Here is a 142,856-nt window from a genome sequence, read left to right as displayed (position 1 = left end):
AATTGCCCAGCCTACAGCACCGGTTGTTTTCGTCCAGCCCCATGAGCCCCCTTGCTTCCAAGGACGACCGGATGAAGATGCGGGAGACTGGATGGACCTTTTCGACCATGTGGCAGAATTCAACGGCTGGAACGACGCTGCGAAACTCAGGCAGGTCTACTTTGTTCTTCAAGGACATGCCCGAGTATGGTTCGAAAATCATGAGGCAACTATGAAGGATTGGGAGACTTTCAAGGAAACGTTTCTGACTGCCTTTTCAAGCATCGTCCGAAAGGAAAAAGCCCAGGCCCTTCTTCAGTCAAGACTGCAACTTCCTAACGAGTCTGTCCTGGCGTACGTTGAGGAGATGAAGCCCCTCTTTCACCGCGCCGACCCTAACATGACTGAAGGTGAGAAAGTCAAACTTTTAATGCGAGGCGTCAAAGAATCGCTTTTTGGAAATCTTGTCCGAAATCCGCCAAAAACAGTGGCGGAATTTGAAACGGAAGCGTCTGCCATCGAGAAGACGTTGTACACCCGGATGCGCCACTACGAGCGGCCACTTCAGCCAGACTACTCAAGCCACTACCCCAGCGCATCTGCAAGTGGAGAGAACCTTCGTGACCTCATCCGGGAGATCGTGCGAGAGGAGCTCCGCCGAATGCAGCCATCATCGCAACAACCCCAGGTGGCGACGCTCTCGTACATCGTCCGTGAGCAAGTCCAGCAGGCGCTGGGCGTTCCTGAAGCGACGGCTGCGACTGTTCCAGCACAAGAGGCAACAGCGATGAACTACGCTGGTGCATTACGTCGCCCTCCGCCCCGACGTGATGACTTTCCGAGCCCTCGCCGCTACCGGCCTGTTCCTGAAAACCGCCTCTTGGCTCCCGCCCGCCAAGCCTACCAACGACCAACAAGCCCCAAGAAGTGCGACGCATGGAGGACAGCGAACAACCAGCCATTATGCTTCCACTGCGGTGAGGCCGGTCACATTCTGCGGCACTGCCCGTACCGACGAATCGGTCTCCGCGGATTTGCAGTCGACGCTCCACGACCACGCCCAGGTGAACGACCGCAAGAAATCGACTACTATCTGCGTAGCGGTGAGACTGCGCCACCAAGCCGTCGATTCAGGTCTCCATCGCCGTACAGGGCCCGCTTTGCGTCGCCAGGACGTAACTATGATGGTAGTGTGCGCGGAAGGTCCCCAAGCCCCCGTAGGTTGCTCAACGGCGAAAAGACGAACATCCTCCGCCGCCGATGACCACTAACGACGAAGCAGCCATTTCACCGCCGCTCCACACGACGTCATCGACGACATCACGACCATACTGCAAGCAGACCACGCCGCCCAGCGCAGTAACTACGGTATGCCCCGGCCATGCCCTGAAGAAACGACGGAGACGAGATCGGACACTAAAGCACACGTGCAATGCGAGGACGCGAACAAGTGACCTTCAAGTTGATATCGAAGGTCGCAGAGTCACTGCACTAGTAGACACCGGAGCTGACTATTCAGTCATTAGTGGACCGTTAGCCTCTCAGCTCAGAAAAGTTACCACCGCTTGGGATGGCCCGCTGATTCGCACCGCAGGTGGCAACCTGATTACTCCATCGAGACGATGCACTGCAAGAATAACCGTAAATGGGCGTACTTACCCCACCAGCTTTGTGGTCTTGCAGCAGTGCTCCCGCGACGTGATTTTAGGCACGGACTTCCTAAATGAACATAGGGCTATCATCGACCTGCGATCCAAGCTCATCAAGCTCTCTGCAGACAAAGCCATTTCTGCTACGACGACGTCAATGCAACACATCCCTCTAAACGTCCTCAACGAAGAATTGAACGTCCCGCCCCGATCAAGTATCGCAGTCTGCGTAGGTAGCGACAACACCGAAACCGCTGAAGGCATCGTCGAAGGAAATATCCGATTGTTCTTAGAACGAGGTGTCGGCATCGCAAGAGGCATCACGAAATTCCGGAGAGGTCAAGCTCAGGTTCTGGTGACAAACTTCACCGAAGAATACCGGCATCTCAACAAGGGCACGACGATCGCCTTTCTCGATGAATTAGCGGACCTCAAAGATGTATTCTCCCTCCACGACCAAACGCTGGAAGACGCACCGGACCTATTCCGTCAGCCCACATTTGACATCAACCCGGCATTGACCCACAACAGGAAAGACCAGATTCTCAGTCTGCTTCGAAGCTACGGGGAGTGCTTCTCATCGTCATCGAAGGTACGACACACACCACTGGCCAAGCATCGCATAATAACGGACGAACACGCCCGACCTCTGCGCCAAAGCCCTTATCGTGTATCGCCGCGAGAACGCCAGGCCGTTCGCGATCAAGTTGAGGAAATGCTGCGTGATGACGTAATCCAGCCATCGAACAGCCCCTGGGCGGCACCAGTCGTTTTGGTCAAGAAGAAAGACAGCACACTTCGCTTCTGCGTTGATTACCGTCGCTTGAATAGCATAACGAAGAAGGATGTCTACCCGCTTCCCCGCATCGACGACACTCGACCGGCTCAGCAATGCAAGGTACTTCTCATCGATGAACCTGAAGAGCGGATATTGGCAAATTGAGGTCGACGAAAGAGATCGCGAGAAGACCGCATTCATGACACCGGACGGCCTTTATGAATTTAAGGTGATGCCATTTGGCCACTGCTCCGCACCAGCCACGTTTAAACGAGTAATGGACACAGTCCTGGCAGGCTTGAAGTGGCAAATTTGTCTGGTATATTTGGACGACGTTGTTGTCTTCTCGTCAAACTTTGAAGACCACCTAAAACGACTACAGACAGTGCTGGAAGCCATCAAGTCATCGGGGCTAACGCTAAAAGCAGAGAAGTGTCATTTCGCCTACGAAGAACTCCGATTCCTAGGTCACATTGTTAGCAAGGACGGTATTCGCCCAGACCCGGAGAAAACAGCTGCAATCGCACAATTCTCACCGCTTGCCGACAAGAAAGCTGTGCGCCGATTCCTTGGGCTGTGCGCTTATTATCGACGATTTGTCAGAAACTTTTCGCGGATCGCCGAACCGTTGCCGCAGCTTAAAAAGGCTGACGTACCTTTTAAATGGGAAGCGCCGCAAGGGGAAGCCTTCGACGAACTTAAGCGCCGCCTGCAATGCCCTCCTGTACTTGGACACTTTGATGAAAACTCCGAGACAGAAAATCACACCGACGCGAGCAGTGTAGGCCTAGGAGCCATTCTCGTCCAGAAGACTGCCGGACAGGAAAAAGTAATCGCCTACGCTAGCAGGTCTCTCACAAAAGCCGAAGTAAATTACTCGACGACCGAGAAGGAGTGCCTTGCGATCATCTGGGCTACTTCTAAGTTTCGTCCATACCTATACGGCCGACCATTCAAGGTGGTAAGCGACCATCACGCGCTCTGCTGGCTGGCTAATTTGAAAGATTCTTCCGGCCGCCTTGCCAGATGGAGCCTACGACTTCAAGAATTGGACATGACTGTAGTCTATAAGTCGGGCCGGAAGCATTCCGACGCAGACTGCTTATCCCGCGCTCCCGTCGATTCTCCCCCGAAGGACGATGACGCCTTTTTGGGACCGGTAAGCGCCAGCAGTTTCGCAGAACAACAGCGATCAGACCCTGAGCTGAAAGCGCTAGCCGATTACTTGGAAGGAAAGACCGCTTCCCCTCCTGGTGTGTTCAGGCGACATTTATCATCCTTCACGTTAAGCAATGGCCTCCTCGTGAAGAAGAACTTTGCACCCAACAAGACCGCGCAGCTTCTCGTAGTGCCTAAAACCCTTCGGCAAGAAATTCTGCAGGCGTTGCACGACGAGCCCACCGCAGGCCACCTCGGATTTGCGCGCACGTTGCGTCGAATCCAGGAGAAGTATTACTGGCCGCGACTGCCTGCCGAAGTTTCCCACTACGTGAAGACGTGTCGTGAGAGCCAACGACGCAAGACGCCGCCGATGAGACCAGCAGGACTACTAAACCCGATTCCGCCCCCAATCCTGCCCTTTCAACAAAGTGAGATTGATCTCCTCGGCCCCTTTCCATCTTCGTCTATGGGTAACAAGTGGATCATCGTGGCCACTGACTACCTTACCCGTTACGCCGAAGCAAGAGGGCTACCAAATGGTACCGCGGCAGAAGTCGCCAAATTTTTTGTCGAACAAATTCTCTTGCGACATGGCGCCCCAGAAGTGCTCATCACGGACAGGGGAACGGCGTTTACGGCAGAGTTGACGCAAGCCATCCTGGAATACAGTCACACAAGCCATCGACGAACAACTGCGTACCATCCCCAGAGCAATGGCCTTACGGAGCGCCTGAAGAAAACGATCGCGGACATGATCGCTATGTACGTCGACGCTGGACACAAGACCTGGGACGCCATCTTGCCGTACGTGATCTTCACGTATAACACGGCAGTCCAGGAGACGACCAGAGCGACCCCGTTTAAGCTTGTGTACGGCAGGGAGCCCACGACGACGCTCGACGCAATGCTGCCGCACGTAACCAGCGAGGACAACCTTGACGTCGCCGCCTACCTGCAGCGTGCAGAGGAAGCCCGACGACTCGCACGGCTGCGTATTAAGGACCAACAGCGCACCGACAACCGACGATACAATTTACGACGACGCCACGCAGAGTACAATCCAGGAGACCAAGTGTGGGTTTGGACACCAATTCGCCGTCGCGGATTAAGTGAAAAGTTGTTGCGTCGATACTTTGGGCCGTACAAGATCCTTCGCCGCGTCGGACCACTGGCCTATGAAATCATTCCCGATGGAACGTCAGCATCACAACGGCGACGCGCACGCCCATAAATTGTACATGTTATGCGACTGAAGCCATATTACGCGCGTTAAAGAATCTGTGGTGTTTTAAACTTTGTAGTGTTTATGTTTCTTTGTTCTGGAACGTCGAGGCGATGTTTTTTTAATGGGGGAGTAATGCCGCGAAACCTTCAAAACAGTATTTGTTGTTTTTTAACAGCCGCCGACACACAGGCTTATCACTCTAATTCTGGACCGCGTATCAGTTCCGTAATCTTTGTTTGTTAATGCTCGATGTCGCGAGTCACACCTTTATCAGTTTTGTTGTAGCGCAAGATGCACCGAGATCTGTCTCGAAGGTTCCGGCCTCTTGGGTGTCTTTCCACAATGTTCCAGCCCGTGCTGGTAGCTGTTTGCGACGTTATCTAGATTGTTCTGTGCAGCCTTTAAACTGAACGTTGCCGAGTGTGATGGGCATTCTTTGTCCGACGACCGACGAGCACGTTTGTTGCTATCGCCGCCGCCGAGTTGCTTAGTTCTTTTGCGGGCGCAAGTCAGCCCAATAAAGAGTTTCTTCAGTGCAATCATCGACCCCTTCATTTGTGTAGTCGACCTCGTCACCACTACGTGACAATAGTCTATCATTGCTATGAACTCCTTGCTTTTGACCTTTTGCTGTTAAGAGCTTTGAAGTATGTACATAAGTCTGCAGAAGTGCAATCAACTTTCATTGTTTTTGTTCTCTCATCTTCGAAATGTCATTCGTCTCTCAAACCGAAGACTTTAGCTACACGGGCATACGCACAGAATTGGCCCTGTAGTGATTGCTCGTAAAAAAATACTACTCCGTTGTTGTTTGCGCATACGTAGTGGATACGGTCCCGTCACATAATCCGGCGAATGGGGAAACAAGCACTTGTGTACTGATAGTAAGCAGCTTGACTGCATCGAAAAGCGTCGTTGCTCGGTAGTTGATGTTATCATCTTTAAAACTGGGTCCTGTTGAGCTCAATATGAGCTACACCGTGCGAGCGCTTAGCCGAGCACTCAGCAAGGAGGTGCAGTTGCACTTATTGTGCCGTGTTTTAGAGTTGTCTGGAGAGGGTGCAGCTGTTCCAGCAAACGCGCTGGAACCCTCTGTCCTGTCCATCTGGAAGACACGTCTGTTTCTCACTTTCTTTTCGCTGAAGTAATAACTGCAGAATCACGCAGCACGTTTGCACCCATGAAGGAAGCCTCCAAGCTTGCACCTACGAGGCATGCCTTTCGAAATTTATGAAAAGCAGCGCTTTCTTCGTCCAGGAAGGGCTGTGCGTTCAGATATGATTTCAGCCTACAGTAACGCGTTAGTGCCTACGTAAATACAGAAGCAGCAACGTCGTGGGTGATGCAGCGTTTTCAACAGAGTTTTAGCACCTACAATCAGCTTATTTAACGCATATAAGTCTACTGCGCTTCAGTACAGCATTCCCGATTCAGTAAAGTGACATACCAAAGTGGCATACCAGATAACGCTGAGTGTGCGCACTAATACTGGTCCGATTATGAAGTATTAGCGTCGACCGACGGGTACAGTTATCATTTTTGAAACTGATATCAAAACAACAATTAATGATGGTGAAGGTGCAAGCAAGCAGCGGTGATGCGAGCTTGCTGAGGCAGCTACACCCTCTGCAGGTAGCTTGAAAACACAGCACTATCGGTGCTACTATACAACCATGCCGAGCGATCGGCCACACGCTCGCGCGGTGTAGCTCCTACTGAGCGCGATAGTACGCGATTAGATTTCCAGGCATCGGTTAACACTCCATCTGGCACACACACACTGACGGATCATGTAGTCGATGCTGCAAGTTGTACACGTGATGATGTAGCCCCCCAAGCTGTCGGTGTATCCGTAGCACGAGGAATCGATTACGTGACGCGTTGTATTTTGTTCGGACTGAATTTGACTAACTGGTCATCGTCGTAAAGCACGGGGGTGTTGAACATGTCAACTGTGATGGCCGAAGGTGGATGTCCCAGTGCGTGCGGCCATTTGATGACGTACGGGGTGATGGAGGGCGAGGCTATAACGGTGCGCTTGGGCCGCACTGGTTCTTTAGTGCACGTACGAATACGGACGTTGACGTTGCGGTTGAAGCAAGCTGGAATTACGTGATTATACATGGTAGACACAGAGGTTGGTAGTAATAAAGCCAATGCGATATAAATGAATAACATGGCGAAACGGGACATCCGTTAGTCCCTTCTTTTTCGTTATGCTACGACGTGAGTGGAGAACAGTGCTGGTGGTGAGGTGGTCGTTGACAGCTGCAACGACTGAAACGGAGAGCATCCGCTTAATGTTACGATTGTTCTGCGCTCGTTTTCTACCCCCTATCATCGGCGGCGTGATATCCTTATACGCGTTATCTCTTTTTGCGTGACGTCACTGGGAGGTGGGGTGTCGTATTATCACTACGAGCAATGTCTATTATAAATATTATGCGTTATTATGTAATCAGTCATGCTTACAAATCATTTATACCGATATGCGATTTCGACGATCGCGTTGAAGCATGCATTTAAACAACGACTTGACATCCGGAGATGCAGTGGCTAGATGTTCGTCTAGTTGTAATTGCGATATATTATCATAACGTTTAATTTCATCCATGTGATTGAACGGCAACGCATTTGTGAACATTTTATATATAAGCTATTCCTATGCTCCACACCATCATGGACTCAGCGTAAAACATTTAAATTTTACGCCATTTGGGAGACGAATAAAGCGGGGTACCGGCATACTGCTTGCGGGGCCTAATTTTTTATGCACCGCAAAATCGAGTCTACGACCCGAATTGCGTTATAATCGAACAGATCTATTAATGCGTGGTCGTCCTTGAAATCGCAATGTACCACGTTGAAATCGTTGCAAGCTTTTAAAAATGTAAGTATTTTATTGGAAAAAGTTCGAGTTTCATTCGGTAAACTTGGTTTCGTTTAATAGCGAATATAATGACACAGAATTGACCGGGTGTCCAATTAATATCGCATACGCATTAACGTATGTAAACCGGTTGTAAATTTTAATAGCACCTTCCACATTTATAACGCGAACCATTGCGTATATTTCGTACGGTACGCGTTTTGACAAGTCGGTCCACCCCGTTGAAAGGTAGGGGCGTAGCAATACGGCGGTGGTTATTGGCGTAATGTGTATATGCGCGGTATCGTAGATGTTTTCGCATATTATGAGATATTTGAAACGTGCCTAGCGCAGCGTGAACGTTTGGATTTGCAAAATGCCAAGACAAATCATTTCATCAGCAATAGATTTCACTGCAATGGATGCGAAATCGCATAACCGAACGCCTGCATACACGACTTCAAAACCGCCAGATCTTAATTTGGCGTGTGTAGAAATCTATCCTCGTTGCATAAAGCATACTCAAACGCATTCATAATCGTTCGATTTTGCAGATTAAAAACAATGGTGGTGTGAGGTTTTGCTTATTGAAGACGAACAAAAATGAATGCGAATATATTTAAGACGGGATTTTCTTAGTATTTAAACAGAATGTATGTGTGGCTTATGTTTTTAATTATAAACATCGTAGTCACCCTAGTGGTTTCTTTTGTTTTTTACTTTATTCTACAAACCGTCGTTTAATTAGCGTATACATGCTCGAAATTAGAGTTTCAATATCGCGTTTCACACAATCTGGTTTACGTTTTTGATGTAATATGCTTGTCTGTTTCGTCTAATAAAGGACTTTGATTATGAACTCCGAGTAAGATTGGGAGAAGTTGACGTTCTATGTTATTTTTCTCTTACCTTTCTAATTGTTCTAATAAGAGTAGTTAGAAGGACGCAATAATATATGCTATATTTATGGTGTAGTTCTACTTTTTTCAATTACACGGTTTTATGATTAATAAAAAAGCGATGTGTTGACAAGTGAAATAAAAAAGACGCTGTATGGGGCGTTGGCACGATGACGCGCATGCGTATCTGTTCAGTGAGATTCTGTGATGCCTCCAAATCACGCCGAGACGTCGTGGCAGCTGTGATGGTATCAAATGTTTGAAATTTTAGGAAGGTATGGGTTGATATCTGATAAAGCACGTGACTAGTGGTGACCAGTATTGGTCAAAAATGGATGGCACCACGGATATGACCACACCCATTTTATACGCTTTCCACCTAGAATACTATAAAATGGGAAAGACACACACTGTCGTTGTAATATTGTGAACGTAGCTGGCACGCGTAAACGTTGCAGGTATATATGATTACTTTTCCGTTGGACCATTCAACATTAAACTTCGTAACTGTTGTGTATGTGTTATTGCAGTTACAGCAAAAATGAGCGACGACTGTTGCTTTGCGAAACGCAATCGCAACCTGCTAATGAGAGCGGTATCGATAAGTATGGTAAGTGGCTGCTTTTATGGTACTGTTACTCTAATATTCGACGATTCTCAATGATAATGTTGACCGCATCTTGTTACATGTGTAGTACATTACGCGATAGATTTAACAGTCGCTGAGCCAATAGACGTCTCAAGGAGGTCATCAAACAGAATCGCCCACGATTCCCACGTACCTTCGACGAGTGAAAAATTTGTGCAGACGGATAAGTTGGTATGCATAGTTGCAATTATTATAACTATATTTTAGTGTATATAACAAGCAATTACAATTCCGGCCATTTTTCATAACAGATAAAGGAATTGGGCTGGAAATCGTCTCATCGTTGCATGGTCACCTGCAGACACGCAGTTTAGTAGACAAGCTGTTGAAATTTATTATGAGCGGTCGATATGGCTCAATTGTGTGTGTGACTTGTTTTAATTAGGTATCCGATTGGAAGCACCACACGAGAGGCAACAGTCGCAATGATTTGTCGATCTTGGTGCGTATTACCTTTTTGCAAAGTTTTGTGCGAATACGTATGCATGTGTATTAATTATGCTGATCGTTACATTAAAGTGCATTGCATCGCTGGACCGACGACAGTTTATAGTGATGGTAAGTAATTACCAGGATAAATGTGCTAATGGAACGACAGTGGCAGTGAACCTCTCCTGTGAAGCTTAACACGTATAGCACAGCAATGCGACATCGAAGTGGATTGACAAATGGCGCATCAAGATGCGCCAAAATGCCCTTTAACATGCGGGCTAGCTTTTCGGAACACGTCAATGGGTGTCGTCGGATGAAGCAGATGTAAAGTGATTTACATCATCATCATTATTATTATCCGGTGATGAATATTTCATAACCACAAAAAAGATTGAGGGTTGAACAGTCCTAACTGTCAGATGACGGAATATTTGAGTGATTGAAATTGGATGTTGCTATTAGTTAGTCATATCGAGTGTCATATAATTTATATTATTAACACGTTCACTGCGTCGTGGCTCACCGGTGGGTCACGCAACACAGTCCAGCCGCGCTGGCGCAAACAACGAGGCGTTTGTTGCAGTGCGGTTACGATATGCTTCCACAGATGCATGAAAATGCGTTCCCACTATCATATTGCTACGAGGAAGATCTACAGCCCGAAAGCTGTCCGCACAACTAACGTTGATTAGAGCACCGATTTCACAACCCTCAACGTCATCGTCTTCTGGGAGTCTTTTGCATTGCATTATCCTCAGCACGAACAGCGAATACAGCTAAGAAACACTCCCCCCCCCCCCCCCCCCCCCCCCCGCGGGAAAAGCACAGTTCAGGTGCTGCTTGCGTTAGCGGAACAGAACGTGCATAATAGGGCTTCAGACGGAACACATGCACTATTTCGGAGATTGGCGCTGTGGACGGGGACTTCGGAGACACAGACTGAAATTCGTAGGTGACGTGGGTCACGGGGTGCAACACAGGGTAAGGGCCTGTGTAACGGGGCAAAATGTTTTCACACAAGCCCACTCGACGGCACGGGAGCCACAGCAAGACGAGAAACCCAGGAGCGTAGCGGATGGTGGCGACTGTCGTACCGGAACTTTTGGGAGTCTTGGGATGCAGAGAGCCTGGCATGAGCTGTCCGGCGGGCATCATGAGCGCGGGCGACGGCATCAATGGCGTATGTACTGGTGGCATAAGCCGCGGGTAGGGAGGTGCCGAAAGGCAGTAATGGGTGTCGGCCAGATAATAAATAAAATGGGCAGTATCCACCGGTAGAATGGACAGATGAATTGTAGGCGAATGTCACAAATGGGAGATGAACGTCCCAATCTCGGTGGTCCCAACTCGACCCCAAATAAACACTGCAAACACTCGGTGCAATCATTAGACATTTGTTCGTGACATGCACAATGCCTGAAGCACATACCAAACTTTGGCCACTAGAAACAGGTTGCATACTGTGGCGCTAAGAAAAATAGAAAAACCTCGGCCACTCCATTTGCGCGTATTTTCACGCGCTCGTTCAATTGCTGCTTCCTAGTACTTTGCTGGTTCTTTATAATCGTTTAGCGGAACTCCCAAATATTTAACAGGTGACATTGCCCACTGAAAGCCTTCGTGCATGATGGGCGCAGAATCCCAGTTACCATGCCAAAAGCCGAAGCACTTTTCCCAGTTTATCACACTTCCTGAGACTTTGCAAAACCTAGTTGCCTCTTTCATTGCTTCTGTTACGCTATCTTTATCTGCGCAGAAGATTGCAATGTCATCCGCGTAAGAAAGGTTTTTAACTTCAGTGGACAATGTCGCAAAGCCGTGCACATTCTCATTTGACATAATTTTTAGACAGAATGGTTCGAGATACCGGGCAAACAACAATGGCGACAAAGGGCACCCTCGTCTCACTGAAGAACGAACAGCAATGCTTTCACTCAGTTGCTTGTTAATAATGATGTTTGCCGTACAACCAACATATGCCATTTTAACACCTTCAACAAGAACGCGGCCAACGTTCACATGTCATATCTTGTTCAAGGAAAACAAGATATGGTGACTAACGCGGTCAAAGGCTTTTTCCATGTCTAATTGCAACATGGCTACACGTTTTTTAAATGAATCACAGCATTCTAGAATACTACGTGCTACATGAATGTTGTATGTATCGCTCGACCTTTTATTCCGCACGTTTGGTGCGGGCCAACAATAGACTTTATCACATTCTGCAATCTTCTTCTTAAAACCTTCATGAAAATCTTATAGTCTACATTTGTGAAACTTATCGGCCTATAAGCTTTTACTGATAGTCGCCTGGTGGGATCGTCACTCTTCGGTATGAGAACAATGTGGGTTTTTCGGAAAGACGGAGGCATCATGTGGGTTTCATACATTTCTTGAATTATTCGGTGAAACATATACGCAATATCACTCTTGAAGGCTTTGTAGAAAGCTGCGCTAAGCCCGTCTGGTCCCGGTGCCTTTCCAGAGCTCAACTCGTCAATAGCATGCTCGATTTCAATAATGCTAATAGGTGCCTCTTGGTCAAGCTTAACTTCATCCCCTAGTATATTCAACAGCGACAAAAAATCTGACTCAAAGCCTTCTTGAAAGCTTGCCTAGTGACCCAGCAGTTCTTAATAATAATCAACAAACGCGCGCTGAATAGTCTTGAAATCGCGAGTTGCTTCTCCCTCGTAGTCTATCTCTCTAATGTCGTTCTTGACGGCATATCGTTTTTTGTCGCAAAGGGACCGCTTTGTTGGCGACTCACCAAGCCACGACGGCTCTGCGCGTGCGCGTATGATAGCACCTTTGTATTTTTCCTTATCTATCAGTTCTTCTCTACTTTTTGTTTCTTTTATTTCTGTTGCAAACTGGCCTGGCTGTGCGTTTCCTAGCCGCAGAAATGAATTTAATCGGCTTTGAAGTTCTTTTTCCTCCGTTTTCTCGTTATGCCGTAGTGCACACGCTCTTTCGATTGCGCTCATTTTTATTTCTTCTTTGAAACGCTCCCATTTCTCTATAAAATCCCTATTGTCACCCATAAACAAACTATCAAGTTTTTCTTGTACTGTACGCGTGAAATTTTCATCACTAAGCAGCTTTACATTTAGTTTCCAAAAGTTCCACTTGAAATTAGATCTCTTGGTAGCAAGACTCCAAGCTGGGCTTGTTGGTTCATAGTTACTAAAAACATTTGCAGCGCTAAAAGACGACACAGAGAAAAAAGATGGACAGGACGGCGCTACACTTTCAACAATGCTTTAATTCATGCAAACACACAAAATATATACGCAGCGGGTGATGGGAAGTTATCATGAGATGAGCTATAATCTTCCATATCTATCTAGAAAGGCATATTCATTACTGTGCAGCACCATGGTAACAGAACTCACGCAGCCAGACCTACTTCTTTCGATATGATATGATTCTATGAGCTGTCGGGCGATAGCGTCCTTACATCGTTTTAATACAGTCGTGTCATACAAAAGGGCTCGACACGTGCCATCATTACATTTTGTGCAATGCAAGGGAAGGTTGGAGCCGGTGCCAGTCCTTAGCGAGTTCTTGTGCTCCCGTAGCCTATCATTAATACATCGGGCTGTTTGGCCGATGTATACCTTGCCGCAAGTGAGAGGGATGCTGTAAACTACTCCCTCTGTGCATGCCACATAAGGCTTTCTGTGATTCTTGTTGCACCCAAGAAATGCTTCCTTCTCCTTGGACGTTTTCTGGCACAACCTACCGAGCTTGCATGGAGCGGAGAATACCACCGGAACCTCGAATTTTGTGGCTACCTTCTTCAAGTCATGGGCTATACGGTGTGTGTATCTGACCACTACAGGTTTAATCGGTATTGCAGGCTTAATAGTTTTTACACCTCTTCCTGCTTTTAATATTTGCACAGGGGTTTCAGAGACAGCCGATAGTAAACTAGTGGGAAAACCAGCAGATTTCAGTTTTGTGATCTGTCTGTTGAAGCTAGTTCCTTGTATATGGCAACATGACTTGTTGAGACTGGATTGCAGGCAGAGCGATGCTATCGCTCCTTTCACTGTTTTAGTATGCGCAGAATCAAACGGTAAAAGTTCCTTCCTGGCGCGAGGGCTGTACATCCAGCATACCTGGTGTTCCATGTCAGTGATATGTATATCTAAATACTGTAAACTGTTATTAATGGGAGCTTCATGAGTAAATTCTAATGACTTGCTGTGCTGTTTAAAAAGATTTAAAACTTGGATAGGTGGAAGCGGGCTGTTTCTTCAAAACAACCAGGAAATCATCTGCGTATCTAAAAACTTGCAAGTCTTTTTCACGGTTTAAGACATCAGATAAAACGAGATCTATCTCAGCAAGAAAACTATTGCACAAAATTGGAGCAACACATGATCCAATACATATTCCCTTCTTTTGTATATTCAGTTGATCACAGAAGGAAACAGTTGTAGAAGAAAGGTAAAATTCTAAAAGCGTCATGATATTATCAACCGATATTACAGCGACATTCTGGCATTCCACAGTACCATTTTTATCAATGCAGGAAATGACTGATTCGAACAATTCCTTATGCGGGATGGAATAAAACAGGTCAACGGCATCAACGTGCCAAACGTATTACTTGGATCATGCGTTCTGAGCAATGGCGTCAAGTAGGCTCTATCAAGACTGGCTCCGCGTTGTGTGTTTTGCACAAGACCCGGAATGTGTAGCCATTGTGAAGTTAAAATCTTTCAAAAGGCTAGCAGCGCAAGTGACCGAGTTCCTATGGCGTTCTACCCTTTTGCGGATGCCAAGAGAGAAGAAGCAACCAGCAACAAATGAGGGCCAACTACAAGTCTTAGATGATATCTGTATTCCGGATGATGTGGCCGCATTACTCAAGAAAGGACCGAATAAAGTACAGTAGTGAACCGGTTGTGCCGGCTCACCAGCTCCTGGCCTTGAACAGACAAGTAGCCAACAAAGCACAACCACAAGATGAAGAAAGATGCCGTTTGGATGGTGTGGACTGCCTTCTCAAGTGTGTCTCTAAGGGTGTAAACCGGTCTAGAACTTCATCAGACAAGGTCGTGACCTTCTTCAATGAATATGATCTGCGACTGCTACAAGCAGATACAGACGGTGGATTCGTTGTGTTGTCATCCATGACGTTCTACAAAAAAGCAGAGCAAGCCATCAACAAGAACTTCCGCCGTGTGGACATTAAGCCAGCAAAATTAAGGATTCGGGCCGCTTCTTTGTGTGAACAGCTTGGGATTTCTAAGCTTGCGAAAGCTATCAGTGGAAATGAGTGTGATAGTCTCTCGGTGTTCTTTTACAGCCAAAACCCATAAGGAAGGCATCCCGTTCAGATGTATTGTGAGCGAAAAAGGATCATGGCAGAACCTGGTGAGCCGTTTCCTTTTGAAAACTTTGACTCTGCTTGAAGTATGTGACCCGTTTGTGGTAAAGAATTCGTTAGATGTGATTGAATTTTCAGAGGCAACACTCAGACAGGCTACATTTTTTCTTTTGATGTCGTTGACCTGTTTTATTCCATCCCGCATAAGGAATTGTTCGAATCAGTCATTTCCTGCATTGATAAAAATGGTGCTGTGGAATTCCAGAATGCCGCTGGAATATCGGTTGATAATTTCATGACGCTTTTAGAATTTTACCTTTCTTCTACAACTGTTTCCTTCTGTGATCAACTGTATATACAAAAGAACGGAATATGCATTGGATCATGTGTTGCTCCAATTTTGTGCAATAGTTTACTTGCCGAGATAGATCTGGTTTTATCTGATGTCTTAAACCGTGAAAAGGTCTTGCAAGTTTTTAGATACGCAGACGATTTCCTGGTTGTTTTGAAGAAACAGCCCGCTTCCACCTACCCAGGATCTTTGGCAGAAGTTTTAAATCTTTTTAAACAGCACAGCAAGTCATTAGAATTTAATCATGAAGTTCCTATAATAACAGTTTACAGTATTTAGATATACACATCACTGTCATGGAACACCAGGTATGCTGGATGTACAGCCCGCGCGCCAGGTAGGAACTTTTACCGTTTGATTCTGCGCATTCTAAAACAGTGAAACGAGCGATAGCATCGCTCTGCCTGCAATCCAGTCTCAAAAAGTCATGTTGCCATATGCAAGGAACTAGCTTCGAAAGACAGATCACAAAACTGAAATCTGCTGGTTTTCCCACTAGTTTACTATCGGCTGTCTCTGAGACCCTTGTGCAAAGATTAAAAGCAGGAAGAGGTGTACAAAGTGATAAGCCTGCAAAACCGATTAAACCTGTAGTGGTCCCATACACACACCGTGTAGCCCATACCTTGAAGAAGGTAGCCACAAAATTCAAGGTTCCGGTGGCATCCTCCGCTCCATGCGAGCTAGGTAGGTTGTGCCAGAAAACGTCCAAGGAGAAGGAAGCATTGCTTGGGTGCAACAAGAATCACAGAAAGCCTTATGAGGCATGCACAGAGGGAGTAGTTTACAGCATCCCTCTCACTTGCGGCAAGGTATACATCGGCCAAATAGGCAGATGTATTAATGATAGGCTACGGTAGCACAAGAACTCGCTAAGGACTGGCACCGGCTCCAACCTTCCCTTACATTGCAGAAAATGTAATGATGGCACGTGTAGAGCCCTTTTGTATGACACGACTGTATTAAAACGATGTAAGGACGCTATCACCCGACAGCTCATAGAATCATATCATATTGAAAGAACTGGGTCTGGCTGCGTGAGTTCTGTTACCATGGTGCTGCACAGTAATGAATATGCCTTTCTAGATAGGTATGGAAGATTATAGCTCATCTCATGATAACTTTCCATCACCCGCTGCGTATATATTTTGTGTGTTTGCATGAATTAAAGCATTGTTGAAAGTGTAGCGCCGTCCTGTGCATCTTTTTTCTCTGCGTCGTCTTTTAGCGCTGCAAATCTTTTTAGATCTCTTGGGCTTGGTTCCTACTGTAAACATTCCCATGCAATAGTCGCTGAATGGGAGGCTTTTAACCAAGTATTCACTAATCATTGGCACCAAGATAGCCGACACATAAGCTCTGTCGAGTCGTGCGTGGCTGGCTTGTTGGAAGAGCGTGAACTGAGGACGGATTCCTTCTGACAGAGCCCTCCCAACGTCTTCGAGATTGTGCTCTTGGACGATTGAGCTCAATAGCAACGAACTTTGATCCCGAATGATCGCGTTAGTAGCTCTGTCCTCGGTCATACACACGCAAATGAAATCACCTAGAAGGATCGTATATCTGGTAGAATTCAAATAAGGTTCAATATTTTTGAAGAATGCTTCGCGCTGATTTTCCTTATCTGCGGCATACACACAGTACGCACCACTGTAAATCAAGATATGAAGAACCACACATAACAAAACGTCTGGTATTACACACTACAACAGATTCTTCAACAATACCTAAAGAATTGCGGATGAAGATAGCACACCCTCCCGACGTACCAACAGAATGGCATACACATACATTGAACCGATTTCTAAACGGCTCGACCAAGTCTCTTGCATTGCTATCACGTACAAATCGTTGTCCAGCATGAGGTGACTCAGTTGATACTGACGTCGCCTCGCTGCAAGGCCTCTTACATTAAGCGTGGCAAATCGAAGTTTTGCTTCAGGTTGAGTTGCCATTTCGTTGATAAACACAAGATAACCAAACCACTCGGTGTTCACCTTCTACCGTGTTATACACAGATGAGGAATACAGGAAACGTTCTCGCTTACGAAATTTCGAGTCCACTCGAGAGGTGTGCGGGTCGTCCGGCGTGTACTGACTTAATCAGCACACCCTCGCTGGCAGACCCGTCGTGAGTCGCCCCTCGTCCTTGAGTCAATCTGGGGCGAGCCATTTTTCCTACGTCGGTGTAGTCGTCGCCGGCTTTCTGTCCGGCGGGATGTTGGGCTTCGGGCGAAGCGTCGCCCGACGCTGTCCTGGTGTTTTGGGAGGTGGTTCGTCGACGCTGAGGGTAGAAAGGCTCGAATCTTCAACACAGGCCTTGTCATGGGTCCTCTTTGTTGGTGCCACGTTCGTGGATTATTGGTGGTACTCCATACCTCCGATAACTGCGGCATTTTCTCGCATGCTTATAATGCCTTGGCTGCCTTCTCCATCTGATGCCCCCACAGCCTCGGATGCACCTTCCTGAGCAGGCACAGAGGCGCGGTCTTCACTTGACTTCACTGCCCCGCCCCAAGTGTCATCCGCATCCTTGGCATTTGACTGCGGTATGTTCGATTCTGTTCTCGCAGCTTCCTCGGCTTCAACCTCGTCCATGACGAGCTCCGAGGTGTCTTGCTTTGTCATACACCCTGTGATATTTGCATAGGTCTTGACACAGTAAGTTTCATGATGTCCGAAGCGGCGGCATAGAGTACAATGAGGAACTTTGCACTCACATCGGAGATGTCCTGTGGTATATGGCACCTCAGGCAAAGTGGAGCTCTGCCGGAACTGACTATGAGAGCCTGTTTAAGCAATCAATCAAAGTGATCTTTATTTGTATGAAACGAAATACATAAAGAATATCTGGACCGATAGCCGCGGGGCTAGTAGACGGTCCAGTACAGAATAAACTTGATCAGGCAGCCGTAATGAGCACTTGCAAACACACACACACACACACACAAAAAAAAAGACAAACAGACAAACAAAAAGAATCAACACGCACGGAGGAAATTACATTTCAGCAAACAATTCATAGGCAATTAATACAAAACGCAAGCGCACACAAAAAAAAGGGGGGGGGGAGGGGATCATAACTCTTCTTGGCTGTTAATAATCGCAGCTGGTGTGGCAAATCATCAATTGTCACACCAGGCTTCAACTTCAAGGACACTGACCGTGTTGAAGAGCCTTTGTCCAGTACGCCTTGTACGCGCCAGCGTTCCTCGGCAATTGCTGTGACTGTGCCGTACGGAGCCAGGCCGGTCCGCACATCTTCATCGGGAACGTTGTACAAAATCCCGTGAATTTTCATTCTAACATCCTGGTCACCAGGATCGACAGCAATGCACCGACGGTCTTTCACGGCTAGTTCACGGCAAGACAGCAACTACTTCATTCCATCGTCACTCTTGAACGTGATGGCCCAAACGTGATTCATTTGGTACGCCTCCAAGGCGATAACCTCGGGGAGCAGTCCAAACTGAGTCAGCGCGGCGCGAAAATTCTCGACCTTGTATGGTCTCGCTCTCACATCGGCGTGCAAAAAAAAGACCGTTAAATACAATAAGACCTGTTCGAAGCCGGGGCAAAATAACTTCGTAAGCTTGGTCACCTGAGCAAGAAAACCTGTTTCCGCGACCCAGTTGGGCCGCTGTAACTGCATAGAGAAAGAGATTGGTAAAGAGCGGACACTCCCATAGGGCCCAGCGGCCGATTTGACTGTAGTGCACCAAGCGGCCGGCGGCAACTACTTCCAGTCTTGATGAAAGGCGCACGATTTGAATGCTAGCCATGCGCTGCGCCCTTCCCTGCCCTTTTGGCGCATTATTTTGGTTTTAAATGGTCTGCTAGTGTTTCTATTTTCAGTATGCATAACAACAGGAAATATAGATTCCCAGTTCTCTAAAGTGGCCATCAACGCAGCTGCGCCACAGCCTTTGCAGAACAGTATTGCAGAAAAGACGCCAAGTGCTTTGTGAAATGAATTTATTTTGCTGCATATAAAACACGAGATGCAACAGATGTAGACGAATGCATTGACAATACTTGACACACATTATGCGATGTGCACAATACAGAAAAATAAAAATACACAAGGTGAGAAACAGCACTTAGGTAGAGACGAAAAATAGCATAACTGATTTCCAAATTATTGCAAATGATGCGTAACAAAACAGGCATTATACATAAACTACACAGTCCCATTCGCGGCTACCTTAGCAAGGGTAACAACTTGTATTGTCCAGGGCAGAGAGGAGTACTGACGCTTGAGGGAAGGCCACATCATTCACTCGTCGCATCTGCCGTGCTTCGGCTGCAGTCCCGTGGGTCCATGCAATGCTGTTGGAAAAGGAATGAACATGATGCAGAAGGTTGCAATGAAATGTAAGGCCACTGCACCGCGCACACATCTGTGCATGTGGGTGGGTACTGAAAACTTGGTGAGCAGCAGTTATGGTCCAGAGCAGAAAAGCTGTCATTCGTAAAATTGATACAAAAGCTACTCTTGCAACGTAGAGGTCAGATAATGCAGGCTAACCGAACCTATCTAAAAATGCATTTCTAGAGAACGTGAAAAAACAACCACTAAACTAACAATATTCCTCAAGAGCACTAAACAGCTGAAGCAATAAAGCTTGCCGCATAATAAAACATTTTTCACTTTAACGTTGTCCAGTTAAATGTAACGCGACACCACGCAAAACTAGCTGTTCGCAAAACCGCGGCCTGGCTTCACCGCGGCCGGCGAGCACGCCATGTTGGCTTACCTTTCATACGCGACTTCGTGAAGCGCAGACCACCACGCTGAGCTGGACTGCCCGAAATGCCTCGCAGTTTTACGACAAAGAAACATTTATCACCTTGCGGTTGCCCTGTTAAACGCGACACCACACAAAACTAGCCGTTCGCAAAACCTCATGCCATGTCACATGTCATCGCGGCCGGCGAGCCATATTGGCGAGCGCCTTGTCATGCCTGTTGACTGCCCTTCACGTGCGACTTTGTGAAGCGCAGACCGCCGTACTGAGCTAAACTGCCTGAAATACTGCGTAGTTTGACAAGAATGCCAAGAATGAAACGTTTTTCAATTTACCGTTGCTCTGCTAAGCGCGACACTTAGCAAAACTAGCCGTTCGGCGAAGTGCGTCAGCATGGCCGCACCGGCCGGCGAACATGCCATTTTGGCGCAACGGCGTGCTTTGGGGCCTTCACATGCCACTTTGTCAAGCGTGACGAGATAAACTGTTCGAAATGAAGCTGCTTCCCGGGAACACAACATATTACACCTCGCCGTGGTTGCGAACCGCCAGAAGTACGGCGTAACGAACTGCGCCTGAAAAGCCGGCGCGCCTGTTCACGAGCTGCGAAACTTTTTGGCACCGGTCGGCATGGTCAGCGTAAACTGCTTGAAATGCAGCGTAGTTAAGCAAAAAACGTTGCTCACCTTGCCGTCGTTTCCAACCGCTGCCGTTCCGCGCAGCAGCCCACGAGAGGTCTGTGCCGCACGAGCGCGGCGAGGAACGAGCACACAACGGCTCCTTTCGACAACTTGTCGTCTGCTCCGGCGGGCCATAGAGAAAGAGATTGGTAAAGAGCGGACACTTCCATAGGGCCCAGCGACCCATTTGACTGTAGTGCACCAAGCGGCCGGCGGCAGCTACTTCCGGTCTTGCTGAAAGGCGCGCGATTTGAATGCTAGCTATGCCCTGCGCCCTTCCCTGCCCTTTTGGCGCATTATTTTGGTTTTAAATGGTCTGCTAGTGTTTCTATTTATTTTCAGCATGCTTAACAGGAAAAATAGCTTCTCTGTTCTCTAAACTGGCCAGCAACGCAGCTGCGCCACAGCCTTTGCAAAACAGTATTGCAGAAAAGACGCCAAGTGCTTTGTGAAATTAATTTATTTTGCAGCATATAAAACACAAGAGATGCAACAGATGTAGACGGATGCATTGACAATACTTGACACACATTAGGCGATGTGCATAATACAGAAAAATAAAAATACACAAGGTGAGAAACAGCACTTAGGTAGAGAAAAAATAGCATAACTGATTTCCGAATTATTGCAAATGATATGTAACAAAACAGGCAGTACACATTAACTACACAGTCCCAGTCGCGGCTACCTTAGCAAGGGTAACTTGTATTTTCCAGGGCAGAGAGGAGTACCGACGCTTGAGGGAAGGCCAAACCATTCACTCGTCGCATCTGCCGTGCTTCGGCTGCAGTCCGTGGGTCCATGCAGTGGTGTTGGAAAAGGAATGAACATGATGCAGAAGGTTGCAATGAAATGTAAGGCCACTGCACCGCGCACACATCTGTGCATGTGGGTGGGTAATGGTCCAGAACAGAAAAGCTGTCATTCGTAAAATTGATACAAAAGCTACTCTTGCAACGTAGAGGTCAGGAAATGCAGGCTAACCGAACCTATCTGAAAATGCATTTCTACAGAGCGTGAAATAACAGCCACTAAACTAACAATATTCCTCAAGAGCACTGAACAGCTGAAGCAATGAAGCTTGCCGCATAATAAAACATTTTTCACTTTAACATTGTCCCGTTAAAAGTAACGCGACACCACGCAAAACTAGCCGTTCGCAAAACCGCAGCCTGGCTTCACCGCGGCCGGCCAGCACGCCATGTTGGCCTGCCTTTCATACGCGACTTTGTGAAGCGCAGACCACCGCGCTGAGCTAAACTGCCCGAAATGCCTCGCAGTTTTACAAGAATGAAACATTTGTCACCTTGCGGTTGTCCTGTAAAACGCGACACCACGCAAAACTAGCCGTTCGCAAAACCTCACGCCATGTCACATGTCGTCGCGGCCGGCGAGCCATTTTGGCGAGTGCCTTGTCATGCCTGTTGGCTGCCCTTCACGTGCGACTTTGTGAAGCGTAGACCGCCGTACTGAGCTAAACTGCCTGAAATACTGCGTAGTTTGACAAGAAAGTCAAGAATGAAACGTTTCTCCTCTGCTAAACGCTACACTTAGCAAAACTAGCCGCTCGGCAAACGGCGTCAGCATGGCCGCATCGGCCGGCGAACACGCCAATTTGGAGCAAAAGCTTGCCTTGGTGCCTTCACATGCCACTTTGTCAAGCGTGACGAGCTAAACTGTTCGAAATGACGCTGTTTCCCGGGAACGGTTGGGAACCGCCACAGTTACGGCGTAACGAACTGCGCCTGAACAGCCGGCGCGCCTGTTCACGAGCTGCGAAACTTATTGGCACCGGCCGGCATGGTCAGCATAAACTTCTTGAAATGCAGCGTAGTTAAGCAAAAAACGTTGCTCACCTTGCCGTCGTTTCAAACCGCTGTCGTTCCGCGCAGCAGCCCACGAGAGGTCTGTGCCGTACAAGCGCGGCGAGGCACAATCACCCAAACGCTCCCTTCGACAACTTCTTGTCGTCTGCTGGTCTGCTCCGACGGGCTACCGCTGCAGCGAGTGCCATCGCGCGCGCGTCCGCGCATGCGCATATTGGTGCCGCCATCCATCACTCGGCGGCAGCGCAAAAAGTCGCGCGTCATTTCCTGGGGCCAGTTTTCGCCGAGTGACCGCTCTTTACCAATCTCTTTCTCTATGGGCGGGCTACCGCTGCAGCGAGTGCCGTCGCGCGCGCGTCCGCGCATGCGCACGTTGGTGCCGCCATCCATCAATCGGCGGCCGCGCAGAAAGTTGCGCGTCATTTCCTGGGGCCAGTTTTCGCCGAGTGACCGCTCTTTACCAATCTCTCTCTCTATGGGAACTGCTCCTACGGCGCCCATGATGCACACGACCGTTCGCTTGCGAAGCCGGAAGTGGAATCCCTCGGCCACGCTACCGACAGGCGATTGTGCCACCCACTATACTAACGAGGAGAAGTGCTAGAGAAGCAGTTGCTTTTTTTTCTTTATTGCAGATTTAGACGTTGAAATCAAGAGGCTACAAGAAATAAAACATGCTGGCCATGCTTTGGCTAACACGACTAACATTTTTTGAGTGACATCAGTTCATCAAGTGCAGATTACCATTGTGGTGGATCAGGCAGTGCGCTGTATACATTTCTCAAGCGCACAACGCCCTCAATGAAATGTTCGCGAACCGGGCGAACAACCAAATCCGCGTGTTCAAACTGCATTCGAGTTTTCCACACAGCGTGGAGGCCCAGGAGCATAATTAGGTCATGCGGTATTTCATCTGAGTTATCCACAGGCAAGAACCGGATGCCGTATGGATCCAGGGGTAACTGTTTTTTTAATGTTCGTTAAAGGACATCTCAAAAAAAGATCGGGTCCCAGCAGTCGATGAATACGTGTTCTATTGTTTCCGGTTTCTTGCATAAAAGGCAGTCGGTGTTCCAGGGAATGAAGAATCCTTTATCTTGAATCCACTTCTTAACTGGGAGGGTGTTGGTATGGAGCTTGAAAAAAAAACGGTTTGGCTGATGGTAGTGTAAGCATTTTCTTCACTCTTTTTAGGACATCCTGTCCGGGGCCTCCGCGCTGTGTAGAACGGTACAAAGGAACAGGCAACATGGCGTCTACAAGGTCCCTATAGAGGTTTTCTCCTAGTAACAGTGGACAGGTACTGCTGGGAAAAACGTACATTCAAAAGCCTGTACGACAAAACTACTTCACGCAGGTACCCAGTCACACCTCCGCACATATTCTGAACAGTCGAAACGACGTATCCAGGAAGAAATCTACCCAGCCTTACTTGCATAACTGAGCAGAGAAAGGTATAATTTTGATCGCGCAAAAAAACAAAGCGTGACACGATTTGTCGCAAAAACAAGTGAGCTAAGCCAAGGCCACCTTTCTTGACATGCAAAAACAAATTAGTTCGACTGGATCGCTCCCAAGTCAAGGCCCAGATAAACATAGAAAATACCCGGTGTATCTTTGAATGCTCACTCTTGCAGCACACAACACATTCATGACGTACCAAATTTTTGATACCAGAAAAAGATTGCAGACAGTGGCTTTTGAAATATGGAAAGTTGCTTGTCTTGCCACCCGTCAGCCTTTTCGTTTGCTCTCAATGCCTGATCTGCAAAGTATGGTTCAGGCTCGTGGTAATTTCCGAGAGGCACCCCTAGGTACTGCGTTGGTAAGGTTAACCAGGTCAGCCGGCAAAACGTTTCTGGTGTGTCTACCCAATCACCGTGCCAGAAGCCGTGATTCTTATCCCAGTTTATCTGGGCTCCAGTCGTATCACAAAACTTATCGACCACATTAGTTGTCACTGTAATACTTTCTTTGTCTGCGCAAAACACCGCGATGTCCTCCGCATACGCCAGAATTTTAACTTCTGCTTCCTGCAGCTTATATCCTGTAATGCACACATTATGTTCAATGACCAAAAAGAGTGGTTCAAGATAAGCGACAAACAGCAGTGGTGATAGCAGGCATCCCTGTCTCACCGACGACAGCACGCACAAGCTATCAATGAGCTCGCCGTTAACAATAATATGCGTTGTGCATTTGTTGTAAGCCATCTTGACACCTTCCGTAATGACACAGCCCACGTTCGTGTGTTCAAGTATGCAGAGCAATGCCTTGTGCGATACACGATCGAAGGCTTTTGCAAGGTCAAGCTGCATCATCGCGACATGACCGCCAAGTGCGTCACAACACTCGAGCACGCTTCGAGCCCCGTGAACAATTGTCGCGATACTGCGGCCTTTAATGCCACAAGTCTGGTATGGCCCAACCAAGTTTTTAATAACGCCTTGCAGTCGCCTTGAAATAACTTTGGTGAATATTTTATAATCGACATTAGCAAGACTTATTGGGTGATATGACCCTGGCAACAAACGTTGCTGAGCATCATCGCTCTTTGGGATTAGCACAGTATGTGAAGTTGTGAATGATAAAGGCAGTCTTTTTCGGTCATAGGCTTCGTTAATGACATGATAAAGAAATTGGGCTAGCTCAGAGCAGAATGTTTTATAGAAAATGGCAGCTAAGCCATCAGGCCCAAGTGATTTATTGCACATTCTATCTCACTTGGTGTAATTGATTGTTCTAGTTGTGTATTCCCTTCTTCATCAAGCTTTGGCATCAGTGGGAGGAATTCCTTTAGGAACCCATCTTTATGGTCCAGTGGATGACTTAGAGTTTCTTTAAGGTGCTTGGCAATCCCTTGCTTAATTTCATTTCTGTCCGAAGTAATATAGTCACCTACAGCTAGCTGGCGGATTTCCTTTTGACATGCGTATCTCTTTTCGTCTGAAAGAGCACGTTTGGTTGCCATTTCATCCGCCCAAAGCTTCTCTGACGTTGGTCTCACTACTGCCGCTTTGTATTTCTCCGTATCTATCCTTTCAAGCTCTTTATTTCGTTAACGTACAGACCAGGTTCGGCATTCTCCATGCTAACCAAAATTTCAGTTGATGGCGAAGGTTTGTTTCTGCTTCTTTCTGCTCGCGTCGGATGACACTACTTCTTTCAATAGCCCTTGTTTTTACTTTCTGCTTACCCTCTTTGTGCTGATAGCGCCTGTGCCGCGTGTCATGTGTCTGCGTTATCGGATGCCTGTGTGTGAGTGCTTGCTATATAAAGAGGCTATTTGCGTGAAATAAAGCGTTCTTGTTATCGTGCCGGCATCGGGGCCAGCCTCAGTTCCTTCCTGCCCGCTGCCCGGCCGCGCTCGCCGTCCGGCAAGGCACCAAACGCTACACGGCCGCACTCGGCGTCCGGCAAGGGACAAACGCTACACTCCTCCTAACGAATGAATGGCGTAGCTTACTGGCTCGCCTGTAGTCACATTTTTCAGTTTTTTCGTTACTGTGTCGACGAAAGCTTCATCATCAAACAGCTGCGCATTCATTTTCTACAAGTCCCAGCTAAAGGTTCGTTTGCTCTGAGTCTTACCAAAAGTGGCAGTTACCAAGCAGTGATCTCTATATGCGACGGGTCTCACTTCGTAGTCACTACACCAGGGTACCAATTCCGCAGAGACATACGATCTGTCTAGCCTTGCATGGCTGTCTCGCTGGAAGTGGGTATACTGCGGACGAGTACCGCTGGCGAAAACGCTACCAATATCTTCAAGGTCATATTCATGCATCAACGTGTTCAATAATTCTGCACTCTTGTCGCGGACACGCGAACTTTTTGCGCGGTCGTCAACATTGCACACACAATTAAAATCGCCCAGCAGTATCACCACTTTCTGACAGTTTATATACGCCTGAAAGCGTTTAAAGAGGGATCGCCGCTCCATGTCAATATTCGGTGCATATACACAGATAACGCGGCACTCCAATTCGCCAAAGACTACATCAGCAACTAAGAGGCGCCCACTGTCACATGAAAACACTGACTGCACGGTGATGCCGAAGCTTTTCCGTATAAATATGGCGCAACCACCTGATCCACCAATCGCGTGAGATATACAAACATCAAAATGAGCTTGAAAATTGGACACCATTCGATCTGTGAGCACCTGGCTCTCAATTTTTGTCTCTTGAACTCCCACTATATGCAAGTCATTATCTAACAGAAAGAGACTCATCTGACATTGCCGTCTTCTTGCTCCGAGGCCCTGTATGATTAACGTGGCTACCCGCTGCGCTCTTTCGATACTAACCGCATTGGCTACACGTTATAATGGTGCCCGTTACAAAAGCCAGAGGGTGTGTGCTCCTGATACTGTAATGATAAGCACGTCGACGGGCAGCAAAAAATAAAATAAACCCGACCATACAAAAACGACAATAAAAGTAACCTTGACGCCTCTTTCCTTGCACAAATACAAACAACGAACCGCTTAGGGTGACAGCCATGGCGTTTACGGAAACCCCCCAACCACCTGAGCTATACAGACCACGTTTACGGAGGCGGTTTGCCCGCCTGCCGAGCCTCGACCGGTATTTTCAGTCGCGGCTTCAAGGTATGCCTGCGCATACTTGTGGCTTTGGTAGGTGGCTCGTCTCGGCCCTCACCATCCTCCTGCGTCTCAACGCTGAGGGTCTTGTCGTGTGGTCGTTTCCCCACCAGCGGGCAGGCTGAACTGGTAATGGTTTCCATAACCTCAGGTTCTGAAGTGCCGGGAGGCGGCTCAGAATCAACTGAGGTTTTTAACTCTGCACTCGGAACGGTTGAAGAGTCCTCTGAAGGAGGTCGTTGGTGCTCTGCTGCGACCGCTTCAGCTCCGGGCGGCTCCTGCTGCGGCAGTGGTACCGCTGCCTTTCCGGTACCCTCCGCTGTTACACATGCCGCCGATGCTGCCTCCTCCATGTCCACCTCGTCCATGAGCAGATTTCAGGCGTCTTCGCTGGTTGTCGTACCTGCTACGTTTGCATATGTCCGCTCGCACTGGCTGCTCTCATGACCAAATCGTCGGCACGCACTGCACTTGGGAATGCGACAGTCACGACAAATGTGGCCCGTTCCATGGCACCGAAGGCAGAGCGGAGTTCTGCCTGGTACTACCACGAGGGCCAACTCGCCGGCGACGCTCACCTGGTGTGGCAGGTCGTCGAGCTTTACATCCGGCTTCAACTTCAAGGTGACCAGTCTTGTCGTTGAACCCTTATCAGCCAGGCCATGCACACGCCAACGCTCTCGGCCGGCGTCTGTGACCTTCTAGAATGGCGCGAAGGCAAGCCGTACGTCTTCGTCGGGAATGCTGTGCAGCAGCCAATGTACTTTCATGCGAACGTCCTGGTTGTTAGGGTCAATCACGATACATCGCCACTTTTTCATTGGAAGCTCACTCTTCTTGATTATCTTTTTCACTGCTTCTTCGTCCTTGAAAGTCACCGCCCACACATGGCTCATGCGGTAGGCTCCTAGGGAAATCACATCCGACAGGAGCGATAACTCGGCGAGAGCGTCGCGGAATTCTTCCGCCCTGTACGGGCGGGCCCTGACATCACGGTGTAGCAAGACTGTATTCAAAACTAAACGCCCTGTTGGCAAACTAGGCAAAACAACTTGATACTCGTTATCCAAGGCAGTATTCCTGTTACCGCGGCCCTGCTGGACCGCTGAAGCCGCCCCTGAGGAGCCCTGCATCCTGCGTTCATTCACTAGCGTGGCCAGAAGCAGAATCCCACTATACTAACGAGGAGAAGTGCTAGAGAAGCAGTTGCCATTCTTATCAATACGTGAAGAGGAAATCACGCGTTAATGTGCGCCCTTGCAGAAAGCGCAAAACTAATAAGGAACGGTTCACTCATAGCGTATGTGCACTGAGATTAGTGACAAAAGAAAAAAATCTACTCCCCGTCGGGGAATCTGACCCCGGTCTCCCGCGTGACAGGCGGGGATACTGGCCACTATACTAACGAGGATTTTTTTTCTTCTTTATTTCCGGACAATGCACTGTTTACAAGAGATAAAACACGCCAACCTGTCTTCAGTTGGCGAGACCAAATTAAAATTTCTTCAGGCACACTAACTCATCAAATACATCGATCCACTCAGGAGGTTCGGGTAATGCCTGGTACACTTCTCTCATGTATGCCATACTCTGAATGAAATTTTCGTGTACAGAGAGAACATTTGGATCTGCGTGACGCACTGCCATTCTTGTTTGCCACAGACTGTGAAGGCCTAGGAGCACAAGCATGTCATAGGGAATTTCATCACTTTTCACTGGGAGAAACCGGATGCCGTAGGGTGTAATGGGCAGCTGTTTCTTTAGAGTTCTTTGCAATATGTCCCAATGGAAGACAGCGTCCCAGCACTCGATGAAAGCGTGTTCAATTGTTTCCGCTTTTTTGCACAATAGACAATTAATTGTCCATGGAACGAATATGCCCTTCTGGTGTAGCCATGCTTTTACGGGGAGGGTGTTCGTGTGTAACTTAAAAAAGAAGGATTTAATGTGAGGTCTAACTGGCATTCTTTTCAACACATCGCTTCCTGGGCCTTCACAGTAAATTACTCTGTACAATGAAGCTGCTGGTAGGTTTTCCAGCAAGTCAGCATACAATTTCTTTTTTGTAACAGAAACCAGGTAATTTAATGAGAACCGAGCATGCAGCATACGGAAAGAAACCACAACTTCATGAAAGTAGCCAGTCACGCTACGGCACCTTATATCACTGGTTGTAACTATGAATTCAGGCAGCGCTCTCGCGAGTCGAACTTGCATAAATGTGCGCAAAAAACTGTCCCTTTGATCCCGTGGAAAAAAGAAACGTGACACAATCTGCCTAATAAACAAATGAGATAGGCCCAGGCCTCCATCGCGGACTGAGCGGAAAAGATTAGTCCGACTGACTCTCTCCCAAGTTGAGCCCCATATAAATACAGCAAAAACTCGGTGCATTTTCTGTACATTTGCACGGCTCATACACAGCACCTGCAACACGTACCATACTTTAGCTATCAAAAACAAACATTGAAAGGCCATGACACTGCCAATTTCCCATCTTCTCCCTCATTCTATCTGTTGCCTCACTCCAGTACTCTGCGGGATTCTGATAGTGCTCGAGTGGTACACCAAGATACGTCGTTGGTGTGGTTATCCAATTCATACATGCAAACCTATCTAGCTTAATGTCTCAGTTGCCATGCCATATACCAACACTTTTTTTCCAGTTCAACTCTGAACCAGTGAGCTTACAGAACTTCTTAGCAAGATTGACGGCCCCTAACACACTCTGGCCACTTTGACAGAATATGGCTGTGTCTTCAGCGTACGCCAGTAATTTTACCTCTGTAGAGTGTACCTTAAAACCTATTATTGCTGTTTGACGAATCACTGCTAAACAAAAAGATTCGACATAAATAGCGAACAATAGGGGTGACAGTGGGCATCCTTGTCTTACAGAAGATCGTATAGGCACTCTCTCTGTAAGAGATTTATTTATTATGAGCTGTGCTGCACAATCTCTGTAGGCCATCATTACGCCATCTAAAATGGTGCTGCCAACATTCACATGCCTTAATATGCTGAACAGAATCTCATGTGAAACCCTATCAAATGCTTTCGCCAGGTCGAGTTGCAGCATGGCAACTTGACCTTCCATGTCATCGCAGCACTCTAACATTTTTGGCGATGTGCCTATTGGTAAGGATTGTCTTTGATACCGCACGTCTGATGCGGCCCGACAAGGTGTTTAATCACGCTTTGCACCCTCTTCGCCAACACCTTCATAAATACTTTGTAATCAGTATTTGTAAGGATGATAGGCCTTTACGATGTTACTGACAGTAGCTTTTCACGGTCATTCGTTTTTGGGATCAGAACGATATGGGCTGCTCTAAAGGGTGGCACCTGACTTTTATTATATGCCTCATTGAACACGCGGTGCAGTATACATGCCAGCTCATTGGCGAAAGCCTTGTAAAATGCGGCTCCAAGTCCGTCTGGTCCCGGTGACTTGCCTGCAGGCATTTCCTCGATAGCAGTCTCAATTTCGCGCACGCTTATCGCTTCCTCCAGGCGTTCTTTGTTGTGATCTTCTATCTTTGGCATATCGGACATAAACTCCGTCATGAAATCGTCACTGACTCGGGTAACGTTGCTAAATAACTCGCTATAATAATCCACGAAAGCTTGCTCTATCAATTTTTGTTCACCCGTCACCTCGTTTTGATAGCGGATCTGTCTGATTTCGTTTTTTGATGCATGCCTTTTCTCGTCGCTTAGAGATCGTTTATTTGGTGCTTCCCCAAGCCATAAGCGTTCGCTCCGCGCTCGAATCAGAGCTGCCCTGTATTTTTCGTTGTCTATAACCTCCAGTTCACTTTTGGTTCTTCTTATTTCGGATGCCACTTTTTCCGGTTCGGAACTCACTGTGTATACCAAAAAGTCAAGCCGGCATTGGAGTTCTTTTTCTTTCTTCATTTCATTTCGACGCTTGATGCTCCCTCTTTCAATCGCAGCCATTTTGAGTTCAGTTTTAAATTCCTCCCAGGCAAATCCGTAATTTTCTGGCTCATTATTCATTAGCCACCCCAGTTTTTCCTAGACTTCGTTAACAAAAGCTTCATCATCGAGTAGTTGAGCGTTGAACTTCCACAGGTTCCAGTTGAATCGCCGCTGCTTTGGCTTATTGCCAATGGTGAAACTCACAAGGCAATGATCGCAGAATGAAACAGGTATAACCATATAACTATTGCAGTGTGGCACCAACGGAAGCGATAAGTAAACTCTGTCAAGCCTTGCTTGACTATTTCGCTGGGTGTGCGTAAATTGTGGCCGCCCAGCGATCGTTATCGTGCGACCTAATTCTTCCATGTTATAGTCAGCCACTAAGGATAGGAGCAAGTCAGCGTTTCGGTCACTTGTATATACCAGTTTAGACCAATCTTCGGCACAACAAACACAGTTAAAATCTCCAAGCAAAATAACGTACCTGTCACATTGCATATATTGCTTAAGGTCTTCAAAAAAATAACATCGCTCACATACACTGTTGGGAGCATAGACACAAATCAAGCGCCACCCTTTTTCAGCTATCGAAAAATCCAAGACGATAAAGCGTCCCGTTTCAGACACAGTAATCATTTCCTCTAAAATTCCAACACTTTTACGTATCAACACAACACAGCCAGCAGATTTTCCGACGGCATGACATACACAGATGTTGTAATTGGTTTTAAAAGGCGACACCATACGATCGGTCTGCTCTTGCTTTTCCACCTTTGTCTCTTGTACCGCAATTAAGTCAAGCTCTTTTTCCATGCAAAGGCGGCTAAGCTGATATTGCCTTCGCCTCGTTGACAAGCCCGTGACATTATTTGTCGCTACATTTATCGAGTAATTGAAGTTGTTCGCCATTTTAAAGCATGCTTATAGAATCGTGTGATGTCATTACACACATGACTGCCACAACCACATCGTGCGTGTAGTAAAAACTCAAGGCATGGTACGAAAAAAGAACGTCCAGCAAAGTCCTCAACTGTACCTTGAAGGTGCATCTCGAAGTTTGCTTGAATCCTTCCATTTTAACTCAGGAGCGGTTAGGCGCCTTCGACGGCACCGATTCTGTACACTAAATGGGCGTCGTCGCTGGTCTTCGGTCCTTCGGGATGTTCGGTTTTCGGCGTAATGTCGCCCGACGTCTCCCCGTTGTTTTTGCCGGGGGTTCATCATTAGCCGGTTGGCCTTGCTGTCCATCTTGGATATCCGCCTCTTCATGCGTCCTTTTTGTGACAGTACCACTTGGGCCTGGCTCGTTTGAATCCATTGCGCCGTCATCGCTTGCCTCAATTTCATTGCCTATTGAAGGTGATGATCCTTCATCGCTCTCAGAGTGTGTTGAAGGCGGCTCCAGTTTAGAAGTCGGGGCACCCGGAGAATTACTGGGCTTAACTTCGTGCTGTACTCCACACTTTTGCTCTTGAGGCTTCGCATCTTCATTATTCGGTCCTGCTCCTTTAGAGGTTTCCTCGACGTCTGCTTCGTCCATGAGCAGGTCAGTGACATCATCCTTTGATACTTTATGTGTTACAGAAGCGTACGTCTTCACGCACTGTTCCTCTTTGTGTCCATAACGATGACAAAGAGCGCAGCGCGGAACACGACACTCGTGTCGGATGTGGCCCGTATTGCGACAGCGCAGTCATAACGGGGCCCTGCCCGGCACCACAACCAGAGCAAGTTCACCTGCAATACGGAGCTGATGTGGTAGGTCGTCCTTCGTCACACCTGTCTTCAAAATAATAGTCACCAGGTGCGTCAAGGATGCTTTGTCGTGCACGCCTTGAACACGCCAACGTTCCCGGGACACTTCCGTCACTTTGCCATGCGGCAAAAAAACCGCTCGTATGTCATCGTCCGGCACGTTGTGAAGCATCCAATGTAACTTTATGTGCAGAACTTGATTGGCAGGATCTACCACAAGGCAGCGGCGTTCTTTCACTGTCACCTCCTTCCTAGACAAGCTCCTTTTCACACCATCTTCATTTCTGAAGGTCACAGCCCATACATGACTCATCTCGTACGCCCCCAGGGCGATAACTTCAGACAGCAAGCCCAGGCCCGCCAATGCATCACGGAAGTTTTCAACTCGGTATGGCCTTGCCCGCACATCGGCATGCAAAAAAATGTTATTCAAAACAACTCGCCCTGTTGGTAGCTGAGGCAGGAGCACTTGGTATTCCGATTCATCAGTCAAACATGCTGTTACCGCGGCCCTGGTGGGCCGCTGAAGCCGCTCCTACGGAGCTCCTGCTGAACACGTCCGCTCGCTAGCGCGGCCGGAAGTGGAATCCCACTATACTAACGATGAGAAGTGCTAGAGAAGCAGTTGCCACTCTTATCAACACGTGAGGAGGAAATCACGCGTTAATGTGCGCGTTTGCAGGAAGCGCAAAACTAATAAGGAACGGTTCACTCATAGCGTATGCGCACTGAGATTTGTGACAAAAAAAACATCTGCTCCCCATTGGGGAATCTGACCCCGGTCTCCCGTGTGACAGGTGGGGATACTGGCCACTATATATATATTTTTTATTGCCTGCTAGACATACATCGCTAAACAACAAAAGTGAAAGAACACTTGAGAAGAATGTACATAGCGTCGGTATGGGCTAAAACATCCAGCCAAACCTTGACTGATGTAAAGGGGCTAAAACCTCTTCATGTGCATAAGGGGCTCAATCCTCGATAACCATTCGGGCACCGGGTACACATTCTTGTGGGTTGCCACGAACGCCGCAACGGATTCGCAGAAGTACTGGCCTTGCATCAATGTCGGCGTGTCGCGCTGCCATGCAGGCTTTCCATATACAGTGCAATCCCATCAGCATTACTGCGTCGAAAGGGACGCCTTCATCATTTTCCACAGCTAGGAAACGAATTCCTCGGGGGTCTAGTGGCAGGTCTTTTTTCAGTGTTCTTTGCAGTATGTCCCAAAAGAACACGCCACCCAAACACTCAAAGAAGACGTGCTCGACGGTTTCGGGCTTTCTGCATACAAAAACAGTGCCCACCCCAGGGAACGTACAGTCCTTTTTCCTCCATTTAGGTTTTTACCTCTAAGGTTCCGGTGTGCAGCCTAAAGAAAAAGGACTTTGCGCCTGGAGCCACATGCATTCTCTTTACGCGCTTTCAAACGTCGCTATCGGGATTGGCACTGTACATGGTGCGATACAGTGGTACAGGAAAAACTACGTCTGCAAGGTCCTTGTACAACTTTTTGCGCTTTAATACAGCTAAATAATCGCGTGAGAATCGCGCACTTAAGAAATTACAGGTCGCCACGACCTCCTTGAGAAAACCAACAACACGTGCTGTTACGTATTCGGTAGAAACAACAAACCTAATCTAATCTGTAACACAAGGCGTAAAAAAGGGTCCTTCGCGTCTCGAAGGGAGCAGAAACGATGAACTATCTGCCGCAGGTATAAATGCGACAAGCCAAGGCCTCCATTACCAACACTACGGAAGAGGTTTGTACGGCTTGTCCTCTCCCATACCGACCCCCACACAAAGACAGCGAATATGCGGTGAAACATTTGCACATTAGCGCGCGAGCAGTGCAGAGCACTTAGCACATACCACAATTTACTAACAAAAAACACATTGCACACAGTGCTGCGTGCGAACATGGACAAGTCCCAACCTTTCACCCTATCCGTCCTATCACGCATTTCCCCAACTTGATTCCGCCAGTAGGGCTCACTGTCGCCGTAAAACTCTAACGGAGCGCCTAGGTACTTCGCGGGTGTACTAAGCCATTGCATGTTGGCGAAAGTACCAGGGGTCTCTGGCCAAGTACCATGTCAAAATCCAAGGCACTTAGCCCAATTGACAGCACTTCCGCTGGCAGCACAGACACGCTTCACAGTATCCACAGTTTTCAAAATGCTCTCATAGTCAACGCAGAAAACCGCAACGTCGTCGGCATATGCAAGGAGTTTGACCTCGGCTTGCTGTAGTTTGAAGCCTTTGATATAGCAAGTCCCGATGATACTGAGGCAAAGGGGTTCTATGTACATATCAAAGAGTAGGGGCGAGAGGGGGCAACCCTGGCGCACAGATTGTTGCACCTCGATGCGCGCTCCCATCGACTTGTTGATTATTAGCCGCGTCGTGCAACCACTGTACGCCATTTTGAAATCTTCTGTGTTGACTGTTCCGACGTTTACATGTTGCAAAATGGTAAACAGAATTTAATGTGGCACTCGGTCGAACGCTTTCTCCAAATCGAGCTGGAGCATTGCGACGCGCATGTGTAGAGCATCGCAGCAATCCAGCACGCACCTCGCCGTGTGGATATTTGTGACTATTGATCGGTCTCTGATACCGCACGTCTGATGTGGTCAAACTATATCCTTCATAACCGTTTGAAGTCTTTTAGCGAGTACTTTCATGTATATCTTATAATCAACATTGGTTAAGCTAATAGGACGATAGGCAGTTACTTGCCTTAATGCGGCTCGATCATCTGTTTTGGGGATCAGAACTGTATGAGTGGACAGGAATGAAGGCAGTAGACGCTTTCGTTCGTAAGCATAATCTAAAACTCGAACCAATATAGGCGCTAGTTCCTGCTTAAAAGCTTTGTAAAAATCAGCGCTTAATCCATCTGGCCCCGGGGATTTTCCTCGTGTTAAGTCGTCAATTGCCAACTCTATTTCATCGGCTGTAATCGTGCGCTCTAACATCTCTTTTGAGTTGTCATCAATTCTGGACATCAAATTACTAACGAGGAGAAGTGCTAGACAAGCAGTTGCCACCCTTATCAATACGTGAGGAGGAAATCACGCGTTAATGTGCGCCCTTGCAGAAAGCGCAAAACTAATAAGGAACGGTTCACTCATAGAGTATGCGCACTGAGATTTTACAAAACAAAAAAAATCTGCTCCCCATTGGGGAATCTGACCCCGGTCTCCCGCGTGACAGGCGGGGATACTGGCCACTATGGATGGATGGATGGAATATAGGAGCGTCCCCTTTGAAACGGGGTGGTAGCAGTAGCTATCATGCTCATTTTTCTCCCTATATCTTAATTATTGATTTAGAATGGGTAACTGAACCACCATTTTATTTATTAAATTTTGTTCCTACATTACTAACATTATGTCACTTCTCTGCTTTTAAGCCACCAATCTTCCAGTCGTTTTTTGCTAGTTTCCACCGCCGGTTTATTCACCCGGCCACTGTTATCTCTAAACCCCAGAGCTTCAGGAACAGTGATAGCGCCTGCACCAATTTCCGGATGAATACCATTACATTCGAGTATAATTTTGTCAATTGTTTCACTGGAGTTTTCACATACAGCACATGTGTCATCTCCATTGTTAAATTTCTTTTTGTAGCTGCGTGTTCTAAGGCACCCTGATCTAGCTTCAAAAAGTAGGGCACTGCCTCTTTAGTTATCAAAGAAATCTTCCTTCCTGATCTGCATTTTCCACTTTCGGTATAATTCCACACTCTATTTCTTTTCCATCAAATTTATCCAATTTTTACTTTCTATGTTTTTCATCTGTTGCTTAATGCTCTTTATTTCTCCGTCCTTGTTACTAGCATACTTACTAGTTAGTTTGCTAGTTCTATTCCTTCATTGTGAGTCAACGCGTTTTAGGTACAGATATTTAAGTACTTTAGCTGCCCATCTGTTACTGTCCAATTTCCTCAGAAGTTCCTCGTATAATATTTTACTCTGCGCTTCCCGTACTTCGAAAGATGCCCAGCCCATATCTCCCTGTACCGCCTCATTTGTAGTTTCGCCGTGGGCATCTAGTGCTAATCGTCCAACGGATCTCTGATTTGTTTCTAATGTCGACTGTGCCTCTGATTTTAGGCACAAAACCGCATTTCCGAAAGTAAGTCCGGGCACCATAATTCCTTTCCAAATACCCCTCAAAACCTCATACCTATTGTATCCCCAAAATGCCTTATGCTTCATTATCCCGGCATTCCTTCGCCCTTTGGCCTTAAGTGATTGCTCATGCTTTCAAATGTATGCCAATCCTTCGTTTACCCATACTCCCAGATATTTATATTCTGCTACTCTAGGTATTTCAAGGCCTTGTATTTTAAGACCCTGATCAGTTGTGCCGTTGAAAATCATTAGACCCGACTTAACTGCGCTGAAACTGAAGCCTATAGCGTCCCCTTCGTCTCCGCAATACTTAACTAGAGTTAGCAATTCTTCCAGACTCTCAGCTAGCAGCACAATATCGTCTGCGTACGTCAAACCGGGGAGGGGCTGCTCTACCGCCTTTCCACCTAATCTATATGACAGGTTAAAACCTAGGCCACTGCCTTGTATCCTCCGTTCCAGGTTTACCATATAAAGCATGAACAGCAGCGGTGATAGAGGACAGCCTTGTCTTAAGCCTTTGCATACTTTGACATCCTCCGTACTTCTTATCCCTTCCCACGTAATTTCTACTTTGTTATCGCGGTATATTTCCTGTAGGAACTCTATTATCGCATAACCGATACCTTTTTTTTTTAATATGTTCCACAGGAGTGCCCTGTTTACGTTGTCGTACGCCCCGTTTATGTCCAGGAAGGCCAAATACAAAGTTCTATTTTCCGCTCTAGATATTTCGATGCATTCGGTAAGCACGAACAGGCTATCATCTAAGCGCCTACCATTTCTAAAGCCGTTCTGAAGTTCTCCGAGTATCTTGTTACTTTCAACCCATGCTTGCACCTTTAATTTCACCGCCTGCATGGCTAACCTGTACATAACAGATGTTATGGTAATCGGCCTGTAGGATTTTATGTGCATCCTGTCTCCTTTCCCTTTATAAATCAAATTCATTTTACTCTGCCGTCAGCTGTCCGGAATTTGCTTATTCATTATGACTGTTTGCAGAGCTTTAAATAACGTTTCCTTACTTTTTGGACGGAGTTCATTATTCCGCTTGATTAACTATACTAACGAGGAGAATTGCTAGAGAAGCAGTTTCCGCTCTTCTCAAGACCTGAGGAGAAAATCAGGCAATAATGTGCGTCCCTGCAGTAAGCGCAAAACTAATAAGGAACGGTTTACTAATAGCGCATGCGCACTGAGATTTGTGACAGAAGAAAAAAATCGACTCCCCGTCGGGGAATCTGACCCCGGTCTCCCGTGTGACAGGCGGGGATACAGGCCACTATATATATATATTTTTTATTGCCTGCTAGGCATACATCGCTACACAACAAAAGTGAACGAACACTTGAGGAGAATGTACATAGCGTCGCTATGGGCTAAAACTTGCAGCCAAACCTTGACTGATGTAAAGGGGCTAAAACCTCTTCATGTGCATAAGGGGCTCAATTCTCGATACCCATTCGGGCACCGGGTGCACATTCTTGTGGGTTGGCGCAACGGATTCGCAGAGGTACTGGCCTTGCATCAATGTCGGCGTGTCGCGCTGTCATGCAGGCTTTCCATGTACAGTGCAATCCCATCAGCATTACTTCATCATTTTCCACAGCTAGGAAACGAATTCCTCGGGGGTCTAGTGGAAGGTCTTTTTTCAGTGTTCTTTGCAGTATGTCCCAAAAGAACACGCCACCCAAACACTCCAAGAAGACGTGCTCCACGGTTTCGGGCTTTCTGCATAAAAAACAATGCACACCCCAGGGAACGTACAGTCCCTTTTCCTCCATCCAGGTTTTCACCTCTAAGGTTCCGGAGTGGAGCCTAAAGAAAAAGGACTTTGCGCCTGGTGCCACATGCATTCTCTTTACGCGCTTTAAAACGTCGCTACCGGGATTGGCACTGTACATGGTGCGATACAGTGGTACAGAAAAAACTACGTCTGCAAGGTCCTTGTACAACTTTTTGCGCTTTACTACAGCTAAATAATCGCATGAGAATCGCGCACTTAAAAAATTACAGGCCGCCACGACCTCCTTGAGAAAACCAACAACACGTGCTGTTACGTATTCGGTAGAAACAACAAAATCGGGTAGGAGTTTGCCTAATCTGATTTGTAACACAGTGCGTAAAAAAGGGTCCTTCACGTCTCGAAGGAAGCAGAAACGATTAACTACCTGCCGCAGGTATGAATGCGACAAGGCAAGGCCTCCATTACCAACGCTACGGAAGAGGTTTGTACGGCTTGTCCTCTCCCATACCGACCCCCACACAAAGACAGCGAATATGCGGTGAAACTTTTGCCCATTAGCGCGTGAGCAGTGTAGAACACTTAGCACATACCACAATTTACTAACAAAAAACACCATGCACACAGTGCTGCGTGCGAACATGGACAAGTCCCAACTTTTCACCCTCTCCGTCCTATCACGCATTTCCCCAACTTGATTCCGCCAGTAGGGCTCACTGTCGCGGGAAAACTCTGACGGAGCGCCTAGGTACTTCGCGGGTGTACTAAGCCATTCCATGTTGGCGAAAGTACCAGGGGTCTCTGGGCAAGTACCATGCCAAAATCCAAGGCACTTAGCCCAATTGACAGCAATTCCGCTGGCAGCACAGAAACGCTTCACAATATCCACAGTTTTCAAAATGCTCTCATAGTCAACGCAGAAAACCGCAACGTCGTCGGCATATGCAAGGAGTTTGACCTCGGCTTGCTGTAGTTTGAAGCCTTTGATATAGCAAGTCCCGATGATACTGAGGCAAAGGGGTTCTATGTACATATTAAAGAGTAGAGGCGAGAGGGGGCAACCCTGGCGCACAGATTGTTGCACCTCGATGCGCGCTCCCACCGACTTGTTGATTATTAGCCGCGTCGTGCAACCACTGTACGCCATTTTGACACCTTCTGTGATTACTGTTCCGACGTTTACATGTTGCAAAATGGTAAACAGAATTTCATGTGGCACTCGGTCGAACGCTTTTCTAGCACTTCTCCTCGTTAGTATAGTGGCCAGTGTCTCCAAATCGAGCTGGAGCAATGCGCGTCGCAATGCTCCAGCTCGATTTGGAGCTACTGGCCACTATACTAACGAGGAGAAGTGCTAGAAAAGCAGTTTCCCCTCTTCTAAATACGTGAGGAGAAAAGCACGCATTAATGTGCGCCCTTGCACTAAGCGCAGAACTAATAAGGAACGGTTCACTCATAGCGTATGCGCACTAAGTGACAAAAGAAAAAAACCTGCTCCCCGTCGGGGAATCGAACCCCGGTCTCGCGCGTGACAGGCGGGGATACTGGCCACTATTTTTTTTCTTTATTTCCAAAGTATACATGAACAACAAATGGTCACACTTAATAAAACACTTCAGCTGCCCTTGTGCTGACGCGTGTGAGGTTAAAATTTCTTCAATTTTACCAGGTCATCCAGAACTTCTGCCCACTGTGGTGGGTCAGGGAGCGCGCAGATACATTCCCGTAGATAAACAGCACTTTCAACAAAATTTTCACGCACACTGCGAATGTTAATATCTTCATGCCTCACTTGCATTCGTGTTTTCCCCAAGCTGTGGAGGCCTAGAAGCAATATTAAATCACAGGGTACGTCTGTGTTGTCCACAGGTAAAAACCGGATGCCATAAGGGTTTAGTGGCAGCTCTTTTTTAATTCTTTGTAGCTCGTCCCAATGAAATACTGCATCCCAGCAGTCTAAGAATATGTGTTCAATTGTCTCTGGCTTCTTGCTAAGCTGGCAGTTGGTCGTCCAACGGACATAGATTCCTTTTTCGTGAAGCCTGGGTTTGACGGGTAGAGTGTTCGAGTGCAACTTAAAAAAGAACGTCTTGTCGGCCGGTCTAACTGGCATCCTCTTCACTCGTTTTAAAATATCCCGCCCTGGACCTCCACGGTAAGGCTCCCGATACAAAGGTGCCGGCAGCATGATTTCCACTAGGTCCTTACACAGCTTTTTCTTGCCAACACTGTATAAATATTCAAGGGAAAAACGCACTTCTAACAACTTGTAAGAGAGAACTACCTGGCGCAAATATCCTGTGACAGCACCACGCATGTTTTCACTTGAGGAGTTAACAAATCCGGGTAACAGCCTTTGCAGCCGCACTTGCATGACTGTTCTTAAAAAGGTGTCATTTTGGTCGCAAAGAAAAAAAAAGCGCGATACCACTTGGCGCAGAAACAAATGAATCAAACCGACTCCTTCGCTTTTTAAAGAAAAAAAAATAATTTCGCTCGCCTCGTCTTTTCCCAGGTCGAAGTCCAAAGAAAAACCGCGAACACACGATGAATTTTTGAATGGCAGTTCGTGACGCACATAGAACATTCATTACATACCATATCTTTGAAATCAAATAAGCATTGCTGATGAACGCGCGTGAAAAGATTGACAGTTGCCTTCCCTGCCATGCTTCCGCTTTCTCTCGCACAAATTTGTTTCTTCCGTCCAGTGTAAGCTAGGATCGCGATAACATTGTAGGGGCACACCCAGATACTGCATTGGCAAGGAAGACCATTGCAATCGGGAGAAAGAAGCCGGTTCAGCATCCCATAAGCCGTGCCAAAATCCGGAGCTTTTTTCCCAGTTAACCCGACATCCAGTCTGGTCACAAAACTTTTCAACAATGTTAACCACTTCACAAATGCTCTCTCTGTTTTTACAAAATACTGCAATGTCGTCAGCGTATGCAAGTAGCTTCACATGCGCCTACTGAAGCTTGAAACCCGAGATGCATTCATTATTGAGAATGGCCAAGCATAATGGCTCAAGATAGGCTGCAAAAAGCAGAGGAGAGAGTGGGCATCCTTGCCTCACCGAAGAACGCACTGTGAGACTGTCAGTGAGATCGCCATTCACTATAATACGCGTCGAGCAGTTTGCCATTTTCACTCCCTCCACGATTACCGAGCCCAGGTTACAATGGTCTAGAATGAAGAAAAGGATGTCGTGCGATACGCGATCGAACGCTTTTTCCAAATCCAGCTGAATCATGGCAACCTGACTTCCAAGCATGTCTACACATTCCAGTATGGTTCGTGCCACATGTATATTTGTGGCGATGCTGCGACCTTTTATGCCGCACGTTTGGTGCGGTCCGACTAATTTGGCTATTAAACTCGGCAATCTCTTCGCTAAAACCTTCATAAAGATTTTGTAATCAACATCTGTCAGGCTTATTGGCCTATAGGACTTCACCAACAGGCGTTTCTCTGGATCATCACTTTTTGGAATAAGTACGATGTGTGACGTAGTAAATGATAATGGCACTTGTTTGCGTTCGTAGGCTTCTCTTATCACTTCCAACATAAGGCTGGAAACATGTTTTTAAATGCTTTGTAAAAGGAGGCGCTCAGCCCATCTGGTCCAGGGGCTTTCCCACGTGGGAGGTTATCCATGGCTTTTTCTATCTCTTGCATTGTAATAGGCATTTCAAGGCGCTCTTTCACACGAACTTCGAGCGTTGGCATTAGCCGTAAATATTCTATTGGAAACCCTTCACTATGTTCGCGCGTATTACTCAGAAGCTCAGCAAAATGTTTCAGAATCGCACACTTTATATCTTTAGCATCGTTCGTAATCTGCCCTTCATGTCTTATTTGCCTGATTTCCTTCTGGCAAGCGTACCTTTTTTCATCTGATAGCACTCGCTATGTCGGCGCCTCGCCAGCCTACAGTTTACCGCTTCTTGCGCGTATAACCACGGCTCTGTACTTCTCAGCGTCGATTCTTTCTAAATGAGATTTCACATCTCTTATTTGCCTAGTGAACTTTCTTGGCGCACAGCTTTCCATGCACAACAGACACTCAAGTTGTCCATGAAGTTCCTTTTCTGTTTCTTTCTGTTTGTACCAAATAACACTGCTCCTTTCTATTGCTTTTATCTTCACCTGCTCTTTAAATCTTTCCAATTTGTCTGCATGGCTTTCTTCATGCCCCTCAAGCAAACATTCCAAATCGTTCGTGATTGCCTTAACAAACTCTTCATCCTCCAAAATTTTCTCGTTCAGTTTCCATAGATGCCAGTTGAAAACAGATTTCATAACCTTCATTCCAAAAGTCACACTAACAAGGCAATGATCACTAAACGAAATAGGTTTTACATTATAGTCGGTACCAATTGGAACGAGATCAATAGATACATACAGCCTGTCTAGTCTCGCATGACTATCGCGTTGAAAGTGCGTGTATTCCGGACGGGTTTCAAAAGAAAGCACACTGCCAATGTCTTCCAAGCAATGGTCATACAAATACATTCAACAGTTCAGCGCTCTCGTCTTTCACTGATCTAATCTTCACTCGATCAGTAGCAGCACACACACAGTTAAAATCGCCCAATACAAGCAAAATTTTGTCACATTTCAAGTAAGGCTCAACTGAATGAAAGAAGTTTTGGCGATCACTTTCAACATTGGGGGTGTACATACAGACAGCACACCAAAATAAATTTGAGAACAAAAAGTCAACAACCAAGAGTCGGCCACTCTCGCATGCAAATACGCAGTGTACGCTTATACCCAAAGTGTTGCGAATGAAAAGAAGGCATCCGCCTGATGCCCCCACAGAGTGACAAACACAACATCAAAGTTTGCATGGAAAACAGACACCATGCGGACTGCATGGTCCTGAGATTCCATCTTCGACTCTTGAACAGCTAGTAAGTCTATTTCATTATCTAGCAGCAGGCGATTCAACTGGCATTGCCGCCTTCGGGCTCCAAGCCCTCTAACATTCAAGGTTGCTACACGTAATGGGACATCTAGCTTATTTGCCATGCGTCTAGAGAAAAAGGCGCCCAATCCATGTGATGCCTACCTCAATCGTCCATGTGGCTCTGCTTGTCCGAGGTTCCGAAGCGTACGCGCTCGTATCCGGCCTCCCAACGGGATGTCTGAATGCGTACTGAGGCGTGCCTGACCACCGCACTTGCCACCTTCCATAAACACAGTCAAAGAGCCACAGCCGAAAACAGGCTATGACGGCTGACGCACCACCTGCACTCACATGCATTAGGTCACGTCCAAACTACGGAGGCGGTTTCCCCGCCTGCCGCGTCTCGGACGAAACGTTCGGCCGAGGCTTCAACGTCGAACATCGTACCCCCGGTGCTTTCGATGGCGGCTCGTCACTGCCACCACCAGGCTGCAGATCCTTACTGGCGCTCTCATCATGGGGCCGCTTCCCAACTAGCAGGCTGCTTACTCCTGCGTTGAAGTCCATAACGTCGGAAATGGGAGACTCCGCGCTGCCTTGGCTTTCGAGCACAGGTTCTCTGGCGTCCGCCACGCTGTTACTTGCGTCCAGTTGGGAACCATTCTCCACTGGTGCAGAATCCGCTGTCGCAACGGCCGTGGTCGTCCTCCTCTTTGTCAAAGGGGTCAACACCGGCCCATCATTCCTTGCCGGTTGCCCGGTTGTTTTGGCTGCCTCTTCCGCGTCCGCCTCATCCATCAGATGCTCGGAAAAATCTTCGCTGTTCCCAGGACCAGCGATGCTCGCGTAGCACGAGAACACTGCCCTTCTTCGTGGCCAAAACGACGGCATGCACTACAACGCGGAACCTTACACTCTCGGCGAATGTGGCCGGTACTTCGACACCGGAGACATAACGGAGGCCTTCCAGGTACTACGACGAGCACCAACTCCCCACCGACGTTCAGCTGGTGGGGCAAGTCGTCCAGTTTGACATCAACTTTCATCTTCATGGTGACAATCCTGGTAGTTGAAGCTTTATCCGATATGCCATGCACGCGCCAGCGCTCCCTGGCCACTTCGGAAACCTTTTCGTACGGCGCGAAGGCCACACGCACATCTTCATCCGGAACGTTGTGAAGCAACCATTGGAGCTTCAGCCTCACATCCTGGTTGGCCGGATCAATAACGAGGCAGCGACGTTGCTTCACACACAACTCACCCACTCCTGCAATCTTCTTCACAGCATCCGCGTCTTTCAGGGTGGTGGCCCAGACGTGGCTCATGCGATACACCCCCATGGCGATAACGTCAGGGAGCAGCGAATGCTGAGCCAACGCGTCTCGGAAATCTTCCACCCGGTACGGGCGGGCCCTGATATCCGCGTGCAAAAAAGCTGTGTTTAATACAAAACGCCCTGTTGGAAGACTTGGCAGAACAACCTGGTAGTCATTATCCTGTTCCATAGCCTGTTACCGCGGCCAGACATGGCCGCTGAAGCCGCTCCTGTGGAGCCCGTCATTACACGTCCGTACGCTGTGGCGGCCGGAAGTGGACTCCTGCCACTATACTAACGAGAAGTGCTAGAAAAGCAGTTTCCGCTCTTCTCAAGACGTGAGGAGAAAATCAGGCAATAATGTGCGTCCCTGCAGTAAGCGAAAAACTAATAAGGAACGGTTCACTCATAGCGTATGCGCACTGAGATTTGTGACAAAAGAAAAAAATCTACTCCCCGTCGGGGAATCGAACCCCGGTCTCCCGCGTGACAGGCGGGGATACTGGCCACTATACTAACGAGGAGAATTGCTAGAGAAGCAGTTTCCGCTCTTCTCAAGACGCGAGGAGAAAATCACGCATTAATGTGCGTCATTGCACTAAGCGCAAAACTAATAAGGAACGGTTCACTCATAGCGTATGCGCACTGAGATTTGTGACAAAAGAAAAAAATCTACTCCCCGTCGGGGAATCGAACCCCGGTCTCCCGCGTGACAGGCGGGGATACTGGCCACTATACTAACGAGGAGAATTGCTAGAGAAGCAGTTTCCGCTCTTCTCAATACGTGAGGAGAAAATCACGCATTAATGTGCGTCATTGCACTAAGCGCAAAACTAATAAGGAACGGTTCACTCATAGCGTATGCGCACTGAGATTTGTGACAAAAGAAAAAAATCTACTCCCCGTCGGGGAATCGAACCCCGGTCTCCCGCGTGACAGGCGGGGATACTGGCCACTATACTAACGAGGAGAATTGCTAGAGAAGCAGTTTCCGCTCTTCTCAATACGCGAGGAGAAAATCACGCATTAATGTGCGTCATTGCACTAAGCGCAAAACTAATACGGAACGGTTCACTCATAGCGTATGCGCACTGAGATTTGTGACAAAAGAAAAAAATCTACTCCCCGTCGGGGAATCGAACCCCGGTCTCCCGCGTGACAGGCGGGGATACTGGCCACTATACTAACGAGGAGAATTGCTAGAGAAGCAGTTTCCGCTCTTCTCAATACGCGAGGAGAAAATCACGCATTAATGTGCGTCATTGCACTAAGCGCAAAACTAATACGGAACGGTTCACTCATAGCGTATGCGCACTGAGATTTGTGACAAAAGAAAAAAATCTACTCCCCGTCGGGGAATCGAACCCCGGTCTCCCGCGTGACAGGCGGGGATACTGGCCACTATACTAACGAGGAGAATTGCTAGAGAAGCAGTTTCCGCTCTTTTTTTTTTTTTTCTTTATTGCCGTGAAACACAAAACAAAAGTACACATAATAAAACACGTCAACTACACTTGAGCTAACGCGTACGCGGCTAAAATCTTTTCAGGTTCACCAACTCATCAAATAGACATTGCCATTGTGGTGGATCCTGCTGCATCCTGAAAGTTTCGCGTATATACACCGCACTTTCAATAAAGTTTTCACGCGCAGATCGTGTATTTATATCTGCGTGACGCACCTGCATTCGTGTTTTCCACAAACTATGGAGGCCAAGAAGCATAATTAAATCATAAGGTGCATCATCGTTCTGCACTGGTAGGAATCTTATGCCGTAAGGAGTTAATGGAAGTTGCTTTTTAACTGTCCTTTGGAGGACGTCCCATAGAAAGATAGCATCCCAACACTGTAAGAAGACGTGTTCAATGGTTTCCGCTTTTTTGCACAACAGGCAATTTGTTGTCCATGGGACGAAGATACCTTTTTCATTCAGCCAGGTTTTAACAGGGAGCGTATTAGAGTGAAGTTTGAAAAGGAACGTTTTAGCAGACGGCCTCACGGGCATCTTCTTAACTCTTTTCAAAACATCCTGCCCTGGGCCTCCACAGTGTAATGCCCGGTAAAAAGGCACCGGCAGCATCACGTCAATGAGATCTTTATACAGTTTTTTTCTGGGAACATTGAAAAGGTAATCAAAAGAAAACCGCACTTCCAGCAACTTGCACGAAAAAACAACCTCGCGCAGGTAGCCAGTCACAGTACCAGGCATGCTTTCACATGACACAATCCATTCAGGGAGCAGCCTCTGCAATCGCACTTGCATCACAGTTCTTAGAAAGGTATCTTTTTGATCACGCAGGAATATAAATCGCGAGACCACCTGACGCAAGAACAGATGTGCTAGGCCAAGCCCGCCCCTTTTAACAGAAATAAACAAATTCGTGCGGGCGGTTTTTTCCCATGTGGATGCCCAAATAAAAACAGCAAAAACGCGGTGCATTTTCTGAATTGAGGTTCGTGAGACACACAACACATTCATGAGGTACCACAGCCTCGAAATAAGAAAAACATTGCAAATAGAAGCTCGCGAAAACATTGACAGTTGCCTTCCTTGCCACGCATCCGCTTTTTCTTTCGCTCTGGATGTTTCTTCCATCCAGTGCACGTTGGGATCTCGATAACAATCTAAAGGCACGCCTAGATATCGCGTTGGGAGAGCAGACCATCGCAGCTTACAGAAGAAATCAGGTGTCACGTCCCAATCACCGTGCCAAAACCCAGAGCTTTTCTCCCAATTGATCATACATCCGGTTTGATCACAAAATGTTTGGACGACACCCGTAACTTCACAGATGCTCTTTCTAGTTGCACAAAACACTGCTATGTCATCAGCATATGCTAGCATTTTCACGTGTGCTGATTGCAGCTTGAACCCTAAAATGCGATCGCTATCAATGATAGCCAAGCAAAGTGGCTCTAAATACAGTGCAAAAAGCAGGGGTGAGAGCGGGCAGCCCTGCCTTACCGATGAACGTACTGCGATGCTGTCAGTCAGTTCACCATTCACTATAATACGGGCCGTGCAGTTCGCGTAAGCCATTTTAACACCCTCCACTATGACTTTTCCAAGGTTAGAATGCTCCAAAATGGAAAAAAGAATTTGGTGGGAAACACGGTCAAAGGCTTTCGCCAAATCTAACTGCATCATGGCTATCTGACCACCGAGTGCATCCACACATTCTAGTACGGTTCTTGCGACATGTATATTCGTGGCAATGGATCGACCCTTGATGCCGCACGTTTGATGAGACCCAACCAGTTTTTTTATTACGCTTTGCAGTCTTTTTGCTAAAACCTTCATATACACCTTGTAGTCAACATTGGTGAGGCTAATCGGTCGATATGACCCCACCAACAGTCGTTTCTCCGGATCATCTGTCTTGGGTATTAGCACAATGTGCGATGTAGCGAAAGACAATGGAACAGTATTACGTTCATAAGCTTCAGTGATTACATCGAGCATAAACTGAGCCGCATACTGCTGAAAAGTTTTAAAGAAGGCAGCGCTTAGACCATCCGGCCCAGGTGCTTTCCCAGGTGTCAGGTTATCTATTGCAGATTCTATCTCCTGCAACGTTATCGGTGTTTCTAGGCGCGCTTTACTTTCGTCATCTAGTGCAGGCATCAGTCTTAGAAAATCTGTTTGAAAGCCGCCTACAGTCTCAAGCTTAGCGCTAAGCAGTTCTTCGAAGTGCTCTGCTACCGCACGCTTAATATCTTTAGCATCTTCAGTGATATGGCCGGCATACCTTATACTCCTTATTTCTTTCTGGCAGGCGTATCTTTTTTCGTCTGCTAGGGCTCGTTTTGTCGGCACTTCTCCAGCCCAAAGGTTTTCAGCCCTTGAACGTATAACAGCCGCTGTGTATCTTTCGCTGTCGATTGTTTCCAGATCACTTTTAATCTCGTATTTTACTGGCGAAATGCCCTGGCACTGAACTTTCCATGCTCAAAAGAAACTCGAGTTGTTCATTCAGTTCTTTTTCTTTTTCTTTATGCCGCACCTTACTGCTCTTTTCTATGGATTTCAATTTGACCCACTCTTTGAAGCTGTCCCATTCCGCTGCAAAACTTACTGGTCGCATAGCCAGACGATCTTCAAACTCGGTCTTAACTTCCATAAGGAACTCTTCATCGGCGAGAAGTTTGGCATTCAGTTTCCATAGGAACCAGTTAAAGCGCGATTTCTTTCCTGCCCTACCGAACACTGCACTCACGAGACAGTGATCGCTGAAAGACACAGGTTTGACCTCATATGCAGTACATAGGGAAACAAGATCAACCGAGGCATACACCCTGTCCAATCTAGCATGGCTATCTCGCTGAAAGTGCGTGAACTCTGGTTGGTTTCCTGTGGAGAACACACTACCAACATCCTCAAGGCCGTATTCATGCACAAGTGCATTCAACAGCTCGGAGCTTCTGTCTCTTCGAGGTTTACACTTCGCCGCTCGGTCCACAGCAGCGCACACACAGTTGTAATCGCCAAGTACAAGCAAGATTTTGTCGACCTTCAACCACAATTCAATAGACTCAAAAAACAATTCACGTTCGCATTCTGAATTGGGAGCATACACACACACAACACGCCAGCATAAATTACAGTAGGTAAAATCAGTAACCAAAAGCCGACCACTTGGACAGGCAAAAACGAACTCTACACTTACTCCCAGCGTGTTACGTATAAATAAAAGGCATCCACCCGATACACCAACAGAATGGCATACACACACATAAAAGTTTGTCTGAAAAGAAGCCACCATACGGTCAGTGCTTTCTTGGCTCTCAATCTTTGACTCTTGCACAGCTGCTATATCTATATCATTATCCACAAGGAGGCGACTGAGCTGGCATTGTCGCCTTCTCGCTCCCAGCCCTCTTGCATTCAAAGTAGCTACGTGTAACGCCGAATTAAGCTTGAGAGTCATGTGTTAGAAAGGGCCGCTCGTACCCGCATGGTGCCTACCTTCATGGTTGCGTGGCCTCCGCTTCTGAAGAAGAGCGGCATATGTGTGCACGTATTGTCCTCCCAGCAGAACCTCGGGCTGCATCCAAACGAAGTCCAAGCACCGTCTGTCATTTTTGCTCACACACGCCCCGCTTGGTTGCAGAATGTTCCTGACGCTGGTCGGTAGGCAGCCGACCCACAAATCGTTCAGGACACCACAAAACCTACGGAGGCGGTTTCCCCGCCTGCCGCGTGTCGGCAGAGAAGTTCGGCTTCGGTCTCAAAGTCGATCTTCGGATGCCCGCAGTTTTCGGCGGCGGCTCACCACAAACGCCGCCTGGCAGCTGAGTCTCCTCGAAGCTTTCCTCGTGTGGACGTTTTGAGGCAATCAAGGCCGCTGTCTCCGGCCCAACTTCCATGGCATCAGTGCAAGGAGGCTCAGTACTCAGATGCTCCTCAGCGTCAGAAAACTTGATTACGTCTTCTGACTCTTCCTTTGAAGCGCTTTCGTGGTCCTGTTGGTCCTGCGATGGAACGTGCGAGACGTGCCGAGTTTCATTCTTTTTACTTGAGACCGTCACCTTTTGCTTAGTTAAAACCGTCATGGAAGGCGCGTCCTGTTTCGTTGACTGTCCTCGAATGTCGGCCGCCTCCTCCGCATCCACCTCATCCATTATCAACTCGGACGTGTCCTCGCTGGTCCCAGGTCCGGCAATGCTTGCGTAGGTACGTGCACACTGGCTGTCTTCATGACCGAACCGTCGACAGGTTCCGCAGCGAGGAACCCGGCACTCCTTGCGTATGTGACCCGTGTTCCGACAGCGTAGGCACAAGGGAGGTCTGCCTGGCACAACAACGAGCGCCAGCTCACCGCTAACGTTCAACTGATGTGGCAGGTCATCCAGCTTCACGCCAGCTTTCAACTTAAGCGTGACAAGTCTAGTAGTCGAGCCTTTTTCTACCATACCTTTCACACGCCAGCGCTCCCTTGTAACTTCCGACACCTTTCCATACGGCGTAAAGGCAGCACGCACATCCTCGTCTGGCACGTTGTGTAGCAGCCAGTGAAGTTTCAGTCGCACGTCCTGGTTGGCCGGGTCAATTACCAAGCAGCGACCGTTTTTCACACACAACACACCGACACTAACAAGCTTGGTCACCGCTTCAGGATCCTTGAGAGTGACAGCCCAGACGTGGCTCATCCGATACGCCCCCATCGCAACAACATCGGGGATCAGCGAATGCTGTGCCAACGCGTCGCGGAAATCTTCCACCCGGTACGGGCGGGCCCTGATATCGGCGTGCAAAAAAACAGTATTCAAAACAAACCGACCTGTTGGCAGTGCAGGCAAAACGACCTGGTAAGTGGTTTCCTGTTCAGCAGTCCTGTTACCGCGGCCTGACATGGCCGCTGAAGCCGCTCCTGAGGAGCCCTGCATCCTGCGTCCGTTCACTGGCGTGGCCGGAAGCAGAATCCAAGCAGTTTCCGCTCTTCTCAATACGCGAGGAGAAAATCACGCATTAATGTGCGTCATTGCACTAAGCGCAAAACTAATACGGAACGGTTCACTCATAGCGTATGCGCACTGAGATTTGTGACAAAAGAAAAAAATCTACTCCCCGTCGGGGAATCGAACCCCGGTCTCCCGCGTGACAGGCGGGGATACTGGCCACTATACTAACGAGGAGAATTGCTAGAGAAGCAGTTTCCGCTCTTCTCAATACGCGAGGAGAAAATCACGCATTAATGTGCGTCATTGCACTAAGCGCAAAACTAATACGGAACGGTTCACTCATAGCGTATGCGCACTGAGATTTGTGACAAAAGAAAAAAATCTACTCCCCGTCGGGGAATCGAACCCCGGTCTCCCGCGTGACAGGCGGGGATACTGGCCACTATACTAACGAGGAGAATTGCTAGAGAAGCAGTTTCCGCTCTTCTCAATACGCGAGGAGAAAATCACGCATTAATGTGCGTCATTGCACTAAGCGCAAAACTAATACGGAACGGTTCACTCATAGCGTATGCGCACTGAGATTTGTGACAAAAGAAAAAAATCTACTCCCCGTCGGGGAATCGAACCCCGGTCTCCCGCGTGACAGGCGGGGATACTGGCCACTATACTAACGAGGAGAATTGCTAGAGAAGCAGTTTCCGCTCTTCTCAATACGCGAGGAGAAAATCACGCATTAATGTGCGTCATTGCACTAAGCGCAAAACTAATACGGAACGGTTCACTCATAGCGTATGCGCACTGAGATTTGTGACAAAAGAAAAAAATCTACTCCCCGTCGGGGAATCGAACCCCGGTCTCCCGCGTGACAGGCGGGGATACTGGCCACTATACTAACTTTTTTTTTTTTCTTTATTGCCGTGAAACACAAAACAAAAATACACATGATAAAAAACGTCAACTACACTTGAGCTAACGCGTAAGTGGCTAAAATCTTTTCAAGTTCCCTAACTCATCAAAGAGACAATGCCATTGTGGCGGATCCTGCTGCCTCATGAAAGTTTCACGTATATAAACAGCACTTTCAATAAAGTTTTCACGCGAAGATCGTGTATCTATATCTGCATGACGCACCTGCATTCGTGTTTTCCACAAACTATGGAGGCCAAGAAGCATAATTAAATCATAAGGTGCATCATCGTTCTGCACTGGTAGAAATCTTATACCGTAAGGAGTTAATGGAAGCTCCTTTTTAATTGTCCTTTGGAGGACGTCCCATAGAAAGACAGCATCCCAACACTGTAAGAAAACGTGTTCAATTGTTTCCGGTTTTTTGCACAACAGGCAATTTGTTGTCCATGGGACGAAGATACCTTTTTCATTCAGCCAGGTTTTAACAGGGAGCGTATTAGAGTGAAGTTTGAAAAGGAATGTTTTAGCTGATGGCCTCACGGGCATCTTCTTAACTCTTTTCAAAACGTCCTGCCCTGGGCCTCCACAGTGTAATGCCCGATAAAAAGGCACCGGCAGCATCACGTCAATGAGATCTTTATACAGTTTTTTTCTAGGAATGTTGTAAAGGTAATCAAAAGAAAACCGCACTTCAAGCAACTTGCACGAAAAAACAACCTCGCGCAGGTAGCCAGTCACAGTACCAGGCATGTTTTCACATGACACAATCCATTCAGGGAGCAGCCTCTGTAATCGCACTTGCATCACGGTTCTTAAAAAGGTATCTTTTTGATCACGGAGGAATATAAATCGCGAAACCACCTGACGCAAGAACAGATGTGCAAGGCCAAGCCCGCCCCTTTTAACAGAAATAAACAAATTCGTCCGGGCGGTTTTTTCCCATGTGGATGCCCAAATAAAAACAGCAAAAACGCGGTGCATTTTCTGAATTGAGGTTCGTGAGACACACAACACATTCATGAGGTACCACAGCCTCGAAATAAGAAAAACATTGCAAATAGAAGCGCGCGAAAATATTGAGAGTTGCCTTCCTTGCCAGGCATCCGCTTTTTCTTTCGCTCTGGATGTTTCTTCCATCCAGTGCACGTTGGGATCTTGATAACATTCTAAAGGCACGCCTAGATATCGTGTTGGGAGAGCAGACCATCGCAGCTTACAGAAGAAATCAGGTGTCACGTCCCAATCACCGTGCCAAAACCCAGAGCTTTTCTCCCAATTGATCTTACATCCCGTTTGATCACAAAATGTTTGGACGACACTCGTGGCTTCACAAATGCTCTTTCTAGTTGCACAAAACACTGCTATGTCATCGGCATATGCTAGCATTTTCACGTGTGCTGATTGCAGCTTGAACCCTAAAATGCGATCGCTATCAATGATAGCCAAGCAAAGTGGCTCTAAATACAGTGCAAACAGCAGGGGTGAGAGTGGGCAGCCCTGCCTTACCGATGAACGTACTGCGATGCTGTCAGTCAGTTCACCATTCACTATAATACGGGTCGTGCAGTTCGCATACGCCATTTTAACACCCTCCACTATGACGTCACCAAGGTTAGAATGTTCCAAAATGGAAAACAGAATTTCGTGAGAAACACGGTCAAAGGCTTTCGCCAAATCTAACTGCATCATGGCTATCTGACCACCGAGTGCATCAACACATTCTAGTACGGTTCTTGCGACATGTATATTCGTGGCAATGGATCGACCCTTGATGCCGCACGTTTGATGAGACCCAACCAATTTCTTTATTACGCTTTGCAGTCGTTTTGCTAAAACCTTCATGTACACCTTGTAGTCAACATTGGTGAGGCTAATCGGTCGATATGACCCCACCAACAGACGTTTCTCCGGATCATCTGTCTTGGGTATTAGAACAATGTGCGATGTAGAGAAAGACAATGGGACAGTATTACGTTCATAAGCTTCAGTGATTACACAGAGCAAAAACTGAGCCGCATACTGCTGAAACGTTTTAAAGAAGGCAGCGCTTAGGCCATCCGGCCCAGGGGCCTTCCCAGTTGTCAGGTCATCTATTGCAGATACTATCTCCTGCAACGTTATCGGTGTTTCTAGGCGCGCTTTACTTTCGTCATCCAGTGCAGGCATCAGTCTCAGAAAATCTGTTTGAAAGCCGCCTACAGTCTGAGGCTTAGCGCTAAGCAGTTCTTCGAAGTGCTCTGCTACCGCACGCTGAATATCTTTAGCATCTTCTGTGATATGGCCGGCATACCTTATACTCCTTATTTCTTTCTGGCAGGCGTATCTTTTCTCGTCTGCTAGCGCTCGTTTTGTCGGAACTTCTCCAGCCCAAAGTTTTTCAGCCCTTGCACGTATGACAGCCGCTGTGTATCTTTCGCTGTCGATTGTTTCCAACTCACTTTTTATCTCTCGTATTTTACTGGCGAAATGCCCTGGCACTGAACTTTCCATGCTCAAAAAAAACTGGAGTTGTTCATTCAGTTCTTTTTCTTTTTCTTTCTCTTTATGCCGCACCTTACTGCTCTTTTCTATGGATTTCAATTTGACCCACTCTTTGAAGCTGTCCCATTCCTCTGCAAAACTTACTGGTCGCATAGCAAGACGATTTTCAAACTCGGTCTTAACTTCCGTAAGGAACTCTTCATCGGCAAGAAGTTTGGCATTCATTTTCCATAGGTACCAGTTAAAGCGCGATTTCTTTCCTTTGCGACCAAACACTGCACTCACGAGACAATGATCGCTGAAAGACACAGGTTTGACCTCATATGCAGTACATAGGGAAACAAGATCTACCGAGGCATACACCCTGTCCAATCTAGCATGGCTGTCACGCTGAAAGTGCGTGAACTCTGGCTGGTTTCCAGTGGAGAACACACTACCAACATCCTCAAGGCCATACTCATGCACAAGTGCATTCAACAGCTCGGAGCTTCTGTCTCTTCGAGGTTTACACTTCGCCGCTCGGTCCACAGCTGCGCACACACAGTTGTAGTCACCAAGTACAAGCAAGATTTTGTCAGTCTTCAGCCACACCTCAATAGACTCAAAAAACAATTCACGCTCACATCCTGAATTGGGAGCATACACACACACAACACGCCAGCATAAATTAGAGTAGGTAAAATCGGTAACCAAAAGCCGACCGCTTGGACAGGCAAAAACGGACTCTACGCTTACTCCCAGCGTGTTGCGTATAAATAAAAGGCATCCACCCGATACACCAACAGAATGGCATACACACACATAAAAGTTTGTTTGAAAAGAAGCCACCATACGGTCAGTGCTTTCTTGGCTCTCAATCTTTGACTCTTGCACAGCTGCTATATCTATATCATTATCCAAAAGGAGGCGACTGAGTTGGCATTGTCGCCTTCTCGCTCCCAGTCCTCTGACATTCGAAGTAGCTACATGTAACGGCGAATTAAGCTTGAAAGTCATGTATTAGAGAGAGACGCCCGTACCCGCATGGTGCCTACCTTCATGGTTGCATGGCTTCTGCTTCTGACGAACAGCGGCGTATGTATGCATGTAATGTCTCCCAGCAGAATGTCGGGATGCATTCAAACGAAGTCCAAGCACATTGTTTCATTTTTGCTCACCCACGCACCACTTGGTTGCAGAAGGTTCCTGACGCTGGTCGGTAGGCAGCCGACCCACAAATCGTTCAGGGCACCACAAAAACTACGGAGGCGGTTTCCCCGCCTGCCGCGTGTCGGCCGAGAAGTTCGGCTTCGGTCTTAACGTGGCTCTTCGGATGCCAGAAGTTTTCGGCGGCGGCTCACCACAAACACCGCCTGGCAGCTGAGTCTCCTCCACGCTTTCCTCATGCGGACGTTTCGCGGCAATTAAGGCTGCTGTCTCCGGCCCAACCTCCATGGCATCAGTAAAGGAAGGCTCAGTACTGAGATGGTCCTCAGCGTCGGAAAATTTGGCTACGTCTTCTGACACTTCCTTTGATGCGCTTTCATGGTCCTGGGATGGTTCGTTCAAGACATGCCGAGGTTCATTCTTTTCATTTGAGACCGTCACCTTATTCTTTGTTAAAACCGTCATGGAAGGCGCGTCCTGTTTCGTTGACTGGCCTCTAATGTCAGCAGCCTCCTCCGCATCCGCCTCATCCATAATTAACTCGGACGAGTCTTCGCTGGTCCCAGGTCCGGCAATGCTAGCGTAGGTTCGTGCACACTGGCTGTCTTCATGCCCGAACCGTCGACAGGTTCCGCAGCGAGGAACCCGGCACTCTTTGCGGATGTGACCCGTACCCCGGCAGCGTAGGCACAACGGGGGTCTGCCTGGCACAATGACGAGCGCGAGCTCACCGCTAACATTCAACAGATGCGGCAGGTCGTCGAGCTTGATGCCAGCTTTCAGCTTCAGCGTTACGAGTCTAGTTGTAGAGCCCTTTTCTAGCATACCTTTAACACGCCAACGCTCCCGGGAAACTTCCGACACCTTTCCGTAAGGTGCAAATGCAGCACGAACATCTTCATCTGGCACGTTGTGTAGTAGCCAGTGAAGCTTGAGTCGCACGTCCTCGTTCGCCGGGTCAATCACCAAACAGCGACCGTTTTTCACAGACAGCTCACCTACACTGACAATCTTGTTGACGGCTTCAGTATCCTTGAGAGTGACGGCCCAGACGTGGCTCATCCGATACGCCCCCATAGCGATAACATCGGGGATTAGCGAGTGTTGTGCTAAAGCATCCCGGAAATCTTCCACCCGGTACGGGCGGGCCCTGATATCGGCGTGCAAAAAAACGGTATTCAAAACAAACCGACCTGTTGGAAGTGCAGGCAAAACGACCTGGTAAGTGTTGTCCTGTTCAGCAGTCCTGTTACCGCGGCCTGACATGGCCGCTGAAGCCGCTCCTGAGGAGCCCTGCATCCTGCGTCCGTTCACTGGCGTGGCCGGAAGCAGAATCCTGGCCACTATACTAACGAGGAGAATTGCTAGAGACGCAGTTTCCGCTCTTCTCAATACATGAGGAGAAAATCATGCATTAATGTGCGTCATTGCACTAAGCGCAAAACTAATAAGGAACGGTTCACTCATAGCGTATGCGCACTGAGATTTGTGACAAAAGAAAAAAATCTACTCCCCGTCGGGGAATCGAACCCCGGTCTCCCGCGTGACAGGCGGGGATACTGGCCACTATACTAACGAGGAGAATTGCTAGAGACGCAGTTTCCGCTCTTCTCAATACATGAGGAGAAAATCATGCATTAATGTGCGTCATTGCACTAAGCGCAAAACTAATAAGGAACGGTTCACTCATAGCGTATGCGCACTGAGATTTGTGACAAAAGAAAAAAATCTACTCCCCGTCGGGGAATCGAACCCCGGTCTCCCGCGTGACAGGCGGGGATACTGGCCACTATACTAACGAGGAGAATTGCTAGAGAAGCAGTTTCCGCTCTTCTCAATACGCGAGGAGAAAATCACGCATTAATGTGCGTCATTGCACTAAGCGCAAAACTAATACGGAACGGTTCACTCATAGCGTATGCGCACTGAGATTTGTGACAAAGGAAAAAAATCTACTCCCCGTCGGGGAATCGAACCCCGGTCTCCCGCGTGACAGGCGGGGATACTGGCCACTATACTAACGAGGAGAATTGCTAGAGAAGCAGTTTCCGCTCTTCTCAACACGCGAGGAGAAAATCACGCATTAATGTGCGTCATTGCACTAAGCGCAAAACTAATACGGAACGGTTCACTCATAGCGTATGCGCACTGAGATTTGTGACAAAAGAAAAAAATCTACTCCCCGTCGGGGAATCGAACCCCGGTCTCCCGCGTGACAGGCGGGGATACTGGCCACTATACTAACGAGGAGAATTGCTAGAGGAGCAGTTTCCGCTCTTCTCAATACGTGAGGAGAAAATCACGCATTAATGTGCGTCATTGCAGTAAGCGTAAAACTAACAAGGAACGATTCACTCATAGCGTATGCGCACTGAGATTTGTGACAAAAGAAAAAAATCTACTCCCCGTCGGGGAATCGAACCCCGGTCTCCCGCGTGACAGGCGGGGATACTGGCCACTATACTAACGAGGAGAATTGCTAGAGAAGCAGTTTCCGCTCTTCTCAATACGCGAGGAGAAAATCACGCATTAATGTGCGTCATTGCACTAAGCGCAAAACTAATACGGAACGGTTCACTCATAGCGTATGCGCACTGAGATTTGTGACAATAAAAAAAATCTACTCCCCGTCGGGGAATCGAACCCCGGTCTCCCGCGTGACAGGCGGGGATACTGGCCACTATACTAACGAGGAGAATTGCTAGAGAAGCAATTTCCGCTCTTCTCAATACGTGAGGAGAAAATCACGCATTAATGTGCGTCATTGCAGTAAGCGTAAAACTAACAAGGAACGATTCACTCATAGCGTATGCGCACTGAGATTTGTGACAAAAGAAAAAAATCTACTCCCCGTCGGGGAATCGAACCCCGGTCTCCCGCGTGACAGGCGGGGATACTGGCCACTATACTAACGAGGAGAATCGCTTTTTTTTTTTTTTTTTTTTTTTTAGTGCGGCAGCTGGTTCGAGGGTAGCCAAACCCTTTTTTTTTTTTTTTTTTTCTTTATTGCCTGACTTTGACACAAATACACCGCACTGGAACTCAGAACAACATGAACAAAGGAATAATATATGTACACAAAACTAGTTCGCGTTGCCTAACCCCCACTGAGGGGCAGGCATTGTCATGTTAAAATTCCTTGAGCACCGTCAAAGGTTCCAGCTTTGACAGCCACTCAGGAGCACATGGTTGCAATTTAATCACTTCGAGCCATCGCTGCACACTTTCGCGGAAATACATGCGGGCTGGCCGTGCATCTGGATCGCAGTGATAACCAGCCATTCGTGCGCGCCATATACTGTGGAGGCACATTAACATAACCTGGTCTAACGGCATATCATCATGTTTATCCAATGGTAAATACCTAATGCCATGGGAATCAAGTGGCAACTGCTTTTTTATTGTCCTTTGCAGAACATCCCACAAATATACCCCCTCCCAGCAATGCAAAAATACGTGATCTATTGTCTCTGGCTGTTTGCAGATGAGACATTGGGCCCCCCACGGTAGGAACATACCCTTTTCCTCCATAAATGATTTTACACACAAAGTACCGGTATGTAGCATAAAGAAAAACGTTTTAGCTCCCGTAGCAACTTGCATTTTCTTTACGCGTTTTAATACATTACTTCCTGTGCCTCCATAGTATAAAGCTCGGTACAAGGGCACCGCGAACACCATTTCACAGACATCCTTGTATAACGTTCTCCTGTTAACATTACTTAAATACTCTTTCGAAAAACGTGCGCTTACGAATTTCACGCTCACAACAATTTCCCTAAAGAATCCAAAAACAGAGCCCGGCATACATTGAGTATAAACTACGAAATCAGGCAACGCTCGACCAAGTCTTTGTTGACACACTGTGCGCAGGAATGGATCACTGGCATCCCTAAAAAACATAAACCGGTTGACAATCTGTCGCACAAACAAATGACCCAGACCAAGCCCCCCATGCTTCACCTGCCGGAACAAATTTGTCCGACTGCACCTCTCCCAACTCGAGGCCCAAACAAACACCGCAAAAACTCGATGCAATTTTTGCACATTTACACGGGAGCAATGCAACACTTGCATTACATACCATAACTTACTAATTAAAAACAGGTTGCAAACTGCGGCTCTTGCAAATATTGATAATTGAGCGCTTTTCCATTTCTCCGCTTTTTCACGGGTTTCTCTGACCTGCTCTAGCCAGTATGGCTCGCTTTCCTTGTAAAATTCCAAGGGCACACCCAAGTACTTTGCAGGCGTTGTAACCCACGACACATTAGCGAAAGTGTCGGGGGTCAGCTGCCATTCTCCGTGCCAAAATCCCAGGCACTTACCCCAGTTAACTTTACTCCCTGTGACTTTGCTAAAATGTTTTACCACATCCACTGCCCTCTTTATACTCTGCTTATTCACACAAAAAACCGCAACGTCGTCTGCGTAAGCCAGCAATTTGACTTCTGACTCCTGCAGTCGAAAACCATCAATGTCATTGTTTTGTAGGATGCTTAAACACAATGTTTCAATATAAAGGCCGAACAAAAGAGGGCTGAGGGGGCAACCTTGGCGCACCGAACGTCGTACGTTGATGGGGGCCCCCAGTGACTTATTGACAATTAATCTCGTAGTGCAGTCACGGTACGCCAAGGCCACTCCCTCTCGAATAACAGAGCCGACATTAACATAGTCTAATATACTGAACAGAATAGTATGTGCCACACAATCAAAAGCTTTCTCCAAGTCCAACTGCAGTAACGCAACACATGCATGAGTTGCATCGCAGCATTCAAGCACACTTCGCGCTTTGTGAATGTTCTGAAAGATAGATCGCCCTTTGATACCGCACGTTTGGTGAGGGCCCACTAGTTCGCATATAACCGTTTGTAATCTGCCAGCAAGTACCTTCATATAAATCTTGTAATCAACGTTTGTCAGAGCTATGGGCCTGTAAGACGACAACTGCCTAAGCTTATCTGGTTGGTCAGTTTTCGGAATAAGTACTGTGTGCGACGATCCGAAAGACGCAGGCAGTGCCTTCAGTTCATACGCATCATTAAATAAGGCACACAACAAAGGAGATAGCTGTCCCTTGAACGCTTTATAAAAAGCCGCACTCAGGCCATCAGGCCCGGGTGATTTCCCTGGGTTTAAATTTTCTATTGCCTGCTGCACTTCTTGCTCGCTTATTGGCCGCTCCAGTCTTTCTTTTTGTTCTTCATCAATTTTTGGCATCGCGTCAAGAAAGGATTCTTTAAAACGGTCCAAATTAACCTCTCGGGACGAAAATAGCTCTTCATAATACTCCCGGAAAGCTTTCGCGATTCCTTCGTTATCGGTTTCTGTGCGTCCTGCCCAATCTACCTCTGCCACGTGATTTCGCCTTGCATTTGCTTTTTCTATTCCCAACGATCTTTTTGTCGGCGTCTCATCCATGGCCAATTTTTCCGCTCTCGCACGCACCAGTGCTCCGCGATAACGGTCTTCGTCATTCAGTTGAAGTCTTTGCTTTATTTTTCTAACGTCGTCCATGTATAACCCTGGCGTGTTACACTCCAGGGCTAACAATTTATCTAGCAAAGATCTTAAATGCATTTCATTTTGTTTTTGTTGAAACCGTATGCAGCTGGCTTTTTCTATAGCTTTGATTTTAATTTGTTGCTTACAGAGTTCCCATTCTTGACCCAGTTCGTGGGTGTCCTCCTGACAAATCTTACCAATTTCTTCTTCTACTAGTCTCGTGAATTGCTCGTCATTCAGCAGTTTATTATTTAACTTCCACAATTCCCAATTAAAACCGCTACCTCCCTTTCTTGTTCCAATTGTACACTGAACCATGCAGTGATCTGAGTACGTTACCGCCAAAACATAATACTCCTGGCATTTTGGGGCCAGTTCTGCGGACACATAAATCCTGTCAAGGCGGGCGTGGCTAGCACCCTGAAAATGAGTATACTGAACCCGTCGCTCGCTCGTGAGACACTCTGCAACGTCTTCCAGTGCAAACTCGTCAATCAAGCGCGAAAGTACCTCTGTGCTACGATCCCTAAATGTACGATGGCTAGTTTTGTCACCGGAGCTCAGTACACAATTGAAATCTCCCAGAAAGACAAGTTGCTTATCCGTGTTTAAATACCCTTCAACAAAATCAAACAAAGCAGCCCTCTCCTCAACTATCGTAGGTGCATATATACAAACAGCACGCCACTCAGCCGAGCAAAAACTAAAATCGAGGACCACACCCCGACCCGACTGAAAAGAAGCATGCGACTGCACTACAAGAACCGGCAACTTCTTCACAAACAAGACGCATCCAGCAGAAGTACCGACTGCATGGCTGACAACTGCGTAAAACCGCGACGTGAAACGTTGCACCATGCCCTCGGTCTCTTGTTCACCCTCGACTTTTGTCTCTTGAACGCCAAGTATATCGATGTCATTTTCATTTAAAAGGCGCAGGACTTGGCTCTGCTTCCTTTTCGCTGCTAGACCTCTCACGTTAAGGGTCGCAATCTTTAGTGACAGTTCATAAGCCATTTTCTTAGAGTGAAAAGAGGCCAAGAGCATGGTGCTTACCTCTCACGTCTAGCATGGCGCTAGACGCTTTCGTTGACACCAGAGCCATGAGGTTGGACTGGCAGACCTTGTGACAGGGGCGGCTTTTCGGCAGCTCTCCTGTCCGTCGAGACATTTGGTCTTGGTTTGAAGGTCGCCCTCCTCCCTATTGGCGTTTTTATCGGCGGCTCGTCGTTGCTAGCTGTCTCTGCCTTGCTTAACTCACTTGTGCTCTCGTCGTGGGCACGCTTCGCAGGGCCTTGGACGTTGGTCGCTCGGCCGCTGCTCTTTTCAAGGGTTTCCTGTCGGCCCGCAGACTCCGGAAGTTCAGTTTTTGAGCTCTCGGCATCGCTCACCCTTTCTTCCTCTGACGGTCCGTTGTTCGGTAGCGTGACTTCCTTGTCTGGCCTACTGATTATCTCGTCACCGCCCCCCGGGGGCACTAACATGCCTGTAGTTGCTGTTAGCTTTTCAGCTTCTCCGACCCCCTTTGCGGCCTCTTCTGTCTCTGCGACATCCATTTGGAGCTCCGTCATGTCCGCCCTCGCTGTCGGTGCAGTGGCCACTGCATACGTCCGTACGCAATCTTCCTCGGAGTGGCCAAAACGCTTACATGTCGAACACCGCGGAATTTTACATTCCCGGCGCACATGACCGGTCCCGCGGCAGCGCAGGCACTGCATTGGCCGCCCAGGCACCACAACAAGGGCCAACTCCCCTGCAACTCTTATCTGATGAGGTAGGTCGTCTATCTTCATCCCTGGCTTCAACTTCAGGAGTACGGCTCTCGTTGTTGAGCCCTTTTCGTGAACGCCCTGGACGCGCCACCGCTCACGGGTAACTTCGGTCACCTCACCGAAAGCCCCAAAAGCAGTTCTGATATCCTCATCCGCCACGCCATGCAACATCCAGTGGAGCCGAAGCTTCACCTGTTGATCCTCCGGGTCAATGATGATACACCGTCGGCCTTTCACTAGAAGCTCTTTGAAGGCTAGCAGCCGCTTGGTTGCTTCAGAGCTGCTCAAGGTCACCGCCCAGACATGGTTTATTTGGTAGGCCCCCAAGGCCACCACGTCTGGGAGCGTACCAGTCTTGGCCAGGGCGTCCCGGAAATCTTCAACCCTGAAGGGTCGCACTCGTACGTCGCCGTGCAAAAAAACTGTGTTGAAAACAACACGTCCGGTGGGCAGATGCGGCAAAATGAGCTGATATTCCTTATCATCGTTTGCGTTAAGCCTGTTACCGCGGCCAGCCTGGGCCGCAATCGCCGCTCCGCCGGAGCTCATGATTCACCGTCCGTACACGCAGGTGGCCGGAAGTAGAATGATAACGAGGAGAATCGCTAGAGAAGCAGTTTCCGCTCTTCTCAATACGCGAGGAGAAAATCACGCATTAATGTGCGTCATTGCAGTAAGCGTAAAACTAATAAGGAACGGTTCACTCATAGCGTATGCGCACTGAGATTTGTGACAAAAGAAAAAAATCTACTCCCCGTCGGGGAATCGAACCCCGGTCTCCCGCGTGACAGGCGGGGATACTGGCCACTATACTAACGAGGAGAATTGCTAGAGAAGCAGTTTCCGCTCTTCTCAATACGCGAGGAGAAAATCACGCATTAATGTGCGTCATTGCACTAAGCGCAAAACTAATAAGGAACGGTTCACTCATAGCGTATGCGCACTGAGATTTGTGACAAAAGAAAAAAATCTACTCCCCGTCGGGGAATCGAACACCGGTCTCCCGCGTGACAGGCGGGGATACTGGCCACTATACTAACGAGGAGAATTGCTAGAGAAGCAGTTTCCGCTCTTCTCAATACGCGAGGAGAAAATCACCCATTAATGTGCGTCATTGCACTAAGCGCAAAACTAATAAGGAACGGTTCACTCATAGCGTATGCGCACTGAGATTTGTGACAAAAGAAAAAAATCTACTCCCCGTCGGGGAATCGAACCCCGGTCTCCCGCGTGACAGGCGGGGATACTGGCCACTATACTTTTTTTTTTTTTCTTTATTGCCGTGAAACAGAAAACAAAAATACACATGATAAAACACGTCAACTACACTTGAGCTAACGCGAACGCGGCTAAAATCTTTTCAGGTTCACCAACTCATCAAATAGACATTGCCAATGTGGTGGATCCTGCTGCATCCTGAAAGTTTCGCGTATATACACCGCACTTTCAATGAAGTTTTCACGCGCAGATCGTGTATTTATATCTGCGTGACGCACCTGCATTCGTGTTTTCCACAAACTATGGAGACCAAGAAGCATAATTAAATCATAAGGTGCATCATCGTTCTGCACTGGTAGGAATCTGATTCCGTACGGAGTTAGGGGAAGTTCCTTTTTAATTGTCCTTTGGAGGACGTCCCACAGAAAAACAGCATCCCAACACTGTAAGAAGACGTGTTCAATTGTCTCCGGTTTTTTGCACAGCAGGCAATTTGTTGTCCATGGGACGAAGATACCTTTTTCATTCAGCCAGGTTTTAACAGGGAGCGTATTAGAGTGAAGTTTGAAAAGGAACGTTTTAGCAGATGGCCTCACGGGCATCTTCTTTACTCTTTTCAAAACATCCTGCCCTGGGCCTCCACAGTGTATTTCCCTGTAAAAAGGCACCGGCAGCATCACGTCAATGAGATCTTCATACAGTTTTTTTCTGGGAACATTGAAAAGGTAATCAAAAGAAAACCGCACTTCCAGCAACTTGCACGAAAAAACAACTTCGCGCAGGTAGCCAGTCACAGTACCAGGCATGCTTTCATATGACACAATCCATTCAGGGAGCAGCCTCTGCAATCGCACTTGCATCACAGTTCTTAGAAAGGTATCTTTTTGATCACGCAGGAATATAAATCGCGAAACCACTTGTCGCAAGAACAAATGAGCAAGGCCAAGCCCGCCCCTTTTAACAGAAATAAACAAGTTCGTCCGGGCGGTTTTTTCCCATGTGGATGCCCAAATAAAAACAGCAAAAACGCGGTGCATTTTCTGAATTGAGGTTCGTGAGACACACAACACATTCATGAGGTACCACAGCCTTGAAATAAGAAAAACATTGCAAATGGAAGCGCGCGAAAACATTGAGAGTTGCCTTCCTTGCCACGCATCCGCTTTTTCTTTCGCTCTGGATGTTTCTTCCATCCAGTGCATGTTGGCATCTCGATAACAATCTAAAGGCACGCCTAGATATCGCGTTGGGAGAGCAGACCATCGCAGCTTACAGAAGAAATCAGGTGTCACGTCCCAATCACCGTGCCAAAACCCAGAGCTTTTCTCCCAATTGATCTTACATCCGGTTTGATCACAAAATGTTTGGACGACACCCGTAACTTCACAGATGCTCTTTCTAGTTGCACAAAACACTGCTATGTCATCAGCATATGCCAGCATTTTCACGTGTGCTGATTGCAGCTTGAACCCTAAAATGCGATCGCTACCAATGATAGCCAAGCAAAGTGGCTCTAAATACAGTGCAAAAAGCAGGGGTGAGAGTGGGCAGCCCTGCCTTACCGATGAACGTACTGCGATGCTGTCAGTCAGTTCACCATTCACTATAATACGGGTCGTGCAGTTCGCGTAAGCCATTTTAACACCCTCCACTATGACTTTTCCAAGGTTAGAATGCTCCAAAATGGAAAAAAGAATTTCGTGAGAAACACGGTCAAAGGCTTTCGCCAAATCTAACTGCATCATGGCTATCTGACCACCGAGTGCATCAACACATTCTAGTACGGTTCTTGCGACATGTATATTCGTGGCAATGGATCGACCCTTGATGCCGCACGTTTGATGAGATCCAACCAGTTTTTTTATTACGCTTTGCAGTCTTTTTGCTAAAACCTTCATATACACCTTGTAGTCAACATTGGTGAGGCTAATCGGTCGATATGACCCCACCAACAGTCGTTTTTCCGGATCATCTGTCTTGGGTATTAGCACAATGTGCGATGTAGCGAAAGACAATGGAACAGTATTACGTTCATAAGCTTCAGTGATTACATCGAGCATAAACTGAGCCGCATACTGCTGAAAAGTTTTAAAGAAGGCAGCGCTTAGACCATCCGGCCCAGGGGCCTTCCCAGGTGTCAGGTCATCTATTGCAGATTCTATCTCCTGCAACGTTATCGGTGTTTCTAGGCGCGCTTTACTTTCGTCATCCAGTGCAGGCATCAGTCTTAGAAAGTCTGTTTGAAAGCCGCCTACAGTCTCAAGCTTAGCGCTAAGCAGTTCTTCGAAGTGCTCTGCTACCGCATGCTGAATATCTTTAGCATCTTCTGTGATATGGCCGCCATACCTTATACTCCTAATTTCTTTCTGGCAGGCGTATCTTTTCTCGTCTGCTAGGGCTCGTTTTGTCGGCACTTCTCCAGCCCAAAGTTTTTCAGCCCTTGCACGTATGACAGCCGCTGTGTATCTTTCGCTGTCGATTGTTTCCAGCTCACTTTTAAGCTCTCGTATTTTACTGGCGAAATGCCCTGGCACAGTACTTTCCATGCTCAAAAAAAGAGCAAGTTGTTCATTCAGTTCTTTTTCTTTTTCTTTCTCTTTGTATCGCAGCTTACTACTCTTTTCTATTGCTTTCAATTTGACCCACTCTTTGAAGCTGTCCCATTCCGCTGCAAAACTTACTGGTCGCATAGCAAGACGATTTTCAAACTCTGTCTTAACTTCAGTAAGGAACTCTTCATCGGCAAGAAGTTTGGCATTCAGTTTCCATAGGTACCAGTTAAATCGCGATTTCTTTCCTTTGCGACCAAACACTGCACTCACGAGACAATGATCGCTGAAAGACACAGGTTTGACATCATATGCAGTACATAGGGAAACAAGATCTACCGAGGCATACACCCTGTCCAATCTGGCATGGCTATCTCGCTGAAAGTGCGTGAACTCTGGCTGGTTTCCAGTGGAGAACACACTACCAACATCCTCAAGGCTATACTCATGTACAAGTGCATTCAACAGCTCGGAGCTCCTGTCTCTTCGAGGTTTACCCTTGGCCGCTCGGTCCACAGCTGCGCACACACAGTTGTAGTCACCAAGTACAAGCAAGATTTTGTCGACCTTCAACCACAACTCAATAGACTGAAAAAACAATTCACGCTCACGCCCTGAATTGGGAGCATACACACACACAACACGCCAGCATAAATTAGAGTAGGTAAAATCGGTAACCAAAAGCCGACCACTTGGACAGGCAAAAACGGACTCTACGCTTACTCCCAGCGTGTTACGTATAAATAAAAGGCACCCACCCGATACACCAACAGAATGGCATACACACACATAAAAGTTTGTTTGAAAAGAAGCCACCATACGGTCAGTGCTTTCTTGGCTCTCAATCTTTGACTCTTGCACAGCTGCTATATCTATATCATTATCCACAAGGAGGCGACTGAGCTGGCATTGTCGCCTTCTCGCTCCCAGTCCTCTAACATTCAAAGTAGCTACGTGTAACGGCGAATTAAGCTTGAGAGTCATGTACTAGAGAGAGACGCCAGTACCGGCATGGTGCCTACCTTCATGGTTGCGTGGCCTCCGCTTCTGACAAACAGCGGCGTATGCATGCATGTAATGTCCTGCCAGCAGAATGTCGGGATGCATTCAAACGAAGTCCAAGCCCATTGTTTCATTTTTGCTAACACACGCACCACTTGGTTGTAGAAGGTTCGTGACGCTGGTCGGTAGGCAGCCGACCCACAAATCGTTCAGGTCTCCACAAAAACTACGGAGGCGGTTTCCCCGCCTGCCGCGTGTCAGCCGAGAAGTTCGGCTTCGGTCTTAACGTGGCTCTTCGGATGCCAGAAGTTTTCGGCGGCGGCTCAGCACAAACACCGCCTGGCAGCTGAGTCTCCTCGACGCTTTCCTCATGCGGACGTTTCGCGGCAATTAAGGCTGCTGTCTCCGGCCCAACCTCCATGGCATCAGTACAGGAAGGCTCAGTACTGAGATGATCCTCAGCGTCAGAAAATTTGGTTAAGTCTTCTGACCCTTCCTTTGACTCGCTTTCATGGTCCTGGGATGGAACGTTCAAGACATGCCGAGGTTCATTCTTTTCATTTGAGACCATCACCTTACCCTTTGTTAAAACCGTCATGGAAGGCGCGTCCTGTTTCGTTGACTGACCTCTAATGTCAGCAGCCTCCTCCGCATCCGCCTCGTCCATAATTAACTCGGACGAGTCTTCGCTGGTCCCAGGTCCGGCAATGCTAGCGTAGGTTCGTGCACACTGGTTGTCTTCATGCCCGAACCGTCGGCAGGTTCCGCAGCGAGGAACCCGGCACTCTTTGCGGATGTGACCCGTACTCCGGCAGCGTAGGCACAACGGGGGTCTGCCTGGCACAATGACGAGCGCGAGCTCACCGCTAACATTGAGCTGATGCGGCAGGTCGTCGAGCTTCATGCCAGCTTTCAGCTTCAGCGTGACGAGTCTAGTTGTAGAGCCCTTTTCCAGCATACCTTTAACACGCCAGCGCTCCCGGGAAACGTCTGACACCTTTCCGTACGGCGCAAATGCAGCACGAACATCTTCATCTGGCACGTTGTGAAGTAGCCAGTGAAGCTTGAGTCGCACGTCCTGGTTCGCCGGGTCAATCACCAAGCAGCGACCGTTTTTCACAGACAGCTCACCTACACTGACAATCTTGTTGACGGCTTCAGTATCCTTGAGAGTGACGGCCCAGACGTGGCTCATCCGATACGCCCCCATAGCGATAACATCGGGGATTAGCGAGTGTTGTGCTAAAGCATCCCGGAAATCTTCCACCCGGTACGGGCGGGCCCTGATACCGGCGTGCAAAAAAACGGTATTCAAAACAAACCGACCTGTTGGAAGTGCAGGCAAAACGACCTGGTAAGTGTTGTCCTTTTCAGCAGTCCTGTTACCGCGGCCTGACATGGCCGCTGAAGCCGCTCCTGAGGAGCCCTGCATCCTGCGTCCGTTCACTGGCGTGGCAGGAAGCAGAATCACTGGCCACTATACTAACGAGAATTGCTAGAGAAGCAGTTTCCGCTCTTCTCAATACGCGAGGAGAAAATCACGCATTAATGTGCGTCATTGCACTAAGCGCAAAACTAATACGGAACGGTTCACTCATAGCTTATGCGCACTGAGATTTGTGACAAAAGAAAAAAATCTACTCCCCGTCGGGGAATCGAACCCCGGTCTCCCGCGTGACAGGCGGGGATACTGGCCACTATACTAACGAGGAGAATTGCTAGAGAAGCAGTTTCCGCTCTTCTCAATACGTGAGGAGAAAATCACGCATTAATGTGCGTCATTGCAGTAAGCGTAAAACTAACAAGGAACGATTCACTCATAGCGTATGCGCACTGAGATTTGTGACAAAAGAAAAAAATCTACTCCCCGTCGGGGAATCGAACCCCGGTCTCCCGCGTGACAGGCGGGGATACTGGCCACTATACTAACGAGGAGAATTGCTAGAGAAGCAGTTTCCGCTCTTCTCAATACGCGAGGAGAAAATCACGCATTAATGTGCGTCATTGCACTAAGCGCAAAACTAATACGGAACGGTTCACTCATAGCGTATGCGCACTGAGATTTGTGACAAAAGAAAAAAATCTACTCCCCGTCGGGGAATCGAACCCCGGTCTCCCGCGTGACAGGCGGGGATACTGGCCACTATACTAACGAGGAGAATCGCTAGAGAAGCAGTTTCCGCTCTTCTCAATACGTGAGGAGAAAATCACGCATTAATGTGCGTCATTGCAGTAAGCGTAAAACTAATAAGGAACGGTTCACTCATAGCGTATGCGCACTGAGATTTGTGACAAAAGAAAAAAATCTACTCCACGTCGGGGAATCGAACCCCGGTCTCCCGCGTGACAGGCGGGGATACTGGCCACTATACTAACGAGGAGAATTGCTAGAGAAGCAGTTTCCGCTCTTCTCAATACGTGAGGAGAAAATCACGCATTAATGTGCGTCATTGTAGTAAGCGTAAAACTAACAAGGAACGATTCACTCATAGCGTATGCGCACTGAGATTTGTGACAAAAGAAAAAAATCTACTCCCCGTCGGGGAATAGATTCCCCGTCGATTCCCCGTCGGGGAATCGAACCCCGGTCTCCCGCGTGACAGGCGGGATACTGGCCACTATACTGTCACTTTTTTTTTCTTTATTGCCTGGCTTTGACACAAATAGACCGCACTAGAACTCAAAACAACAGGAACAAAGGAATAATATATGTACACCAATGTAGTTAGCTTTGCCTAACACCCACTGAGGGGCAGGCATTGTCATGTTAAAATTCCTTGAGCACCGTCAAAGGTTCCAGCTTTGACAGCCACTCAGGAGCACATGGTTGCAATTTAAGCACGTCGAGCCATCGCTGCACACTTTCACGGAAATACATGCGGGCTGGCCGTGCATCTGGATCGCAGTGATAACCAGCCATTCTTGCGCGCCATATATTGTGGAGGCACATTAACATATCCTGGTCTACAGGCATATCATCGTGGTTATCCAATGGCAAATACCTAATGCCATGGGAATAAAGTGGCAACTGTTTTTTTATTGTCTTTTGCAGAACATCCCACAAATATACCCCCTGTTTGCAGATGAGACATTGGGCTCCCCACGGTAGGAACATACCCTTCTCCTCCATAAATGATTTTACACTCAAAGTACCGGATTGTACTTAGCATAAAGAAAAACATTTTAGCTCCCGGAGCAACTTGCATTTTCTTTACTCGTTTTAATACATTACTTCCTGTGCCTCCATAGTATAAAGCTCGATACAAGGGCACCGGGAACACCACTTCACAAACATCCTTGTATAACCCTAGTAGCACAATATGTTTCTGTAACATTGCAGCAACATTGTCAATGTTGTACAATGTTGCGATAACATTGGACTACATTTATCCAACATAATGCGAAAACTTTCAACATTCGATAACGTTGCTGCAATGTTAACAAGTAACATGCTGGCAATGTTGCTCTAAAGTGGTCTTTCCACATTGCAGCAATATTGTCAAATGATGTATAAATGTTGAACCACATACGATGATATTACTATAACATTTACTTTCTTGGCTAACTGTCCTTCTTTCAGACTATTTCTGCAGCCCAAACAGAAAAGCCGGTATTAGGTCACTCCACTGACCTTGTCACTTCCCCGTATGACAATGTTTATTTATTTTTGAGTTTGAATGCAACCTTGCATGTCATGTGCATGCGATGAACAGTACAAGTGTACTCAACTTTGTTACACTGAGATAGAAATATATATACTATATTTATATGCAATATATTTAGACTGATGACATTGCATTATTATTCAATTAAACATGCGGACTAAAATTATAACTGCTGAAGAAATTTAGTTCTGTTTTCACTAATGCACCGCAGCCTAATGGTCATGAAGATCGTCGCGAATCCAAATCAAGTCGAAATCGCGGTCGCGCCGAGAGCCATTCCTGCCAAACCGCGTGTAAGCGGCGATCGCGGCAAATTCTTCAATTGCGGCAAATTCTTCAATTCTTCAAATTCTTCACGTGCATGGAGCATTTTCCTTCCTCCATGGCTCACGTGTGTTTCCCTTATTCTAGCATAGTTTTCTTCTGGTCGCCGTGTTCTTGCTGCTGTGTTGCATTGCGGCTTCATGAGAATTCAGCTGAAATGACGGAGGCCTGCACAAAGGATAACATCAGTGGTGAGTGATTTATAACCTACGTTGTTGAGCTGTGACACGTGTTGCCTGGCACAAAGCCAGTAGTGCATATATGCATGTGTTACCCATGCCCTCCGTGATAGTTTGGTAAAGTGTTACATTCATTGTATCATGAAGAGAGTGAAGTGTTCGCTAAGCGAAGTGTCGATCCGGCAACGACGCCGAAGAATAGCAGAGGCTGTTAACGACGACTAGAAAACTGTTCGGCAGATGTCAGTCCTGATAATGGTCGTGACAGCAGATCATGAAGAGAGTGAAGTGTTCGCTAAGCGAAGTGTCGATCCGGCAACGACGAAGAATAGCAGAGGCTGTTAACGAGGAACTAGAAAACTGTTCGGCAGATGTCAGTCCTGATAATGGTCCTGACAGTTGTCCATGTCTGTGTTCATAGAGCAGCGTAAAATTTTTGTAATTAGAGATGTGCCCACCAAGATGCTTAGCTTAGCAATTCGATTTTTTTTTTTTTTTTTTTTTCAGGGATGCAGCTTCACTTGTGACAGCATCATGATTTGGAAGACCCCCTCATCGTGACCAGCTGGAGGCTACCAGGGCACAAGCATTTTTAGACATGCTAAATTGTTCAGTCAAATGCTGACAATACTTGTTTGCAGTTTTCCAGTGCAATGGCGCATGTCCAAAGAAGGAAGGATTAAACTAGTAATGACTCTACTGTTCATAATACGTCTGCTTGTTTCTGAATACCGAACTAGGTTGTACTCCTACTTTGTATATTTGTGTCAAGTTTCTGCACAAAATAGTGCTACACTGTGTTATAGTGTTTGCGTAAATAGTTTACTGAAGTGTTTTATATTTGTAAATGCAAGTTGAGGGGGGGTGGGTTCATTTTCATGCTATGCTATTGTGCCCAGTAACTGTTCAAAACATTATCTCTGGTTCTTGTTCCTGAGTAGCCTATGTGTTGCTTTGTAGCTTTGTTGCAAGTTACTTTATAAAGTAATTAAATAAAATAAATCTTGTCTGAAGTGTAGGCTCGTGTGGCACATTTTTCAATCTATGCCAATGTGCCTGTGTAAACGTTCAGTATGTTATATATCTGCTTCCTTTTTCTGAATAGGCAGTACTGCTGTTTTATATTTTGTTCCTGTATGTCAAGCTAATGAGTATACTGGAATCAAGCTTGCTGTTAGGCTAATTGAATAAATTCTTGACAAAAAAAATAGTGCTAAAACACAAATGATGGTTAATGATGGTTATTTGTAATGCACATGCATATATATAAATCATTCTAATAGCCAGAATAACCACTTTCAGTGCCATTTTCAGGTCACAGCTGCTTATAGCATCTAAATGAGCACTGGTACAGAGCTGATGAATATTACATTTAAGGTCTCATTCAGAGCAAGCGGCTTGAAAAGTGGGGAAAAGCTGTGTTGTCCAGTGCAGCGTTTTAGGTATTCGTACTCTACCACCGCACTGCCGTGTGGCAACAAGTAATGTTCAGTTGCTCATTCTTGCGACCTTAAGCTACCATAACCATTGTGGTACGGCGATACCATTGCACATGGTTTAGCCTTTCACAAGATAAATTTATTGAACACCAAGCATCGATAGCTAGTGGCCATCAATGCGGCAGAATATTTCAGTAGCTTGGAATGCTGCCTGAAAGTTTCTGAAACATTACAGTAACTTTGCAGCAATATTGCACTAACGTTGTCATGGGAATGTTGCATGTGTGCAAATAAAAAGTTGTACCAATATTAAGAAAATGTTGCAGCCATGTTGCATTAATATCGTCTTCAAAAGTGGCTTAAACATTGACTAAAGGTTGTTGTAACATTGGTGCAATGTTGCTTCAATGTTGTCTTATGTATGTTGCATCAACGTGGCAAAAAGAGGACACTAGCCACGTTAAGGCAATGTTGAAAGCAAACATTGTGGCCACATTGAGGCAACAAAGTGTGCTACTAGGGAATGTTCTCCTGTTAACATTACTTGAATACTCTTTCGAAAAACGTGGGCTTAAGAATTTCACGCTCAAAACAATTTCCCTAAAGAATCCAAAAAGAGAACCCGGCATACATTGAGTATAAACTAAGAGATCAGGCAACGCTCGACCAAGTCTTTGTTGACACACTGTGCGCAGGAATGGATCGCTAGCATCCCTAAAAAACGTAAACCGGTTGACAATCTGTCTCACAAACAAATGACCCAGACCAAGCCCCCCATGCTTCACCTGCCGGAACAAATTTGTCCGACTGCACCTCTCCCAACTCGAGGCCCAAACAAACACCGCAAAAACTCGATGCAATTTTTGCACATTTACACGGGAGCAATGCAACACTTGCATAACATACCATAACTTACTAATTAAAAACAGGTTGCAAACTGCGGCTCTTGCAAATATTGATAATTGAGCGCTTTTCCATTTCTCCGCTTTTTCACGGGTTTCTTTGACCTGCTCTAGCCAGTATGGCTCGCTTTCCTTGTAAAATTTCAAGGGCACACCCAAGTACTTTGCAGGCGTTGTAACCCACGACACATTAGCGAAAGTGTCGGGGGTCAGCTGCCATTCTCCGTGCCAAAATCCCAGGCACTTACCCCAGTTAACTTTACTCCCTGTGACATTGCTAAAATGTTTTACCACATCCACTGTCCTCTTTATACTATCCTTATTTACATAAAAAAAAACCGCAACGTCGTCTGCGTAAGCCAGCAATTTGACTTCTGACTCCTGCAGTCGAAAATCATCAATGTCATTGTTTTGTAGGATGCTTAAACACAAAGTTTCAATATAAGTGCCGAACAAAAGAGGGCTGAGGGGGCAACCTTGGCGCACCGAACGTCGTACGTTGATGGGGGCCCCCAGTGACTTATTGACAATTAATCTCGTAGTGCAGTTACGGTACGCCAAAGCCACTCCCTCTCGAATAACAGAGCCTACATTAACATAGTCTAATATACTGAACAGAATAGTATGTGCCACACAATCAAAAGCTTTCTCCAAGTCCAACTGCAGTAACGCAACACATGCATGAGTTGCATCGCAGCATTCGAGCACACTTCTCGCTTTGGGAATGTTCTGAAAGATAGATGCCCTTTGATACCGCACGTTTGGTGAGGGCCCACTAGTTCGCATATAACCGTTTGTAGTCTGCCAGCAAGCACCTTCATATAAATCTTGTAATCAACGTTTGTCAGAGCAATGGGCCTGTAAGACGACAACTGCCTAAGCTTATCTGGTTGGTCAGTTTTCGGAATAAGTACTGTGTGCGACGATCCGAAAGACGCAAGGCAGTGCCTTCAGTTCATACGCTTCATTAAATAAGGCACACAACAAAGGAGATAGCTGTTCCTTGAACGCTTTATAAAAAGCCGCACTCAGGCCATCAGGCCCGGGTGTTTTCCCTGGGTTTAAATTTTCTATTGCCTGCTGCACTTCTTTTTCGCTTATTGGCCGCTCCAGTCTTTCTTTTTGTTCCTCGTCAATTTTTGGCATCGCGTCAAGAAAGCCTTCTTTAAAACGGTCCAAATAAACCTCTCGGGACGAAAAGAGATCTTCATAATACTCCCGGAAAGCTTTCGCGATTCCTTCGTTATCGGTTTCTGTGCGTCCTGCCCAATCTACCTCTGCCACATGATTTCGCCTTGCATTTGCTTTTTCTATTCCCAACGATCTTTTCGTCGGCGTCTCATCCATGGCCAATTTTTCCGCTCTCGCACGGACCAGTGCTCCGCGATAACGGTCTTCGTCATTCAGTTGAAGTCTGTTTTATTTTTCTAACGTCGTCCATGTATAACCCTGGCGTGTTACACTCCAGGGCTAACAATTTATCTAGCAAAGATCTTAAATGCATTTCATTTTGTTTTTCTTGAAACCGTATGCAGCTGGCCTTTTCTATAGCTTTGATTTTAATTTGTTGCGTACACAGTTCCCATTCTTGACCCAGTTCGTGGGTGTCCTCCTGACAAATCTTACCAATTTCTTCTTCTACTAGCCTGGTGAATTGCTCGTTATTCAGCAGTTTATTATTTAACTTCCACAATTCCCAAATAAAACCGCTACCTCCCTTTCTTGTTCCAATTGTACACTGAACCATGCAGTGATCTGAGTACGTTACCGCCAAAACATGATAATCCTGGCATTTTGGAGCCAGTTCTGCGGACACACAAATTCTGTCAAGGCGGGCGTGGCTAGCACCCTGAAAATGCGTATACTGAACCCGTCGCTCGCTCATGAGACACTCTGCAACGTCTTCCAGTGAAAACTCGTCAATCAAGCGCGAAAGTGCCTCTGTGCTACGATCCCTAAATGTACGATGGCTAGTTTTGTCACCGGAGCTCAGTACACAATTGAAATCTCCCAGAAAGACAAGTTGCTTATCCGTGTTTAAATACGCTTCAACAAAATCAAACAAAGCAGCCCTCTCATCAACTACCGTAGGTGCATATATACAAACAGCACGCCACTCAGCCGAGCAAAAACTAAAATCGAGGACCACGCCCCGACCCGACGGAAAAGAAGCATGCGACTGCACTACAAGACCCGGCAACTTCTTGACAAACAGGACGCATCCCGCAGAAGTACCGACTGCATGGCTGACAACTGCGTAAAACCGCGACGTGAAACGTTGCACCATGCTCTCGGTCTCTTGTTCACCCTCGACTTTTGTCTCTTGAACTCCAAGTATATCGATGTCATTTTCATTTAAAAGGCGCAGGACCTGGCTCTGCTTCCTTTTCGCTGCTAGACCTCTCACGTTAAGGGTCGCAACCTTTAGTGACAGTACATAGGCCATTTTGTTAGAGTGAAAAGAGGCCAAGAGCTTGGTGCTTACCTTTCACGTCTAGCATGGCGCTAGACGCTTTCGTTGACGCCAGAGCCATGAGGTTGGACTGGCAGACCTTGTGACGGGGGCGGCTTTTCGGCAGCTCTCCTGTCCGTCGAGACATTCGGTCTTGGTTTGAAGGTCGCCCTCCTCCCTGTTGGCGTTTTTATCGGCGGCTCGTCGTTTCTAGCTGCCTCTGCCTCGTTCGTCTCACTGGCGCTCCCGTCGTGGGCACGCTTCGCAGGGCCCTGGACGTTGGTCGCTCTGCCGCTGCTCCCTTCGAGGGTCCCCCGTCTGCCCGCAGACTCCGGAAGTTCAATTTTTGAGCTCTCGGCCTCGCTCACTCTTTCTTCCTCCGACGGTCCGTTGCTTGGCAGTGCCACTTCCCTGTCTGGTCCACCGAGCCTCTCGTCACCACCCCCCGGGGGCACTAACATGCCTGTCGTTGCTGCCATCCTCTCAGGCTCTCCGACCCCTTTTGCGGCCTCCTCCGTCTCTGCGACATCCATTCGGTGTTTCGTCATGTCCGCCCTCGCTGTTGGTGCAGTAGCCACTGCATACGTTCGTACGCAGTCTTCCTCGGAGTGGCCAAAACGCTTACACTTCGCACACCGCGGAATCGTACATTCCCGGCGCACATGACCGGTCCCGCGGCAGCGCAGGCACTGCAAGGGCCGCCCAGGCACCACAACAAGGGCCAACTCCCCTGCTACTCTTATCTGGTGAGGCAGGTCTTCTATCTTCATCCCAGGCTTCAACTTCAGAAGCACGGTTCTCGTTGTTGAGCCCTTTTCGTGCACGCCCTGGACTCGCCACCGCTCACGGGTCACTTCGGTCACCTCACCGAAAGCCGCAAAAGCAGTACGGATATCCTCATCCGCCACGCCATGCAACATCCAGTGGAGCTGTAGCTTCACCTGTTGGTCCTCCGGGTCAATAACGATACACCGTCGACCTTTCACTTGAAGCTCCTTGAAGGCTAGCAGCCGCTTGGTTGCTTCCGTGCTGTTCAAAGTCACCGCCCAGACATGGTTTATTTGGTAAGCCCCCAAGGCCACCACGTCTGGGAGCGTACCAATCTTGGCCAGGGCGTCCCGGAAATCTTCAACCCTGAAGGGTCGCACTCGTACGTCGCCGTGCAAAAAAAATGTGTTGAAAACAACACGTCCGGTGGGCAGATGCGGCAAAATGATCTGGTATTCCTTATCGTCGTTTTCGTCAAGCCTGTTACCGCGGCCAGCCTGGGCCGCAATCGCCGCTCCGCCGGAGCTCATCATTCTGCGTCCGTACACGCCGGTGGTGGGAAATAGAAATGGCCACTATACTGTCACGTAGTGGTGACGAGGTCGACGACACAAATGAAGGGTCGATGATTGCACTAAAAAAACTCTTTATTTGTGCTGACTTGCGCCCGCAAAAGAACTTAGCAACTCGGCGGCGGGGATAGAAACAAACGTGCTCGTCGATCGTCGAAGAAAGAATGCCCGTCACACTCGGCAACGCTCAATTTAAAGGCTGCACAGAACAATCTAGATAACGTCGCAAACAGCTACCAGCACGGGCTGGAACATTGTGGAAAGACACCCAAGTGGCCGGAACCTTCAAGACAGATCTCGGTGCATCTTGCGCTACAACAAAACTGATAAAGGTGCGACTCCCGACATCGAGCATTAACAAACAAAGATTACGGAACTGATACGCGGTCCAGAATCAGAGTGATAAGCCTGTATGCCGGTGGCTGTTAAAAAACAACAAATACTGTTTTGAAAGTTTCGCGGCAATACTAACGAGGAGAATTGCTAGAAAGCCGTTTCCGCTCTTCTCAATACGTGAGGAGAAAATCACGCATTAATGTGCGTCATTGCAGTAAGCGTAAAACTAACAAGGAACGATTCACTCATAGCGTATGCGCACTGAGATTTGTGACAAAAGAAAAAAATCTACTCCCCGTCGGGAAATCGAACCCCGGTCTCCCGCGTGACAGGCGGGGATACTGGCCACTATACCAACGAGGAGTTTTTTTTCTTTATTGCCTGCTTTGACAAATACACTGCAAATATATACAGATAAAACACGGTGACCATGCCGTGGTCAGCGTGAATGCTTAAAACTTCTTAAAATCAACAAGTTCATCTAGGACGCCAATCCAGTCTGGAGGTTCTGGCAATGTACGGTAAACATCTCGTAAGTACATAGTGCTTTCAATGAAATTCTCCCTGACTGGACGGACGCTTACATCGGCGTGCCTAACAGCCATCCTTGTTCGCAATATGCTGTGGAGTCCCAGAACCATGATCAGGTCATAAGGAATGTCTCCATCGTTTTCAATTGGTAGAAAACGGATTCTGAATGGTGTTATTGGTAGGTCTTTCTTTAGAGTCCTTTGCAAGATGTCCCAGTAGAAGACTGGATCCCAGCAATCAGTAAATACATGATCTATTGTTTCTGGTTTCTTGCATAATATACAGTTTGTTGTCCATGGAACGAATATTCCCTTTTCCTCTAACCAAGTCTTAACTGGGAGCGTGCCTGTATGAAGTTTAAAGAAGAAGGTTTTAATGCTGGGCTTAATATTCATCTTTTTAACTCTCTATAAAACATCATTTCCTGGGCCTCCACAGTATATTGTTCGGTACCTGGGTGTTGGCAACATTGTATCCAGTAGGTCTCTGTACAGTTTTTTTCTTTGCACTGAACTTAAGTGCTCAAGGGAAAATCGAGCCTTTAAGATTTGGAATGCAAGTACAACTTCTCGCCAAAACCCTGTTACTGCGCGTCCACCGTCATTGCATGATGAAACAATAAATTCAGGTAAGGCATTGCCTAAGTGCACTTGCATTACTGTGCGCAAAAAAGAGTCTTTCTGGTCCCGCAGAAAAATAAATCGCGACACGATTTGTCTTAGAAACAGGTGAGACAGGCCTAATCCACCATTACAAACAGAATGAAACAAATTCGTCCTACTAGTACGTTCCCAACTTGCCCCCCAAATGAAAACCGCGAACACTCTGTGAATTCTTTGGAGATTTGTGCGTTTCATGAAAAAAAGTTGGAGTACGAACCACACCTTGGATATCAAGAAAATACTGCAAACAGTCGCGCGGGCAAACATGGAAAAATTACGGCCTTGCCAGCCTTGCGTCTTTTCCCTGACCCTTTCTGTCTCTTGAAGCCAGTACTGTTCGCTATCTTGATAGCTGTCAAGTGGCATACCCAGATACTTCGTAGGCAACGATGTCCATCGCATGTTTTCAAACGTTTCCGGTCTTTCGTTCCAATTACCATGCCAAAAGCCAGCCGATTTTTCCAAGTTAATCTCACAGCCAGTTGCGGTGCAAAAACCGCCAGCAACATCGACTGCCTCACTTACGCTTCGTCAGTTCACACAGAAAATGGCTATATCATCCGCGTACGCAAGTACTTTCACTTCGGATGCTTGTAGCTTGAATCCACGGATTCTTTCATTATTAATCAGGCTTAAACAAAAGGGCTCTAGATACAAGGCAAATCGAAGAGGGGACAATGGACATCCTTGCCTCACTGACGATCGCACGGCTATTGCGTCAGTAAGACTTTTGTTTACAATAATACGGGTAGAGAACCCAGCGTATGCCATTTTGACTCCATCTACGATAACACTTCCTATATTTACATGCTCTAAAATGGTGAAAAGGACGTCATGTGAAACGTTATCAAATGCTTTTGACAAGTCAAGCAGTATCATTGCTACATGTCTTCCGTCTGCATCGCAACACTCTAAAACGCATCTTGCTGTGTGTACATTCGTACAGATAGTGCGGCCCTTAATGCCGCACGTTTGGTGAGGACTTACCAACTGATTAATTACACCTTGCACCCTCCTTGCCAACACTTTCATAAACAATTTATAATCCACATTTGTGAGGCTTATAGCCCACCGATAGAAGTTTGACTGCATCATCTGATTTAGGAATTAAGACAATATGTGAAGCTTTGAAAGATGGCGGCATTTGTTTAACATGGTATGCTTCCTTTATTACACAGTACAATGCCGTGCTGGCTTCTGATTTGAATTTCTTGTAAAAAGCAGCCCCTAATCCGTCAGGACCGGGTGATTTTCCAGCGCTTATTTCTTCTATAGACTGCTCAACTTCAAGTACACTGATTGGTTGCTCAAGCCTGGCTTTAACTTCATCCTCCAGCCTGGGCATGGTCTGCAAAAACTGACTTTCGAATTGTTCTTTCCTTTGCTTAGCCCGCCCAAGTAGCTCACTATAGTACTCTACAAACGCTTCTTTGATAACCTCGCATTCTGTTGCAACTTCGTTACGGTAAAGTATCTTATGAATTTTGTTTTTTTCCGCGTATCTTTTCTCGTCACCGAGTGAGCGCTTGTTCGGTGTCTCGCCAACCCATAATCGCTCTGCTCGTGCTCGTACAATAGCTCCCCTATATCTTTCTTCATCGATAAGCTCGAGCTTATTCTTAACTTCTTTTATCTGCTTCGACCACAATCCAGGCGTCCCGCTATCTAGGTTCAGAAACAAGTTGAGTTGACGGTGCAGATCTTTCTCGTTCTCTTTACTGACATGTCGTAAAATGGTTGCTCTTTCTATTGCTTTCATTTTTATATTGTTCTTAAAATTTTCCCACTCACTCATCCAGTCCCCTGATTTGGTCGCAAACAGTGCGTTGAACATTTCCTTTACTTCTTCACATAGCTCTCATCATCCAAAAGTTTAGAATTAAATTTCCAAAGCTCCCAGTTAAATTTAGATTTATTTTCCTTTGCTCCTATGCAAAAAAACTACTAGGCTGTGATCTGTAAAAGACACGTGCTTAACTTCATAACTTCGGCACAGAGGCGCGAGTTCTAGGGAATGTATGCATGATCTAGCTTCGCATGGCTTTCTCTTTGAAAATGGGTGTATTGGCGTTGTCCACTAGGTGATAAAAGCCAACCAATATCTTCTAGATGACACTCTGTGGTTAGCGTCCTTAATAAGTGTGCGCTAGGGTCCTTCACAGGCTGAAGTTTTACGCGATCTTCAGGCATACATACACAATTGAAGTCACCCACCATAACAACATATCTTTCACCCTTTAAATGCTGTTCGAGCTGCTCGAAGAACAACCTACGCTCCCCTTCCTTATTAGGTGTATAGACGCATATCATACGCCATTTCAAATTAGAGAAGGAAAAGTCAACAACAATCAGGCGTCCGGAAGCGCACACAGTGACTGCTTCCTCGACAATGCCCATACTGTTGCGAATAAAAATAACACACCCTGCCGAATTGCCAACAGCATGACACACACATACATTGTACCTATCTCTGAATGGTTGCACCATGCGGTCCGTTTGTTCTTCGCTTTCTACCTTCGTTTCTTGTATAGCGACCAAGTCCAATTCGTTTTCAAGAAATAGCCGACTAACTTGATATTGCCGCCGCCTCGCTGCCATTCCGCGAACGTTTAAGGTGGCTACACGTAACGCAGACTGGAGGTTTACTGCCATTAAATTGCAAAACAAAAGGTAGGTCGCCATGGCATGACGGCTTTGGGGGGCGGTCCCTCGTTTTTAGTGTAGTCAAGGCCGTCTCCTGCTCCCACGCTGTCCCCGTGCGTTCTCTTTGTGTTCACAGTTAATTCCATCGGCTCTCGCTGACTTCCATTGCCTGCGGCTGACGCTGCTCTTCGGTCACTACAGGACTCAGCCTTCGTTACTCCAGGTGGCTGCACGCCATCATGGGTGCGTTCGTCTCGCTGGCCCTCCAACAAGGTGCTCTCGGAGCACCCTCTGAAGGCGTCTTTACATGTGCAGCAAGTGACTCGCTTTTCGTGTCACGGCTTGCGGCCTGCGTGGAGCCTTCAGAATTTTCGGAAGACGCGTTAGGGCAACGCATAGACAATTCCAGCCTCCCTTTAAGTGCTTCCTCGGCGTCGGCTTCATCCATAATGAGATCTGAAGCTTCCTCTTGTTGCAGTGGTCCAGTAACACTCGCGTAAGTGTTAACGCACATGTCCTCCCGATGACCAAAGCGCCTGCATCGGGCGCAACGAGCAACACGACACTCGCGTCTAAGGTGCCCCGCAGTCCGGCACCGGAGACAAAGCGGAGCTCTGCCCGGCACTACAACCAGAGCTAACTCGCCTGCTACGCGGAGCTGGTGCGGGAGGTCGTCCACCGAAACACCGGATTTCAGCTTGAGCGCAATTACTCTTGTCGTTGATGCTTTGTCCGCAACGCCACTTACACGCCACTTTTCCTTCGAAATGTCCGTTACCTTCCCAAAAGGTGCCAGGGCAGATCGCACGTCGTCGTCATGAACACCGTAGACAAGCCAGTGCAACTTCAGCCTCACGTCCTGGTTCATTGGATCGATGATGACGCATCGTCGTTCCTTCACCTTGAAATCACGCAAGGCCAACATTTTCTTCATCCCGTCTCCGCTCTTGAATGTAAGCGCCCAGACGTGATTCATCTGGTACGCCCCCAAGGCAATAACCTCGGGGAGCATATCCAGACTATCCAACGCATCGCGGAAGTCTTCCACGCGATACGGCCGACATCTCACATCAGCATGCAGAAAAACAGTATTTAAAACATTCCGACCTGATGGCAGCTGAGGCAAAATGACTTGATAATCCTGGTCCGGTAAGTCAGCAATCCTGTTTCCGCGACCCAGCTGGGCCGCTGTTACCGCTCCTTCGGAGCACATGATGGCACGTCCGTTCGCCTCAGCGTCCGGAAGTAGAATCCCCACCACGGAAACGGGGGATATCGGCTATGCACTATACTAACGAGGAGAATTGCTAGAGAAGCAGTTTCCGCTCTTCTCAATACGTGAGGAGAAAATCACGCATTAATGTGCGTCATTGCATTAACCGTAAAACTAACAAGGAACGATTCACTCATAGCGTATGCGCACTGAGATTTGTGACAAAAGAAAAGAACCTACTCCCCGTCGGGGAATCGAACCCCGGTCTCCCGCGTGACAGGCGGGGATACTGGCCACTATACTAACGAGGATTTTTTTTCTTTATTACCTACTTGACAACTACAAAGAACGATGAAAAGTCGCATGAAATTAAAAACACAAGTCACTTTCTGACAGTTTTTTTGTGATAGAGTGGATGAAGTGACATGAGCTTGTCCAAGACTGACAGCCATTTCAGGAGTTCATATTGCCCTCCGAAAACATCACGCGTGTACATTGCACTTTCAACAAAATACCGATATGCTGGGTGTACGACAACATGCTCATGGCGAACATCCATCCGCGTTCTCCATATGCTGTGCATACACAAGACCATTAATAAATCACTAGGCACTTCTCCTGGCTGGGCGCATGGAAGGTAGCGTATGCCAAACGGCGTTATTGGCAAGTCCTTTTTAATAGTACGCTGTAGCCCGTCCCACAAAAAAACCGCATCGTGACAATCAAGGAAAATATGCTCTATGAATTCCAGTTTTTTGCAAATTAAACAGTTAGCCGACCAAGGCACAAAAAGCCCTTTGCTTTCCAGCCATGGCTTCACCGGAAGAGTGCCGGTATGCAACTGAAAAAAAAAAAGATTAAGCGGACGATCTGATGGCCATTCTTTTCACTCTCTTCAACACGTCCCGCTCCGGACCTAAAGCATATACAGCGCGATAAAGAGGCACAGGTAAAAAGGTTTCCAATAAATCTTTGTAAAGCCGTTTTCGCGTAACAGTACACATATACTCATTTGAAAATCTCGCCTTCACTATTTGGAAAGACGCGACAACTTCGGGAAGAAAAGCACTTAGAGCCATTGTCCCTGTAGACATAGTCGAAACTACATATTCCGGCAGTGAATCACGCAATCGCACTTGGATTACCGTTCTAAGAAAAACATCGCTTTGTTCGCGCAAAAAAAAAAGAACCTGGTTACAATCGGCTTTAAGTATAAATGTGACAATCGCAGTCCACCATTATGCACCGTATGAAACAGATTGCATCGACTAGTACGCTCCCATGTTGAAGCCCACACAAAAGTGGCAAATACCCTATGCAGTTTTTGAACAGAGATTCTTGACATAGATAACACTTGCAGCATGTAAAAAATTTTTGCAACTAGGAACATATTGCAAACGGTAGCTATTGCGAACATAGAAAAGTTATGTCCTTCCCATTTGTTTGTTTGAGTTTTCACTTGCTCAACTTCACCGGCCCAACATTCCTTGCTTTCACGGTAGTGCTGTAGTGGCACACCAAGGCAATTTCCTGGCGTTATTGTCCATTGCATACTGGAGAACAGTTCAGGCGCGTATTGCCAGTTTCCATGCCAAAATCCTAAACACTTTGCCCAACTAATTTCACTTCCACTTGCAGTGCAAAAAGCAGTGGCTTCTTTTACAACTTCTTGCACGCTCTCATGGTCAGTACAAAAAACCGCAATATCGTCCGCGTATGCCAAAACCCGTACTTCACTTTGAAAAAATCTATAACCACGTATGTTTGACCTTGTAAGCAATCTTAAACAGAAAGGCTCCAGATAAAGCGCAAACAAAAGGGGAGACAGAGGACAGCCCTGCCTAACTGACGACTGAACAGGTATACGATCGGTTAAATGCTTATTCATGACCAGTCTCGCTGAACAGCACTCGTAAACCATTTTCACGCCATTTGTAAACACGGAACCAGCATTGACATACTCTAAAACAGAGAACAAAATTTTATGTACTACTTTATCAAATGCTTTGTGGAGGTCTAATTGCATCATGGCTACGTGGTCATGCATCGCGTCACAACATTCGAGAACACTCCTTGCTGCGTGTATATTAGTAAAAATTGTCCTTCCTTTTATACCGCATGTCTGATGTGGTCCTGCAAGAGAAGTAATTACACGTTGGAGTCGTCGCCCTAATACTTTCATATAAATTTTATAGTCAGCATTCGTTAGACTTATAGGACGGTAAGACGCTACAGATTGAAGCTTAACTGGGTCATCTGTTTTCGGGATTAGTACAACGTGTGACATTCGAAAAGACGGATGAGGTACGTTCTTTTCGTACCATTTACTAATAACTCTTTCCAGTAAAACAGCCATTTCAGTTGGAAAGGCCTTGTATATGGCAGCATTAAGACCATCTGGTGTGACTTATTGGAATTTAATTCCCCGATAATGGCCTCAATTTCCTCGTAAGTAATACTTGCTTCAAGTGTCAGCGCAACTTCGTCTTCCACTCTTGGCATCTGGGACAGAAAGTCTTTTCTGAAGCGTTCAATGTCCGGTGTTTTCAGGCTAAACAATTACCTGTAAAATTCTACAAACGCCCGTTCAATCGTTTTCTTTTCCGAGGTAACTACATGATAGCAGATTTCTTTTATCTCTTTTGACACTGCGTACCTTTTTTCATCACTAAGTGCTTTTTTCGTGGGCGTCTCTCCGAGCCACAATTTTTCGCTGCGTGCCCTTATCACCGCACCGCGATTCTTCTCTTCGGCTATCACCTCAAGTTTGGTTTTTATCTTTTTTATATCTTGGGCGAACAAGCCAGGCTTAACGCTCTCCATGCTAAGCATGTAATCAAGTGTGCTACGAATTTCTTTTTCTTGTTCTCTTTCTTTACGCCGGAGAGTGCATGCTCGGTCAATAGCAGCTATTTTTATATCGCACTTAAACTGCTCCCATGCTTGTATAAAATTAGAGTCATTTTGTTACATATGCGTAATATATTCTTTCACTTTAGTGGTAAACTCTTCATCCAGCAGCAGTTTTTCATTAAATTTCCATAGTTCCCAATTGAACTTTGTTGTCTTACTTTTCATGCCTAGAGTAATCATTACGAGGGAGTGGTCACTAAAGCTCATGGGAAGTTTTTGATATTCCGAACACAAGGGCACACAATCTATGGGAACATATATTCGGTCCAACCTTGCATGACAGCTACCTTGAAAGTGCGTGAACTTTGCTTGGCCTTCATGCGTCAGTATACAGCCAGCATCTTCAAGCTCTGCCTCATTAACAAGGTCAATAAGTAACTCTGCACTCTTGTCACGAAGGACACGATCTGTTGTTCTATCTTCCGGTCTGCAGACAGAGTTGAAGTCTCCAAGCAGGAGAACACACTTCTCATGTATTAGGAAGGATTTCATATAGTGAAAGAACTCTTCGCGCTCAAACGTTCTAGTCGGCGCATAAACGCAGATCACTCTCCAGTCCAATCCAGAAAAACTGAAATCGCATATCAAAAGCCGACCACTCTCACACGAGAACACAGACTGTACACACTCTATGCAATTTCGAATGAAAATGACACATCCCCCCGAACTTCCAACCGCATGACAAACGCAAACACTATAACTAGAACGATATATTTCAGCCATTTTATCTGTTTGTTGTTCGCTTTCTATCTTGCTCTCTTGAACTGCTAGCACATCAATTTCATTTTCCAGCAGAAGGAGGTTCAGCTGCTGTTGTCTCCGACGCGTTGACAGCCCTCTCACATTTAGCGTGGCTACGCGCAAGCTAGTGGATAAATTGGTCGCCATCTCAAGAAATTATAAATCGCGAAACATTTCACTCGCATCTCTTCTGCAGAAAGACAGCATTGCGGTGTAACTGTTGCATGGGATGACCATTCTTCCGTTTTGACGAGTCTGTCCGTCGTTCCAAGCGCTGCTCCCGATCATGGACCGGGCTTGTGACGTCTCGACCGAAAAGGGTACCCCCGCTATGGCGGAGGCACAGGTGACACAGTTCTCCGGTCTGGAGGCACGTTTGGCCTTGTCTTGAAGGCCGACCGGCGAAGGGGGGCCGCCTTCAGTGGAGGCTTTCCGTTTTCCGCTCCTGCTTGCGTTGATCCCTCGTTGACACTGTCTTCATGCACACGCTTCACAGGCAAGGTAGAAGCAGCTGGCATCTCAGCTTCAGTGTCTCCCTGTTCCTCGCTGTGTTGTGTAGTCGAAGCTGGGTTTGCAGCACTGGCATTGCTGCCGTCTTCTTTCGTGGGTGTCTCGGTCTCAGTATAATTTGACAACGGGACTATCAAATCTGATTCGCGGTGTTTTTTCAGTGCAGGGGTCTTCTCAGAGGATGGTTTTTTCTGCTCTGCATCCTCAGTGATTCCACTGCTAGCTTCCTCGGCGTCCACTGCGTCCATCAAGGGCTCGCCTGCCACTTCACTCGGCACGGGGCCTGCAACGTTGGCATACGTGCGCACACACTGGGACTCGTCATGGCCGTAGCGACGATACAGCCCGCAGCGCGGCACACGACAATCACGACGTATATGTCCTTTCCCCCGGCACCGGAGGCAAAGCGGGGCTCTGCCTGACACGTGGACGAGTGCGACGTCCTCGGCGACCCGAAGCTGATGCGGCAGGTCCTCAATGGTAACGCCCACTTTAGCTTCAGCGTGACCGTTCGAGTCGTTGAAGCCTTGTCGACACACCCTTGAACTTTCCACTTTTCTCTTGATATTTCGGTCACTTTTCCAAAAGCCGCCAACGCCGCTCGCACATCATCGTCGTGCACACCGTGAAGCAGCCAGAAAAGTTTTAACCTGATGCCTTGGTTACAGGGGTCAATGACCACGCATCGGTACTCCTTCACTTCAAAAGCTTCGGCTTGCAAAATCTTCGCTTTCGCCTCTTCCCCTTTAAACGTTACCGCCTACACATGATTCATTTGATATGCCCCGAGGGCAACCACATCCGGCAAAATTGAAAGACGAGCGAGGGAGTCTCGGAAGTGCTCCACCCGGTACGGCCTGGCTTTTATGTCGCCATGCAAAAAAAAACAGTATGCAAAACACTCGAACCTGTAGGCAGATGCGGCAGAACCAGCTCATAATCCTTGGCAGGCCTTTCCGTACTCCTGATACCACGGCCCAGCTGGGCCGCTGAATCAGCTCCTTGGGAGCACATGATAAACACGTCCGTCACGCTCGGTGGCCGGAAGTGGAATCCCCACTGTACTAAGGAGGAGAATTGCTAGAGAAGCAGTTTCCGCTCTTCTCAAGACGTGAGGACAAAATCACGCATTAACGTGCGCCCTTGCAATAAGCGCAAAACTAATAAGGAACGGTTCACTCATAGCGTATGCGCACTAAGTGACAAAAGAAAAAAATCTACTCCCCGTCGGGGAATCGAACCCCGGTCTCCTGCGTGACAGTCGGCGATACTGGCCACTATACTAACGAATTTTTTTTTCTTTATTGCCGTGAAACACAAACCAAAAATACACAGGATAAAACACGTCAACTACACTTGAGCTAACGCGTACGCGGCTAAAATCTTTTCAAGTGCACCAACTCATCAAACAGAGAATGCCATTGTGGCGGATCCTGCTGCATCCTGAAAGTTTCGCGTATATACACAGCACTTTCAATAAAGTTTTCACGCGCAGATCGTGTATCTATATCTGCATGACGCACCTGCATTCGTGTTTTGCATAGAAAGACAGCACCTGCATAGAAAGACAGCATCCCAACACTGTAAGGAAACGTGTTCAATTGTTTCCGGTTTTTTGCACAACAGGCAATTTGTTGTCCATGGGACGAAGATACCTTTTTCATTCAGCCAGGTTTTAACAGGGAGCGTATTGGAGTGAAGTTTGAAAAGGAACGTTTTAGCTGATGGCCTCACGGGCATCTTAACTCTTTTCAAAACGTCCTGCCCTGGGCCTCCACAGTGTAATGCCCGGTAAAAAGGCACCGGCAGCATCACGTCAATGAGATCTTTATACAGTTTTTTTTCTGGGAACATTTGAAAGATAATCAAAAGAAAACCGCACTTCTAGCAACTTGCACGAAAAAAGAACCTCGCGCAGGTAGCCAGTCACAGTACCAGGCATGTTTTCACATGACACAATCCATTCAGGGAGCAGCCTCTGCAATCGCACTTGCATCACAGTTCTTAGAAAGGTATATTTTTGATCACGGAGGAATATAAATCGCGAGACCACCTGACGCAAGAACAGATGTGCAAGGCCAAGCCCGCCCCTTTTAAAGGGCCACTGTCCAGGGAAGGCCCTTTTAAGAAAAGGAGCCCAGTGTTTCGATCAGGTACCGGAGATAGTCTGTGCAAAATTCTACAGCGACACGCGCGCCGCAAAGCATCGAAAATACAATTCAAAGCTCCCTCATGCTCTCCTTTGAGAAGCCAGCTTCACCGCTCCCTGCGCTGGCCCGACGGGCCACGATAATGACGTACGTACCGGGAACGACGTCCATTGGTCCGTCTCGCTGACTGACGGGAGAAGGATGGGTGTCTACCGCTCGCAGCGCGCTTTTCCCTCGCCACGGCCAGACTGAATCCAGCAGCGCGCGCTCCCTCGACCGTTTTTTTTTTTTCGCGCTCACGGAGAGCCACGCCCCACCTCCAGCCAAACGCGGAGGAGGAAGGGGAATTTGTATTGCGGAGGCTAGACGACCTCGGGCAGGAGAGTGAAAAACCTTTGCGAGGGAACGGAAGGAGAGAGGCAGGATAGAATCGGGTGATTGCGGTGGCTGTAACTGCGTTATTAGTTACTCTTTTCAAAAACATTTTGCGGCCTTGCGTTCCAGGGGCGAAGTCTCACAGTCACCGGGGAAGAAAATATTTTCGACCGGAGGGTGGACAGTGGGCCTTTAACAGAAATAAACAAATTCGTCCGGGAGGATTTTTCCCATGTGGATGCCCAAATAAAAACAGCAAAAACGCGGTGCATTTTCTGAATTGAGGTTCGTGAGATACACAACACATTTATGAGGTACCACAGCCTCGAAATAAGAAAAACATTGCAAATAGAAGCGCGCGAAAACATTGACAGTTGCCTTCCTTGCCACGCATCCGCTTTTTCTTTCACTTTGGATGTTTCTTCCACCCAGTGCACGTTGGGATCTTGATAACATTCTAAAGGCACGCCTAGATATCGTGTTGGGAGAGCAGACCATCGCAGCTTACAGAAGAAATCAGGTGTCATGTCCCAATCACCGTGCCAAAACCCAGAGCTTTTCTCCCAAGTGATCTTGCATCCGGTTTGATCACAAAATGTTTGGACGACACCAGTGATTTCACAGATGCTCTTTCTAGTTGCACAAAAGACTGCAATGTCATCAGCGTATGCTAGCATTTTCACGTGTGCTGATTGCAGCTTGAATCCTAAAATGCGATCGCTATCAATGATAGCCAAGCAAAGTGGCTCTAAATACAGTGCAAAAAGCAGGGGTGAGAGCGGGCAGCCCTGCCTTACTGATGACCGTACTGCGATGCTGTCAGTCAGTTCACCATTCACAATAATACGGGTCGTGCAGTTCGCATAAGCCATTTTAACACCATCCACTATGACGTCACCAAGGTTAGAATGCTCCAAAATGGAAAAAAAAATTTCGTGAGAAACACGGTCAAAGGCTTTCGCCAAATCTAACTGCATCATGGCTATCTGACCCACGAGTGCATCAACACATTCTAGTACGGTTCTTGCGACATGTATATTCGTGGCAATGGATCGACCCTTGATGCCACACGTTTGATGAGGCCCAACCAATGTTTTTATTACGCTTTGCAGTCTTTTTGCTAAAACCTTCATGTACACCTTATAGTCAACATCGGTGAGGCTTATCGGTCGATATGACCCCACCAACTCTCGTTTCTCCGGACCATCTGTCTTGGGTATTAGAACAATGTGCGATGTAGAGAAAGACAATAGAACAGTATTACGTTCATAAGCTTCAGTGATTACACAGAGCATAAACTGAGCCGCATACTGCTGAAAAGTTTTAAAGAATGCGGCGCTTAGACCATACAGCCCAGGGGCCTTCCCAGGTGTCAGGTCATCTATTGCAGATAGTATCTCCTGCAACGTTATCGGTGTTTCTAGGCGCGCTTTACTTTCGTCATCCAGTGCAGGCATCAGTCTTAGAAAATCTGTTCGAAAGCCGCTTACAGTCTCAAGCTTACCGCTAAGCAGTTCTTCGAAGTGCTCTGTTACCGCACGCTGAATATCTTTAGCATCTTCAGTGATATGGCCGGCATATCTTATACTCCTTATTTCTTTCTGGCAGGCGTATCTTTTCTCGTCTGCTAGCGCTCGTTTTGTCGGTACTTCTCCAGCCCAAAGGTTTTCAGCCCTTGCACGTATAACAGCCGCTCTGTATCTTTCACTGTCGATTGTTTCCAACTCACTTTTTATCTCTCGAATTTTACTGGCGAAATGCCCTGCACTGAACTTTCCATGCTCAAAAGAAACTGGAGTTGTTCATTCAGTTCTTTTTCTTTCTCTTTATGCCGCACCTTACTGCCCTTTTCTATAGATTTCAATTTGACCCACTCTTTGAAGCTGTCCCATTCCGCTGCAAAACTTACTGGTCGCATAGCAAGACGATTTTCAAACTCGGTCATAACTTCTATAAGGAACTCTTCATCGGCGAGAAGCTTGGCATTCAGTTTCCATAGGTGCCAGTTAAAGCGCGATATCTTTCCTTTCCTACCAAACACTGCACTCACGAGACAATGATCACAGGAAGACACAGGCTTGACCTCATATGCAGTACATAGGGAAACAAGATCAACCGAGGCATACACCCTGTCCAATCTAGCATGGCTATCTCGCTGAAAGTGCGTGAACTCTGGCTGGTTTCCAGTGGAGAACACACTGCCAACATCCTCAAGGCCATACTCATGCACAAGTGCATTCAACAGGTCAGAGCTTCTGTCTGTTCGAGGTTTACACTTCGCCGCTCGCTCCACAGCTGAGCACACACAGTTGTAGTCACCAAGTACAAGCAAGATTTTGTCAGTCTTCAGCCACAATTAAATAGACTCAACAAACGATTCACGTTCGCATTTTGAATTTTGAGCATACACACACACAACACGCCAGCATAAATTACAGTAGGTAAAATCAATAACCAAAAGCCGACCACTTGGACAGGCAAAAACGGACTCTACGCTTACTACCAGCGTGTTACGTATAAATAAAAGGCATCCACCCGATACACCAACAGAATGGCATACACACACATAAAAGTTTGCTTGAAAAGAAGCCACCATACGGTCAGTGCTTTCTTGGCTCTCAATCTTTGACTCTTGCACAGCTGCTATATCTATATCATTACCCAAAAGGAGGCGACTGAGCTGGCATTGTCGCCTTCTCGCTCCCAGCCCTCTGACATTCAAAGTAGCTACGTGTAACGGCGAATTAAGCTTAAGAGTCATGAATTAGAAAGAGACGCCCGTACCAGCATGGTGCCTACCTTCATGGTTGCTTGGCCTCTGCTTCTGAAGAACAGCGGCGTATGTGTGCATGTAATGTCCTCCCAGCAGAACATCGGGCTGCATTCAAACGAAGTCCAAGCACCGTCTTTCATTTTTTTCCACACACGCCCCTCTTGGTTGCAGAATGTGCCTGACGCTGGTCGGTAGGCAGCCGACCCACAAATCGTTCAGGACACCACAAAACTACGGAGGCGGTTTCCCCGCCTGCCGCGTGTCGGCCGAGAAGTTCGGCTTCGGTCGCAAAGTTGCTCTTCGGATGCCCGCAGTTTTCGGAGGCGGCTCACCACAAGCACCGCCTGGCAGCTGAGTCTCCTCGACGCTTTCCTCGTGCGGATGTTTCGCGGCAATTAAGGCTGCTGTCTCCGGCCCAACCTCCATGGCATCAGTACAGGAAGGCTCAGTACTGAGATGGTCCTCAGCATCAGAAAATTTGATTACGTCTTCTGACGCTTCCTTTGACGAGCTTTCATGGTCCTGGGATGGAACGTTCAAGACATGCAGAGTTTCATTCTGTTCATTAGAGACCGTCACCTTATTCTTCTTTAAAACCGTCATGGAAGGCGCGTCCTGTTTCGTTGACTGACCTCTAATGTCAGCATCCTCCTCCGCATCCGCCTCGTCCATAATTAACTCGGACGAGTCTTCGCTGGTCCCAGGTCCGGCAATGCTAGCGTAGGTTCGTGCACACTGGCTGTCTTCATGCCCGAACCGTCGACAGGTTCCGCAGTGAGGAACCCGGCACTCTTTGCGGATGTGACCCGTACTCCGGCAGCGTAGGCACAACGGGGGTCTGCCTGGCACAATCACTAGCGCCAGCTCGCCGCTAACATTCAACTGATGCGGCAGGTCGTCGAGCTTCAAGCCAGCTTTCAGCTTCAGCGTGACGAGTCTAGTTGTGGAGCCCTTTTCTAGCATACCTTTAACACGCCAGCGCTCCCGAGAAACCTCCGACACCTTTTCGTACGGCGCAAATGCAGCACGAACATCCTCGTCTGGCACGTTGTGTAGCAGCCAGTGAAGTTTGAGTCGCACGTCCTGGTTCGCCGGGTCAATCACCAAGCAGCGACCGTTTTTTACACACAGCTCACTTACACTTACAATCTTGTTCACCGCTTCAGCATCTTTGAGAGTGACGGCCCAGACGTGGCTCATCCGATACGTCCCCATTGCGATAACGTCGGGGATTAGCGAGTGTTGCGCCAAAGCATCCCGGAAATCTTCCACCCGGTAAGGGCGGGCCCTGATATCGGCGTGCAAAAAAACGGTATTCAAAACAAACCGACCTGTTGGCAGTGCAAGCAAAACAAGCTGGTAAGTATTGTCCTGTTCAGCAGTCCTGTTACCGCGGCCTGACATGGCCGCTGAAGCCGCTCCTGAGGAGCCCTGCATCCTGCGTCCGTTCACTGGCGTGGCCGGAAGCAGAATCTCACTGAGCTACATCGGCCGCTCACTATACTAACGAATACTAACGAGGAGAAGTGCTACAAAAGCAGTTTCCGCTCTTTTTTTTTTCGTTTTTTTTTATTGCCTGCTTAGACATACATCGTTACACAACAAAAGTGAAAGAACACTTGAGAAGAATGTACATAGCGTCGGTAAAGCAAACTCCTACCCGATTTTGTTGTTTCTACCGAATACGTACCAGCACGTGTTGTTGGTCTTCTCAAGGAGGTCGTAGCGGCCTGTAATTTCTTAAGTGCGCGATTCTCACGCGATTATTTAGCTGTAGTAAAGCGCAAAAAGTTGTACAAGGACCTTGGAGACGTAGTTTTTCCTGTACCACTGTATCGCACCGTGTACAGTGCCAATCCCAGTAGCGACGTTTTAAAGCGCGTAAAGAGAATGCATGTGGCACCAGGCGCAAAGTCCTTTTTCTTTAGGCTCCACACCGGAACCTTAGAGGTAAAAACCTGGATGGAGGAAAAGGGACTGTACGTTCCCTGGGGTGTGCATTGTTTTTTATGCAGAAAGCCCGTTACCGTCGAGCACGTCTTCTTGGAGTGTTTGGGTGGCGTGTTGTTTTGGGACATACTGCAAAGAACACTGAAAAAAGACCTGCCACTAGACCCCCGAGGAATTCGTTTCCTAGCTGTGGAAAATGATGAAGGCGTCCCTTTCGACGCAGTAATGCTGATGGGATTGCACTGTATATGGAAAGCCTGCACGGCAGCGCGACACGCTGACATTGATGCAAGGCAGGCACGCCAGTACTTCTGCGAATCCGTTGCGGCGTTCGTGGCAACCCATAAGAATGTGTACCCGGTGCCCGAATGGGTATCGAGAATTGAGCCTGTTATGCACATGAAGAGTTCTTAGCCCCTTTACATCAGTCAAGGTTTGGCTGGAAGTTTCAGCCCATACCAGCAGTTTCCGCTCCTCTCAAGACGTGAGGAGAAAATCAGGCAATAATGTGCGTCCCTGCAGTAAGCGCAAAACTAATAAGGAACGGTCAGGCGGGGATGCTGACCACTATACTAACGAAGAGTTTTTTTTTTCTGACATAGTATTTATTATACAAAAAGGGTTATGTACACAGACTATTTACAATTCATTCAGCCATTGCTGAGATGCACAACAGAAGACAACTTTTTAAAAGGCAGGCAAAAATAAGCACCGTGTCACCAGCGGAAACCAATCAGGTAGAAAGTCATTTTCACCATAAGTGTCCTTCAGTTGCAGCATCATTCTGCTAAAATGGAGTCTAGGTGGAACAACAGGTTCAGCGTTGCGATCCGACATGCGTGTCATCCACAAGCTATGAAGTCCAATAAGGAAAAACATGTCATATGGCTCGTAATCAGATTGTGTAACAGCAAGATACCGCACACTGTACGAATTTAGAACAAAGTCTTTCTTTAGAGTTCTTTGCAACACATCCCAAAAAAGAATTGCGTCTTTGCAATTAATGAAACAGTGCTCAATAGTTTCGGGCACATCACACAGACGGCAGTTTACAGAAGATACAAAAATATTTTTTCTATGGAGCCATGTGTTAACAGGTAGATCTTCAGTGTGTAATTTAAAGAAAAATGCTTTCGTGCGAGGAGAAATCTGAATTTTGCGCACCCTTTTTAACACATCATGACCCTTAAAGCCAAAGTATAAAGAACGATACAGTGGTGGCGGAAAAAGCATTGCTACCAAATCCTTGTATAGTATCTTGCGCGAAACAGAATATAAGTACTCATTCGAGAATCGTACTGTCAAAAACCTCACCAAAGCATAAACTTCCTGCATAAATCCTAGTAACTGCGGGCGATCAGTAAAATCTGAAGAAACCACTAAGTCGGGAAGCAGATTCATGAAATTAACTTGTAGGAATGCTCTAATAATCGGATGTCAACAATCACGAAAAAAGAAGAAACGGGCAACTAACTGCCTTACATACAGATGCACTAAGCCGAGCCCCCCTGCACAAACAGGTCTGAATAGGTTATCACGCCGAATCGGTTCAAAATTGGATGACCAAATAAACGTCGCAAATATTCGGTGAAAGCGCTGGATGTAATGCCTAGCACAGTGGAGGACCTGAAGCACATAATAAAGTTTTGTCGCCAAAAACATGTTGCAGGCCTGAGCCCGACCGAATATTGAAAGCCGATAGGGGACAAATGTATTAGCATAACGCTGGACTACTGGAACGCGCTCTTTCCAGTAATTTGAACTTGACTTAAATGCATGCAGTGGAACGCCTAGATATTTAGGTGGCACACATGACCATTCAATTCCTGCATATAAGGGTGGTGTTGAGCCCCACGAACCAAACCAAAGGCCGGAACTCTTGGAGTGATTCACCTGAGCACCAGAAACAACACCAAATTCTTGTATGCTGGATATAACTTTTTCTATGCTTGGTTTGTCAGTGCAGAAAAACGCTAGATCATCCGCATATGCAAGCACTTTAACCTCATTTCCAAGGAGAGGGAAGCCATGGATACTACTGTTATGTAAAACACTCTGACAAAGTGGTTCCAAGTAAAGAGCAAAAAGCAGTGGAGACATCGGACAGCCTTGCTTCACAGAAAAGTTGATTGGTATGGGGTTTGAAAGGTGGCCATTTATAATTAGGCGAGTCGAACAATTTCTATAGGAAAGTTGCACCCCCTTCAGTACTACAGAACCAACGTTCGCTCGTTCCAGAAGAGTAAACAGGAAAGAATGACGAACTCGATCAAATGCTTTTGCGAGTTCGACCTGAAGTAAAGCAACCTGATCGTGAGAGCAGGAGCATGATTCGAGAACTGTGCGCGCAATATGTACATTACTTTGTGTGGCTCGGCCCCCCAAGCCGCAAGTCTGGTGAGGGCCAATGAGAACCGACATTGCGAACTGTAGGCGATTTGATAAAATTTTGGCGAAAATCTTGTAATCCACATTTGCCAGTGTGATTGGTCTATAGCCTTCTACTGAGCGTAATTTTTCTTCATCAGTACTCTTTGGAATTAGGACTGTGTGGCATTTTGTAAAAGTCTCGGGAAGGGCTTCTAGATCAAAACTTATCGCGAAGACATCTAGCAGGATAGGAACAAGAACAGTTCTAAAAGCTTTATAAAATTCAGAGGAAATGCCATCAGGACCAGGCGTTTTTGAGAGAGGTAATTGATCAATTGCCACTTCTACCTCTTTCTGCGTGAAAGAGCTACTAATTACAGAACAATCATCTTCTGATAAAGGGCTCACCAGGGACGTAAAACGCGAGATGTTATAATTTCTTACAGGAGGAGTGGCACTAAACAACATCGAGTAATAATCCACGAATGCGGACGTAACCTCATTCGTACTCGTAACCAATGGGCCATTACGCATAATTCCCGGAATCAGCTTTGCAGTCGCATGATGACGTTCATCAAGCAAAGCTTGCCGCGTCGGCCGTTCGCAGTGCAAAGCACGCTTGACACGAGATCGAATTAAGGCACCCCTGTATCGTTCCGCATCATACCTTTGTAACTGACTTTGTAACGAGGAGTTTCCGCTCTTCTCAAGACGTGAGGAGAAAATCACGCATTAATGTGCGCCCTTGCACTAAGCGGAAAACTAATAAGGAACGGTTCACTCATAGCGTATGCGCACTAAGTGACAAAAGAAAAAAATCTACTCCCCGTCGTGGAATCGAACCCCGGTCTCACGCGTGACAGGCGGGGATACTGGCCACTATACTAACGAGGATTTTTTTTTTCTTCATTTCCTGACCGAGGACGTACACAAAAAAGACACATGTGACATCAATAACATGACAAAATAAAAGATCAAGCATTGACTTAAAGCTTCGGCCTTCCTTAGCTGAAGTTGTCGGATTAAAAATCCCTCATATGTGACAACCCTTCAAAACTAACCAACCATTCTGACTCTAGTTTTAACGCTTTCTGTTCATCCACATATGCCCGTATGCTCTCTCTAAAGAGCTGTCTCGCTGAACGTGCATCGACGTCACCATGCTCTACAGCCATTCTGCTTTTTCATATGCTGTGGAGAGCCAGTAGCATCAAAAGATCCAACGGTGTATCATTGTTCGCTTCTACTGGCAAGAATCGAATACCATGTGGGCTTATGGGTAGTTCCTTTTTAAGCGTCCTCTGGAGCACGTCCCATAAAAATACGGCGTCCCAGCATTCGAGAAACACGGGTTCAATCGTCTCCTCTCTCCTGCATATTATGCAGTGGACACCCCAGGGTACAAAAAGCCCTTTCTGTTCCTTCCATTTCTTTACCTCCAATGTTCCAGTGTGCAGCCTAAAAAAGAACGTTTTCATCCCTGCCGGCACCATCATCCTCTTCACTCTTTTAAGAACATTTTTGCCCCCGGTAGACGAGTACACAGCTCTGTACAACGGTTCTGGAAGCACCACATCGCACAAGTCTTTATACAGTTTTTTCCGGTTTACACTCCACAAATAGTCTAAAGTAAACCGCACCATCAAGAACCTGTACGCCAAGACCACTTCCCTTAGATACCCGTGGACACCTCCTGACATGCGGTCAGAAGAAACGATAATTCCCGGGAGAGCTTGACCCAGGCGTAACTGACAGACCGTACGAAGAAATGGATTTTTCACATTCCTCAAAAACATGAAACGATTGACTAACTGGCGCAGAAACAGATGTGCCAAACCAAGCCCGCCGTCCTTCACCCGGCGGAAGAGATTTGTCCGACTTGTCCGTTCCCACGAAGACCCCCACACAAAGACGGCAAAGATACAATGCATCTTTTGGACATTAGCTCTTGAACAATATAACACTTGAAGCACGTACCAAACTTTTGTCACTAAAAACAAATTACAAATCGTGGCCTTCGCAAACACCGACCACTGCCATCCATTCCATTTGTCCACTCTATCTTTCAATTTACCGACTTGGTTTTTCCAGTATGGGTCACTGTCCCGATACGATTCAAGAGGGGCACCAAGGTAGCTGACAGGGTTGGTAACAAATTTCATGTTAGCAAAAATGCCTGGGGTCGCTGGCCAGTCACCGTGCCAGAAGCCCAGGCACTTGCCCCAATTAACAGCACTGCCGCTTACAGCGCAAAAATCTTTTACAGTTTTCACAACTTCTACGATGCTTTCGTAGTCTACACAAAACATCGCGACATCATCGGCATAAGCCAAAAGCTTCACTTCTGCTTGATGCAGCTTGAAGCCCCGCATTTTCTCATGCTTGATAATGCTTAAACATAAGGGTTCAAGATCGATACAAAAGAGAAGAGGTGAAAGGGGGCAACCTTGACGAACTGAGCGTTGGACAGCAATACTGTCACCGACAGATTTGTTCACAATTAGTCTAGTTGTACAAGCACTGTAAGCCATAGCCACTCCTTCTCTGATGACGCATCCGACCTTGACATAGTCTAATATAAACAAAAGCAAGTCGTGGGGCACTCTATCAAAAGCCTTTTCAAGATCTATTTGGAGCATTGCTACTCCAAGTCCACCAGCATCGCAACATTCAAGAATGGCCCTCGCGATGTGAATGTTCGTAAAAATGGACCTGTCTTTAATACCGCATGTTTGGTGGTCTCCAACAATATCTTTAATAACTGTTTGCAGTCTTTTAGCTAGTATTTTCATAAAAATTTTATAGTCGACATTGGTTAAACTAATCGGCCGGTAAGAGGTAACACTGCGTAATTGACCTCGGTCTTCCGTTTTGGGAATTAGCACAGTATGAGAAGATGCAAAGGACGGCGGCAGCACATTAAGGTCATATGCTTCATTATACACTTTTTCCAGTACCGGCGAGAGAAAATCCTGGAAAGCTTTATAAAATGCGGCGCTAAGTCCATCAGGGCCAGGCGATTTGCCGGGGTTCAAATTCCCAATAGCGCATTTCACTTCGTCCTCCGTGATAGGGGTCTCTAGCACACGTGTCGTCTTTTCGTCGAGTTGTGGCATTAAAGGCAAATAAACTCTCTTGAAACTCTCGATATCAACTGCACATCGTGCGAACTGCTGACGATAATGCTCGAAGAAAGCTTGCTGGATTTCTTTCTTTTAATTGGTAATGGTCCCTTGGTATTCAATTTCATCTATCTGATTCCTTCGAGCGTGCCACTTTTCTGTGCCTAACGCCATTTTTGTCGGACCTTCCTCCCTTATCAGCCGTTCGGCTCTAGCTCTGACAAGGGCACCGCGATATCGGTCAGCGTCGAGTAGTTCAAGCTTGCCCTTAAGGGCTCGTATGTCGTCTATGAACAAACCGGGGTTATTGCTTTCCACATCGATTAGACGCTGTAGATTCACGCGAAGGGACCTTTCTTCGGCCCTTTCTTGTCTGGCTATAGCGCTCGATCTTTCCAATTCTGTCATTTTGACATTCTGTTTAAAAACCTCCCATTTAGCCCCTAACTTTGTTACGCCTTTGTCATTCATATTTGCTATATGCCTTTCAACGTCGGCTTGGAAACTGTCATCAGATAATAATTTTGAATTTAACTTCCACATTTGCCAGTCAAATCCTTGACTTTTAGTTTTGTTCCCAGCGATAGTGACGGTGACCAAGCAGTGATCGCTGAACGATACTGGCTTAACGTGGTATTCGTGGCATACAGGCACCAGATCAAGAGATATGTACATCCTATCGAGTCGAGCGTGGCTAGAAGCCTGGAAATGAGTGAACTGTGCCGCTCGTCCACCCTCCAGACACCCAGTCACATCAACAAGGTTAAACTCATTTACCAATTCTGCGAGAACACAGGTGCTGGCATCACTATGCGGCCTTCTACTCGTTTTATCTGATGCGGAGAGTACACAATTGAAGTCTCCCATTATCACAGTTAGCCTTTCAGAGTTGCAATACTGACGAATACCTTCAAAGAAATCGCGCCTTTCGCCCACGCTGTTCGGTGCATAAACACAAATGATGCGCCATTCGTATGAATACAGCACGAGATCGCAAACAACGAAGCGGCCATACGCACAAGTCGTGACAGCTTGAATTCTGACACCAAGGCACTGACGCACAAACAGCACACAACCAGCCGCTGCTCCAACTGCATGACTTACAACGGCGTTGTATCTTGAAGTAAAAAGGCTAACCATTCTCCCGGTTTCTTCGGGAATCTGGCGTTCCTGCGGAGCGAGCGGTTCCTGCGGAGCGAGCGGACGCGTTTCACCTGGGCTCCGTGTTTTTTTCATTGAACTGCCAGATTTTTTGAGTCGCACCTTAATGAAAGTGCGTCGACCGGATGCATGAAGTTGTGTGGACCACCGGGAACTCGAATTCCGAGGTAGGGGACCGCTTTTGCCAAATTTAAAGGACTTTTGTGTGCCGAGAGGAGCGCCCGCAGCTGGGCCTAACGTCGACTCCGGCCTTGGCCGGAGGAGCGGTAGGCCCAGCCCGAGCCTCGGTGAGGCCGCCAGCGGAACATCGAATCATCGGTGATTACGCAAGTGAGCATTGACCTAAGATAACTACAGCTATGCGAGTAGAGGTGGACGGCGTCGAAATTCCGCCGGACCAGTGCACAAGATCGCAAGGCTGGAAAACTGCCGGCGAGAGGGTCAGGCACAAAGGCATGGGCAAGTTAGGCCTAAATGCCGTACTTCCAACGAACCAAGATGGCGCCAAGGCCATGGCTGCCACTGGCAGCGATACACGTCACTCAAGGGCGAAACGTATAAACAAGGGCAAATTGTTGAGGGGCGCGCGCATGCCAGACTTGCCGCGCGGCGACATAAAGATCGTATTACGACCACGAGGCGGGCTCCACGTGAGCGACGTGACCCGCGTTGAACTAAGTCGTGCAATTGTGGCGGCGGCAAAGATCCCCGGCAATGAAGCAAGTGAAGATGTCGTGTGCCCCAACCTCCAGCAGAATATCGTTGTGGTGAGCACCTCCAAGAGAGAGAACGCCGACCTATACACTGCAGTCGCAAGGATCGACATACGCGGCACGGCACACGAAGTAAGTACCTACGAAACGGCCCCCCACGGCACGGTGAAGGGCGTCATAAGGGGCATCCCGCTCGAGGATACGGCCCAGGATATTCAGGACAATGGTGTGCACAAGCATAACCCAACGGCGCTACAGGCAAACCGGATCGGTAAGACCCGATCAGTCGTCATTGCTTTCGAAGGGCATAAAGTACCCAAATACGTGAGATACGGCAACCTGCTCATGGAGTGCACGTTACATAGAAAACAAATCGACGTATGCTATGCGTGCGGAAGAGTGGGCCACAGAATGGACGTGTGCCCGGATCCTTCGAACACGATCTGCCGAGGGTGCGGAATCTCCAACCCCGCCGAAGATCACGAATGTGTCCCGAACTGTGGCCTGTGCGGAGGCAAACACCTGACAGCGGACAAGGCCTGCAAAGCCCGCTTCAAGACACCCTACGTCGTCCGCCGGCGGCGCTGGGAACGGCGCCGAGCAGAGGAAGAAGACATCGGGAGAAGGAACCAAGACAAGAGAGGTCCTGCAGGCGGACCCCACCGCAGCGCCTCCAAACAACGGGGCCGGTCACACACGCCGGGCCGCAACAGCAACAACAGTGGCTGTCAACAACAGTCGCCAGAGTCAACCGGACACCGAGGGATCGCCGAGAAAAAGGTAGGCCGGACCAACAGGTCTCCCGTCGCTCTAACCAGCGACACCGAATTCCCACCCCTCACCCCCTCCCAACCCCTTAACTCACAAGCGAATCCGCAAAAGGACAGTAGCGAAGTGATAGAGCTTAAGAGGATCATAGAGCGCCAAAACGCTCACATCCAGGAACAGAACGCCCAAATACAGGCGCTTATGAATAAGATCGAAACGCTAGCGAGTAACGGCAGCTTGGCAAATTCAGGACCCCAAGACAACACGGCCACAAGCAACGCCGCAGGCTTGCGCAAGGTGCCGCGGAGGGCCCCCCCCCCCCTCGCCCCGCCAAGGGCGGACAGCTGGAGAGGCTGAGGCCATGCAACGTGCAGCAAATAACCTAGAGGCGATGGACGCCGAAGAGAGCCCCGCGAGCGGAGAGGAAACTGCGAACGTAGAGACCGCGACCACGGTAACGACACAGATCCCGCGAGAAGGAGAGCTTATGGCCATTTTGGCCGCAATTTCCCAAATTAACGAAAGGCTCAGCAAAATAGACGACCGACTTAAAGCTGTCGAGAGTCAGCCTCAGACGCCATCGGCGAAGCACAAACGTCAAGCGCTAAAAGCAGCCTCAACATCGGTGAGGAACCATTTCGCGTCCCTGAAAAAGGAGCGGGCCGAAAAAATAAAAAACGCGATCGCGAAAAGGCGCAATCGACTCGAGACAGCCGGAAAGGATGATGCAGAAGCCAAGTAAGAAGCACAAGAAGACCGGGGGGGAAACCACCGTGATTTACCAATGGAACTGCCGTGGGATTCGCAACAAAGAAGCGGAACTAATGTTATACATTGACGGGCAAGACAACAAGCCTGATGTAATTGCTCTACAGGAGACGAACGGGAAACCAAGACTTCCGGGGTACGTCACTTACACGGACCCCACGGAGAACGGAACGGCGGTGCTCGCTCGCAGCAACGTGGCGGCAACTCAACATGTTACGGCGCAGGGCGGGTGCGAGCACACGCTGGTCGAAATTCATGCAAGAGAAATTGGCAGCGCGGGCAATTTATTTGTAATGAGCGCGTACTGTCGGCCGTCACAACGGCAGTACGAATTTGACCGCATCGTGAGTCAGGCGAAAGGGTTGGCGGGGACCAGGCCGCTCCTGATCCTCGGCGACTTTAACGCCCCTCACACAACATGGGGCTATAAGTTCCAGTCAAAAAGAGGAAAAGCATTGGCCAAAGCAATGGAGGATCACGAGATTGCCCTCCTGAACGAGCCTGACGTAACTACCAGAAGAGGCAACAGTGCCGCGAGGGACACTACGCCAGGCCTTTCGTGGTTATCGGGAACGCTAGACGTCTCCTGGAGAAGCGAAGAAGTGGATCTGGGTTCTGACCACAGCGTGATCGGCATCACGATCCGAGGTTCCCGATATCGGGCTGTGTTGGGGACAGCGCGGATCACGGATTGGGACAAGATGAGAAAGTTCACCCAGGAACAAGAAGAGGCGTCTGAGGAAGAATCGGGACGAGCTGAAACACAACAGACCTACACCGAATGGTCGAGGGACCAGAAGAAGACCCTCCAAAAATTTACCCAAGAAATCGCAACGACTTCGCAGACACCGTACGTGGACGCCAGACTGACCCACATGTGGGCGGCCCGGCACTCGTTAACGCGGCGATGGAAACGTCAGCGGCACAACAGAAAGCTGGCCAAGCGCATAGCAGCCTTGAACAAGCAGATCGCCGAGCACGCGGCCAAACTATGCAGGGAGAATTGGCTGAAGACCTGCGACGGCCTGCAGGGCAAGCTCTCGACGTGGAAGACGTGGTGCCTCTTGAGGCATCTGATCGACCCGCTGAGTAGCAAAACTGCGACCAATCGCAACCTTACCAAAGTATTGAACATGTACAAGGGAGACGGCCGCAGGCTCCTGGAAGACCTGAAGGCGAAGTACCTAAAGACAGAGAAGGGACAGTACCCGGAGCCAGAGAGGTGCGAAGGACCCGACAACGAAGACCTGGACCGGCCGTTTTCCATGACGGAATTGTGGACAGCGATAGATCAAAGTAACAAGAAAAGTGCACCCGGCAGGGATGCCATAACATACAAACTACTCAGTAACATGAGCAATAAAGTGGCCCGCGGCCTCCTAGGGCACATCAACGAAGTCTGGGAGAGCTCGCGGTTGCCGAAGGAATGGAAGGACGCCGAGGTCTGCTTCATTCCAAAGCCCGGCAAGGCCCTCACGATAGACAACATGCGGCCCATCTCCCTCACGTCCTGCGTGGGGAAGGTGATGGAGCGTATGGTCCTTCGCCGGCTGCAGAAGCACCTCGAAGAAACAGATCAGATGCCGGAGACGATGTACGGCTTCAGGCAACATCTCAGCACCCAAGACGTGATGATCCAACTTCACGAACTGGTCGTCAAGCCGGCAACGAGGCACACGCCGCGCGGGATACTCGCCCTCGACCTGAAGGGAGCGTTTGATAACGTGTCCCACGCGAGCGTGTTGCGGAATCTGAATATGACCAGGTGTGGCCGAAAGACATTCGACTACATCAAAGAATTTCTGTCAAACCGAACAGCGACCATCAGAATAGGGGAGGAGAAGTCAGACCCTGTCGAGCTGGGTGATAGGGGCACCCCACAGGGATCGGTCTTGTCGCCCCTGCTCTTCAATCTGGCCCTCCTGCCCCTGCCCGGTCTACTCAAGCAAATCGAAGGCGTGGACCATGCGTTCTACGCCGACGATATTACGGTGTGGACAGCTCGAGCCGGTTCTGATGCCTGGATGGAGGAAGCCTTGCAGAAGGCGGCAACAACCGTGCACGAGTACGCAAAGTCATGCGGACTGAGCTGCGCTCCCCAGAAATCAGAGTTGCTTATTATCCAACCGGGAAAATCCAAGAAAGAGCTGCCGCCGAACGTGATCGTCACCATCGACGGAACGGCTATCAAGCCAACACAGCAGATTAGGATCCTCGGCCTACTACTTCAGGCCGACGGGAAGGCACACGCCGCCGTCACAAAGATCAAAACTACAGCCGAACAGATACTCAGTATGATCAGAAGGGTATCTAATAGAAACCGAGGCCTCAAAGAGGACGATGTCATGCGCCTGATACGCGCATTCGTCGTGTCACGGGTTACCTACTCCGCCCCCTATCTCCAGCTCACGAAGGCGAATAGGGACACCCTAAACAGGATGCTTCGTAAGGCAACGAAGCAAGCACTGGGCATTCCCATATACTCGTCCACACAAAGACTGCTGGACATGGGCGCCCACAACACGGTGGAGGAGCTCATTGAAGCCCACCTCTCTAATCAGAGAATCCGGCTCAGTCATACGAAACACGGACGAGCCGTCTTACGCAAGATAGGATGGCAGATTGAGCCAGTACCCCTCAAGGAAACCCTTCCGGAAGACTGGAAGACGGCCATTCAGACCAAACCCCTTCCCCGGAACATGACGCCGGGCAAGGACGACGAGAGGCGCACCGCGCGGGACAAAGCCATAGCCCGGAAGCTGGAAGAGAACCCCAGGGTCCTCTACGCGGACGCCTCGCTCCGAAAACACAGTGACCGTGCAGCAGTGGTGGTTACGTCAAAAGACAGGCTGATCGTCAGCGCGTCCATAAAGACAACAGACGCCGCAGTTGCAGAAGAAGCGGCCATGGCCCTAGCACTCGCACAGCCGAGCGTGGACATCGTGGTCACTGACTCAAAGACAGCCTACAGAAGCTTCCGCAGAGGGGTAATATCCTCCGCGGCCCGAGCCATTCTATCCAAGTGCAAGCCTCCGGGAAGAGCTATAGAGCTCGTGTGGGTCCCGGCTCACTCGCAGGTAGCAGGCAACATCATCGCAGACTACCATGCCCGAGAAATGTCAATCCGGGGCGAGAACGAGCCGGAAGAGCTACCGCATCCGGTTACCAGCTTTCGGGAAATTACAAGTATGTACTGAGAGGAAAGGTGCAGACTGCCAGAACCGCACCCCAAGCTCACCAGGCAACAACAGACGATCCTGCGCCGAGCGCAGGCGGGATCGCTTGCGCATCCCGTATTGATGAGCCGCATGTACCCTGCGGAAGACGACATGCTCTGTCCTTTTTGTAAAAAAGAAAAGGGCACCCTGCCGCACGTTTTGGCAGAATGCAAACAACTCAAAACCCCCCTCCTCCCCTTCCCGCCAACACCCCCAATCCCCAACCCCTTGAGCGATGGAAGACCTTGTTGTCCAGCCCCGCCCTATCGATCCAGCTCGCACTGACAGACAGGGGCCAGGAGCTGCTGGAAACATATGGGTCCCGCAACTAGGGAACCACCCCGTCTGGTGCAAGCATGCACCACCGAATTATTTCGGGCTTAATAAATGTTGATTCCTCCTCCTCCCGGTTTCTTCTTCACCATCAACTTTAGTTTCCTGAATCGCGATGACGTCTAGCTCCAGCTCGCTAACCAAACGAAACAGTTGATTTTGCTTGCGCCTTGCTGCGAGCCCTCGAACATTAATAGTCGCGAATCTAATGGCTTTGTCTAGACAAATCATTGGTGATGAACGAATACCCGGGAGCATGGTCATACCTTTAGTGATGTCTGTGGCCGAGCACCCCTCCATGGTGTCAGGTGTTAAGTCTGAGGTGGGAGCGATGCAGCCCCCTCTTTTCTCTAACAAGTTCGACCTAGTCCGATAGGACGCCCGCCGTACCGCCGTGGAAGTCTTTGTCGGCGGTCCTTCGACGTCTGCATCCTCGTGACCTGGTGTTCGGTCCTCCGTGTCGTCGTGTGTCCGCTTCGCTACCGCTGCCGAGTTCGCTGCCTCAGATTCGACCATGCTGTCTCATGAATGAATACTGTGCTGTGACTGACCTCCGTGTCCCCAGTTGAGTTGCTGCTGCTGGCCACCTTAGCGTCCGCGACGCCGACGGAACACGCTTGCAAATTCTTGACACCCTGTTCCTTGACCTCGTCCGCGTTTGGGGAGGGGGGAGTGACCGTTGTTTCTGCTGAGCTGGTTTCTGACTCCTTAGCTGCTTCTTCCGCATCCGCCTCGTCCATGAGGTGTTCCGACATGTCGTCGTTCCTCACGGGCACTGCGACGTTTGCATACGTCTTTACACACTGCGGTTCGTCGTGGCCGAAACGACGACAACGAGCGCAGCGCGGAACCTGGCACTCCTTCCGGATGTGACCCGTCGTCTTGCAGCGAAGGCACAGGGGAGCCCTGCCCGGAACGACGACGAGCGCTGGCTCACCGGCAACTCGCAGCTGGTGTGGGATGTCGTCAATTTTCACCCCTGTCTTCAGCTTTAGGGACACGGTGCGCGTAGTTGACCCTTTGTCGGTGACGCCTTGTGCGCGCCACCTTTCCCTTGCGATGTCAGACACCGTCCCATACGGCAACAGTGCGGCTCGCACGTCTTCGTCAGGAACGCCATGCAACAGCCAGTGAATCTTTAACCGGACGCCCTGGTCGTTGGGGTCGACGATTACACAGCGATGGTCCTTCACTTTCACATCACTGACAGCGAGCAGCTTACGTGTGGCCTCGGCGTCTTTAAACGTCACTGCCCAAACGTGGTTCATTTGGTACGCCCCCAGGGCGACCACCTCTGGGAGCAATCCAAGACGAACCAACGCGTCCCTGAAGTCTTCAACTCGGTATGGTCGAGCCTTCACATCACCATGCATGAAAACAGTATTAAGCACAATGCGCCCGGTTGGCAAACTTGGCAGAATCACCTGATACTCGTCAGCCGAAGAGTCAAAAAACCTGTTTCCGCGGCCGGCCTGGGCCGCAAACGCCGCTCCGCCGGAGCTCATGCTTCTGCGTCCGTACACGCCGGTGGCCGGAAGTAGAAGTGAGAACGAGGAAGTAGAACGAGGAGAATTGCTAGAGAAGCAGTTTCCGCTCTTCTCAAGACGTGAGGAGAAAATCACGCATGATTGTGCGCCCTTGCACTAAGCGCGAAACTAATAAGGAACGGTTCACTCATAGCGTATGCGCACTAAGTGACAAAAGAAAAAAATCTACTCCCCGTCGGGGAATCGAGCCCCGGTCTCCCGCGTGACAGGCGGGGATACTGGTCACTATACTAACGAGGAGAATTACTAGAGAAGCAGTTTTCGCTATTCTCAAGACGTGAGGAGAAAATCACGCATTAATGTGCGCCCTTGCATTAAGCGCAAAACTAATAAGGAATGGTTCACTCATAGCGTATGCGCACTAAGTGACAAAAGAAAAAAATCTACTCCCCGTCGGGGAATCGAACCCCGGTCTCCCGCGTGACAGGCGGGGATACTGGTCACTATACTAACGAGGAGAATTGCTAGAGAAGCAGTTTCCGCTCTTCTCAATACGTGAGGAGAAAATCACGCATTAATGTGCGTCATTGCACTAAGCGCAAAACTAATAAGGAACGGTTCACTCATAGCGTATGCGCACTAAGTGACAAAAGAAAAAAATCTACTCCCCGTCCGGGAATCGAACCCCGGTATCCCGCGTGACAGGCGGGGATACTGACCACTATACTAACGAGGAGAATTGCTAGAGAAGCAGTTTCCGCTCTTCTCAAGACGTGAGGACAAAATCACGCATTAATGTGCGCCCTTGCACTAAGCGCAGCACTAATAAGGAACGGTGGATTCCCACTTCCGGCCGCGCTAGCGAGCGGACGTGCTTATCATGTGCTCCAACGGAGCGGTGTCAGCGGCCGTTTCTGGCAGCGGTAACAGGGTTTCTGCTTCATCGAATGATGAGTACCGTGTTGTTCTACCTAGTCTGTCTTCAGGGCGTTTGGTTTTGAATACCGTGTTTATGCATGCTGATGTAGAGCCCAGCCCTACCGTGTGGAGGACTTCAGGGATACGCTGGCCCGTTTGAAACTGCTCCCCGAAGTTTCGGCCTTGGGGGCGTATCAAATGAATCACGTTTGTGCAGTCACGTTCAAGTGTGCTGAAGGTGCAAAGAGGTTGCTCGAGCATGCCGAAGTACAAGTGAAGAGTCATCGCTTCGTATTCATCGACCCGTCGAATCAAGACATCCGGTTGAAGTTGCACTGGTTGCTCCCCACCGTACCTGATGACGACATACGGGCAGCTTTGCTCGCATACGGAAGAACGACTGAAGTGGTGAAGGAACGCTGGAGGTTCAACGCTGTTTCGGACAATGGTTCGACGACGCGAATCGCGACGCTGAAACTCAAGGCGGGGGTGACGCCGGAGGACATACCACATCAGCTGAGAATTGCAGGTGAGCCGGCCCTAGTGGTAGTGCCGAGTAGGGCACCACTCTGCCTGCGCTGCCAGAGCACCGGTCATATTCGTCGAGACTGCAAGGTACCGTGCTGCGTGCTGTGTCGTCGTTTTGGCCACGACGAGACGGAGTGCGTGCGCACCTACGCCAGCGTCGCAGGGCCCATGGGGAGTGACGATAACTCGGACCTCCTAATGGACGAGGCTGATGCTGAAGCAACAGCAAGGGTAGAGGCTAGTATTGCTAAGGACGAAAAGGCGTCTGCCGAGCATACGTCAGGGAACCCAGTCGCGGAAGAAACGCGAAACCTTGAAGGAGACGCACTTGCGTCAAAAGAGGAGCCGAGTACGCCAGCTGTGGTGCAAGAAAAAGACAACACCGTGCTGTCGGTGGAAAGCGTGAGCGAGGTGCAGGAGGCCATGGACACTTCCAAGGAAGGCGCCGCCGTCTCGGCAACTAAGCGCTCGCACGAAGGCGCCGAGCCAGAGAGAGCGTCTCCTGGACTGAACGCCACCGGAGAACCACCTTCAAAGGCAGGTCCCATGTGTCAGCCGTCGTTACGCCTACGGCCGAACAACGCTTCCAAGCGGAGTTTGACGGCAACAACACCGCCGGCTCCACCTCCGCCGCCACCTACTTCGTAGTTGTAAGCGCAGGCACATGCCGTGCGCTGGATCCTGCGCCTCGGGACCTGACGTCCAAGGTAAGCACCGGGCTCTCGGTCTATTTTCATGCTATAATGGCGCTACCAGATGGGTCCTTGCGACTCGCCACAATCAATGTTCGAGGGCTTAAAGCGAGGAGGAGACAACGGCAGTTATATAGGTTGGCAGTGGAACAAGATATAGACATCCTTGCTGTACAGGAAACTAAAATCGAAGGCGACGATGAGACCGAGAGTGCGGTGCTCCCTTTCACGCCAATGTACTACGCGTGTGTTAGTCATGCTGTCGGGAGATCTGCGGGGTGTGCACTCTTTGTTCGGCAACATTTGGGGCTGGATGTCCAGGCAGTGAGGACGGACATGTCGGGGCGCATGGTCGTATGCGATTTTGCTTTTGGCTCAGTAGAGTGGCGGGTGATATGCTTGTATGCTCCTAATGTGCTCGAGGAAAGACGACAGTTTTTTGAGTGTCTCAAAAATTTTTTGAATGTTGACCGAAAACTTGTACTGATGGGCGACTTTAATTGCGTGCTATCGGCGCGTGATAAAGCGAGTGTTACACCGCACACAGACGCCAGCACGGCAGTATTGAGCAAAATAACTGTCGAATTTGGGCTCGAAGACGTAGTGGAATACTTAGGAAACGGGCTGTGCGTTCGCTTCACGCATTTTCAAGCAGCAAGTCATGCCAGACTAGATAGGGTGTACGTGTCGGCCGAACTGATTACGCTTTGTCGTGAGTACCACGTGAAGTCTGTTTCATTCAGTGATCATTGCCTGGTAAGGGTTGACATTAGACATAAGGCAAAAAAGGAAATCTTCACATGGGATCTGTGGAAATTGAACGCGAAAATTTTGGATGAAGATGCTTTCAAAGAACAGGTGTCAGTTATGCTTGAAAAAATTGAGAGCGACACAGCGATAAGCGAGCAATGGGAAACATTCAAACAAATAACAAAAATGAAGGCATTGGAACGAGCCAGTGCCATAAAGCATGCGAAGAATAAGTATGAGGCCGAATTGCGGAAAATCTTGCAAATGCTAATAAATGAAGAAAATATAGCCCCCGGCACATTCAAGGCCGACATCTGTGAACTCAAGGAAAAGCTGGAGCAGATAGATATCGAACGTTATCACGGGGCGCTTGTTCGAGCAAGAGCAGATAAAGTGATGACCGGTGAGGCCCCAACTAAAAGTACCCTGGCAATGGAAAGCAAATGGGCCAGCAAGAACATGATTTCCGAAATTGAGCAGGACGGAGTTATCGTATAAGGAAAAAACGACATCGAGCACGCTTTCACACTTTTCTATACAGCCTTATTCATGCGTAGAGGGGTCGACTTAAACAGCTTCAAGGCAGAATTCCTGAATTTGATGCCCAGAATTGATGACAACTCAAAAAAGAGGTTAGAGCGCCTGATTACAGCCGATGAAATAGAGTTGGCAATTGACGACTTAACACGAGGGAAATCCCCTGGGCCAGATGGATTAAGCGCCGATTTTTACAAAGCTTTTAAGCAGGAACTAGCGCCTAATAGGTTCGAGTTTTAGATGATGCTTACGAACGAAAGCGTCTACCGCCTTCATTCCTGTCCACTCATACAGTTCTGATCCCCAAACAAATGATCGAGCCGCATTAAGGCAAGTAACTGCCTATCGTCCTATTAGCTTAACCAATGTTGATTATAAGATATACATGAAAGTACTCGCTAAAAGACTTCAAACGGTTATGAAGCATATAGTTGGACCACATCAGACGTGCGGTATCAGAGACCGATCAATATTCACAAACATCCACACGGCAAGATGCGTGCTGGATTGCTGCGATGCTCTACACATGCGCGTCGCAATGCTCCAGCTCGATTTGGAGAAAGCGTTCGACCGAGTGCCACATGAAATTCTGTTTACCATTTTGCAACATGTAAACGTCGGAACAGCCATCACAGAAGGTGTCAAAATGGCGTACAGTGGTTGCACGACGCGGCTAATAATCAACAAGTCGGTGGGAGCGCGCATCGAGGTGCAACAATCTGTGCGCCAGGGTTGCCCCCTCTCGCCTCTACTCTTTGATATGTACATAGAACCCCTTTGCCTCAGTATCATCGGGACTTGGTATATCAAAGGCTTCAAACTACAGCAAGCCGAGGTCAAACTCCTTGCATATGCCGACGACGTTGCGGTTTTCTGCGTTGACTATGAGAGCATTTTGAAAACTGTGGATACTGTGAACCGTGTCTGTGCTGCCAGCGGAAGTGCTGTCAATTGGGCTAAGTGCCATGGATTTTGGCATGGTACTTGGCCAGAGACCCCTGGTACCTTCGCCAACATGCAATGGCTTAGTACACCCGCAAAGTACCTAGGCGCTCCGTTAGAGTTTTACCGCGACAGTGAGCCCTACTGGCGGAATCAAGTTGGGGAAATGCGTGACAGGACGGAGAGGGTGGAAGGTTCGGACTTGTCCATGTTCGCACGCAGCACTGTGTGCAATGTGTTTTTTGTTAGTAAATTGTGGTATGTGCTAAGTGTTTTGCACTGCTCGCGCGCTAATGTGCAAAAGTTTCACCGCATATTCGCGGTCTTTGTGTGGGGGACGGTATGGGAGAGGACAAGCCGTACAAACCTATTCCGTAGTGTTGGTAATGGAGGCCTTGCCTTGTCGCATTCATACCTGCGGCAGGTAGTTAATCGTTTCTGCTTCCTTCGAGACGAGAAGGACCCTTTTTTACGCACTGTGTTACAGATCAGATTGAGCAAACTCCTACCCGATTTTGTTGTTTCTTCCGAATACGTACCAGCACGTGTTGTTGGTTTTCTCAAGGAGATCGTAGCGGCCTGTAATTTCTTAAGTGCGCGATTCTCACGCGATTATTTAGCTGTAGTAAAGCGCAAAAAGTTGTACAAGGACCTTGCAGACGTAGTTTTTCCTGTACCACTGTATCGCACCGTGTACAGTGCCAATCCCGGTAGCGACGTTTTAAAGCGCGTAAAGAGAATGCATGTGGCACCAGGCGCAAAGTCCTTTTTCTTTAGGCTCCACACCGGAACCTTAGAGGTAAAAACCTGGATGGAGGAAAAGGGACTGTACGTTCCCTGGGGTGTGCATTGTTTTTTATGCAGAAAGCCCGTTACCGTCGAGCACGTCTTCTTGGAGTGTTTAGGTGGCGTGTTCTTTTGGGACATACTGCAAAGAACACTGAAAAAAGACCTGCCACTAGACCCCCGAGGAATTCGTTTCCTAGCTGTGGAAAATGATGAAGGCGTCCCTTTCGACGCAGTAATGCTGATGGGATTGCACTGTATATGGAAAGCCTGCACGGCAGCGCGACACGCTGACATTGATGCAAGGCAGGCACGCCAGTACTTCTGCGAATCCGTTGCGGCGTTCGTGGCAACCCATAAGAATGTGTACCCGGTGCCCGAATGGGTATCGAGAATTGAGCCCCTTATGCACATGAAGAGTTCTTAGCCCCTTTACATCAGTAAAGGTCTGGCTGGAAGTTTTAGCCCATACCGACGCTATGTACATTCTTCCCAAGTGTTCTTTCACTTTTGTTGTGTAGCGATGTATGTCTAAGCAGGCAATAAAAAAAAAAACTAATAAGGAACGGTTCACTCATAGCGTATGCGCACAAAGTGACAAAAGAAAAAAATCTACTCCCCGTCGGGAAATCGAACCCCGGTCTCCCGCGTGACAGGCGGGGATACTGGCCACTATACTAACGAGGAGAATTGCTAGAGACGCAGTTTCCGCTCTTCTCTAGACGTGAGGAGAAAATCACGCATTAATGTGCGCCCTTGCACTTAGCGCAGAACTAATAAGGAACGGTTCACTCTTAGCGTATGCGCACTAAGTGACAAAAGAAAAAAATCTACTCCCCGTCGGGGAATCGAACCCCGGTCTCCCGCGTGACAGGCGGGGATACTGGCCACTATACTAACGAGGAGAATTGCTAGAGACGCAGTTTCCGCTCTTCTCTAGACGTGAGGAGAAAATCGCGCATTAATGTGCGCCCCTGCACTTAGCGCAGAACTAATAAGGAACGGTTCACTCATAGCGTATGCGCACTAAGTTACAAAAGAAAAAAATCTACTCCCCGTCGGGGAATCGAACCCCGGTCTCCCGCGTGACAGGCGGGGATACTGGCCACTATACTAACGAGGAGAATTGCTAGAGACGCAGTTTCCGCTCTTCTCTAGACGTGAGGAGAAAATCACGCATTAATGTGCGCCCTTGCACTTAGCGCAGAACTAATAAGGAACGGTTCACTCATAGCGTATGCGCACTAAGTGACAAAAGAAAAAAATCTACTCCCCGTCGGGGAATCGAACCCCGGTCTCCCGCGTGACAGGCGGGGATACTGGCGACTATACTAACGAGGAGAATTGCTAGAGACGCAGTTTCCGCTCTTCTCTAGACGTGAGGAGAAAATCACGCATTAATGTGCGCCCTTGCACTTAGCGCAGAACTAATAAGGAACGGTTCACTCCTAGCGTATGCGCACTAAGTGACAAATGAAAAAAATCTACTCCCCGTCGGGGAATCGAACCCCGGTCTCCCGCGTGACAGGCGGGGATACTGGCCACTATACTAACGAGGATTTTTTTTTTCTTTATTACCGACTTGGCAACTACAAAGAACGATGAAAAGTCGCATGGAATTAAAAACACAAATCACTTTTTTACAGATTTCTTGTGATAGAATGGATTAGGTGATATGAGCTTGTCCAAGACTGGCAGCCAATCCGGGGGTTCAGATTGCCCTCCGAAAACATCACGCGTGTACATTACACTTTCAACAAAGTATTGATGGGCTGGGTGTACGACAACATGCTCATGGCGAAAATCCATCCGCGTTCTCCATATGCTGTGCATACACAAGACCATTAATAAATCACTGGGCACTTCTCCTGGCTGGGCGCATGGAAGGTAGCGTAGGCCAAACGGCGGTATTGGTAAGTCCTTTTTAATAGTACGCTGTAGCACGTCCCACAAAAAAAACCGCATCGTGACAATCAAGGAAAATATGCTCTATGGTTTCCAGCTTTTTGCAAATTAAACAGTCAGCAGACCAAGGCACGAAAAGGCCTTTGCTTTCCAGCCATGGCTTCACCGGAAGAGTGCCGGTATGCAATTGAAAAAAGAAAGATTTAGCGGACGATCTGATGGCCATTTTTTTCACTCTCTTCAACACGTCCCGCTCCGGACCTAAAGCATATACAGCGCGATAAAGAGGCACAAGTAAAAAGGTTTCCAATAAATCTTTGTACAGCCGTTTTCGCGTAACAGTACACATATACTCATTTGAAAATCTCGCCTTCACTATTTGGAAAGACGCGACAACTTCGGGAAGAAAAGCACTTAGAGCCATTGTCCCTGTAGACATAGTCGAAACTACATATTCCGGCAGTGAATCACGCAGTCGCACTTGGATTACCGTTCTAAGAAAAACATCGCTTTGTTCGCGCAAAAAAAAGAACCTGGTTACAATCTGCTTTAAGTATAAATGTGACAAGCCCAGTCCACCATTATGCACCGTATGAAAAAGATTGCATCGACTGGTACGCTCCCATGTTGAAGCCCACACAAACGTGGCAAATACCCTATGCAGTTTTTGAACAGAGATTCTTGACATAGATAACACTTGCAGCATGTAAATAATTTTTGCAACTAGGAACATATTGCAAACGGTAGCTCTTGCGAACATAGAAAAGTTATGTCCTCCCCATTTGTTTGTTTGGGTTTTCACTTGCTCAACTTCACCGGCCCAACATTCCTTGCTTTCACGGTAATGCTTTAGTGGCACACCAAGGTAATTGCCTGGCGTTGTTGTCCATTGCATACTGGAGAACAGTTCAGGCGCGTATTGCCAGTTTCCGTGCCAAAATCCTAAACACTTTGCCCAACTAATTTCACTTCCACTTGCAGTGCAAAAAGCAGTAGCTTCTTTTACAACTTCTTGCACGCTCTCATGATCAGTACAAAAAACCGCAATATCGTCCGCGTATGCCAAAATCCGAACTTCACTTTGAAAAAATCTATAACCGCGTATGTTTGGCCTTGTAAGCAATCTTAGACAGAAAGGCTCCAGATAAAGCGCAAACAAAAGAGGAGACAGAGGACAACCCTGCCTTACTGACGACTGAACAGGTATACGATCGGTTAAATGCTTATTCACGACCAGTCTCGCTGAACAGCACTCGTAAACAATTTTCACGCCCTTTGTAATCACGGAACCAGCATTGACATACTCTAAAACAGAGAACAAAATTTCATGTACCACTTTATCAAATGCTTTGTGGAGGTCTAATTGCATCATGGCTACGTGGTCATGCATCGCGTCACAACATTCGAGTACACTCCTTGCTGCGTGTATGTTAGTAAAAATGGTCCTTCCTTTTATACCGCATGTCTGATGTGGGCCTACAAGAGAAGTAATTACACGTTGGAGTCGTCGCCCTAATACTTTCATGTAAATTTTATAGTCAACATTCGTTAGACTTATAGGACGGTAAGACGCTACAGACTGAAGCTTAACATGGTCATCTGTTTTCGGGATTAATACAATGTGTGACATTCGAAAAGACGGAGGAGGTACGTTCTTTTCGTAGCATTCACTAATAACTCTTTCCAGTAAAACAGCCATTTCAGTTGGAAAGGCCTTGTATATGGCAGCACCAAGACCATCTGGTCCGGGTGACTTACTGGAATTTAATTCCCCGATAGCGGCCTCAATTTCCTCGGAAGTAATACTTGCTTCAAGTGTCTGCGCCACTTCGTCTTCTACTCTTGGCATCAGCGACAGAAAATCTTTTCTGAAGCGTTCAATGTCCGGTGTTTTCAGGCTAAACAATTCGCTGTAAAATTCTACAAACGCCCGTTCAATCGTTTTTTTTTTCCGAGGTAACTACGTTCTGATAGCAGATTTCTTTTATCTCTTTTGACACTGCGTACCTTTTTTCGTCACTAAGTGCCCTTTTCTTGGGCGTCTCTCCGAGCCACAATTTTTCGCTGCGTGCCCTTATCACCGCACCGCGATACTTCTCTTCGTCTATCACCTCAAGTTTGTTTTTTATCTTTTTTATATCTTGGGCGAACAAGCCAGGCTTAACGCTCTCCATGCTAAGCATGTAATCAAGTGTGCTACGAATTTCTTTTTCTTGTTCTCTTTCTTTACGCCGGAGAGTGCACGCTCGGTCAATAGCAGCTATTTTTATATCGCACTTAAACTGCTCCCATGCTTATATAAAATTAGAGTCATTTTGTAACATATGCCTAATATATTCTTTAACTTTAGTGGTAAATTCCTCATCCAGCAGCAGTTTTTCATTCAATTTCCATAGCTCCCAATTGAACTTTGTTGCCTTACTTTTCATGCCTAGAGTAATCATTACGAGGGAGTGGTCACTAAAGCTCATGGGAAGTGTTTCATATTCCGAGCACAAGGGCACACAATCAATGGGAACATATATTCGGTCCAACCTTGCATGACAGCTACCTTGAAAGTGCGTGAACTTTGCTTGGCCTTCATGCGTCATTATACAGCCAGCATCTTCAAGCTCTGCCTCAATAACAATGTCAATAAGTAACTCTCACTCTTGTCACGAAGGATACGGTCTGTTGTTCTATCTTCCGGTCTACAGACACAGTTGAAGTCTCCAAGAAGGAGAACACGCCTCTCATGTATTAAGAAGGATTTCATATAGTGAAAGAACTCTTCGCGCTCAAACGTTCTAGTCGGTGCATAAACGCAGATCACTCTCCAGTCCAATCAGAAAAACTGAAATCACATATCAAAAGCCGACCACTCTCACACGAGAACACAGACTGCACACACTCTATGCAATTTCGAATGAAAATGACACATCCCCCCGATCTTCCAACCGCATGACAAACGCAAACACTATATCTAGAACGATATATTTCAGCCATTTTCTCTGTTTGTTGTTCGCTTTCCATTTTGCTCTCTTGAACTGCTAGCACATCAATTTCATTTTCCAGCTGAATGCGGTTCAGCTGCAGTTGTCTCCGACGCGTTGACAGCCCCCTCACATTTAGCGTGGCTACGCGCAAGCTAGTGGTTAAATTGGTCACCATCTCAAGAAATTATAAATCGCGAAACATATATCACTCGCATCGCTTTTGCAGAAAGACAGCATTGCGGTTGATCTGTTGCACGGTATGACCATTCTTCCTTTTTGGCGAGTCCGTCCGTCGGTCCAAGCGCTGCTCCCGATCATGGACCGGGCTTGTAACGTCTCGACCGGAAAGGGCGCCCCCGCTATGGCGGAGGCACAGGTGACACAGTTCTCCGGTCTGGGGGCACGTTTGGCCTTGGCTTGAAGGACGCCCGGCGAAGGGGGGCCGCCTTCAGTGGAGGCTGTTCGTTTTCCCCTCCTCCTTGGGTTGATCCCTCGTTGACACTGTCTTCGTGCACACGCTTCACAGGCAAGGTAGAAGCAGCTGGCATCTCAGCTTCAGTGTCCCCCTGTTCCTCACTGTGTTGCGTAGCCGAAGCTGGGCGTGCAGCACTGGCTTTGCCGTCTTCTTTCGCGGGTGTCTCGGTCCCAGCGACATTCGACAACGGAACTATTAACTCTGATTCACAGTGTTCTTTAGGGGCAGGGGTCTTCTCAGAGGACTGTTCGTTCTGTTCTGCCTCCTCAGCGATTCCACTGCTCGCTTCCTCGGCGTCCGCTGCGTCCATCAAGTGCTCGCCTGCCACTTCACTCGGCACGGGGCCTGCAACGTTGGCATACGTGCGCACACACTGGGACTCGTCATGGCCGTAGCGACGACACAGCCCGCAGCGCGGCACACGACACTCACGGCGTAAATGACCTTTCCCGCGGCACCGGAGGCAAAGCGGGGCTCTGCCTGGGACGTGGACGAGTGCGACGTCCTCGGCGACCCGAAGCTGATGCGGCAGGTCCTCAATGGTAACGCCCACTTTTAGCTTCAGCGTGACCGTTCGTGTCGTTGAAGCCTTGTCGACACACCCTTGCACTTTCCACTTGTCTCTTGAAATTTCAGTCACTTTTCCAAAAGCTGCCAACGCCGCTCGCACATCATCGTCTTGCACGCCGTGAAGCAGCCAGAAAAGCTTCAGCCTGATGCCTTGGTTACAGGGGTCAATGACTACGCAGTGGTGTTCCTTCACTTCAATAGCTTGGGCTTCCAAAATCTTCGCTTTCGCCTCTTCACCTTTAAACGTTACCGCCCACACGTGATTCATTTGGTATGCCCAGAGGACAACCACTTTCGGCAGCAGTGAAAGACGAGCGAGGGAGTCTCGAAAGTGCTCCACCCGGTACGGCCTGGCTTTTATGTCGCCATGCAAAAAAACAGTATGTAAAACACTCGAAACTGTAGGGAGATGCGGTAGAACCAGTTCATAATCCTTGGTAGGCCTTTCCGTGCTCCTGATACCACGGCCCAGCTGGGCCGCTAAATCCGCTCCTTGGGAGCCCATGATAATCACGTCCGCCACGCTCGGTGGCCGGAAGTGGAATCCCTATACTAACGAGGAGAATTGCTAGAGACGCAGTTTCCGCTCTTCTCTAGAGGAGGAGGAATCAACATTTATTAAGCCCGAAATAATTCGGTGGTGCATGCTTGCACCAGACGGGGTGGTTCCCTAGTTGCGGGACCCATATGTTTCCAGCAGCTCCTGGCCCCTGTCTGTCAGTGCGAGCTGGATCGATAGGGCGGGGCTGGACAACAAGGTCTCCCATCGCTCAAGGGGTTGGGGATTGGGGGTGTTGGCGGGAAGGGGAGGAGGGGGGGTTTTGAGTTGTTTGCATTCTGCCAAAACGTGCGGCAGGGTGCCCTTTTCTTTTTTACAAAAAGGACAGAGCATGTCGTGTTCCGCAGGGTACATGCGGCTCATCAATACGGGATGCGCAAGCGATCCCGCCTGCGCTCGGCGCAGGATCGTCTGTTGTTGCCTGGTGAGCTTGGGGTGCGGTTCTGGCAGTCTGCACCTTTCCTCTCGGTACATGCTTGTAATTTCCCGAAAGCTGGTAACCGGATGCGGTAGCTCTTCCGGCTCGTTCTCGCCCCGGATTGACATTTCTCGGGCATGGTAGTCTGCGATGATGTTGCCTGCTACCTGCGAGTGAGCCGGGACCCACACGAGCTCTATAGCTCTTCCCGGAGGCTTGCACTTGGATAGAATGGCTCGGGCCGCGGAGGATATTACCCCTCTGCGGAAGCTTCTGTAGGCTGTCTTTGAGTCAGTGACCACGGTGTCCACGCTCGGCTGTGCGAGTGCGAGGGCCATGGCCGCTTCTTCTGCAACTGCGGCGTCTGTTGTCTTTATGGACGCGCTGACGATCAGCCTGTCTTTTGACGTAACCACCACTGCTGCACGGTCACTGTGTTTTCGGAGCGAGGCGTCCGCGTAGAGGACCCTGGGGTTCTCTTCCAGCTTTCGGGCTATGGCTTTGGCCCGCGCGGTGCGCCTCTCGTCGTCCTTGCCCGGCGTCATGTTCCGGGGAAGGGGTTTGGTCTGAATGGCCGTCTTCCAGTCTTCCGGAAGGGCTTCCTTGAGGGGTACTGGCTCAATCTGCCATCCTATCTTGCGTAAGACGGCTCGTCCGTGTTTCGTATGACTGAGCCGGATTCTCTGATTAGAGAGGTGGGCTTCAATGAGCTCCTCCACCGTGTTGTGGGCGCCCATGTCCAGCAGTCTTTGTGTGGACGAGTATATGGGAATGCCCAGTGCTTGCTTCGTTGCCTTACGAAGCATCGTGTTTAGGGTGTCCCTATTCGCCTTCGTGAGCTGGAGATAGGGGGCGGAGTAGGTAACCCGTGACACGACGAATGCGCGTATCAGGCGCATAACATCGTTCTCTTTTAGGCCTCGGTTTCTATTAGATACCCTTCTGATCATACTGAGTATCTGTTCGGTTGTAGTTTTGATCTTTGTGACGGCGGCGTGTGCCTTCCCGTCGGCCTGAAGTAGTAGGCCGAGGATCGTAATCTGCTGTGTTGGCTTGATAGCCGTTCCGTCGATGGTGACGATCACGTTCGGCGGCAGCTCTTTCTTGGATTTTCCCGGTTGGATAATAAGCAACTCTGATTTCTGGGGAGCGCAGCTCAGTCCGCATGACTTTGCGTACTCGTGCACGGTTGTTGCCGCCTTCTGCAAGGCTTCCTCCATCCAGGCATCAGAACCGGCTCGAGCTGTCCACACCGTAATATCGTCGGCGTAGAACGCATGGTCCACGCCTTCGATTTGCTTGAGTAGACCGGGCAGGGGCAGGAGGGCCAGATTGAAGAGCAGGGGCGACAAGACCGATCCCTGTGGGGTGCCCCTATCACCCAGCTCGACAGGGTCTGACTTCTCCTCCCCTATTCTGATGGTCGCTGTTCGGTTTGACAGAAATTCTTTGATGTAGTCGAATGTCTTTCGGCCACACCTGGTCATATTCAGATTCCGCAACACGCTCGCGTGGGACACGTTATCAAACGCTCCCTTCAGGTCGAGGGCGAGTATCCCGCGCGGCGTGTGCCTCGTTGCCGGCTTGACGACCAGTTCGTGAAGTTGGATCATCACGTCTTGGGTGCTGAGATGTTGCCTGAAGCCGTACATCGTCTCCGGCATCTGATCTGTTTCTTCGAGGTGCTTCTGCAGCCGGCGAAGGACCATACGCTCCATCACCTTCCCCGCGCAGGACGTGAGGGAGATGGGCCGCATGTTGTCTATCGTGAGGTCTTTGCCGGGCTTTGGAATGAAGCAGACCTCGGCGTCCTTCCATTCCTTCGGCAACCGCGAGCTCTCCCAGGCTTCGTTGATGTGCCCTAGGAGGCCGCGGGCCGCTTTACTGCTCATGTTACTGAGTAGTTTGTATGTTATGGCATCCCTGCCGGGTGCACTTTTCTTGTGACTTTGATCTATCGCTGTCCACAATTCCGTCATGGAAAACGGCCGGTCCAGGTCTTCGTTGTAGGGTCCTTCGTATCTCTCTGGCTCCGGGTACTGTCCCTTCTCTGTCTTTAGGTACTTCGCCTTCAGGTCTTCCAGGAGCCTGCGGCCGTCTCCCTTGTACATGTTCAATACTTTGGTAAGGTTGCGATTGGTCGCAGTTTTGCTACTCAGCGGGTCGATCAGATGCCTCAAGAGGCACCACGTCTTCCACGTCGAGAGCTTGCCCTGCAGGCCGTCGCAGGTCTTCAGCCAATTCTCCCTGCATAGTTTGGCCGCGTGCTCGACGATCTGCTTGTTCAAGGCTGCTATGCGCTTGGCCAGTTTTCTGTTGTGCCGCTGACGTTTCCATCGCCGCGTTAACGAGTGCCGGGCCGCCCACATGTGGGTCAGTCTGGCGTCCACGTACGGTGTCTGCGAAGTCGTTGCGATTTCTTGGGTAAATTTTTGGAGGGTCTTCTTCTGGTCCCTCGACCATTCGGTGTAGGTCTGTTGTGTTTCAGCTCGTCCCGATTCTTCCTCAGACGCCTCTTCTTGTTCCTGGGTGAACTTTCTCATCTTGTCCCAATCCGTGATCCGCGCTGTCCCCAACACAGCCCGATATCGGGAACCTCGGATCGTGATGCCGATCACGCTGTGGTCAGAACCCAGGTCCACTTCTTCGCTTCTCCAGGAGACGTCTAGCGTTCCCGATAACCACGAAAGGTCTGGCGTAGTGTCCCTCGCGGCACTGTTGCCTCTTCTGGTAGTTACGTCAGGCTCGTTCAGGAGGGCAATCTCGTGATCCTCCATTGCTTTGGCCAATGCTTTTCCTCTTTTTGACTGGAACTTATAGCCCCATGTTGTGTGAGGGGCGTTAAAGTCGCCGAGGATCAGGAGCGGCCTGGTCCCCGCCAACCCTTTCGCCTGACTCACGATGCGGTCAAATTCGTACTGCCGTTGTGACGGCCGACAGTACGCGCTCATTACAAATAAATTGCCCGCGCTGCCAATTTCTCTTGCATGAATTTCGACCAGCGTGTGCTGGCACCCGCCCTGCGCCGTAACATGTTGAGTTGCCGCCACGTTGCTGCGAACGAGCACCGCCGTTCCGTTCTCCGTGGGGTCCGTGTAAGTGACGTACCCCGGAAGTCTTGGTTTCCCGTTCGTCTCCTGTAGAGCAATTACATCAGGCTTGTTGTCTTGCCCGTCAATGTATAACATTAGTTCCGCTTCTTTGTTGCGAATCCCACGGCAGTTCCATTGGTAAATGACGGTGGTTTCCCCCCCGGTCTTCTTGTGCTTCTTACTTGGCTTCTGCATCATCCTTTCCGGCTGTCTCGAGTCGATTGCGCCTTTTCGCGATCGCGTTTTTTATTTTTTCGGCCCGCTCCTTTTTCAGGGACGCGAAGTGGTTCCTCACCGATGTTGAGGCTACTTTTAGCGCTTGACGTTTGTGCTTCGCCGATGGCGTCTGAGGCTGACTCTCGACAGCTTTAAGTCGGTCGTCTATTTTGCTGAGCCTTTCGTTAATTTGGGAAATTGCGGCCAAAATGGCCATAAGCTCTCCTTCTCGCGGGATCTGTGTCGTTACCGTGGTCGCGGTCTCTGCGTTCGCAGTTTCCTCTCCGCTCGCGGGGCTCTCTTCGGCGTCCATCGCCTCTAGGTTATTTGCTGCACGTTGCATGGCCTCAGCCTCTCCAGCTGTCCGCCCTTGGCGGGGCGAGGGGGGGGGGCCCTCCGCGGCACCTTGCGCAAGCCTGCGGCGTTGCTTGTCGCCGTGTTGTCTTGGGGTCCTGAATTTGCCAAGCTGCCGTTACTCGCTAGCGTTTCGATCTTATTCATAAGCGCCTGTATTTGGGCGTTCTGTTCCTGGATCTGAGCGTTTTGGCGCTCTATGATCCTCTTAAGCTCTATCACTTCGCTACTGTCCTTTTGCGGATTCGCTTGTGAGTTAAGGGGTTGGGAGGGGGTGAGGGGTGGGAATTCGGTGTCGCTGGTTAGAGCGACGGGAGACCTGTTGGTCCGGCCCACCTTTTTCTCGGCGATCCCTCGGTGTCCGGTTGACTCTGGCGACTGTTGTTGACAGCCACTGTTGTTGCTGTTGCGGCCCGGCGTGTGTGACCGGCCCCGTTGTTTGGAGGCGCTGCGGTGGGGTCCGCCTGCAGGACCTCTCTTGTCTTGGTTCCTTCTCTCGATGTCTTCTTCCTCTGCTCGGCGCCGTTCCCAGCGCCGCCGGCGGACGACGTAGGGTGTCTTGAAGCGGGCTTTGCAGGCCTTGTCCGCTGTCAGGTGTTTGCCTCCGCACAGGCCACAGTTCGGGACACATTCGTGATCTTCGGCGGGATTGGAGATTCCGCACCCTCGACAGATCGTGTTCGAAGGATCCGGGCACACGTCCATTCTGTGGCCCACTCTTCCGCACGCATAGCATACGTCGATTTGTTTTCTATGTAACGTGCACTCCATGAGCAGGTTGCCGTATCTCACGTATTTGGGTACTTTATGCCCTTCGAAAGCAATGACGACTGATCGGGTCTTACCGATCCGGTTTGCCTGTAGCGCCGTTGGGTTATGCTTGTGCACAACATTGTCCTGAATATCCTGGGCCGTATCCTCGAGCGGGATGCCCCTTATGACGCCCTTCACCGTGCCGTGGGGGGCCGTTTCGTAGGTACTTACTTCGTGTGCCGTGCCGCGTATGTCGATCCTTCCGACTGCAGTGTATAGGTCGGCGTTCTCTCTCTTGGAGGTGCTCACCACAACGATATTCTGCTGGAGGTTGGGGCACACGACATCTTCACTTGCTTCATTGCCGGGGATCTGTGCCGCCGCCACAATTGCACGACTTAGTTCAACGCGGGTCACGTCGCTCACGTGGAGCCCGCCTCGTGGTCGTAATACGATCTTTATGTCGCCGCGCGGCAAGTCTGGCATGCGCGCGCCATTCAACAATTTGCCCTTGTTTATACGTTTCGCCCTTGAGTGACGTGTATCGCTGCCAGTGGCAGCCATGGCCTTGGCGCCATCTTGGTTCGTTTGAAGTACGGCATTTAGGCCTAACTTGCCCATGCCTTTGTGCCTGACCCTCTCGCCGGCAGTTTTCCAGCCTTGCGATCTTGTGCACTGGTCCGGCGGAATTTCGACGCCGTCCACCTCTACTCGCATAGCTGTAGTTATCTTAGGTCAATGCTCACTTGCGTAATCACCGATGAATCGATGTTCCGCTGGCGGCCTCACCGAGGCTCGGGCTGTGCCTACCGCTCCTCCGGCCAAGGCCGGAGTCGACGTTAGGCCCAGCTGCGGGCGCTCCTCTCGGCACACAAAAGTCCTTTAAATTTGGCAAAAGCGGTCCCCTACCTCGGAATTCGAGTTCCCGGTGGTCCACACAACTTCATGCATCCGGTCGACGCACTTTCATTAAGGTGCGACTCAAAAAATCTGGCAGTTCAATGAAAAAACACGGAGCCCAGGTGAAACGCGTCCGCTCGCTCCGCAGGAACGCTGCTCCCCCTCTTCTCTAGACGTGAGGAGAAAATCACGCAATAATGTGCGCCCTTGCACTTAGCGCCGAACTAATAAGGAACGGTTCACTCATAGCGTATGCGCACTAAGTGACAAAATAAAAAAATCTACTCCCCGTCGGGGAATCGAACCCCGGTCTCCCGCGTGACAGGCGGGGATACTGGCCACTATACTAACGAGGAGAATTGCTAGAGACGCAGTTCCCGCTCTTCTCTAGACGTGAGGAGAAAATCACGCATTAATGTGCGCCCTTGCACTTAGCGCAGAACTAATAAGGAACGGTTCAGTCATAGCGTATGCGCACTAAGTGACAAAAGAAAAAGATCTACTCCCCGTCGGGGAATCGAACCCCGGTCTCCCGCGTGACAGGCGGGGATACTGGCCACTATACTAACGAGGAGAATTGCTAGAGACGCAGTTTTCGCTCTTCTCTAGACGTGAGGAGAAAATCACGCATTAATGTGCGCCCTTGCACTTAGCGCAGAACTAATAAGGAACGGTTCACTCATAGCGTATGCGCACTAAGTGACAAAAGAAAAAAATCTACTCCCCGTCGGGGAATTGAACCCCGGTCTCCCGCGTGACAGGCGGGGATACTGGCCACTATACTAACGAGGATTTTTTTTTCTTTTTCAAATTACATACAGCGACGTTGCCTGTCAAGACATTTCTTCACAATAAGGAGATGTTTGTGCCCTGGTCGGTAAATTGTCGTCTCTGTAACGTGCCTGAGACAATTGATCATTGCTTTATTCTGTGCCGTGATGCTATGTTCTTTTGGGACATACTACAAAGAACTCTTAAAAAGGACATTGAAATTACGCCTTATACAATTAGATTTTTGCCTCCTGACAAAAACTCTGTCGTGCCTTATGATCTATTTGTGTTGATGGGACTGTTCAGCCTTTGGAAAAGCCGCATGATCGACAGGCATGCAGAGCCACCAAGATCGTCGAAATCCGTGTTTCGGGAGCAGTGTGCTTTGGTGAGAAGTGTATATGCTGCACGTGAAGAACCTCCAAACTGGATGCCGTATCTAGACTCATGTGTATGTCTCCCAGACTTTTGATGTTCTGATGATTGTGCATTGTCGGGCTGAGGATATGACGGGCTCGTAGTAAGCAACCCGGTAACTTTAGACATGGACATGTTTAAGTAAGTGGAGTTGTTCCTTTTTACGGAAGTTTTTACGGAATAAAGAAAAAAAAATACTAACGAGGAGAATTGCTAGAGAAGCAGTTTCCGCTCTTCTCAAGACGGGAGGAGAAAATCATGCATTAATGTGCGTCGCTGCAGTAAGCACAGAACTAATAAGGAACGGTTTACTAATAGCGTATGTGCACTGAGATTTGTGAGAAAAGAAAAAATTTTTTTCCCCGTCGGGGAATCGAACGCCTTGAAGACTGGACTGCGGTCGCTCGGCCCGCTTGGACCGCTCGGCCATTCTGATATTTGTTTTCTTCATTGCCAAATTTGTAATCAGACTTTAAACGTTAAGGACATTACTCCACAAACACAACATGTGAAAAAAAAACACGCAATTTCGGGCTGTGTCATCCAATAAAAGTCAGGCATGAGTAGCAACATTTCAATTCTCGGATGCCACTCAGGCACTTCGTCTTGTGTCTTGAAATTAGCATTAACACTCGCAACGACTTCTTAAAAATACTTCCTCGTATCAATATCTGCATGCCTGAAAGCCATTCTGGATCGCCAGATACTGTGCAAGCCTAATAACATGATCATGTCCAATGGTAGTCCGTCATCATCTTCAATTGGTAAAACTCGAATTCCGAATGCACCCACGTGTAGGTCTTTTTTAATCGTTGGTTGTAGAATGTCACAGAAAAAAAAGGCTTCACAACAGTCTTAGAAAACGTGTTCAATAGTTTACGGCTTGCGGCATATGAAGCAGTGATTTCCTCAAGGTACAAAAAACCTTTAATTTCTAAATAAGTCTTAACTTCTAGTGTATTGCTATTGAGTTTGAAAAAAAAAGTTTTCGTTCACCCTGGTACAGCCATATTTTTTACTTGTTGAAGGACTGAATTCCATGCACCTGCACAGTACATCGATCTGTACAATGGGATCGGGAGAAAGAAATCGCACGACTCCTTATAAAGTTTCTTTCGCGTCACAGTTGATAAATATTCAAACGATAATTGGTCTTGCAATACACGACATGACATGTACGCTTCTTTAAGGATTCCGAAAATGCTCCCTTGCATGCTCCCCGAACTTACAACTAAATTTGGTAACATTTGTTCAACCGAACTTTCCACACACAAAATTAAAACAAGGAACATCAGGGAATTCAAACATAAATTGTGTAGCCGTCACGGTTGAATACCGCTGGATGACTACAGTATAGTACTGAAGAATTCTATGAAGCGCTGTGAGCGAAAATCGGTTGCGTTACTTCAAGAAGCACTGTCAAATTATTGTGGAGATTGCAAATTCATTTGCTGGCTCTTTTTGTTACGTTTGTCTATATACGATCAATGTATGGGAGATATAATAGCTGTAATAGGGCGTTTATTGACGCTCAGATGGAGAGCTGTGAGGACAGGACCTTGCAACGGCGAGCCCAGCGTACTTCTTTTTTTGTCTTCGTCGCACAACGCACAGGTGCATGTCGATGGCTGAGGTGCTGACTATCACAGTACATTTTCCCCCCGGGTAAAAAAAAAGACCCATCCTGGCGACTTATGGCGCGGAAAGCACAGCGGGGTCATAGAATGGCTTCAATCGGTTCACGTGAACTGTTTCACGACCACGGCGACGCAAGTCCGCAGAGGGCGTGACGGGCTCAACTACGTAGTTGACTGCAGATGTTTGCTGGAGGACCCTATATGGCCCGTGGTAGCGAGCAAGAAACTTCCTTGAAAGGCCAGGGGTTGTGGAGGGCACCCAGAGCCACACCAGTGTGTTCGGGCGATATGACGAAGCTTCGCCGGTATCACGGAGGTATTTTTGTTGCCACTGATTTTCTGTTGTGAGAGAGCGGGCGAGCTGACGGCATTCTTCTGCGTACGTGACGGCATCGGATAGCGGGGAAGATTCGGAAACGTCAGGGCGGTAGGGAAAAAGTGTGTCCATAGTACAGGGTGGTTCGCGCCCGTAAAGGAGAAAGAATGGAGAGAATCCAGTAGTGGCCTGTGTCGCGGTGTTATATGCGTAAGTAACAAACGGTAGAACTTGGTCCCAATTGGAATAGTCGGTGTTCACGTACATAGCCAGCATGTCACCGAGAGTGCGGTTAAAACGTTCTGTCATTCCATTCGTCTGAAGGTGGTACGAGGTAGCGGTGCGGTGTATGATGCGGCATTCTTTCAGGAGAGCCTCAAGAGCGTCTGATAAGAAAACGCGTCCGCGGTCACTGAGCAGTTCGCGAGGGGCACCATGGCGAAGAACCAGGTTTTTCAGAATAAAGGCAGCCACGTCGCGTGCGGAAGCAGAGGGCAATGATGATGTCTCAGTGTAGCGGGTTAGATGATCCACTGCCACGATAATCCAGCGGTTGCCAGCTGAAGTTGTAGGAAGGGGACCGTATAGATCTATGCCGACACGATCAAACGGACGGGCAGGACAGGGCAACGGCTGCAACGAAGCAGGGGACTTGAGAGGAGTTTTTCGGTGTTGGCAAGACTGGCAAGAGCGGACAAAATGGCGGACAAAGCGGTACATTCCACGCCAAAAGAAGCGTAGACGCAAGCGCGTGTAGGTTTTCAACACTCCGCCGTGGGCGCACTGGGGATCAGTATGGAAAGCAGCACAAATTTCGGCGCGGAGATGACGGGGGATGACTAAAAGCCACTTCCTTCCGTCGTGAAGATAATTGCGGCGATAGAGCAGCCCGTCACGAATTGAAAAATGGTGAGCTTGGCGGGCAAGCGCCCGAGACAAACGACCTGGAGAGTGACTTGAAAGAAAGTCCAGAAGTGTAGATATCCAAGGGTCGCGCCGCTGTTCCGTGGCCATGTCGATAGTGGCAAGCGAAGACAAATCGTAGGCGCAGATCTCATCAGACAACGAAGAGGGAGGCAGCGGTGAGCGCGAAAGAGCGTCCGCGTCAGTATGCTTGAGGCCTGAGCGATATATGACACGAATGTCATACTCTTGGAGGCGAAGAGCCCAGCGAGCAAGGCGGCCGGACGGGTCCTTGAGGGACGTCAGCCAGCACAGAGCGTGATGATCAGTGACCACATAAAATGGTCGGCCATAGACATACGGACGGAATTTGCCGATGGCCCAAATAATGGCCAAGCATTCTCTTTCCGTAACAGAATAATTGGACTCTGCCTTGGTCAAGGTGCGGCTTGCGTACGCCACCACATAGTCTCGGATACCAGGTTTGCGTTGGGTAAGAACGGCGCCTATCCCAATACCGCTAGCGTCAGTGTGAATCTCAGTTGGCGCATTCGGGTCGAAGTGGCGGAGGATGGGAGGCGAAACTAAAAGACGGCGTAAAGTGTTGAAGGCGTCATCACAAGCAGGTGTCCATGCGCAGAGGTCGGAGCTGCCGGAGAGGAGCTGGATGAGAGGAGCAATAATAGAGGCGAAATTTAAGATGAAGCGGCGAAAGTAGGAGCACAGGCCGATGAAACTTCGTAGCTTCTTCAGTGATTTTGGGCGTGGGAATTCGGCAACTGCACGAAGTTTGGTGGGATCAGGAAGAATGCCATCCTTAGAAACGACATGACCTAGAATTGTTAGTCGGCGAGCAGCAAAGCGGCACTTCTTCAGATTCAGTTGGAGGCCGGCGGTAGCGAGACAAGTGAGAACGTCCTTCAGTCGGAGCAGGTGGGATTCAAAATCGGTAGAAAAAACTACGATATCATCGAGATAGCAAAGACAGGTTCGCCACTTGAATCCACGAAGCACAGTGTCCATGAGGCGTTCAAATGTGGCCGGGGCGTTGCAAAGCCCAAAGGGCATGACGTTGAATTCATATAATCCATCTGGTGTGATGAAGGCAGTTTTAGAGCGGTCAGCGTCAGCCATTGGCACCTGCCAGTAGCCAGATCGTAAATCCAACGAGGAGAAAAACTCGGCACCCTGCAAGCAGTCTAGTGCGTCATCGATGCGTGGCAGAGGATAGACGTCCTTGCGCGTGATCTTGTTGAGCCGGCGGTAGTCGACACAAAACCGGAAGGAGCCATCTTTCTTAGGTACCAACACAACTGGAGACGCCCAGGGACTGTGGGATGGCCGAATGACACCACGACGGAGCATGTCGTCCACATGATCAGCAATTACTTGGCGCTCCGAAGCCGACACGCGATAGGGGCGCTGGCGCAAAGGTGCAGTTTTACCGGTGTCGATGGTGTGCTCTACGACAGACGTGCGGCCCAAGTCAGTTTGAGGAAAGTCGAATGAAGAAGCGAAGTTCTGCAAGAGGGCGACAAGTTGATCACGTTGCGCAAGTGGAAGATCAGCATCAATAGCATGTTGGAAAACGTCGGAGGGCGTCGAAGCGGTCGCAACATCGCAAGAGCACAGACTAACGTCGAAGGAGGGGGTTGAGTCAGCAAGAGTGGTGATATGACTGGGATCAAGCTCTTCAAGACGTCCAATGCATTCGCCACGGAGCAGGACTGCTGGGCAAGAAAATGGGTTCGAGGCGTAAAGTGCACTCTTGCCGTCTTGAATTTCGAGAACTGCGAACGGAAAAAGGAGGCAGGGATGACGGGAGGTGGCTTCGGAAGGTGTAAAAATCGCAGTCAAAGGAGTTACCCACTCACAAGACAGTGGTACGAGGGCAGCAGAGAACGGAGGAATGTCGGTGTCATGGGCGACGAGAAGTTTTGCAGTGCGGGGAGGGGTATCACAGAAGGGGGCATCACAGAGGGGGGCGAAGGCAATTTGCGCACGAGCACAGTCAATAACGGCTTGATGAGTCGATAGAAAATCGTATCCGAGGATGATATCATGCGAGCAGTGCGGCAGAACAATAAACTCAATGGGGTACAAGACGTCTTGAATGAGCACACGGGCTGTGCAAGATGCGGAGGGGTGAATGTGCTGTGATGAGGCGGTGCGGAGCGAAAAATCGGAAATCGGAGTGGTCACTTTGCGAATTCGACGGCAGAGCGCTTCACTGATGACGGAGACGGCTGCACCGGTATCGACGAGAGCGAGAACTGTGGCGCCTTCTACAGAAACTTTGATAACATTAGCGGGACGACATGGAGGACTTGAGGAATTCGAAACAAGCGCAGTTCTTGCCCCCGGAACTGCGACTGTTAGTTTCCCTCAACGGTGCTGGTAGAACGTCGCAGCATTGGAGAAAGCGATCGGCGCCGAGGAGAATGTGATCGACGAGTGGTATAGGTTTGGCGATCTTGTGGGACAAATTGAGAACCGGGCGGAATCATTTGCGAGCGTGAGTCGGTATCGTACGGGTAAAGTCGAATGTCAGGCTGTGAAGGTTGGAGGCGCTGGCGACAAAGGCGCGCAACATGGCCCGGCCGACCGCAGGCATAGCAAATCGGAAGGTTGTCCGTAGTACGCCAAGGTTTCATAGGATGTGGACGGAACCTTGAGGGTGGGGCTTGAAACGAAGGCTCAGCATGCGGCGGTGAACGGTAGGCAGGGACCTGCACATAGGAGCCAGACGTGGGCGAAGGTGGTGGCCTAGCCGTTACTTGGGCATACGTGAGAGGTGCCGTCACAGGCGGCACCACGGGGTTGGACGGCAAGACATCAGCGACGTGTTCTTGCACGACACGGCGTATAGCAGGGGCCAAAGATGGAGCCAGTTCAGGAACGAGGCGGCCCGAGTCTTGAAAATGGGGAAGGAGTGAGATCTGACGTGCGACCTCTTCACGAATAAAATCTTTGATCTTTTGATTCAGCGGGCTCCCTTCAGAAGTTGGCGAACCACCCAGGGCTAATGCGGATACGCCTTCGTCGCACACACTGGAGCGGCGCCTAGAAGCGCGCCGCTTGCGGAGCTCGTCGTAGCTCTGGCAAAGCTTCACGAGTTCACTAACGCTGGTGGGATCTTTCGCTACCAGCATCTGGAAGGCGTCCTCAGAAATGCCCTCGAGGATATAGCGGATTTTGTTTGCTTCCGGCATGGCCGGGTCGACTCGTTTGCAGAGATCAACGACGTCTTCTATGTAGCTGGTAAAGGTCTCATCAGCGCGCTGAACACGATCGTGTAAACGTTGTTCGGCACGAAGCTTACGCACTGCCGGGCGGCCGAACACTTCCGCGAAATTCTTTTTAAATGTCGACCAAGATGACAGGTCAGCCTCATGGTTGCGAAACCAGAGGTTCGCCACGTCCGTCAGATAGAATACGACGTTACTGAGCTTGTATGAGTCATCCCACTTATTGTAGCTGCTTACTCTTTCATACGATGACAGCCAGTCGTCGACATCTTGATCGGCCGTGCCGCTGAACAGGCAAGGGACACGCTGGCGCACGACGCCAGCACACATGATCGTGGGTGGAACGGCCGGCAGCGTCGAAGTGGACTCGTCTTGCATGGCGGTCGTAGAGGGTAGTGTACGGCTTCGCAGTTCCAGTTTGGGTGGGATCGTTGCCGGCCCCTCCGCCAATTGTAATAGGGCGTTTATTGACGCTCAGATGGAGAGCTGTGAGGACAGGACCTTGCAACGGCGAGCCCAGCGTACTTCTTTTTTTGTCTTCGTCGCACAACGCACAGGTGCATGTCGATGGCTGAGGTGCTGACTATCACAGTACATAGCAATTAAAATACTTCCTAAAAGTTTATAGTTTATTTGAACTGATCCCACACTCACTAAAAGGATACTGAGATTCCACGATTCGTGCCCAATTTCAACGCAAGGATTTTTCTGAAGAAATCAGCTGGTGCTGGAGACAATTATGTTCCGGTGTCTTTTGTATTATAATATTTCTAATTTAGATTAGAATATTTCAACATATGGGCTGTGGCAGCTTCTTTTTTTCGTCAATGCTCCTTTAATAAGATGACGCAATCATGGAAACATTGACACTGAGGGTGAGTGCTTAAGGGGCTAAGAAGAACGCTGGCAAATGGTAAAAACAACGCGAGATGTGCAAGAGCGGTCTGCGCACGTGGATGTCAGAGACACGGCCGCTCGATGGAAGCGCACTGGCTGCGGCCATGCTGCGTCGCGCCGCCGTCAATGGGCAAGCGCGTCTTTGGGGAGTTTACAGTTGCGCCCGCTATTTCTGCTGAGGGGGCCACTGTTCGGGGACACGTCGCCGCCGGGGTCGACGGCTCTGAGCGCGCGGTTTGCTTCCTTTCTGGGCGCGTTCGCCTCGCGTCTGCGTGGTAAACGCCAACTTTTTTGTGTGCGCGTGGTCAAGCATGTTAACGTTGATACTGTATGCGTTTGTTTTTTTTTAACGCGAAAGATGTTCTTGGCCCATGGAGCGAAAATCTATGCGCAGAAGCTGTGCCTGTTATCTGTGCGTCGCATCTGTGCACTGGTGCGCCAGTCGCAAAAGCGGATGTGCAAGGAGGGAGATTAAGAATGAAAATGATTGATGGTGATAGGTAATCAGTAAAAGTTATAAATAGACATTGATAGAGGTAATGACTAATGTTAATGACTAATAATGATTAATAATAACGAAATGACCAATATGTGAAACGACGACATGTAATGACCACTGCTGATTCTAAATGAGTAACCTGCTTAGTTATGAGTGATAAGGGTTACAATGACTACGCAGGCAGACTCACCATGACTGAGAAACGACCAATATATCAAACGACGACTTGACAAACTGTGGCAAACGATGAGAGGCAAATGATAGTAGAAGGGTAGGCTTTCGCCGTCCTGTGCTTAAGAGACATCTAAGAGACCCTCTAATTTTATCTGCTGAGCTCGCTTCAGGCAAACACAGCAGCGAGGAGAGGAAATGCACTCGCTTCCTCTGAAATGAAAGCGGCGCTGAGGTTAAGAAGTCCAGATGCTGAAGCATAATGCCCTATCAGCTACCATTGAATTTGCTACAAGGGACAGCAGATTGGACTTGTTGGTGATTATTTATAGGTTAACCGTGCAAACAACGTGAAGGGAACACAGGAGAAGGAGACGCAACCGCGCTAGTTGTGTCGTGCTCTTTTCCCGTGTTCCCGTCACGTTGTATAACCTATTTAGTTACCAGGGAGCTGGCCAGTGAACTAGGATTTTTAACGATGTGTTGTGAAGCAGATGAACACGATGAGGTAGCACCAGAAGCTTTTCTCGCAGGTTATGTTGCGAGGACATGGCAGAAAAAGTTATGAAGGTTTTTTTTTTATATAAACATGCAATTTGTTATAAATTTTGTAGCTCTAGTCTGAGTGGCCTTGTAAGTAAAGGAGCCTGTGCATACAACATTTGTTTATACTGTTGAGACTGTTTGAGCCGATGCGATAAAATGAAAAGCCACGTTCAACAGAAAATCCGGCGCCTGCTCTGTCGGCGGAAAGTCGAAAAAAAAAACCTGTCTGGTAAGAGGCACTTTAGTTGGTGATATGGCCAGACACCTTTGGCGCAATGTGAACACATGATATGCTCAATGTGGTAGGAGCTGCCAAACCAGAGAGAGTCAATAAGATGTAAGGATGAAATGGGAATTATTGAAAGCAGGACCCTTAGATCCCAAGTCAGGCACATTATGCTCCAATAGGGCACGTTCGTACGGCTTCGGTAACGAGGGACTTTATATAGCTATGTAGGGTGCTATTTCATATAATACGGTGGCTTAAGGCTGCATTGTAATGATATGCGACCGAGGCAGCAATTATGGGATACGGTGAATAAGCAGGTAGCAAAGTGCGGGCACTCTGACGAGGCTCCTCAAGGAGAGTTAAGAACCCCAAGTTCTGTTTATCACTATCAGGTTGTTGCTTAATTTATGCGATATTTGGTAATGGTTTTGAGGCGCCGTGTCAGTCGAGCAAGAGCCTGTTGCAGGAAATATAGTCAACTGGACCAGTTACAGGTTAATGAAAACCAAGGACAATGGAGGCTTGATGTATACCCGCAGAGGAAGTAATCAAGCTTTGTCAGCTTACGAGCACCTTCATTAACAAGATGATGAAGTCTGAAGAGGTCCGGTGAAGTAGCAAGCTGTGTAAACTTTTGGTTTCATCATTGTTTTCTCACTGTACACAGTACCTGCAGCTAATCTATAAAAACAATGATCGTGCCTATTCTAAGGCGCTATGCAAGATATCGTTAAGTTGCTGCCCCCACTGATAGCGAGCTGGTCTGGAAATGTCAACTCAACAGTGGAGCGATGTTTATGGCTATGGCATAAACCTCTCTCAAGAAAAGTTTTCCGTCTGCGATTGGTAATTTTCTTCCTTTTTTTATGTGGTCATTAAATAACCGTACTCGGCTACTCACTGAATCTCGGCTGCAGTTTCGCTCTGACGCGTGAACATTCGTGTGATCACAACTAAGAGTTTCACAACAGCAACACTCGACGCGCGTTCTTCCATTGAAAATTACGAACCAATGGGTTTGCGAGCAGCCAATAAAAATAGTAATAAAACTTTCGGCGCATACGTAGCACCTTGAGGCAGACCGGCTCTATCAAGCACGCTTACTTTGTTCGGTCATGCAAAATGCGGGACGCCATGACGGATAGCGTTTTGGCGTACAACGTTTAAGGTCTCCAGCTGAGTAGAAGATCCCAGGTTATCATCTAGATTTAACCTAATAAACATCTTCATATTTACACCGTAAAATTTGTCATAATGAGATAGAAAGATTGGTTGGAAAGATTGGAAAACTGGAATGCTCACGTTGAACATATCTGCAAAAAACTCTCTTCTGCCTGTGGGGCCCTCTCGCGATGTCGTGCAACTCTACCTATGAAGTGTAAACTACAAGTTTATTACGCATTATTTTTTTCTCACCTTAACTACTGTAGTTTAGTGTGGGCCACAATGACCAAGACAAACATAAATAAGCTTCTCGTATTGCAAAAGAAAATTGTTAGAATAATAGCTAATGTTGATTATGCGACCACCTCCAAATATGCATTCCAAGCTCATAGTATTATCCGTGTTGATCAATTGTATAATTATAGGTTACTACAAATCATGTATTTTTCGAAGGCATCCGTTGCCGAATATTATTCTTCCTTAGCATCTTTGGAGACGCATCGTGCTAACATGCACACAAGAAGTACTAATGCATGGAATGTACCACGTTTTCGCACTGATTTTAAATTACAAATGCTGTCTTACAACCTGCCCCATGTTTTAAACACTTATCAAAGTACAATAGGATACACAAAAGCCGAGCTGCGCAAATATTTTGTTGAAATGTGATTTTATGCTTCTGTTTGTAGATTGCTGAATGTTTGCCCACTTTACATTTTTCCCTTAAAAACTGCGCATTTCAACTGTTTTTCTCTTTGTGCCATTTACTTTAAAGCTTATTGTGAATTTCCGTGTGTGTTTTGTTATTTGAATGTAACTACTGTATATATGACAGATTTGGAGATTTCCTTCACCACTCGTCTGCTGCTGCTTGTAAGGGTTTCCTGGACACTGTCAAGCTGCGAAGGCAGCTTTTATCCGGGAAACCCTCCAGTTGAACCTGGAAATAAACTTATTATTGTATTGTATTGTATTGTTATATGTCGCATTTTCACAGAGGTTGCTCATAGTAGGACATTTCTTTATTGTATAGCGCTGGTAGCTTAGAACAGGTTGACATCAATTTGTGTATAAAAGCTGTATGCAGGAATGAGTAAATGGTATGAAAATGACACGCGGAATTCGCGACATAATTAAGTGGTTATGCATTAGGCTACCATGGCAGCTGAAGAGCTTCGAATTTTTAACAGCCGGGTCACATTTTATTGTGGCGAACAACTGGATCCGAATGCAACATCACGGTAATGCGAGCTCTCCAATCGAGAGGCCTCGAACCACCGTCACTATAAGTTTTTCGGGGTACACTCCAGTATACATCATTGCCAAGCAAGCGCTAAGTGCTGACAAGGTCACACTAGGCATGACAGTATATACTAATTCGTGTTGCCAAATTGTGTAAAGCGGAGCTCTTATATCCTTAAAATAAAAGGCTTCTACCACGCCGATGCCTCCCTCAAAGCGCAGCCAGGCGCAGCTCTCCGCGCGCGGCTGTCCCCGAACGGTGGCGCCGCGGCGGTGGCGACTGGAATTAGGCGTCTCCCGCCGGTTTCGGGCGATGTAACAGGCCGCACCTAGTACGCTTCCATCGAGCGGCTGTGTCAGAGACATGTGTACATTATGTATTAAACAAATAATTCCATAAATAACCGATCAACGCGATTGTTTATTTTAGGCACCAGTACTGCAAAATAAAGGTCTTGAAAACAGAGGGCGATTCCTGTTCATGAACTCTCCTAATCGGCAGTGTGGATCAAAATAATGAATGCGAAATATGACCATGCGAAAGCTCGCTGAGTCGACTTTCCTCCATGGCATAGCTGTATATTGACGTCATTGCGAGCGGCAATGTCACAAAAAAACTTGTCATGTCTCCAAAATTATCAAATATAGAAAAAATAATTTGTATCTGATGAGCAAAGATTCAAAAGACGTTAATTAATGAATGTTTCATGCTCGAAAACGAACTCAATTCGCTTTATATCGGTATTTCTGTCGCATAATAATCCGACTTTCTTGGTCGATTATGAAAATTACAAACGGGCCTCAAATACGCCTTTGATTGCTTTCAATTTGTGAGTATAGCATCGCACAATGAAATAAAAAAGTATTCTTTTTTATAATGTAATCATTTAAATGCTATCGACGACAATCGTATGCACCGCTGTAAAATACACTCCCACAGACCACAAAAACAGTTTTACAAGAAAACTTTGTCAACGTGAAAAAAAGCGCCCTGTATTCACACACTATTAAGAAAATATTAATACTGAACAAGCATTAGCCACTGCACACAGCATACAGACGCTCTTCAAGATAGAACTGCGTACAAGCTAATATGCTCATATTGTTATGGGGCGGCAACCGATGGACACAGAGAACCGATGACCATGAGATGATTTTAATGAATCGCGGTGAGCCTAGTGCGAGCATTCCTGCCTGCGCCACTGCCCGATTCTTCCTGGTCCGTATCATACCGCAGGCCACCGAGCGATCGTCCCGATCAAGTTTGTCGATGTCGATAAGATCAATGGCATGAAGATGGGCGTTACTAGATGATTGCAGATTGATGAGGAAGGAAGAAGTCAACGGCTTGTCTACACGATGGTTTCCATATGCACCCTAGTCCACGATGCTTTCGAGCCACAGGTCGCCAAGATTCGATGGTCGAGGCTCAGGCACGCACCACATGGCATGGTAAGGGTTGAGGTGGTTATTTGTGGCGGCGTCTTGGGACCGTTGGGTTCTTTGGTTGGCGTCTTGGGTCACTGGGTTCTTTCGTTGGCATTTCGGGTAACTGGGGTCATATGGTAGATTACCTCTCTCGTTTTGTCTTGTGGTCGTGTGGGTGGCGCCTCTGATGAGTCTCTCCTTCGTCGTGTCTGTGGTCGGGACGGTGAAACAGGGAGGTCGCGTCGGGTCCGGCAAGCTGGGAACCAGCCATACGATGTCTCTTAGATCTTCTGCCGACGGCGCGAAAAGGCATGCGGAACATCTGGGCCAGGATGAAGAGTGATGGTGAACGTACCTCACACCTCCAACCAAAATGTTACGGGGGGGCAAGCCGATGACCAGAGAGAAGAGAGTGAAGGTGGCCGATGACCGTGAAATAATTTTAATGAATCGCGGCGGGCCTAGCACGAGCGCTCCTGACGCGTCACTGCCCGCTTCGTCCTCGTCCGTAACACAATTTACACTACTACATAAAATTTAGGGGAGCACTTCAACTCCGCTGTTAAGTGTAACTCCGCGATAGCAAAAACACATGATGTTTCAGTTTCCAATTTTTTAATATTTTATTTTTTTATTTGTGTCTTTTATAACGTGCCGTGCGACATCACCGGTAAGATCGGACGGAGCTTTCTAAAAGTTGATGCGATCCAGTGCGCGTTCATGCGGAACGCGCTGTCTTCGTTCGATGCAACGTCGGGGGGCCACAATTAAGGACATGACGTTTCACATAAAAGGGCAATGTATTTGACATTTTTGTTGTTGTTGTTGTCCAAATAACGTATGGCACATATCCACAGAGGAGGATCGGCCACGAATTGGATAGCAAAAGACGTTCTTGAAGTGAACTTTTATGTAATAAAAAATGTGATTGGAGGGGTAGAAGAAAGGAAGCAAAAGGTGAAATAAATAAAATATAAAATGAAAAGTGGTAACACACACGGGAGATTGACACTGGAATTGTAGAACAAGTGATGTTAAATTGTATATTATGCAAGGCAAACGATTTGATTCCAGTAAAACGTTTTGCATGGCGATAAAAAGACCTGTGACTGTGTCCAAGGATGGTGCCGCCAAATGAAAACAATGTCGGGCTGCCTAAACTGAAGCCAATAAGCCATTGCAATGGCCTTTCCATCAACTGTCTTCAAACGTAGTGAAGCGGTGGCAAAATAATAAAAAGCGATCCAATGATTCCTGTTCACCGCAAAATGCGCAGGCTTGAAAAAGTGCCATACCAGACCTGTGAAGATATCAATTTAAAGGTGAGCTACGGCATCGCATCCTTGTTAAAGAAATCTCAAGTTGCCGTGAATGGCATAATTTTCTATTCCAAGAATATTTTAGTCATCAAATCTTAAAAGATGTCCAGTTTGCATGTTTAATAAAATGTTTCTGTGAATCCTCGCTGCAGTGATGTACGCTGTCGCCGGAAGGACAGATAATACGGGGCCATTGAGGGACTCTTTTGCCAAACTATCAGAATATTCATTTAAAGTCACGTTGCTGTGACTTGCTACCCATACCATATGTACAATTTTCAAATGTCGAGGGATCAGGGAGAGAAAGGTATCTACAGTTGCAGAATCCACTCACGGAGAGAGGGATGAACACAAGGATAGAGAGTCGGAAATTACAGCCACTTTAGAAAAAGAGGAATCTAGTTTCCGTAAAGCGAGTACCACCACCAGAACCTCCGCTTCAAACATTGGGGTGAAGTCCGGAAGACGAATAGAAAAGGACCAGTTTAAACGCGGGCAATATGTACCCACACCTGCCTTTTCATTTCACATATATGCGTCAGTTGCTATTTGCTTGCTAGGAGAAAGGTTTCTTAAATGACCTTCTAATAATCCGTTTAGAATAACAGATGATTTAGCAAATTTTGGACCACAACTACCTGTGGGGTGTGGAATTTAGGCACCAGCGCTACATGAATGTTTCGAAAGCCAGATCGTTGAAAAGCTTCCAGAGATAGATCATGGGGAAGAAGGAAAGCCTACCAGGGGGAAAAACTGCGTAGACATCACTTCACAACAACAATCTCTCCCCGAGCGTTAGCTACACGGTAAAATGCGCAAAGACGCAGGGGAAGCAGAAAAAGAGGACCATGCCACCCAATACCTAGCCGATTCAAACCTGCGTCGAAAGCCACGTCAGCACAACAGCGTGTCTTGAATTTCGTCCCTTCGCTTGCCGCTTTAAATTCTTGTTCCTTATTTTTTATGCAGCGATATTTAATATCAGCAAACATCGGATTTACCTCCTCAGCATTTTGATCCTTTGTACCCTCCCTTTTCCAATGTTTCATTTTTAAATGATTTCTATTGATTGATCAGTTACGTACTCAAACTTTTCTTCATTACTATCATTAGCATTGTTTTCTCATTTCATTCCCTTTTTCCAAATTGTCACTTTTAATTATATCAAATAAAAATTGCTTTGATTTCGCTTGTAAAACTCAACGTCCAAAGCGACTCGTGTTATGAGAAACGCGGCAGTGGAGGGCTCCGGAGTAATTTCGACCACCTGGGGTTCTTTACCGTTCACTGACATCGCACAGCACAAAGACGCCTGTTCGTTTCACCTTCATCGAAACGCAGCCGCCGGCGGTCAGGTTTGAACCCAGGTGCTCCAGCACCTCTCCACCACGGCGGCGGGACACATCATCCGCTAAGGCAGTGGAAGATTATATGGAATCACGCATGGAGCATATGCATGCCGCAAGGATATATACTCAAAGCATATTATGATAACGTTCACTACATGATTTACGTCCTTCTGTATAGCGTCGCTATGAGTCCGGTAGCGACGACGGCTTTGCCATCAATGTGGTACTCCGCGCATCGCCGACATTTCACAGGTCTGCTATTAACAAATAGGCAACCGACAAAAATAGGAACACTGCTATAACACAT

At 48.2% G+C, this 142,856-nt stretch overlaps 1 protein-coding gene, 26 non-coding genes and 2 pseudogenes across 27 annotated transcripts; 1 reads left to right on the top strand and 28 right to left on the bottom strand.

Moving 5' to 3' along the window:
- Positions 1–27,139: 27,139 nt before the first annotated feature.
- LOC146188183 (uncharacterized) lies at positions 27,140–28,327 on the bottom strand (annotated as a pseudogene).
- A 17,140-nt stretch (positions 28,328–45,467) lies between these two features.
- On the bottom strand, positions 45,468–45,539 carry TRNAD-GUC (transfer RNA aspartic acid (anticodon GUC)). Its single transcript has one exon. It is a non-coding gene; the product is annotated as a tRNA-Asp (tRNA).
- A 151-nt stretch (positions 45,540–45,690) lies between these two features.
- On the bottom strand, positions 45,691–45,762 carry TRNAD-GUC (transfer RNA aspartic acid (anticodon GUC)). Its single transcript has one exon. It is a non-coding gene; the product is annotated as a tRNA-Asp (tRNA).
- A 151-nt stretch (positions 45,763–45,913) lies between these two features.
- Positions 45,914–45,985, bottom strand: TRNAD-GUC (transfer RNA aspartic acid (anticodon GUC)). The gene has a single exon. It is a non-coding gene; the product is annotated as a tRNA-Asp (tRNA).
- A 151-nt stretch (positions 45,986–46,136) lies between these two features.
- TRNAD-GUC (transfer RNA aspartic acid (anticodon GUC)) lies at positions 46,137–46,208 on the bottom strand. Its single transcript has one exon. It is a non-coding gene; the product is annotated as a tRNA-Asp (tRNA).
- A 151-nt stretch (positions 46,209–46,359) lies between these two features.
- Positions 46,360–46,431, bottom strand: TRNAD-GUC (transfer RNA aspartic acid (anticodon GUC)). Its single transcript has one exon. It is a non-coding gene; the product is annotated as a tRNA-Asp (tRNA).
- Positions 46,432–49,717: 3,286 nt separating this feature from the next.
- Positions 49,718–51,402, bottom strand: LOC146188177 (uncharacterized). Its single transcript, XM_084605002.1, has one exon. The coding sequence runs from the start codon at positions 51,400–51,402 to the stop codon at positions 50,188–50,190; it is 1,215 nt and encodes a 404-aa protein (XP_084461128.1). The 3' UTR covers positions 49,718–50,187.
- A 177-nt stretch (positions 51,403–51,579) lies between these two features.
- Positions 51,580–51,651, bottom strand: TRNAD-GUC (transfer RNA aspartic acid (anticodon GUC)). Its single transcript has one exon. It is a non-coding gene; the product is annotated as a tRNA-Asp (tRNA).
- Positions 51,652–51,802: 151 nt separating this feature from the next.
- Positions 51,803–51,874, bottom strand: TRNAD-GUC (transfer RNA aspartic acid (anticodon GUC)). Its single transcript has one exon. It is a non-coding gene; the product is annotated as a tRNA-Asp (tRNA).
- Positions 51,875–52,025: 151 nt separating this feature from the next.
- Positions 52,026–52,097, bottom strand: TRNAD-GUC (transfer RNA aspartic acid (anticodon GUC)). Its single transcript has one exon. It is a non-coding gene; the product is annotated as a tRNA-Asp (tRNA).
- Positions 52,098–57,465: 5,368 nt separating this feature from the next.
- Positions 57,466–57,537, bottom strand: TRNAD-GUC (transfer RNA aspartic acid (anticodon GUC)). Its single transcript has one exon. It is a non-coding gene; the product is annotated as a tRNA-Asp (tRNA).
- Positions 57,538–57,688: 151 nt separating this feature from the next.
- TRNAD-GUC (transfer RNA aspartic acid (anticodon GUC)) lies at positions 57,689–57,760 on the bottom strand. The gene has a single exon. It is a non-coding gene; the product is annotated as a tRNA-Asp (tRNA).
- A 151-nt stretch (positions 57,761–57,911) lies between these two features.
- On the bottom strand, positions 57,912–57,983 carry TRNAD-GUC (transfer RNA aspartic acid (anticodon GUC)). The gene has a single exon. It is a non-coding gene; the product is annotated as a tRNA-Asp (tRNA).
- Positions 57,984–58,134: 151 nt separating this feature from the next.
- Positions 58,135–58,206, bottom strand: TRNAD-GUC (transfer RNA aspartic acid (anticodon GUC)). The gene has a single exon. It is a non-coding gene; the product is annotated as a tRNA-Asp (tRNA).
- Positions 58,207–58,357: 151 nt separating this feature from the next.
- TRNAD-GUC (transfer RNA aspartic acid (anticodon GUC)) lies at positions 58,358–58,429 on the bottom strand. Its single transcript has one exon. It is a non-coding gene; the product is annotated as a tRNA-Asp (tRNA).
- Positions 58,430–58,579: 150 nt separating this feature from the next.
- TRNAD-GUC (transfer RNA aspartic acid (anticodon GUC)) lies at positions 58,580–58,651 on the bottom strand. The gene has a single exon. It is a non-coding gene; the product is annotated as a tRNA-Asp (tRNA).
- Positions 58,652–58,802: 151 nt separating this feature from the next.
- Positions 58,803–58,874, bottom strand: TRNAD-GUC (transfer RNA aspartic acid (anticodon GUC)). Its single transcript has one exon. It is a non-coding gene; the product is annotated as a tRNA-Asp (tRNA).
- Positions 58,875–63,986: 5,112 nt separating this feature from the next.
- TRNAD-GUC (transfer RNA aspartic acid (anticodon GUC)) lies at positions 63,987–64,058 on the bottom strand. The gene has a single exon. It is a non-coding gene; the product is annotated as a tRNA-Asp (tRNA).
- Positions 64,059–69,645: 5,587 nt separating this feature from the next.
- TRNAD-GUC (transfer RNA aspartic acid (anticodon GUC)) lies at positions 69,646–69,717 on the bottom strand. Its single transcript has one exon. It is a non-coding gene; the product is annotated as a tRNA-Asp (tRNA).
- Positions 69,718–69,868: 151 nt separating this feature from the next.
- Positions 69,869–69,940, bottom strand: TRNAD-GUC (transfer RNA aspartic acid (anticodon GUC)). The gene has a single exon. It is a non-coding gene; the product is annotated as a tRNA-Asp (tRNA).
- Positions 69,941–70,091: 151 nt separating this feature from the next.
- On the bottom strand, positions 70,092–70,163 carry TRNAD-GUC (transfer RNA aspartic acid (anticodon GUC)). Its single transcript has one exon. It is a non-coding gene; the product is annotated as a tRNA-Asp (tRNA).
- A 13,767-nt stretch (positions 70,164–83,930) lies between these two features.
- Positions 83,931–84,002, bottom strand: TRNAD-GUC (transfer RNA aspartic acid (anticodon GUC)). Its single transcript has one exon. It is a non-coding gene; the product is annotated as a tRNA-Asp (tRNA).
- Positions 84,003–109,923: 25,921 nt separating this feature from the next.
- LOC146188161 (uncharacterized) lies at positions 109,924–111,137 on the top strand (annotated as a pseudogene).
- Positions 111,138–115,029: 3,892 nt separating this feature from the next.
- Positions 115,030–115,101, bottom strand: TRNAD-GUC (transfer RNA aspartic acid (anticodon GUC)). Its single transcript has one exon. It is a non-coding gene; the product is annotated as a tRNA-Asp (tRNA).
- A 146-nt stretch (positions 115,102–115,247) lies between these two features.
- On the bottom strand, positions 115,248–115,319 carry TRNAD-GUC (transfer RNA aspartic acid (anticodon GUC)). Its single transcript has one exon. It is a non-coding gene; the product is annotated as a tRNA-Asp (tRNA).
- Positions 115,320–115,683: 364 nt separating this feature from the next.
- TRNAD-GUC (transfer RNA aspartic acid (anticodon GUC)) lies at positions 115,684–115,755 on the bottom strand. Its single transcript has one exon. It is a non-coding gene; the product is annotated as a tRNA-Asp (tRNA).
- A 10,942-nt stretch (positions 115,756–126,697) lies between these two features.
- On the bottom strand, positions 126,698–126,769 carry TRNAD-GUC (transfer RNA aspartic acid (anticodon GUC)). The gene has a single exon. It is a non-coding gene; the product is annotated as a tRNA-Asp (tRNA).
- A 146-nt stretch (positions 126,770–126,915) lies between these two features.
- TRNAD-GUC (transfer RNA aspartic acid (anticodon GUC)) lies at positions 126,916–126,987 on the bottom strand. Its single transcript has one exon. It is a non-coding gene; the product is annotated as a tRNA-Asp (tRNA).
- Positions 126,988–127,133: 146 nt separating this feature from the next.
- TRNAD-GUC (transfer RNA aspartic acid (anticodon GUC)) lies at positions 127,134–127,205 on the bottom strand. Its single transcript has one exon. It is a non-coding gene; the product is annotated as a tRNA-Asp (tRNA).
- Positions 127,206–142,856: the final 15,651 nt, after the last annotated feature.

The sequence above is a fragment of the Amblyomma maculatum genome, chromosome 5, assembly GCF_055883805.1.
Source record: "Amblyomma maculatum isolate TAMU_Amacu chromosome 5, ASM5588380v1, whole genome shotgun sequence".
In the NCBI taxonomy this organism is placed as follows: Eukaryota; Metazoa; Arthropoda; class Arachnida; order Ixodida; family Ixodidae; genus Amblyomma; species Amblyomma maculatum.
This window is presented reverse-complemented; position numbering and strand designations above follow the sequence as displayed.

Bases quoted from the DNA above. Each gene is read 5' to 3' on its own strand.
- LOC146188177 (XM_084605002.1), bottom strand. From the start codon at position 51,402: ATGCAGGGCTCCTCAGGAGCGGCTTCAGCGGCCATGTCAGGCCGCGGT.